At 42.8% G+C, this 144,179-nt stretch overlaps 8 protein-coding genes across 8 annotated transcripts; all 8 read left to right on the top strand.

Moving 5' to 3' along the window:
- The first annotated feature begins 69,298 nt into the window (after positions 1–69,298).
- On the top strand, positions 69,299–72,326 carry LOC142740867 (sperm acrosome membrane-associated protein 6-like). Its single transcript, XM_075850290.1, has 8 exons — positions 69,299–69,781; positions 70,020–70,094; positions 70,188–70,265; positions 70,394–70,426; positions 70,536–70,613; positions 70,704–70,807; positions 70,934–71,093; positions 71,316–72,326. The coding sequence occupies exons 1-8, from the start codon at positions 69,571–69,573 to the stop codon at positions 71,555–71,557; spliced, it is 981 nt and encodes a 326-aa protein (XP_075706405.1). The 5' UTR covers positions 69,299–69,570; the 3' UTR covers positions 71,558–72,326.
- Positions 72,327–81,210: 8,884 nt separating this feature from the next.
- On the top strand, positions 81,211–84,202 carry LOC142740866 (sperm acrosome membrane-associated protein 6-like). The gene is made up of 8 exons (XM_075850289.1): positions 81,211–81,676; positions 81,915–81,989; positions 82,083–82,160; positions 82,289–82,321; positions 82,431–82,508; positions 82,599–82,702; positions 82,829–82,988; positions 83,211–84,202. The coding sequence occupies exons 1-8, from the start codon at positions 81,466–81,468 to the stop codon at positions 83,450–83,452; spliced, it is 981 nt and encodes a 326-aa protein (XP_075706404.1). The 5' UTR covers positions 81,211–81,465; the 3' UTR covers positions 83,453–84,202.
- A 4,071-nt stretch (positions 84,203–88,273) lies between these two features.
- LOC142740865 (sperm acrosome membrane-associated protein 6-like) lies at positions 88,274–91,272 on the top strand. Its single transcript, XM_075850288.1, has 8 exons — positions 88,274–88,739; positions 88,978–89,052; positions 89,146–89,223; positions 89,352–89,384; positions 89,494–89,571; positions 89,662–89,765; positions 89,892–90,051; positions 90,274–91,272. The coding sequence occupies exons 1-8, from the start codon at positions 88,529–88,531 to the stop codon at positions 90,513–90,515; spliced, it is 981 nt and encodes a 326-aa protein (XP_075706403.1). The 5' UTR covers positions 88,274–88,528; the 3' UTR covers positions 90,516–91,272.
- A 4,166-nt stretch (positions 91,273–95,438) lies between these two features.
- LOC142742574 (sperm acrosome membrane-associated protein 6-like) lies at positions 95,439–111,879 on the top strand. Its single transcript, XM_075852480.1, has 8 exons — positions 95,439–95,904; positions 109,573–109,647; positions 109,741–109,818; positions 109,947–109,979; positions 110,089–110,166; positions 110,257–110,360; positions 110,487–110,646; positions 110,869–111,879. The coding sequence occupies exons 1-8, from the start codon at positions 95,694–95,696 to the stop codon at positions 111,108–111,110; spliced, it is 981 nt and encodes a 326-aa protein (XP_075708595.1). The 5' UTR covers positions 95,439–95,693; the 3' UTR covers positions 111,111–111,879.
- A 4,018-nt stretch (positions 111,880–115,897) lies between these two features.
- Positions 115,898–118,937, top strand: LOC142740864 (sperm acrosome membrane-associated protein 6-like). The gene is made up of 8 exons (XM_075850286.1): positions 115,898–116,380; positions 116,619–116,693; positions 116,787–116,864; positions 116,993–117,025; positions 117,135–117,212; positions 117,303–117,406; positions 117,533–117,692; positions 117,915–118,937. Exons 1-8 carry the CDS (start codon positions 116,170–116,172, stop codon positions 118,154–118,156), a joined length of 981 nt encoding a protein of 326 aa, XP_075706401.1. The 5' UTR covers positions 115,898–116,169; the 3' UTR covers positions 118,157–118,937.
- Positions 118,938–122,927: 3,990 nt separating this feature from the next.
- Positions 122,928–125,966, top strand: LOC142740863 (sperm acrosome membrane-associated protein 6-like). The gene is made up of 7 exons (XM_075850285.1): positions 122,928–123,410; positions 123,649–123,723; positions 123,817–123,894; positions 124,023–124,055; positions 124,164–124,435; positions 124,562–124,721; positions 124,944–125,966. The coding sequence occupies exons 1-7, from the start codon at positions 123,200–123,202 to the stop codon at positions 125,183–125,185; spliced, it is 1,071 nt and encodes a 356-aa protein (XP_075706400.1). The 5' UTR covers positions 122,928–123,199; the 3' UTR covers positions 125,186–125,966.
- Positions 125,967–129,945: 3,979 nt separating this feature from the next.
- On the top strand, positions 129,946–132,971 carry LOC142740862 (sperm acrosome membrane-associated protein 6-like). The gene is made up of 8 exons (XM_075850284.1): positions 129,946–130,411; positions 130,650–130,724; positions 130,818–130,895; positions 131,024–131,056; positions 131,166–131,243; positions 131,334–131,437; positions 131,564–131,723; positions 131,946–132,971. Exons 1-8 carry the CDS (start codon positions 130,201–130,203, stop codon positions 132,185–132,187), a joined length of 981 nt encoding a protein of 326 aa, XP_075706399.1. The 5' UTR covers positions 129,946–130,200; the 3' UTR covers positions 132,188–132,971.
- Positions 132,972–136,654: 3,683 nt separating this feature from the next.
- LOC142740861 (sperm acrosome membrane-associated protein 6-like) lies at positions 136,655–140,017 on the top strand. The gene is made up of 8 exons (XM_075850283.1): positions 136,655–137,456; positions 137,695–137,769; positions 137,863–137,940; positions 138,069–138,101; positions 138,211–138,288; positions 138,379–138,482; positions 138,609–138,768; positions 138,991–140,017. Exons 1-8 carry the CDS (start codon positions 137,246–137,248, stop codon positions 139,233–139,235), a joined length of 984 nt encoding a protein of 327 aa, XP_075706398.1. The 5' UTR covers positions 136,655–137,245; the 3' UTR covers positions 139,236–140,017.
- The last annotated feature ends 4,162 nt before the right edge of the window (positions 140,018–144,179 follow it).

Genomic DNA, 144,179 nt, shown 5'->3' with positions numbered 1-144,179 from the left:
GTTCAGAATGTAACGGATCATCGCACGGGGCTGCCAAGTGTATGCGGAAGGGGAAGCGGTCAGGGAACCAGTCCTTCTCAACTGGTCAAGGGGTTGTCGCCGGTGAGGGTGGAAAGGATGGCCCCGTATCTAAATGAATACCCAGGTTTCGTTTTGGTTTCGTTATTCCTCCTTATGAGGTTCCGGTTACTCGGCGCAATCTTAAGTTGGCTTACTTGCATTCGGAGATCGTGTCGGAAAAACTTTCGAAGGAAGTTTCATTGGGTCGCATGGCGGGGCCTTTTGCTGATCCGCCAATAAAAAATTTAGTGGTGTCCCCATTGGGAATTGTGCCGAAGCGGGAGCCCCAAAGATTTTGTTTGATTCAGCATTTATCTTTTCCCAGGGGCTTGTCGGTGAATGATGGTATTGATCATGATTTATGCTCGGTAGTGTACACGTCCTTTGACAAGGCAGTAGGGTTAGTTCGTGAGGCGGGGCCGGGCGCGTTGTTAGCAAAAACCGACACTGAGGCGGCTTTTCGTTTGTTGCCGGTTCATCCAGAGAGCCAGCGGCTGTTGGGTTGTTTCTGGAACAGGGCTTTTTATGTGGATAGGTTTCTTCCTATGGGGTGTTCCTTTTCTTGCGCATATTTCGAGGCATGTAGTAGCTTCGTGGAATGGGTGACGAAGGGCGTAGCCGGGGTTGATTCTTTGATACATTATCTTGATGATTTTTTGTGCATCGGCCCTGGGGGTTCGCCTATTTGCGGTAATTTGTTGTATTCCTTACAGAAAGTTGCGAAGGACTTTGGGATTCCCTTAGCGCCGGGAAAGACTGAGGGCCCTGTCTCCACCATTTGTTTTTTAGGGATTGAAAATGAATCGGTGGCGATGGAATTGTCGACTTCCCGAGGATAAATTAAGGTCATTGGGTCAGGAGGTATAGCGGGCTTGTAGATTGAAGAAGATCCCGTTGCGCGATCTCCAGTCTCTGCTGGGGAAGTTGAACTTCGCATGTCGGATTATGCCGATGGGGAGAGTTTTTAGTAGACATTTGGCGGCAGCAACGGCGGGGGTTCATGCACCACATCATTTTGTGCGGCTCAGGGAGGAGCATCGGGCTGATCTTCAAGTTTGGGATGATTTTCTCAGTCAGTATAATGGTCGCTCTTTATGGATGTCTCCAATACAGGATACGAGTGAGTTGGACATTTTTACGGATGCGGCTGGGGCAGGTGGTTTTGGCGCGTACGGTGGTGGTCCATGGTGTGCGGGTAAATGGCTGGCTAACTGGGTGGTCAGCGGACTGACGCGGAATCTGGCCCTGCTCGAGCTGTTCCCTATCGTGGTTGCGGTGACTATTTGGGGGGATAGGCTCAGGGACAAGAAGGTTTGTTTCTACTGCGACAACATGGGGGTTGTGCTGGCCTTTAATAACATATCTGCATCTTCTCCTCCTGTAGTTCAGTTGTTGTGACACTTAGTTCTGGTGTGCTTGTCCTTGAACGCGTGGGTGGTTGCGGTGCATGTGCCGGGGGTTCGGAATTGAATCGCTGATGCTCTTTCTCGCTCACAGTGGGATCGATTCCGTCAATTGGCACCGGGAGCGGAGCTGCTCGGTTTGGCTTGTCCGGAACATCTCTGGGATCTGGTTTCGGTCCCGTAGAACGGTTGATTGAAAGGTCGTTGGCACGTAAGACCTGGAGTACTTAGTCTGCTTGTTGGAGGCAGTGGGAAGAGTGGGTAAGAGGTTTGGGTACCGTCAGCACGGATCAAGACAGGTTGGTGGCACTTTTGTATTGGTTGGGTGACGCTTGAGAGGCGGGGTTTTTCCTGGCTAAGGTCAATCGTTTCGTCTCTGCATTGGCTTTTGGTTTTAAGTTGCGGGGCCTACGGGATGTGTCTAAGGATTTTTTGGTAGGACAAGCTTTGAAGGGTCTGCGCCGAGGTATTGTCGAAGCAGATCGGAGGCGGCCCATGTCTTTTGCTCTCCTCGGTTCTTTGGGTTTATCGCTAGCGTCTGTCTGTCGTTCACCTTTTGAGGTTGAGTTATTTCAGTTAGCATTTTCCTTAGCGTTTTTTGGTGCACTTTGAATTGGCAAGTTGGTTTTGCCTAGTACCAAGCGGGCAGGGGTGTTGAGATTGGAGGATGTGGGTCTATATGGGGATAGACATGAGTTGTTGTTGCGGCGGTCAAAAACTGACCAAATGGGAAAAGGAAAGCGCATAGTTTTGTTTGCCCTCCCGGGATCGGCGATGTGTCCGGTCGCTTGTATGCTTGCTTTTAAGCTACAGGTGGGGGCGCCCGAGCTGCCGTTGCTACGTCACGAAAATGGGTCATTTTTGTCCAGATATCAATTTGGCGCAGTATTTAGGAAATGTTTGGCTGTGGTCGGAGTCGGTTTGGGTCCTTACTCATTTCACTCCTTTCGGATTGGCGCAGCGACTGAAGCTGGGCGTTGGGGGTTGGATGACGAGGGGGTGCGGCGCATTGGCCGTTGGGAGTCCAACAGGTTTAGGACATATGTGCGCCCTCATTTGTTATGAGTCATGTTGTTATTTGCTTGATAGGTGTTAAAAGCGTGTGTGCTTGTCCTTTTTCGTTTCAGATCAGCGCCCTTGCCTCGTGTGGTTGTTAGGACACTCTTACGTGCATTGGGGGGCCTTGAGGGCGGACGTCCGCCCTGACGGCCGTCAGCTGCGCTTTCCGCGGCAGGATGCGGTTTTGCATTGGCTGGGATTCAGAGGTATGTTATGGAGCCGGGTTTTAGCCGAGTTTCAGACATACTCTCGGCTGGGTAGGGTTCCGGAAGTCCTGGTATTGCACGTGGGGGGCAATGATTTCGAGGTTCGCCCTTTTCGGGAGTTGGTGCGGGATATCAAACACGATATGTTGTGTTTATGGGTATCTTATCCCTGCGTAGTGATAGTTTGGTCCGACATAGTTCTGAGGAAGCATTGGCGGCTGGCACGGTCTGTGGAGAGGGTTAACAAGGCCCGCATTAAAGTGAATCGGGCAGTGTCCCGTTTTGTGGCCAAGAATGGGGGCATTTGTGTGCGGCACAGGGATTTGGAGTCAGGAGAGGGGAACTACTGGAGGAGTGATGGAGTGCATCTGACCGAGGTTGAGATTGATTTGTGGAGCCTGGCACTAGCAGAAGGAATTGAAAGTGCGGTGGTGGTGTGGCGGAACTCACAGGCTTAAGGTGGTCAAGGCTTAAGGTGGTCAAGGCCTGTTTCGCTGTGGCGAGGGGAGTCCTTGAGGTTGGTCAGTACGAAATGGTGGGGGGTCGCATCGGGGGTATGCGTCCCCCAAAAAGGTACATTGTTTGAAGACTTCATAGGGTGTTATCCCTTTGAAGTGGTCTTCTGGTGGTTGGAGCCATCTGCAGAGGTGAGCGGTGCCTCCGAGCTGGTTTGGAGGTAAATAGTTGGTGGTGGTTGCAGATGGCTAACTTGAGGTAAACATATCGGAAAAATGGCTTCAAAGACTTCCCCTGCTCTGATTAGTGTTAATGTTAATTGTTATTTATGATTCTGACCCATGTTGGGTCATATGAATTATAGGAGGAATTCTCTTTTTGAATTCCTAAGTAGTTATCCGAATGTTTCGGATCAAATTGCATTTTATAAACAATGTAAATTAATAAACGGCTGCTGTGGCCATTTCACATCCAACCTCGGTTGTCACGTGTCTTTTTTCTTGGGCGAATGGGGGGAAAAAGGATAAGTAAAATGTTCAATAACACATGACTCTACTTAGGCAAGTCATGTGTGTTGGCTCTTATTATTTCTATTCACTTATTGGGCACCAACATATTCTGCAGTGCTGTACAGTGATGGTTATCACTCACAGAGTAGTAAGAGGAAATCCACACAAACAGAACATACAAGTAAATGTTGTCCTTGGTCAGATTTGAAAACCGGACCCCAGTGCTGTGAGGAACAGTGCTAACCACTGAGCCACCATTTGCCTTTTAGATAAATCATGCACACTATAGAAAAGGGATATGTGCCTACAATGCTACAAAATAAACGTATAACATGAAGGATTTCTATATAAATGTTGAGAATAAAATCCTAAAGAATTACTTTATGTTACTACACCGGCAATACATTAAAGCCACTGACAGGTGAAGTGAATAACATTGATTATCTCGTTACAATGGCGCCTGTCAAGGAGGGGGGATATATTAGACAGCAAGTGAACAGTCAGTTCTTGAAGTTGATGTGTTGAAACCAGGCAAAATCTGAGCAACTTTGACAAGGGCCAAATTGTGATGGCTAGATGACTGGGTCAGAGCGTCTCCAAAATGGCAGGTCATGTGGAGTGTTTCCTGTATGCAGGGGTTAGTAACTACCAAAATATGGTCCAAGAAAGGGTCATGGATCCCCAACGCTTTTTGATTCATGTGGGGAGTAAAGCTAGCCCATCTGGTCCAATGCCACAGAAGAGCTACTGTAGTACAAATTTCTGAAAAAGTTAATGCTGGTTATGATAGAAAGGTATAGAAAATAAAGGGGATCCTCTAGCTCACCTAGATATTGCAGTACCACTGTCAGTAGCGCTCGGGTCCTCGTGTCGGCACACGCAGCAAATGGACGAGAGAAAAGAGAAATGGATCCAGCGCTGAGACCAAGTAGGTTTAAAACGGAAACTTCTTCCAAGATTTATTGATGCAAGTAACAAAAAGGGAGTGAGTTTTAAAAAGTAGACAAGCGGTGCTCCTTCTGGATACGGTGGCTAGTTGTAGGGAATAGGCGGGTGCCTACGCGTTTCAGACGCGATCTGCGTCCTTAGTCATGGCTTCCGTTTTTGCCCCGAATTACGCCCAAAAATAGCGCCTCGATAGCGCTGACAAACATCTGCCCATTGAAAGCAATGGGCAGACGTTTGTCTGTTCACACGAGGCGTATATTTACGCGCCGCTGTCAAATGACGGCGCGTAAATAGACGCCCGCGTCAAAGAAGTGACCTGTCACTTCTTTGGCCGTAATTGGAGCCGTTATTCATTGACTCCAATGAATGCGGCGTTCAAGCGCCTGCACATGCCGTTATGGCTGAAATTACGGGGATGTTTTCAAGCGGAAACATCCCCGTAATTTCAGCCGTTACGGACGCTGTCGTGTGAACATACCCTAATTATAGAAGCAAGGCCCGTAAAATAGAAAAATAGAACATGTTCTATTTTTTTAACAGCACGGGCACCTTCCCGTGAGAAAACGGGAAGGTACCCGTGGGTAACAGAAGTCTATGAGCCCGTTATTGCGGGTCGTAATTACGACCCGCAATAACGGGTGTTTTTACGGTCGTGTGCATAATGGGAGCACGGCTTGGAAAAACGACCGGCTTCCTGTGGCCGGCCGTGCTCATCTCCTGAAATACTCTGTGCTGCCTTAAACTCTGTGGACAGGTCAGGATCCTGTTTCTTTTAAATGCTGCTAGGGAACCCGCTCGATCCACTATATAAGGCTGCGCTACAGTGCAGCATTTAAAAGAAACAGGATCCTGACCTGTCCACAGAGTTTAAGGCAGCACAGAGTATTTCAGGAGATGAGCGTGCAGATTCAGTGCTGCTGTGAACTCTGCTCTTACCATTACGTAGCTCTCAGTCTGTTACCTCTCCTCCACTACTGTCCTCAATAACACCTTCATGATTGGCAAGTCACCACGTAACGGTAAGAGCAGAGTTCACAGCAGCACATAGTATTTCAGGAGATGAGCGTGCGGATCTTGTGCGCGGTGGTGACTTGCCAATCATGTGAAGGTGTTCTTGAGGACAGGAGTGGAGGAGAGGTAACAGACTGAGAGCTACGTAATGGTAAGAGCAGAGTTCACAGCAGCACAGAATATTTCAGGAGAGGAGCGTGCAGATTCTGTGCTGTTGTGAACTCTGCTCTTACCATTACGTAGCTCAGTCTGTTACCTCTCCTCCACTCCTGTCCTCAATAACACCTTCACATGATTGGCAAGTCACCACCCCGCACGAGATCCGCACGCTCATCTCCTGAAATACTCTGTGCTGCTGTGAACTCTGCTCTTACCATTACGTGGTGACTTGCCAATCATGTGAAGGTGTTCTTGAGGACAGGAGTGGAGGAGAGGTAACAGACTGAGAGCTACGTAATGGTAAGAGCAGAGTTCACAGCAGCACTGAATCTGCACGCTCATCTCCTGAAATACTCTGTGCTGCCTTAAACTCTATGGACAGGTCAGGATCCTGTTTCTTTTAAATGCTGCACTATAGCGCAGCCTTATATAGTGGATCGAGCGGGTTCCCCAGCAGCATTTAAAAGAAACAGTGTGTGTGTTTGGGTATGTGTCTTTGTCTGTTTTTATATGTGTGTTTGTGTATATGTGTGTTTATGTGTGTTTGTGTATATATGGGTGTGTTTGTGTATATGTTTGTGTATATGTGTGTGTATATATGGGTGTATGTGTATATGTTTGTGTGTAGATGTTTGTGTGTGTGTGTTTTTGTATATGTGTGTGTTTGTGTATATGGGTGTGTGTTTATGTGTGTGTTTGTGTATATATGGGTGTGTTTTTGTATATGTGTTTGTGTATATGTGTGTGTATATATGGGTGTATTTGTATATATGTTTGTGTGTAGATGTTTGTGTGTGTGTTTTTGTATATGTGTGTGTTTGTGTATATATGGGTGTGTTTGTCTATATGTGTGTATATGTGTGTTTGTGTATATGTGTGTGTTTGTGTATGGTTGTTTGTGTGCGTGTGCGTGTATATATGTGTGTAGGTGAGTAGAAGTATTGTTATTGTTCACATTGATAACTGTTTTTTATGTTGTTGCAGATTTTGATGTACCGATTGGACTACATCTTCGATTCGTTGGACTACTGCGTAGATCTACGTTTTTTCAAATTTTAATAAAATGGTTAACGAGGGTTTTGTTGGGGATTTCTTATTTCAGTAAAAAAAAATTGTCTTTGTGTTTTTAAAAAAAAACTTTATTAATGCCTAAATAATGGCAGTTGGCTGATTGACAGCGTCCATTATTAAGGCGGTACTTAGTGTTAGCCGGTGCAGAGGCTAGCACTAACCACCCATTATTACCCCGGTACCCACCACCACCATGCAAACATACATAAATGCAAACATACATACATACATGCAAATATATACATGCAAATATACATACAAACATGCACATATATACATACATGCAAACATACATGCACATATATACATACATACATGACAACATACATACATGACAACATACATGCAAACATACATACATACATGCAAACATACATAAAATGCAAACATACATACATACATGCATACATACATACATACATACAAACATACATTCATGCAAACATACATACATGTAAACATACATACATGCATGCAAATATATACATGCAAATATACATACACACATGCACATATATACATGCATTCCAACATACATGCAAACATACATGCACATATATACATACATACATGACAACATACATACATGACAACATACATGCAAACATACATACATACATGCAAACATACATAAAATGCAAACATACATACAAACATACATTCATGCAAACATACATACATGCAAACATACACACATGCAAACATACATACATACATGCAAATATATACATGCAAATATACATACAAACATGCACATATATACATACATGCAAACATACATGCACATATATACATACATACATGACAACATACATACATGACAACATACATGCAAACATACATACATACATGCAAACATACATAAAATGCAAACATACATACATACATGCATACATACATACATACATACATACAAACATACATTCATGCAAACATACATACATGTAAACATACATACATGCATGCAAATATATACATGCAAATATACATACACACATGCACATATATACATGCATTCCAACATACATGCAAACATACATGCACATATATACATACATACATGACAACATACATACATGACAACATACATGCAAACATACATACATACATGCAAACATACATAAAATGCAAACATACATACAAACATACATTCATGCAAACATACATACATGCAAACATACACACATGCAAACATACATACATACATGCAAATATATACATGCAAATATACATACAAACATGCACATATATACATACATGCAAACATACATGCACATATATACATACATACATGACAACATACATACATGACAACATACATGCAAACATACATACATACATGCAAACATACATAAAATGCAAACATACATACATACATGCATACATACATACATACATACATACATACAAACATACATTCATGCAAACATACATACATGTAAACATACATACATGCATGCAAATATATACATGCAAATATACATACACACATGCACATATATACATGCATTCCAACATACATGCAAACATACATGCACATATATACATACATACATGACAACATACATACATGACAACATACATGCAAACATACATACATACATGCAAACATACATAAAATGCAAACATACATACAAACATACATTCATGCAAACATACATACATGCAAACATACACACATGCAAACATACATACATACATGCAAATATATACATGCAAATATACATACAAACATGCACATATATACATACATGCCAACATACATGCACATATATACATACATACATGACAACATACATACATGACAACATACATACATGCAAACATACATTCATGCATACATACATACATACAAACATACATTCATGCAAACATACATACATGCAAACATACATACATACATGCAAATATATACATGCAAATATACATACACACATGCACATATATACATACATGCCAACATACATGCAAACATACATGCACATATATACTTACATACATGACATCATACATACATACATGCAAACATACATAGATGCAAACATACATACATACATACATACATGACAACATACATACATGACAAAAAAAATAATAATACGTTCATACTTACTTTCCTCCTGTCCGGCCTCCAGCGATGACGTTTCATCCATGTCGCCGCTGCAGCCTGCGATTGGCTGCAGAGGCGGTCACGTGGGATGAAGCGTCATCCTGACGTGCGTGACCGCCACTACAGCCCGTGATTGGCTGCAGCGGCGAAAGGGATGAAACGTCATCGCTGGAGGCCAGACAGGAGGAAAGTAAGTACGAACGTATAATTTTTATTTTTTTATTACATTTAAATTGTATTTTCCGTGCGCCGAGCATGTACTGTCAAGGTTGATGAAAGAGTTAGTGCAGCCCATTACCTCTATCAGCACCCTGGACAGTAGCATGCTCGGCGCACGGAAGTGACAGGTTCGGTCCGAACTAGTTCGGTCCGAATCGAACTTTTTTGTGAAATTCGGCGAACTAGCCGAACCGAACTTTTGAAAAGTTCGCTCATCTCTAATCACAAATAATGCTAAAAAATTGTTGTGCAGGTTATTACGGCCGCGCCAATACCGAATATGTGTTGAGACTTATTTTAATGTTTATTGTAAAAAAGGTGTATGTGTATTTTTTTTTAATTTAACATTACTTTGTTTTTACTTTTATTTTTAAACTTTAATATACTAGCATATATCAGATATGTGCCAGTACATTAGCCTGTGCACTGATAGTACACAGGCAGTTGTTAGGACATACCTCAGTATGCCCTAACAGGAAATATGGGAAGACAGCCCTGGGGTCCTTCAATGGTCCCTGGGCTGTCTGCCCATATATGGTATGGCCCTCGATCGCGTCACAGGAATTCCCTGTGACACGATCCAGGGGCATCCCCCCTTCTCACATTCCCCTTAATGCTGCAGTCCGCTGTGATCGCAGCATTCAGGGGAATAGTGGCGGAGATGAGGGGTTTCTCTGATCTCCGCCGTTTATAGAGCGGGGCTGCGGCTGTGTAATACAGTCATTGCCCCGCTCCTGACAGGAAGTGTGCGCGCGGTCAGCATGAGGTGATGCGGCCGGCGCTGCACTAATGTGCGGCGGTTCAGGCATTGAGGACAGAACATGGGGGTGTTTTGTAGTGCGCCCGCCATGTTCTGTCTTCAGTGCCGCCGCTCATTAGTGCAGCGCCGGCCGCATCACATCATCCTGACGGCGCGCGCATGTCAGGACTCAGGAGCGGGGCAGTGACTGTATTACACAGCCTCAGCCCCGCTCTCATAGTCATGTGTACTATACTGTATTGTGTTGGATTGTGCAGTTTGCGGTGGAGAGAGGAAGTCGGGCTGTGATTTAACGCCCCCCCCCTCTCCACCGCAAACGGCACAATATAACACAAAACATTACAAGGCATCACAACACATTACAATACATTACTAAGTGTACCATGTGACCGTAACCAGGAAGTGCCGGCTTTACGGCACAGAAGATTTTTTTTTGAAAGCATACAGTATGGCAACGGGGGCACGTGGGCCCCCCAGTCTTAGGGGCCCGGTCGCAAGTGCGACCGCTGCGACGCCTATAGCTACGCCACTGATCTCATTGCCGTTACGTTACGAGTCCAGTTAGACTGTAGGGATTTGTAATGCAGTGAAATGAAACCTATTACTTCAATTATAATTGAAAAAATAGAAGAATGCAATTTTAAGAAGCATACAATACCAATATGTAGGTATGCATGTAATTAAAATAATGTATTATAAATAAATTCAAGCTAACATAATGAAATGTCATTTATTTAACAAAAAAACTCATGCTAATTATACCTAAAAAAGGTTGAACAGTCATGTTATGTATTTGTTTCAATTTGGAATTGTCATTTACCTTTAAGATATTGTAAGGTGAAAGCTTTGCAGACAATTGAATTTACTTTGAACACACATCTTCCCATAGGAAAAAGTAACACCGACTATCAAAGCAGATTTGCTCATTAGGTAAGTATTGTACTCAGCATGACCTTCACCTAAAACATTTGCCATTAGCAATAAAAAGTATTTTTTTCCCCTCCTGGCTTCTGTGATCAAGTGGTGAAATTCAAGTACTTCACTTAGAACATGCACACACACAAAAAGGAGCAGACTTATATTTCTTTAAGACAGAAGGTGACAATGTGCCCTCTGTTTTGGCTGCATTTGTTTATATTCTTTTTGCTGCTTAATTGCCGAGATGTTTTGTTAGAAATTCTATTCATTCTGACAGTTTTGTATATATGTTAAACTTTCTTGAATGATACCCACATTAATTCATTTTCCCTTGGATTGAATTAACCCATGACATGGTGCCAAAACAGACAACATTCTTCACGTAAATTAGAAGATTTGTACAGGCTATCTATTTCATTGTTTCTATAGGTCTATGTGGGCTCTTTGAAGGCTGGCGGTTTGGTAGACAGAAGTCTGAATGGATTAGCTCTTACAAATTACCAAATGGTGTACGGAAACACTTTCACCTGAATTATAGCACAAGAGTCACCATAGGAAAAGGAAATACAATGATTAGTAAAACATACTTAGATTAGCAATACCGATGGTCCAGGCTGCTACTTAACAAAGTTCTGATCATTTTATAAATTAAAAAAACATTGCATAGAGTATATTTGAGAGAGCAATATCTTTTTGGGCAATACATTAAAAGTCTAATTCCCCTTTAACTTTAAAAAAAACAAAAACTCTCACTCCACTGTCTGTATATAAATATATATTTTTCCACTATTCTGCATTCTATCTGTAACTTCAAGAACTTGTCCTCCCAACTCTGCCCACGACTAGAAGCTTTCTTATATGACTTCTACTTTCATGGGTGGAGCCTCTCTTCCCTATTCTCTCCCAGGCCCCTATTTGTGTTTTTGTCTGTGCCCACAGCAATAAGACCTGCCATACATAATGGATTGCTGTGGACCGGAATGCTCATTCAGTTGACAGCTATCTCACATAACTACCCGGAAAGGGGCAAATTACCACAATCATGTTTCTTCTATTTCTAGTTCACACAGAGTTTTTTGACAGGCAGAAGAAAATCAGCCTCAAAATTCCACGAGCAGCCAAAAGCCACCGAGAAAAAAACAATGCCTCTGCCTCCTATTGAAATCAATAAGGGTGATTTGGGATGTTTTTTGGCGTGTTTTCCATGTCAAAATCAGTGCCAAAAATCTCTGCGTGAACTCACTCTTACATAGGTCTAGTATTGTTTTGTCATTGAACTTAGACTTTATGCTTTTCCAGGCTGGAAGTAAGGGGTAGTACAGAGATTTACTAACCAATTTCTCTGCTTTTAATTATATAATGAGAAATTGGGATGCTTAGCCATATTGGCTGGAAAAATCACTTATGTGGCCATGGTGGGGAGTAGCTGTGTGCACTCCCATTCCATACAACTAAATGGGATATACGAAAACAGCCAAATGGGCTCATGTGGGTTGACAGTGTGCTTGCTCGGCTCGTCTAATGACAAGAATATTGCCGTTTTAAATGGTCGTAATACAGCCGCATTTGAATGTTTGTATTACGATAATATTGAACTTAGCTCACCGTAGGGTTTTAAGTTATCTGGGTTCCATTCAGTAGAAAACCGGGGTGTTTCGTTTTAGCACGCCTAATACTGACGCTAAAATGTGGTTGTGTTGTGGCCATCTAAAACTGTGCAAATTTAAATCAGGTTACATTACATCATTGTACATGTAAAGGTTGGGATTATAAAAAAAGCAGAGAAATAAGCCAATTTTATACATCATGACCTGCAGCAAGGAAATCATTTTTAATGAAAACAATAAATAATGTCAGAGCAACAAATATTTTAATTTACTGGATAGGAAATACACTCCCAATGCCAGGTAGTTACCTTTGAAGTTTGGCAGTTGGCAGTACAGCTCTGCCAGCTGCTGACAGATTTCAGTTGCATATTACATGAAGAATATAAAGCTACAATTATATGCAATTAATTCTATAAAATTTACATATTTGACAGAAAATAGTAACAAATGTCCTAAAGCAAACTTCACCTTCCAACAATAATGTAATAAAACCTGTAGATACAGGTCATGTCTGTGTTAATAGTGTTCATACACTTTGTTTAACAAATATATTTTTTGCTATTTAGTTGTTTAAGGTGCATGCATCATATTTTCTTGTGCATTTAGGATGTAATGTGTTGTTATGTACAATTAGCAAATATCACTACAGCAGAGTAACCTCTCCCGATGACTGGAAAATGTTAGCAGTAATTCACACTATGTATTGATTTCAACAATTTGCAGCTGCCAAGAATACAAGGAACCTTTTATCTTCCTAGGCGTGGTTGTGATTATGAGACCATGTATTATCTATCTATCTATCTATCTATCTATCTATCTATCTATCTATCTATCTATCTATCTATCTATCTATCTATCTATCTATCTATCTATCTATCTATCTATCTATCTATCTGTTTCAGACCACCTCAGACTTGTTCTTACAGCATACAATCGATAAATATTACATTTGTGGTATTCTGTCAGCTTATAAACTGTGAAAATATCCTGATGTATTAAGCCATGTGCCCATAAAATTAGATGGGCAAACATATTTCAAAACGGTGTCCTTTTGGCAAATGCTTGGCAGGAGTATTTTGGGAGCCTACAGCCCCATCTGTAATTAAAAGAACAGTTAAGGGGCTGTATTACAAAAATAATTTATCACCTATCCACAGGATAGGTGATAAATGTATTGTTGCTGCGGTTCAATTGATCACGAGAGTCCAGTGTCCCCCATTTAAATGGAGAGGTGGATAAGCATGCACACCACCACTCCGTTAATTCTCTATGGGACTGTCGGAAATCACAGAGTACATCTCCGTCAGTCCCAAAGAGAATGAAAAGAGAGAGAGTGCACATGCGTTTCCACAACTCCATTCAAACTGGGGATACGAGACCATAATTTTCATCAATTTTCTACGTATAATATACCTCTAAATAAGGCAGTTATAAAATTACCAAATGATACCACTATACAAGGAAAAAATATCACCATACTGTTACTGAACAAAACCCAGTATGTCCACCCTCTACAAAAACTCGCCATACATAGTGCTCTAGACGGTAATAATGCAACCTCTTGGTGCCCGTCTCTTTAATAGTACCCCCCGTTTATGCTTCACACAGTAATAGTGCCCCCTTTATGCCCCAAATTGTAATAATGCTTCCCTTAGTGCTTCAGACAGTAATAGTGTCCTCAGACAGTAATAAGGCCCCTTTGTGCTTCCTAGAGAGCCACCACATAGTAGTAATGTTTCCCCTATGTGTCACCATACAGTGGTAATGTCATTCTTTGTACCCCCACACAGTAGTAGTAGTAGTAGTAGTAGTAGTAGTAGTAGTAGTAGTAGTAGTAGTACCCTTTTGTGCCCCCATATAGTAATAGTCCCCTTTTGTGCATTCATACAGTAGATCGGTCCTGCTTTGTGGTTCAATATAGTAGAAAGGTCCTCATTTGTGGCCCTATATAGTAGTTAAGTCCTCCTTTGTGCCCCCATATAGTAGACCATATATTAGATAGGTCCCCTTTGTGCCCTTTATTGTACTTAGATCCATAGTTAGTACTTAGTAGTTAGGTACACATAGTAGTACCCTAGGTACTTAATGCCCCTATATAGTTGTTTAGTCCCCCTTTGTGCCTCCATATAGTTAGGTCCCATTTGTGCCCCATATAGTCGTCAGGTTCCCCTTGTGCCTGTCATATAGTAGTTAGGTGCTCCTTTGTGCCCCCATAGAGCAGTTAGGTCACTTTTGTGCCCCTTTATAGTAATTTTGGTCCCCTTTGTGTCCCCATATAGTAGTTAGGCCGCCTTTGTGCTCCCATATAATAGTTAGCACCCATTAATGGTTTACATTTCAGTTAATGAAAATAGTAAAAAAAAAACTAAACTAACACCGTTCCTACCATGAGCAGCTTCACGCAGACTGCTGCCCATAGCCGGTGCAAGGAGAATAATGCAGTCATGTCATTGCGCAGCTGGCATCGGGACACTGACTTTCTACCCATCCTCCTGACCTCTAGTAGGGCTAAAACAACCTGTGGCTTACAAGAGTAAGTAATGGGGCAGAGAGTCAATGGCCACTGGTGGCCCCCCTTTCACTTCGTACCTGGCCGCACACCCTGCGACTGCAATCATTACCTTGGAGCTTGCTACAGATTTTACCCTATGTATCACAAAAGGTAAAATCCGCAATGAAAATTCAGCAAAAGAATAAGCAGCAGGATTTCCTCAGTGATTTTTTTCCACTGTGTGTATGTGGTTTTCAAAACCCTAGCCACATGTACTGTACTGTGAATTGATGTGGATTTCCATGCAGAATCTGCACCAAAACAAATGTGCCAATTACACCACATTTGAACGTTGGATTAGACCACGATTCACCTAAACTACAGTCACTGATCATAACTGCGCTCTAAGGCTATGTTCACACGGGGTCTTTTGCCGAGTTTTTTGACGCGGAAACCGCGTCGCAAAACTCGGCAGAAACGGCCCGAGAATGCCTCCCATTGATTTCAATGGGAGGCGTCGGCGTCTTTTTCCCGCGAGCAGTAAAACTGCCTCGCGGGAAAAAGAAGCGACATGCCCTATCTTCGGGCGCTTCCGCCTCCGACCTCCCATTGACTTCAATGGGAGGCAGGAGAAAGCGTGTTTTCTGCCCGCGGCGCTCAATGGCCGCGGGCGAAAAACGGCGCGATCATTGCTATTCACACGGAGTATTTTGGGGGAGGAATATCTGCCTCAAAATTCCGTTTGGAGCTTTGAGGCAGATATTCCTCCCCCAAAATACTCCGTGTGAACATAGCCTAACAGAGCTGAGCTTAAAAGTAGCCAACACTGGATGAAAATAAGTCAAATGAAAAATAAATATCACAATTAAGCATCATCCATGGAATAATATTGTTTTTAGACCTAGACTGGATTTTTGCTTTAGGGCATACCAAGAAAAATAAACATAAAACAAAATCTTACTTAATTTAGCCACTAACTAATTTTTTCACTTTTGGAATAAGTCCATTGTATCAAGCGGAAATATAAATCCAAGGTGCAGTACATATCCACCTTTGACTGGAGGTTCCTTATTTTGCAACGCGTTTTCCCACCTTAGGGTGAATTAACATGCATCAGATTTTTTACAAATATTTCTGCAACTGTCTTATTTATCTGAATGGGGTTTGCCAAAGTATGAAACAGATTTTCTGCAAAAATTCTGGTGTTTGTGAACTCACACTTCGATATTTATGGCATATCCGGGGGTCCTACCTATTACTTAGCAGTCACACACACCGACTATTAATGAGATCGCTAACTAAATATGCAGGAACCCCTCCATTTCGCACCATCCTGGATGTGTTTTCTGCCGGTCACCTCATATAATTCTGTCCATGGTCATGTGATGCCCACACACGAGCACAGCTCATTACAGTATCTGTATCAGAGCTGTGTTTTCTAACGATCCTATCACCTGTGTGTCCAGTGGCGGATTAAGAAGACCATGGGCCCTGGGCTGTTACCCAAACTTGGGCCCCCCTTCTCCACCGCCACCCTGCCGCGCCGTAACTATTGCTAACACTACCTAAACACTAGTACACAAAGTAGGCACATTATGCACAAAGTACACACAGTACACAAAGTACGCACATTATGCACAAAGTAGGCACATTATGCACAAAGTACGCACATTATGCACAAAGTACACACAGTACACAAAGTAGGCACATTATGCACAAAGTACGCACAGTACACAAAGTACCACATTATGCACAAAGTACACAAAGTAGGCACATTATGCACAAAGTACGCACAGTACACAAAGTACCACATTATGCACAAAGTACGCACATTATGCACAAAGTACGCACATTATGCACAAAGTACACAAAGTAGGCACATTATGCACAAAGTACGCACATTATGCACAAAGTACACAAAGTAGGCACATTATGCACAAAGTACGCACATTATGCACAAAGTACGCACATTATGCACAAAGTACGCACATTATGCACAAAGTACACAAAGTAGGCACATTATGCACAAAGTACGCACATTATGCACAAAGTACACAAAGTAGGCACATTATGCACAAAGTAGGCACATTATGCACAAAGTACACAAAGTAGGCACATTATGCACAAAGTACGCACATTATGCACAAAGTACACAAAGTAGGCACATTATGCACAAAGTAGGCACATTATGCACAAAGTAGGCACATTATGCACAAAGTACGCAAAGTAGGCACATTATGCACAAAGTACGCACAGTACACAAAGTACCACATTATGCACAAAGTACGCACATTATGCACAAAGTACGCACATTATGCACAAAGTACGCACATTATGCACAAAGTACGCACATTATGCACAAAGTACACAAAGTAGGCACATTATGCACAAAGTACGCACATTATGCACAAAGTACACAAAGTAGGCACATTATGCACAAAGTAGGCACATTATGCACAAAGTACACAAAGTAGGCACATTATGCACAAAGTACGCACATTATGCACAAAGTACACAAAGTAGGCACATTATGCACAAAGTACGCACATTATGCACAAAGTACGCACATTATGCACAAAGTACACAAAGTAGGCACATTATGCACAAAGTACGCACATTATGCACAAAGTACGCACATTATGCACAAAGTAGGCACATTATGCACAAAGTATGCACAGTACACAAAGTACCACATTATGCACAAAGTACGCACATTATGCACAAAGTACGCACATTATGCACAAAGTACGCACAGTACAAAGTAGGCACATTATGCACAAAGTACGCACAGTACACAAAGTACCACATTATGCACAAAGTACGCACAGTACACACATTATGCACAAAGTACGCACAGTACAAAGTACGCACATTATGCACAAAGTACACAAAGTAGGCACATTATACACAAAGTATGCATAGTACACAAAGTACACACGAGTATGCACATTATACACTAAGTAGGCACATTATACACGAGTATGCACATTATACACAAAGTACACCTTGTAAACACATGAATATGGACATTAAACATACATGAATATGGACATTAAACATACATGAATATGGACATTAAACATACATGAATATGGACATTAAACATACATTAATATGGACATTAAACACACATGAATATGGATATTAAACACACATGCACTTACCTTTTATGTCTTCACTGCAGCTCTTCTCCTGCTCACAGCACAGAGCCCGCCGACAGTCTCCCCTCCCCCATGTCCCGACAGCTAGCAGCAGAGATGTTTAGAGCAGGGAAGGGGGGCTGGAGGGGGAGCTTCTAAAGCAGCACAGACCACGGCTGCTAAGTAGAAGCAAAGCTCCCCTCGCCTGACAGGTGCGGTCCTGGCACCGGGGCTCCCTCCGGTGCTAGCGACGCCACTGGGTATGAGGGGGTTCGGGCGGTCATAGGCTCGCTGGGAGCCTTGGGCCCCCTGGCAGTCTTGGGCCCCGGGCGACCGCCCGAAACGCCCTAATGATAATCCGCCACTGTGTGTGTCAATCACATGACCATGGACAGAATTGAATGTTCCTACTGAATAATAACAAGCAGAGATTTTTAAAAATATGAGGAATTAATACAGATAGTATGTAGTAAAATTGTATAACTTTTAATTATACAAAAAATAACATTCATTTGCTGAAACTGGACAACCCCTTTAATGATAAATAAAAAATAGCCAGTTCAATAACGAAAAAAAATAGGCATTTAGAATTTTTTCAATGCAAAATCTTGAACAGGGGCCCCCACATACCATGTGAATGTTTATAGTAATGGAGTCTTCTATAGGCACCAAGACCTGGATGCAACATCTATCTCTGCACCCCCTATAGCTATGGCTTTTTCCATGGCAGTTTTAAATACAGAGAAACATTCAGAATGAATGAATATAAGTGTGTCCTTCAAATACATTTAATCAAAAGCGACAATGAATTAATATGGAAAGCAATGTGTATTATTCTCAAACTTATATACAAGCCGTGCATATACACAAAAATATCTTCTGCACCTACCAAACTTGTAATATTTTCAAGAAAATAAAATAATACATAGAAATATATTATACTGAAAAATATTGAGCAGTGGTTATTATTTCCATTTCAAGTTATCTGTTCTTTTTCAATGACTTTTGCAGTTGTGTTTAAAGAAAGTGGATAAATTATCAAGACTGACCACTGGGTGGCAGGTTGTACAGATGTCACTGCACAGCGTTTATAGTGTCTCAGCACTACCGTACCACCAAAGATTAGTAAAGTTTTTCAAAGGATTTGCAATGTTATTTTCATTGGCAGTGAAATTTTAAATTGATCAACATATTTATTATTATTATTATTATTATTATTATTATTATTAATAATAATAATAATAATAATATTATTATTATCATCATGATCCTTATATTTTGTTTGATTAAGTTAATGTCATTATTTTGGATAATATAATGTATGTTATGTGTATAGGAAATAATAAGATGACTAAAACTTTGGTTATAGATCTTCAACTTGAAGCTAGCCATCTATTTATTCTGGCATAGAACTATTAGAACTATTAGTCAGTGGTGTGCAACCCGCTATCATGGCACAGACAAGGTTATCTTTGTCCCAATAGTTTAGAAAGTCATTTGACAGTTGCATCCTGCTGATTAAGAGAACGAAGTACCGCTATTAGATGACAGCTCTGTTTTGCCAGCCATAACATTAAAACCACTGACAGGTGAAGGGAATAACATTGATTATCTGGTTACAATGGCGCCCGTCAAAGAGTAGGATATATAAAGCAGCAAGTGAACAGTCAGTTCTTGTGGGGTGTTCCAGGAATGAGGTGGTTAGTACCTACCAAATGTGGTACAAGGAAGGACATCCAGTAAACCGGTGTCAGTGTCATGGGGAGACAAGGCTCATTAATGCACGTGGGAAGGAAAGGCTAGCCCGTCTCACTCGATCCCACAGAAGAGCTACTGATGCACAAATTGCTGAAAAAGCTAATGCTGGCTATGATAGAAAGGTGTCAGAACACAAAGTGCATCGCAGCTTGCTGCATAGCCACATACTGGGCAAGTGTAAAAATTTGAGTGCAGTTGTGAAGGCTAGATGACAGGTCTTTTGCGGTGTTTCCAGTATGCAGTGGTTAGTACCTATCAATAGATGGTACAAGGAAGGGCAACTGTTGAACTGGTGACAGGGTGATAGGCGCACAATACATACTGATATTTTCCTATTAAATGACAGAATGAGCCTATCAATATTGTTGCACGTTGCAAGTCCGTTTTTATATTTTAGATCTTTTTAATACTGCATTATGTGATAGATTCATTGTCTATGGGTGGTGTGCTTAAATAGTCCACTACACTGGTGTTTAGTAAGCTCTGATGAAGGACAAATCAGACGGAACTTGTAAGTGTGAACATTTTTGCTCTTGGAATCATGTTTGTAACTTTGCAGATGTGTCAAAAATGAATACTTCATTCTAGGTCACGGAGTGTTGTATTACCTTTTATGCTTTAATTGCTTGGACTGGAACTCTACAGGATCAGTGGACCAGGGAAAAACATGTGCCACTTCATCAAAGCCCATAATATCTGGTAAACTGGAGTGTTTCTTTCTATTACCCTTTTAGTCCCGTAAGTTGTGAGCTTCAGCCTCAATGGTTTAGACTTGTATTTCAGCACATTCGACAGATGCTCGATCAGATTGAGATCTGGGAAATTTGGATGCCAAGTCAACAGCCAAGTCTAACCCATCTGGTCCGATCCCAGAGAAGAGTTACTGCAACAAAAATTGCTAATGAAGTTAATGCTGGCTATGATAGAATGATGTCGCCTGCATTTGGGGCTGCGTAGTCACGGACTGGGCAGAGTGCTCATGCTGACCCAGTCCACCGCTGAAAGCGCCTACAATGGGCACAAGATTATCAGAACTTGATCATGGAGCAATGGAAGAAGATGGCCTGGTCTAATGAATCCCATTTTCTTTTATATCATGCTTACCTGGGGTAGAGATGGCACCCGGATGCACTATGTGAATCAGGCAAGCCAGCAGAGGCAATGTTCTGTTAGGGAACCTTGGGTCCTGCATTAATGTGGATGTTACTTTGACATGTACCACCTACCTAAACATTGTTGCATAACAAGTAGAGCCCTTCATGGCTTTAGTATTTCCTAATGGTAATGGCCTCTTTCGGCAAGATAATGCGCCCCGCCACACTACATCAAATGGTTTAAGAATAGTTTAAGGAATATGACAAACAGTTTAAAGTGTTGGCTTTGTCTCCAAATTCCTCAGATCTCAATCCGATCGGGCATCCGTGGAATGTGCTGGAAAAACAAGTCTGATCCATGGAGCTCCCACCTTGCAACTTACAGGACTAAAAGGGATCTACTGCTAACAACTTAGTGATAGACACCACAGGACACCTTAAGAGTCCATGCCACGATGGGTCAGACCAGTTTTGGGACAGGAGGGGGACCTACAACAATATTATGCAGGTGGTTTAATATTATGGCTGTACAGTTTATATCAGAGCAGGACTTAATAGGAATATACAGGTGATGGCCCTTTAGTGGCTGATTACATGTATCTTCCATGTCAGAGAGAAGACCCTCTATGATGTTAATATGCAATAATAGGGCATATAGACAGGGGTTTTCTTCATGAGATAATCCATTTAACCCCTTGGGGATTGGGACATGGACCTGAACAATTTTTGCCCAACAAGTTGTAGTTTATGTTTTTCCCATTTATTGTACATATGCATTAAAGCTTTAGGGTATGTTCACACGGCTTATTTACGGACGTAATTCGGGCATTTTCCGCCTCGATTTACGTCCGAAAATACGGCTCGATAGCGTCGGCAAACATCTGCCCATTCATTTGAATGGGTCTTACGATGTTCTGTTCCGACGGTCATTTTTTTTACGCCCTGCTGTCAAAAGGCGTAGCGTACATAGACGCCCGCGTCAAAGAAGTGCCTGTCACTTCTTCAGACGTAAATGGAGCCGTTTTCCATTGACTCAATGGAAAACCAGCTCCATTTACGTCCGTAATTGACGCAGCGAAAAAGCGCCTCAACATGCCATTACGGCTGAAATTCCGGAGCTGTTTTCTCCTGAAAACAGCTCCGTAATTTCAGCCGTAATGGACGCTGCCATGTGAACATACCCTAATTTATATTTATTTTTATTTTTGTAAAAATTCTGAAAAAAAACATAGTTCCGGTGCAGTTCATTTTGTGAAAATATGGAGTTGTCACAGCATTTTGTAAAAAGTACAGAAAAATACTTTTCCTGCACAACAACACCCCACAAAAAATTGCAGCTAATATAGTCTGATGAAACTGATATGTAGGGGTACGGCCACACGGAGCGACCCTGACACGGTCGCAACTCGGCCAACAACCGCGCTGGCACTACGTTGGCGCGGCTGTCAAATACCTTGTTAAGGAGTATTCCGGTTACATGCGCATGTGCACTGCCGCTCCATTCATTCTCTATGGGAGCGCCGGAGATAGCCGAGTGCAGTGTTCAGCTTTTTCCTGCGCTGCCATAGAGAATGAATAGGGGGTAAGTTGTTGTAATTTGCTAAATCGTTCGGCCATAAAGGGTGTATTAATTCATGGCCGCACAATTTTGCAGATAAAGGGACGGTTTACCCCCGTTAACATGTGGCCACTAACAGGCTGTTTGACAGCCGCACCGAACATGGTGCCGGCAGGGTTGTTAGCCGCATTGCGACGGTGTCAGGGCCGCTCCGTGTGGCCCTACCCTTAGACTGACCCTATTTGTTTTCACATAATTTTATTCATAATTAGATCTATGATGCATACTGTGTAACCTAGGTATTATGCATATTTTGCAGTCTAGTGCATATCTATATAAGTATACAAGTGTGAGTAAACTTATTTTTTTTTTGTTTGCTTATAGTTACAGTCCAGCTATTATGTCAGTTCTCACAGAATTTTCTAATTTTCTAGAATAAATCTACTTACTTATGCATCACTATGGCAATGTGGATGTATCAGTGCGAAACTATTAAGTTTTTGCTTATAATGGTATAATGACCGCAATATTGGCTATCACTACGATATGTATAGCTATGAAATGGCTAAATTTAAAAAAAATTGCCATAGGAGGACATTCAAGGACATATATTTACCAGCTGTTTTTTTTTCTTTATATTTTTTGTCATTCTTTACTATAAAAGTAAATATTATTTGAGGCATTGCAGCTGATAAAATGAAAGTATTGTGTAACTAAAACAAATCTGAATAGCAAATCTGCTAGTTATGCATCAATTTAGTCTCACTTCATAATTAGACAGGTTTGCCATTCAGTAGTCCAGAATGGCTTGGAGGCATCCCCAGCAAGATGTGTAAGGCCCTATTCACACGAAAGGGTTTTCCCAACCGCAGTAGGCACAATAGACCCCAATAGACCCCAAATGGGGCCATTCACACGACCAATGTAAAAAGGTGCTGTGTAGAACTACCTACAGGGGGCTGGTGTGGCATTACCTACAGGGGGCTGTGTGGCATTACCTACAGGGGGCTGTATGGCACTACCTGCAGGGGGGCTGTGTGGCACTACCTACAGGGGGCTGTGTCATTACCTACAGGGGTCTGTGTGGCATTACCTACAGGGGGGGCCATGTGGCACTAACTACAAGGGAGGCTGTGTGGCACTACCTACAGGGGGAATGTGGCACTATCTACAGAGGGCAGTGTGTGGCATTATCTACAGAGGGAAGTGTGTGGCAAAAAATTTACATATGAAATTCATCCATTTTTAAAACGGACAGGGAAAAAACTGATGCAAAACGGGTCAAAATCGGCCATTAAAAACGGAAACACGGCCCGGAACAGAAACGGAACGGATGCAAAACTGATTCAAAACGGCTGTTTTTATCGGCCGACACTCAGACCCTGTTATGTGAATAGAGTCTAATAGGGGTCATATTTGTCATATAATATAGGTGAACTAATCTAATGTGTGTCTCTTTTGTGAGACACCTGTCTATCTTAGACTGTACTGTATTATATACTGTAGAGATGTATATAAAGAAACAGCACGAAAAATAGCCGCAACGCTACGTCTAGTCTCAACATTACAACTGAGTATGTGCGGAACTCAAACAAAAGGAGTTTGATACACCGTCAGCTCTTCATCCTAATCCTAATGTCTACAAGAACGGAAATTTTACAGGTCCTTAATTTATAATCACATCACCTGTTTACGCGACAAGTCTTTTTCAAGATAGAAAGATAAATTCAAAGCGGCAAAGTTTATAAAAAAGAAAAAAGTCTTATCAGGATATTTTCACAAACAGCGTTTTTTTTGAGGGGGATAAAACACCACTGCAGTATTTTGAGAGAGTGTTGAATGTCTTCAGATAAATAATTTGCTACTTTATCATATTAGATATATGCAACGGCTTTGTTACATAATTTTTTTGATATAGTTGCAGGCTCCTTGACAGGTAAGTCATTGTAAACCCTGCCAATTGATATTAATACTTTTTCTCTGTCTTATTGATATGCAGTTCAGTTTATTGGAATTAACTATGTTCATCTGTACCTTGGTATGCAGTCTTGAGTTCTTATTATACAATGCATTAGGACAGGAATGCTTGGAAAATAAAGGAAAACATATTTGACTGAAAGATAACATTCACATAGGGATCGTTCAAAGACTCATTATAACCATAGTTCTTAGAAGAGCTTAATATCAGGTAACAGTTAAACTACAAGAATTGGTTCAAATGTTTCATTTCTGCATTTTGGTTTTATTTTATTGCTATGTGATAGCTCAATGCTATCTTCAATTTAACAAAGAAAGCCAAGATAACGCTAGTTCATGCATTTCCCAACTGTTGGAAACAGTGGAAAAACATATAAACAACTTACTGCGGTGCAATCATGAATTCACCTACTCTCATTCATGTATTTTTTTTTATCTTGGTGTAGTGTGCTGCCTGTTTAGACCTTTTAAGGTATGCCCACACGTAGCATAAACACTGCGGATTTTCCAAAAAGGATTTCATTATGGACAATCCGCAGCATAATACAGAAACAGTAAAAAAATATGCAGAAAAACTGTTCACAAATTGCCCTACGGTGCGTCTTTTTTAATCCGCAGCATGTAAATTTATGCTTCAGAATTGCTACTTTTCTGTTGGGGGATTTTCCCTATTGAATTCAATAAGAAGGTAAAACCCGCAACAAATAGCAGATGTTGCCATTTTTGCGGTGCAATCACATATTTTCCGCTGCAAAAATCGCAACTCAGAAAAAAAAAGCTTCAAATTACCCGGATACCCATACTTCTTCGTCGCGGCCGGCCTCCTGGTATAACATTTTATTCCATGTGACTGCTGCATCCAATCACAGACTGCAGAAGTCACATAGGACGAAACATCATCTCATAAGGCTGGGCTGCACAGACAACAGAGCGACGCGTCACCTTGACTACGGAGACTGGGGTAAGTATACTCTTTTCTTTTTTTTTTTTAAACTGCTGTTTTCCGCAACGGACATTCTGTCCAAAAAACAGCACCACAATTTGTGCTGTTTTTGGCCGGATTGCCCTGCGGGTTCCAGGGCGGATACACTTTTACACATCGTATTAGCCCTGTGTGAATATGGCCTTAGGGTATATTCACATGTAGCACATTTTATACAGAAATTTCTGTGACTGCCTAAGGAAGGGGTGGGGAACGTCCGACCCAAGGGCCGTATAAGGCATGCAAAATAATTTTGTCTGGCCCGACTTCACTCAGTGTAACGTCTATGGCCACGGCCCGTCGTTCTGACTTACCCCTCGACGGCCACAGCCATGGACATGTGAGTTCCCTGCAGTGTCATCTCTCTATGAGGCGCCGGCACTCACTTCCTGGTATCCATACTGTCTCCGGAGGGACCGCGCGACCGCGCGTGCACAGTCTTAAAGGGCCAGTGCGCGCATGATTGCAGGAAGTCTGCATTAAGCCCAGAATGCTACTGGACTATAAAAAGGTCTCTGCCCTCTTGTTCTTTGCCTGAGCGTTGTTCGTTACCCAAAGTTTGTCTTGCAAATGGTCTCCTAGTGTCTTCCAGTTCCCAAGTGTTTCCTGTATTCTGTATCCTGTATCCCGTGCTGTCCTGGTCCCAGCCGAGCCTGCCTTACTACTGTACGAGTTGCCACAGGTACCCTTTCTGGACTATAGGCTCTATACTATACCTGTTTGGCCAGCTGTCATCCCACTACGCGATACGGCCCAGTGGGTCCACACCACGCATCGTGACACTGCCGCGTTATTCGCTACTTGACTCTCTCTGCCCTACTCACTCAAATTTAGGAGTGAGATGGACAGAGCCAAGTAAGGCGGCGGCGGTCTGAGTGAGGTCGGTGCAAGCCGGCCCGATTGTGGACCAGTCTAGTCATCTGACTTAAAGAGGCTCTGTCACCAGATTTTCAAACCCTTATCTCCTATTGCAGCAGATCGGCGCTGCAATGTAGATAACAGTAACGTTTTGTTTTTTTCAAAAACGAGCATTTTTGGCCAAGTTATGACCATTTTTATATTTATGCAAATGAGCCTTTCTTAAGTACAACTGGGCATGTTTAAAGTTATGTCCAACTGGGCGTGTATTGTGTGTGTACATCTGGGCGTTTTTACTTGTTTTACTAGCTGGGCGTTGTGAATAGAAGTGTATGATGCTGACGAATCAGCATCATCCACTTCTCTTCGTTAACACCCAGCTTCTGGCAGTGCACAGACACACAGTGTGTCCTCGCTCATCCGACGCGATGTAGTTCCTGTGGGAGGAAGTGTGACGTCACAGCGTGATCTCGCGAGGATACGCTGTGTGTCTGTGCACTGGCAGAAGCTGTGTGGCAACGAAGAGAAGTGGATGATGCTGATTCAGTGACGTGAGGTTAGGTGACTTGACTGGTCCACTTACGTCACAGCAGGCACCGACCTCACTCTGACTGCCGCTGCCGCCGTGTCATTCCCTGCTTGGCTCCCTCCACTCTACTCACTCATATTTAGGAGCAGGAGAAGAGCGGACGGAGCCAAGTATGGTGGCGGTCTGTGTGTGGCCGGTGCATGCCGGCCCGGGAGTGGACCAGTCCAGTCACCTGACCTGAGTCACCTGACGTGAGGACAGGTGATGGGTCAGGAGACTGGACTGGTCCACTCCCGGGCCAGCACGCACTGACCTCCTCACTCAGACCGCCTCACAATGGCGGATCATCATTAGGGCCCCCCATCCGAATGGACCCACTCGTGCCCAGTGGCGTCGCTAGCACCATAGGGGGCCCTGGTGCAATCGACAGCCACATTCACTTGTATTTGTGTCTGCAGGATGCAAATACACATGAATACTATAGGCTGCAGGCTACGTCAAGCCTTTAGACTAAAAGGCCCTTGGAAGACTCCCTGCGCAGGCCGACGTGCCATCACTGCATTACGCTGGTCTGCACATGCGTCCCGCCCGGAGGATGTGTAGCGCTCTGTTCGTCACGGGAACGGGGCAAGGTAAGTACAAATATTTTTTTTCTTATTTTCCTTTTTTTTGGGGGGGGGGGGGAGCACTGTGTAGAACTATAAACAAGAAGTGGGGGCAGCGCTGTCTGGTACTATATACAAGGGGAGAGCGCTGTGTGGTGCTATATACAAGAAGCGGGGCAGCACTGTGTAGCACTATATACAAGAGGGTGGAGCGCTGTGCAGCACTATATACACAGGGGGTAGTGCTGTGTAGCACTATATACAAGGGGGAGCGCTGTGTAGCACTAGTTACAAGGGGAGCGCTGTGTAGCATTATATATAAGGGAAAGCGCTCTGTGTCCCTATATACAAGGGGGAGCACTGTGTAGCACTATATACATGGGGAAGCACTGTGTGACACTATATACAAGGGGGAAGCGCTGTGTGACACTATATACGAGGAGGGAAGCACTGTGTACTACTATGTAAATGGGGGATGTGCTGTTTAGCACTATATACAAGGAGAAGCGCTGTGTGACACTATATACAAGGGGGAGGCGCCCTGTGACACTATAAACAAGGGAGAGCACTGTATGACTATATACAAGGGGGGAAGCGCTGTGTGACACTATATACAAGGGGGAAGCGCTGTGTAGCACTATATAAAAGGGGGGAAGCGCTGTGTAGCACTATATACAAGGGGGAAGCGCTGTGTGACACTATATACAAGGGGGTAGCGCTGCATGACACTATATACTAGGGGGGAAGCGCTGTGTGACACTATATAGAAGGGGAGTGCTGTGTGACACTATACAGGAGGGGGGAAACGTTGTTTGCCACTATAAACAAGGGGGAAGCGCTATGTAGCACTATATACAAGGGGCGGAGCGCTGTGTGGTACTATACCAAAGGGGGGAGTGCCGCTGTATGTCACTATCTCTAGTGCGGCTGTGTGTGGTGCTGTCTACAAAGGGATGTGTGTGATGCTATCTACAGGGGGTCTGTGTGGTGCTATCTATAGGGGGTCTGTGCTATCTACAGGGGGGTGTAGTGCTATCTATAGGGGGCTATGTGGGATGCTATCTACAGGGGGTGTGTGGCACAATCTACAGGGGGAGTGTGTTGCACTATCTACAGGGGGTGTGGCACTGTCTACAGGGGGCTTTGTGTGGCACTGTCTACAGGGTTGTGTGTGATGCTATCTATAGGGGCTGTGTGTGGAAGTATCTACTGTAGGCTGTATGTTGTGTTATCTACATGGGGTCTCTGTGGCACTATCTTCAGGGGGCACTGTGTTTGTTGTACTTTACTTTACAGTGTGTGACACAATTATATTCGGGGGCATAGTGTTTGGTACTATTTTATTCAGGGGTGCAGTGTTTGGTGCTATTATATTTAGGGGCACAGTGTGTGGCACCATGATCATTTTATCTTCGTTTATAGGTGTGGAAATGTTGGAAAAGTGAAGTGCCGAAGACATCTGAGTGGCAAATTCTGCAGAAATGGGTTATGGCCGGGAGTAGTCGTCATGAAGTCTGGACCGGATGAAGAAGAAAAGAGGAAAAAACTACTGGAATCTGAAACGTCATCACCTGTGAGTCACTAGTTTTTTGGAGAATCTGTCACCTCTCCTGATATGTTTTTTATAGGAAAACCTTGTATTTCACAAAAAGTCTTTGTGCAGTCCAGGACTGATAGACAAATTGGTGTTACCATTCCACTTGTCAGGAGGATGTGTCCCTGCCCTGCCCAGTGTGATACTGTCAGTGATGGTTGGAGTCAGTATGTAGGGACACAGCCCTGTGACAAGGTGAATCGTAACACCCATTTGTAAATGTTTGCACAAAAAGGTAGTGTTAAAAATAGTTACAGCATGTTTAGAGGGCCCCGTTCTAGAGATAGGTGCGGGTACCAGAGGTGGGACCCGCATCTATCTGACATTTATAACATATCCAGTGGATATGTCATAAATTTCCCTGATGGGAAAACCCCTTTATGTAAGTAAGTCGGAACAACTTACTGCTGCGAGAACTTCTTTTGAAAACGTACTATTGCAAAGAGTCGACTGCGCTCAAGACAGTAGCAACATCATCAATACCGGCTAACATCACACTCCTCACCAAAGAGAAGCAGTTCCAGACATCACATTCAGGATGAGCTAATTCAATGTTTGGCCAAATATAGGAGGCTAATTTTTAAGTTGATAATTTTGTATGGCCCGCGAATGATGTTATAAATATTCAAATGGACCTTGGCAGAAAAAAGGTTTTTTACCCCTGGTCTAAGGCTATATGCACACGAGCGTGTTCGGTTTGTGTGCGTAAAAAACACAGCGTATTTCCTGCATTTCATGTCTGTGCAATGAGGGTGCTTTGCGTGTGGCATGCGTTTTTCATGTCCGTGCAAGAGCTTCTTTTTAAAAAAAAAAAAAATATCTCTGCACTTGATGTGTGAAACACGGACTTCACACGGATGTCGTCTGTGTGCTGTCTGTCTTTCACGCACCCGTACACTTCAATGGGCGCCCACATCCGCAAAAACGCAGCAATATAGGACATACAGTGAATTCCACGTAATGGACACTCGCTGCGTGAAAGCTCACACATGTTTGAATAGCCCCATTGAAATGAATGGGTCCGTCTGCTGTCAGTTATTTCAACGCACAGCACACGGACGAGGAACACGCTCATCTGAATGAGTCCTTAGTTATCTGAATAGGACTTTAATAAATGAATGCAGATGCAGCAGACACAACCTGATTCAGATGTATGGAATGCTTTTTTAACCCATTAAGGACGTGGCCTAGTTTAGGCCTTAAGGACATAGCAATTTTGTGGTTTCTTTCATCTTTGCCTTTTAACCCCTTAAGGACGCAGCCTTGTTTTGGCCTTAAGGCTCATAGCCCATTTTTTAAATCTGACATATTTCACTTTATGTGGTAATAAGGTCGGAATGCTTAAACTTATCCAAGCGATTCTGAGATTTTTTTCTCGTGACACATTGGGCTTTATGATAGTGGTAAAATCTGTTCAATATATTCAGTGTTTTTTTGTGAAAGACTGCAAAATTTAGAGAAAATTTATAAAAAATATAATTTTTCTGAATTTAAATGCATCTGCTTGTAAGACAGTTGGTTATACCACCCAAAATAGTTACTAGTTCACATTTCCCATATGTCTACTTTAGATTGGCATCACTTTTTGAACATTCTTTTATTTTTCTTGGACGTTACAAGTAGAGATGAGCGAACCGGGACAACCGAACCCGGTTTCGGTCCGAACTTCCGGAAAAGTTCGGTTCGCAGCGAATCCGAACTTCACCGGGTTCGGCCGAACCCGTTTTGACCGAACCCGGTCAAAAACATTATACAAATCGGCAGCCACTTGTCTCTATCAATCACTGATAGAGAAAAGAGGCTGCTGATTAAAAATAAAATAAAAAGCATTTCATACGTACCCGGTCGTTGTCTTGCGGACGAGTCCCTCTTCTTCCTCCAGTCCGACCTTTTCTGACGCGGCAGCCTGTGATTGGCTGCAGAGGCCTCTGCAGCCTGTGATTGGCTGCAGAGGCCGCGGCAGCCTGTGATTGGCTGCAGCGCTCACATGGGCTGCATCGTCATCAAGGGATGTCCAGAGGGACGCGTCACCAAGGCAACGGCCAGGAGACCGGACTGGAGGAAGCAGGGAGTTCCCGGTAAGTATGAACGTCTTTTTTTTTACAGGTGCTGTGATCGGTAGTCACTGTCCAGGGTACTGAAACAGTTACTGCCGATCAGTTAACTCTTTCAGCACCCTGAACAGTGACTATTTAGTGTATGTGCACACACACTAATTACGTCCGTAATTGACGGACGTATTTCGGCCACAAGTACCGGACCGAACACAGTGCAGTGAGCCGGGCTCCTAGCATCATACTTATGTACGATGCTAGGAGTCCCTGCCTCTCTGGCAGGACAACTGTCCCGTACTGTAATCATGTTTTCAGCACGGGACAGTAGTTCCACGGAGAGGCAGGGACTCCTAGCATCGTACATAAGTATGATGCTAGGAGCCCGGCTCCCTGCAGTGTGTTCGGTCCGGTACTTGCGGCCGAAATACGTCCGTCAGTTACGGACGTAATTAGTGTGTGTGCACATACCCTTACTGACGTCGCCTAGCAACGCTGCCGTAATGACGGGTGCACACATGTAGCCACCCGTCATTACGGGGCCTCATGCACACGACCATAAAAACACCCGTTATCACGGGTCGTAATTACGACCCGAAATAGCGGGCCCATAGACTTCTGTTAGCCACAGGTACCTTCCCGTTTTCTCACGGGAAGGTGCCCGTGCCGTTAAAAAGATAGAACATGTTCTATTTTTTTATTTTACGGGCCGTGCTCGTAATTACGACTCGTAACTACGAGCACGGCCGGCCGGCCACGGGCAGCCGGCCGCTTTTGCGAACCGTGCTGTCATTATAATTATAGCAGCACGGCCCGTAAAATAGAAAAATAGAACATGTTCACATGCCGTTATGGCTGAAATTACGGGGATGTTTTCAAGCGGAAACATCCCCGTAATTTCAGCCGTTACGGACGCTGTCGTGTGAACATACCCTAATTATAGAAGCAAGGCCCGTAAAATAGAAAAATAGAACATGTTCTATTTTTTTAACAGCACGGGCACCTTCCCGTGAGAAAACGGGAAGGTACCCGTGGGTAACAGAAGTCTATGAGCCCGTTATTGCGGGTCGTAATTACGACCCGCAATAACGGGTGTTTTTACGGTCGTGTGCATAATGGGAGCACGGCTCGGAAAAACGAACGGCTGCCCGTGCTCATCTCCTGAAATACTCTGTGCTGCCTAAGGGTATGTTCACACGGCCAAATTTCAGACGTATACGAGGCGTATTTTGCCTCGTTTTACGTCTGGAAATACGTCTCAAATACGTCGGCAAACATCTGCCCATTCATTTGAATGGGTTTGCCGACGTACTGTGCAGACGACCTGTTATTTACGCGTCGTCGTTTGACAGCTGTCAAACGACGACGCGTAAAAATACAGCCTCGTCAAAAGAAGTGCAGCACACTTCTTTGGACGTTTTTGGAGCTGTTTTCTCATAGACTCCAATGCAAACAGCTCCAAAAACGGACCTAAAAAACGCTGCGAAAACGGCGTGAAAACGCTGCGAAAAATGCGAATTGGTAAAAAAACGTCTGAAAAGCAGGGTCTGTTTTCCCTTGAAAACAGCTCTGGATTTTCAGACGTTTTTGTTGACTACGTGTGAACATACCCTTAAACTCTGTGGACAGGTCAGGATCCTGTTTATTTTAAATGCTGCTAGGGAACCCGCTCGATCCACTATATAAGGCTACGCTACAGTGCAGCATTTAAAAGAAACAGGATCCTGACCTGTCCACAGAGTTTAAGGCAGCACAGAGTATTTCAGGAGATGAGCGTGCAGATTCAGTGCTGCTGTGAACTCTGCTCTTACCATTACAAAGCTCTCAGTCTGTTACCTCTCCTCCACTCCTGTCCTCAAGAACACCTTCACATGATTGGCAAGTCACCACGTAATGGTAAGAGCAGAGTTCACAGCAGCACAGAGTATTTCAGGAGATGAGCATGCGGATCTTGTGCGTGGTGGTGACTTGCCAATCATGTGAACGTGTTATAGAGGACAGGAGTGGAGGAGATGTAACATGTATATGTGTTTGTGTATAAGTTTGTGTATATGTGTGTGTATATATGGGTGTATGTGTATATGTTTGTGTGTAGATGTTTGTGTGTGTGTATTTTTGTGTGTGTTTGTGTATATGTGTGTATATGGGTGTGTGTTTATGTGTGTGTTTGTGTATATATGGGTGCGTTTGTGTATATGTGTTTGTGTATATGTGTGTGTATATGGGTGTATTTGTGTATATGTTTGTGTGTAGATGTTTGTGTGTGTGTGTTTTTGTATATGTGTGTGTTTGTGTATATGGGTGTGTGTTTATGTGTGTGTGTTTGTGTATATATGGGTGTTTGTTTGTCTAACCACCACTTTTATAACCAGCCAGATACAACACAGCAGCAGCAGCCTAGCATTACAAGGGTGGGAAGGTCCACTGTTTTTGGCCCTTCCCAGCCTCATAATACCAGCCTGCGGCCGCCCCAGAGCCCGACCATCACAACAGATGGTCGGGTACTGGATCGTACCTGGCTCTTCCCGGCACCCCTGGTGGTGGTGGGTACCGGGGTAAGGGCATGACCACACGTGGCGGATTTCCTCCGCAACTGTCCGCATCAATGCCGCACAGAATCTGCGTTGCAGATTCTGCTGCGGATCTGCACAAAATGTGCAGTACATTGATGCGGACTAGCTGCTGCGTACTGCGGGAAAAGTGCTTCCCTTCTCCCTATCAGTGCAGGATAGAGAGAAGGGACAGCACTTTCCCTAGTGAAAGAAAACGATTTTCATACTTACCGGCCGTTGTCTTGGTGACGCGTCCCTCTTTCGGCATCCAGCCCGACCTCCCTGGATGACGCGCCAGTCCATGTGACCGCTGCAGCCTGTGCTTGGCCTGTGATTGGCTGCAGCCGTCACTTAGACTGAAACGTCATCCTGGGAGGCCGGACTGGAGACAGACGCAGGGAGTTCTCGGTAAGTATGAACTTATATATTTTTTAACAGATACATGTATATTGAGATCGGTAGTCACTGTCCCGGGTGCAGAAACAGTTACTGCCGATCGCTTAACTCTTTCAGCACCCTGGACAGTGACTATTTACAGACGTCTCCTAGCAACGCTCCCGTCATTACGGGAGCCCCATTGACTTCCTCAGTCTGGCTGTAGACCTAGAAATACATAGGTCCAGCCAGAATGAAGAAATGTCATGGTAGTAAAACCAATACGCTCCGCAGCACACATAAGATCTGCGGACTTCATTGCGGAATTTTGACTCTCCATTGAAGTCAATGGAGAAATTCCGCCATGAGTCCGCCACTGCTCCGCAACAGACAGAGCATGCTGCGGACACCAAATTCCGCTCCGCAGCCTATGCTCCGCAGCGGAATTTTACGCCTCGTCTAAACGAACACTGCTAAATTAAAGTGTAAGTCAATGGACAAACGGCACCGCTGCGGATTAACGCTGCGGAGTGTCCGCAGCGGAATTTAAGTGAAATTCCGCCACGTGTGAACCCAGCCTTAGCCTCTGCACCGGCTAACACTAAGCCTCGCCTTAGTAATGGATGTTGTCACTCAGACAGCGGCCATTACTAAAGTGGTAGTAATAAAATTTGAAAAGAAAAAGACAAAGATATAGATAAAATATTTTATTGAAATAAAGCACCCCCAACACAACCCTCATTAACCATTTTATTGTAGAAAAAAAAACGTCATCTAAGTAGTCCTCGAAACCGACGTAGTCCAAACACCAAACCTGTGGGAAAAAAAAATTAAATAAAACATTCGTAGGCTTAGATTCAGTTTAATGTGTGATACTGACTTTTATACCATGTATAGAAGCCTGCCGTGAAGTTGACTTAGATACAGGGCGCCAGCAGACAGTATCATACATGGCCATACATACATATATACAAACATACATACAAGCATGCACATATATACATGCAAATATACATACATGCAAACATACACACATATATACATGCAAACTATCATACATACATGCATACACACACACACATGAAAACATACATACATACATACATACAAACAAACATGCAAAGATACATACATACATACATATATACAAGCATGCACAAATATACATGCAAACATAAATACATGCAAACATAATTACATACATGCACATATATATAAACATACATTAAAACATACATGCAAAAATAAAAACATGCAAACATACATACATGCACATATATACATACATACATACATGACAACATACATACAAACATACATGACAACATACATACATGCAAACATACATACATACATGCAAACATACATACACACATGCAAACATATATACATGCAAATATACATACAAACATGCACATATATACATACATGCCAACATACATGCAAACATACATGCACATATATACATACATACATACATACATACATGACAACATACATACATGCAAATATATACATGCAAATATACATACATACACACATGCACATATATACATGCATGCCAACATACATGCACATATATACATACATGACAACATACATACATACATGACAACATACATATATATACACACATGCAAATATACATACAAACATGCATACATACATGCAAACATACATTCATGCAAACACACATACATGCAAACATACATACATTCATGCAAACATACATACATACAAATATACATACACACATGCACATATATACATACATACATGACAACATACATACATACATACATACATGACAACATACATGCAAAAATACATACATGCAAACATACATACATGCAAACATACATACATACATGCAAATATATACATGCAAATATACATACAAACATGCACATATATACATACATGCCAACATACATGCACAGATATACATACATGACAACATACATACATGCCAACATACATACATACATACATACATACATGCCAAAAAAAATAATAATACGTTCATACTTACTTTCCTCCTGTCCGGCCTCCAGCGATGACGTTTCATCCATGTCGCCGCTGCAGCCTGTGATTGGCTGCAGAGGCGGTCACGTGGGATGAAGCGTCAGCCTGGCGTGCGTGACCGCCACTACAGCCTGTGATTGGCTGCAGCGGCGAAAGGGATGAAACGTCATCGCTGGAGGCCGGACAGGAGGAAAGTAAGTACGAACATATAATTTTTATTTTTTTATTACATTTATTAAAATTGTATTTTCCGCGCGCCGAGCATGTACTGTGAAGGTTGCTGAAAGAGTTAGTGCAGCCCATTAACTCTATCAGCACCCCGGACAGTAGCATGCTCGGCGCACGTAAGTGACAGGTTCGGTCCGAACTAGTTCGGTCCGAACCGAACTTTTTTGTGAAATTCTGCGAACTAGCCGAACCGAACTTTTGATAAGTTCGCTCATCTCTAGTTACAAGGCTTAGAACATAAACAGCAATTTCTCATATTTTTAAGAAAATTTCAAAAGCCTTATTTTTAAGGTACCTGTTCAGTTCTGAAGTGGCTTTGAGGGGCCTATGTATTAGAAAGACCCATAAAACACCCCATTATAAAAAATAGACCCCCTCACAGTATTCAAAACAGCATTTAGAAAGTTTGTTTTACCCTCTAGGAATTTCACAGGAATTAAAGCAACGTGGAGGTGAAATTTGCAAACTAAATTGAATTTCAATTTTATTCCATTTTCTTCTGTAACACTGAAGGTTTTACCAGAGAAACACTACCAAATATGTATTGTCCAGATTCTGCAGTTTTCAGAAATGTCCCACATGTGGTGCTAGTGCGCTCATAGCTAAAACGCAAGCCCCAGAAGCAAAGAAGGACCTAGTGCATTTTGGGGCCTCTTTTTTTTTATTAGAATATATTTTAGGCAGCATGCCAGGTTTGAAGAGGTGTTGAGGTGCCAAAACAGTAGGAATACCCCAAAGGTGAACCCATTTTGGAAACTACACCCCTCAAGGAATTCATGTATGGTTGTTGTTACCATTTTGACCACACAGTGTTTTCAAAACACGTATTTGAATTGGGCTGTGAAATTAAAAAAATGTCATTTTTTCCAATAAGATGTCATTTTTTTAATCAAAATTTCTTATTTTCACAAGAAATAAAATTTTGTTGCCCAATTTGTCCTGAGTGTGGCAATACCCAATGTGTGGTGATAAACTGCCGTTTGGGCCCATGGGAGGGCTCAGAAGGAAAGGAGCGCTATGTATTCTTTGGAGTCCAGATTTTGCTGGATTGGTTTTCGGTTGCCATGTCGCATTTGCAGAGCCCCAGAGGTATCAAAGCAATGGAAACCCACCAGAAGTGACCCCATTTTGGAAACTACACCCCTTAAGGCATTCATCTAGAGGTGTAGTGAGCATTTTAACCCACAGGTATTGTCTAAAAGGTAATGTGCATCAGATGGTGCAGTGTGAGATTTGCAATTTTCTATGTATGCCATTTCTATGTATGCCATTATATGTATGCCATTTCAGTGTCCAATATATTGTGCCCAGCATGCGCCACCGGAGATATACACCCTATAAATTGTAATGTGGGTACTGCTGGGTATGGCACTACCCTACATGTGGCTGTTATCTGCTGCCTTGTGTCCTCCCTTATCCCCCTCGTATAGAAGACTTTGCACCTCTTTTGACTTTTTGGGAGTTTGGGGAACTTCTCCTGGAAAGTGTTGCCCTGGTACGATGCGTGTGGCCTCGCTTCTTGGTCCCTAAAGATTAGGTTCTTGATAACCACCTCTTGAAATTCCAGGAAAGTTCCCCTCTAGCCTGTACATCGATGTAGCATGTACACATTGTACAATGCCATCTGTATGATGTGCACGGCCAGCTTTTTATACCACACCGCATGGCGCTGTAGGGCTTCAGGACTTGATCTGACAAGTCCACCCCTCCCATGTACCTATTGTAGTCCAGGATGCAGTCTGGTTTGGGGGTCTCTGTACTGGTACATGGGTACTGGTGTGGCCATGTATTGTTGTCAATACAAGGACTTCTCTCTTGTCCTTGTACGTGTTCATGTTGTACATCCTTGTACATGTTCCCTGCTCTCACCCCTTCTGAGTGTTTGCCCAAGCAGAGTCTTAGGCCCCATGTAGAGATGAGCGAACCGGGACAACCAAACCCGGTTTCGGTCCGAACTTTCAGAAAAGTTCGGTTCGCAGCGAATCCGAACTTCACCGGGTTCGGCCGAACCCGTTTTGACCGAACCCGGTCAAAAATATTATACAAATCGGCAGCCACTTATCTCTATCAATCACTGATAGAGAAAAGAGGCTGCTGATTAAAAATAAAATAAAAATCATTTCATACGTACCTGGTCGTTGTCTTGCGGACGAGTCCTTCTTCTTCCTCCAGTCCGACCTTCTTTTCTGACGTGGCAGCCTGTGATTGGCTGCAGAGGCCTCTGCAGCCCGTGATTGGCTGCAGCGCTCACATGGGCTGCATCGTCATCAAGGAATGTCGGGCCGGATGTCGCGAGGAACGCGTCACCAAGGCAACGGCCAGGAGACCGGACTGGAGGAAGCAGGGAGTTCCCGGTAAGTATAAACGTCTTTTTTTTTTTACAGGTACTCTATATTGTGATCGGTAGTCACTGTCCAGGGTGCTGAAACAGTTACTGCCGATCAGTTAACTCTTTCAGCACCCTGGAGAGTGACTATTTACTGACGTCGCCTAGCAACCCTACCGTAATGACGGGTGCACACATGTAGCCACCCGTCATTACGGGGCCTCATGCACACGACCGTAAAAACACCCGTTATTACGGGTCGTAATTACGACCCGAAATAGAGGGCCCATAGACTTCTGTTAGCCACGGGTACCTTCCTGTTTTCTCACGGGAAGGTGCCCGTGCCGTTAAAAAGATAGAACATGTTCTATTTTTTTATTTTACGGGCCGTGCTCGTAATTACGACTCGTAATTACGAGCACGGCCGGCCACGGGCAGCCGGCCGCTTTTGCGAGCCGTGCTGTCATTATAAGGGTATGTTCACACGACAGCGTCCATTACGGCTGAAATTAAGGGGATGTTTTCAGGCGGAAACATCCCCGTAATTTCAGCCGTTACGGAATGTGCAGGCGCTTGAACGCCGCGTCCATTACAGACGTAATTGGCGCTGCTATTCATTGGAGTCAATGAATAACGGCTCCAATTACGGCCAAAGAAGTGACAGGTCACTTCTTTGACGCGGGCGTCTATTTACGCGCCGTCATTTGACAGCGGCGCGTAAATATACGCCTCGTGTGAACAGACAAACGTCTGCCCATTGCTTTCAATGGGCAGATGTTTGTCAGCGCTATCGAGGCGCTATTTTCGGACGTTATTCGGGGCAAAAACGCCCAAATTACGTCCGTAATTAGTGCGTGTGAACATACCCTGTTGATCCTGCCAGTAGCATATGCTTGTCTCAAAGATTAAGCCATGCACGTGTAAGTACACACGGCCGGTACAGTGAAACTGCGAATGGCTCATTAAATCAGTTATGGTTCCTTTGATCGCTCCAGATTTACATATTTTATTTTTTGCCTACGTGGTGTTATTTGTTACATCAGGTATATTTTTGGTTTTCTGATATATTATGTCATACCTGACATACCTGATGGTTTGACTTATGCTTCAAGTACAATTTCTGTTGATCATCTCCTGAAATACTCTGTGCTGCCTTAAACTCTATGGACAGGTCAGGATCCTGTTTCTTTTAAATGCTGCACTATAGCGCAGCCTTATATAGTGGATCGAGCGGGTTCCCCAGCAGCATTTAAAAGAAACAGTGTGTGTGTTTGGGTATGTGTCTTTGTCTGTTTTTGTTTTTATATGTGTGTTTGTGTATATGTGTGTTTATGTGTGTTTGTGCATATATGGGTGTGTTTGTGTATATGTGTTTGTGTATATGTTTGTGTATATGTGTGTGTATATATGGGTGTATGTGTATATGTTTGTGTGTAGATGTTTGTGTGTGTGTGTTTTTGTGTGTGTTTGTGTATATGTGTGTATATGGGTGTGTGTTTATGTGTGTGTTTGTGTATATATGGGTGCGTTTGTGTATATGTGTTTGTGTATATGTGTGTGTATATGGGTGTATTTGTGTATATGTTTGTGTGTAGATGTTTGTGTGTGTGTGTTTTTGTATATGTGTGTGTTTGTGTATATGGGTGTGTGTTTATGTGTGTGTGTTTGTGTATATATGGGTGTTTGTTTGTCTAACCACCATTATTACCCCGGTACCCACCACCACCAGGGGTGCCGGGAAGAGCCAGGTACGATCCAGTACCCGACCATCTGTTGTGATGGTCGGGCTCTGGGGCGGCCGCAGGCTGGTATTATGAGGCTGGGAAGGGCCAAAAACAGTGGACCTTCCCACCCTTGTAATGCTAGGCTGCTGCTGCTGTGTTGTATCGGGCTGGTTATAAAAATGGGGGGGACCCCCACGTCGTTTTTTTTTTTTAATTTAACAAATTTAACAATAGACGTTGGGTCCCCCACATTTTTAATAACCAGCCATATACAAGGCCGCAGCAGTCTGGCATTACATGGGTGGGAAGGGCCACTGGTTTTGTCCATTCCCAGGCTAATAACACTGTGTTGTATGTGGCTGGTTATGATAAATTGGGTGGAACCCCATGTCTTTTTTAAAAAAAATGAAAAATAAATAAATAATTTAATAAAATGACGTGGGGTCCCCCCCACTTTTATAACCAGCCAGATACAACACAGCAGCAGCAGCCTAGCATTACAAGGGTGGGAAGGTCCACTGTTTTTGGCCCTTCCCAGCCTCATAATACCAGCCTGCGGCCGCCCCAGAGCCCGACCATCACAACAGATGGTCGGGTACTGGATCGTACCTGGCTCTTCACGGCACCCCTGGTGGTGGTGGGTACCGGGGTAATAATGGTGGTTAGTAGAAAACAAAGGGAGGGATCCTCCAGCTCACCTGACACAATATGAGTGTCGCTGCCAGCGCCTGGATCCTTGTCGTGTCGGCACACGTAGCAGAAACAAGGGTAGAAAGGAAGTTCGGTCCAGCGCTTAGGTAGAAGTAAAACGGAAGGAATTTCCAAGTTTAATGAAGTTCCATTAAAAGGTCCATTAGAGTATGGTCCCGGTGTGTGGGTAATGAGAGGAAAGATCCTGTAAAGCCTACGCGTTTCGGACGATACCGACGTCCTTAGACTTGGCTGTAGTGTCTAAGGACGTCGGTATCGTCCGAAACGCGTAGGCTTTACAGGATCTTTCCTCTCATTACCCACACACCGGGACCATACTCTAATGGACCTTTTAATGGAACTTCATTAAACTTGGAAATTCCTTCCGTTTTACTTCTACCTAAGCGCTGGACCGAACTTCCTTTCTACCAATGGTGGTTAGTGTTAGCCTCTGCACCGGCTAACACTAAGCCTCGCCTTAGTAATGGATGTTGTCACTCAGACAGCGACCATTACTAAAGTGGTAGTAATAAAATTTGAAAAGAAAAAGACAAAGATATAGATAAAATATTTTATTGAAATAAAGCACCCCCAACACAACCCTCATTAACCATTTTATTGTAGAAAAAAAAAACTGTCATCGAAGTAGTCCTCGAAACCGACGTAGTCCAAACACCAAACCTGTAAAAAAAAAAAATAATGAAATAAAACATGTCGTAGGCTTAGATTCAGTTTAATGTGTGATACAGACTGTTATACCATGTATAGAAGCCTGCCGCGAAGTTGACTTAGATACAGGGCGCCAGCAGACAGTATCATACATGGCCATACAGGCATATATACAAACAAACATACATGCAAACATACATACATGCAAACATACATACATACATATATACAAACATACATACATACATATATACAAGCATGCACATATATACATGCAAACATACACACATATATACATACATACATGCAAACTATCATACATACATGCATACACACACATGAAAACATACATACATACAAACATGCAAAGATACATGCATACATATATACAAGCATGCACATATATACATGCAAACATACACACATATATACATACATACATGCAAACTATCATACATACATGCATACACACACACATGAAAACATACATACATTCAAACATGCAAAGATACATACATACATATATACAAGCATGCACAAATATACATGCAAACATAAATACATGCAAACATAATTACATACATGCACATATATATAAACATACATGCAAACATACATGCAAACATACATGCACATATATACATACATACATGACAACATACATACATGACAACATACATACATACATGCAAATATACATTCATGCAAACATACATAAATGCAAACATACATACATACATACATTCAAATATATACATGCAAATATACATACAAACATGCACATATATACATACATGCAAACATACATGCACGTGACAACATACATACATACATACATACATACATACATAAATACATACATGCAAACATACATACATACATACATGCAAACATACATAAAATGCAAACATACATACATACATACATACATACATACATACATACAAACATACATTCATGCAAATATACATGCAAATATATACATGCAAATATACATGCACATATATACATACATGCCAACATACATACATACATACATACATGCATACACACATGCAAACATACATACATACATACATGCAAATATATACATGCAAATATACATACAAACATGCACATATATACATACATACATGCCAACATACATGCAAACATACATACATGACAACATACATACATACATACATACATACATGACAACATACATACATGCAAACATACATTCATGCAAACATACATACATGCAAACATACATACATGCAAACATACATACATACATTCATGCAAACATACATACATACATGCAAATATATACATGCAAATATACATACACACATGCACATATATACATACATGCCAACATACATGCAAACATACATGCACATATATACATACATACATACATGACAACATACATACATGCACATATATACATACATACATACATACATACATACATACATACATGAAAACATACATACATGCCAAAAAAAAAAAAATACGTTCATACTTACTTTCCTCCTGTCCGGCCTCCAGCGATGACGTTTCATCCATGTCGCCGCTGCAGCCTGTGATTGGCTGCAGAGGCGGTCACGTGGGATGAAGCGTCATCCTGACGTGCGTGACCGCCACTACAGCCTGTGATTGGCTGCAGCGGCGAAAGGGATGAAACGTCATCGCTGGAGGCCGGACAGGAGGAAAGTAAGTACGAACGTATAATTTTTATTTTTTTATTACATTTAAAGTGTATTTTCCGCGCGCCGAGCATGTACTGTCAAGGTTGCTGAAAGAGTTAGTGCAGCACATTAACTCTATCAGCACCCTGGACAGTAGCATGCTCGGCGCACGGAAGTGACAGGTTCGGTCCGAACTAGTTCGGTCCGAATCAAACTTTTTTGGGAAATTCGGCGAACTAGCCGAACCGAACTTTTGAAAAGTTCGCTCATCTCTAGCCCCATGCACACGAACGTGTTTTTGCGTCCGCAATTTCCCCGCAAATCCACGGGAGAATTGCGGACCCATTCATTTCTATGGGCCCATACACACTATCCGTGTTTTCACGGTTCTCCGCATGTCCGTAAATCCGTGCCGCATAAACTCAGGACATGTCTTATTACGGCCCGCAAATTCGATGCGGACATGCACATAGAAGTCAATGGGCCCGTGGAAAATGCGGATACACCTCCGTGTGTCAACCGCAGTTTGCAGATTTGCGGAAGTGTTGCTAGGCGACGACCGGGAATGAGTTCTGTCGTCGTGAAGGCTGAAGACAGTGCAGGAAAGCAGCAGAGAGCAGCAGAGAGCAGCATGGCTTCAATGATCAGCGTGGAGAAGCTAATCATCCTGGTCCAGCACAAGCCCTGTCTATGGGATAAGCGCATGGAAGACTATGCTGACAGGAATCTCAAAGATCTTGCCTCGCAGGAGGTCTGCGGTGAGCTGTATCTTTCAGAGTGGGAGAAGGCAACGAAAGCACAAAAGAAACGCATGGGTACGTTTCACACCTTGATGCGGTTTCTTATTTTTTAAAGAGTACTCCTGTCATGTCATAATGACATGCCAGAAGTTTTGATTGGTGAGGGTTGGATCACTGAAACACCCACCAATCACTGAAATGAAGCTGCAGAAGTGCACGTGAGATTGTGGGGGTCTCATGGTTCGGACCACCACCAATCAAAACGTGACATGTCACTATGAGGATATGTTCACACACACTAATTACGGACGTAATTCGGGGGTTTTTGCCATGAATTACGTCTGAAAAATGTGCCGCAATAGCGTGGACAAACCTCTGCCCATTGAAAGCAATGGGCTGACATTTGTCTGTTCACACGAGGTGTATATTTACATGCCACTGTCAAATGACGGCGCGTAAATAGACGCCCGCGTCAAAGAAGTGACCTGTCACTTCTTGGCCCGTAATTGGAGCCGTTATTTATTTACTCCAATGAAAAGCAGCGCCAATTACGTCCGTAATGGACGCGGTGTTCAAGCGCCTGCACATGCCGTTACGGCTGAAATTACCGGGATGTTTTCTCCTGAAAACATCAACGTAATTTCAGCCGTTACGGACGCTGTCGTGTGGGCACGGGCAGACGTGGTGGAATTGATGTTGAATTCAATGAGAAAACTGAAAACTGTGGCAAGTCCGCTGTCGTTTCTGCAACGTCTGAATTACCTGTCAAATATGCAAATGTTGGTGCAGATTTGTTGCGTAAACGCCCCAAATCTGCACAAATATTTTCAGAGAAAAAACTACATTTCCTAAGTTCTAGTAACTTACACTTCAAATATGTTGATCTGTGATTGTTTTATTTTATATCATAGTTGACTACGTGAAAACACGCTGGAACACGTGCCGTGACCAATTCAAGCGTGAGCTGAATGACAAGGGGAGGAGCGGAGACGGACGGCAGAAAAAAAGACCATACCTGTACACAAAACAGCTGTCGTTCCTTCTGGATGTCATGCAGGTTGGCCCGTAAGTATTGCTTATATACTTTGATCATTGTAGTCTGGGCATGTAGTCAGTGGTGTAACTACCGCCGTAGCAGCCGATAGGGGATACATGTGTGATCGCTGGCATTGACAGGGAGAACGGGGGACTGAAAGTCCCCTGAAGTTCTCCATCACAAACCTCAGACTTCCGGGCTCTGTGTCGGCAGCTCCGTAGAAATGAATGGAGCGCCGGTCGCGCTTGTGCGCATGCGTGACCATCGCTCCTTTCACTTTTATTGAGCTGCGCAGACGCCGGAAGTCAGAGGTTAGTCATGGAGAACTTCAGGGGACTTTCAGTCCCCCGTTCTCCCTATCGCTGCCAGCGATCACACATGTATCCCCTATCCTGTGGATAGAGGATGCATGTTATTTGTAGGACACACTATAGGTCACATTTTTTTGGGGGGGGAGGGGGGGCTGTATGGCTTTCCCTGCATGGGGGGGCTGTATGGCGTTCTCTACAGTGTGGGCTCTATGGCGTTCTCTACAGTGGGGGATGTATGGCGTTAGTGCCATACAGCCCCCTCTGTAGATAACGCCATACAGTCCCCCTGTAGATTACGCCACACAGTCCCCCCTGTAGATAACGACATACAGTCCCCTTCTGTACATAACGCGATACAGTCCCCCTGTAGATAACGCCATACAGTCTACAGTGGGGCGCTGTATGGCGTTATCTACAGGGGGGACTGTATGGCGTGATCTCCAGGGGGGGCTGTAAAAAAGGCACTAACTATCTACAAGGGGGGGGGGTGTTGTGTGACACCCAGTGGAGGGTGGGCCCCAGTCAAAAGTTTGCTATGGGGCCCAGTCTTTCCTAGTTACGCCCCTGCATGTAGTGATGCATGTGAGTATGTTAAAAGAGTACGTATTGGTGTGGCCAATTATACGGTCTATTCAAGCACATAATTCCCTCTAGGCAGCCCATCGGATAAGCTGCATATGTTTACATAGTGTATTTGCCCTGCTGTAGAAATGACGTTAAATTACTACTAAAATTCCCTAACATTATGTTTTCATTTTCCAACAGAACCAAGGATAATCTGGAGACGGAAGACGACTCAGATGCCACTCTAATAGAAGAGGCTGATGTAGGTTTGGGGAGTCCACTTCCACTCCTGTGCCTGTGGAAAACACACAAGTGGATAATCCTGTCTGTGCCACGGAACCGGAAGCCCAAATTCTACCCCGAGCTAAATGCCGACGTTCTGCCAATCAAGGTACCACACGTACAGAGCCAAGGCAGGAGGTCGACCTGCGTGTTTTAGAACACCTTGAAAAAAGAGCGGCAGAAACGGAAGAGGGCACCTTCTGTCGCTCTCTTTCAAATCTGCTAAAAAGAGTGCCAATTGAGAGGCAGATGAGGTGCCAAACAGCCCTAATAGAAGTTGTTGAAATTTTTGCAACACATCCAGACCCACGTGAAATCCATCAAGCCATAGAGTATCATAGGTGGGGGTGTGATGGAAGCAACTTCTGCTGTGTCCCTCCAGCACCTGCAGCAACCGCTCAAGCCAGCCAGCAGCCACCATATGAAGCCTCAATGCCGTTATTCAGTCAAGATCGTCCAGGGTATGGCATGCCTGGACCTTCGCCACAGCAATATCGGCACATGCAGCAGGGGGAGACTGTTCAACGACCCCATCACGACCCTGCACCTTCTCAATCATTTTATGATTTATAATTTTGTCATATTATATAGTTTTGTTTTTGTTTCATGACACTGTTTTGTGTAAAGATTAAAAGAAGTTTAATAGTTAATTATGTGTTTGTATTTTTTATTATTGAAAAACATAATGAGGTATTGGTTTGCATTTCTGCCGAATGCAAAGAATGAATTTTTTTTTTTAAAATTAATAAATAATTTAAAAAAAAACCGACAGAAATACATTAGCTCGCAACCCGCGTCAAGGGTCCTCATTCTCTTGCGAGTCCCTACTCTACATACTGCAACTTTAAACTAAAACTAACAATTGTAACATAAACAGGAAATACAACAGTCCCTATGAAATTTAATTTGGCACACGAAGCACATCCATTTGCCAAGGAACTGCTCCCTCAGGTGATACAAAATAGTCTGTATACAAATTACGGACTGCCAGTCCAGACACTCCAGGTCTTCCATGTTGGGTGTAGTCCAAAGCGATGGAATTTGTTGAAAAATGGTTCAGCTCTGCGTCCACTGCCGACTCATGAATCCTCATAAAATTGTGGAGGACAACACAGGCTTGGATAACCTTTGTCACATTTTCAGGATTCATCTGAATGGAGCTCTGGAACACACGCCACTTGCTGCTTAGAATTCCAAAGGTGCACTACACATATCGTCTCGCACAGGTAGGGCGGTAGTTAAAAATGCGCCTCCGTTCATCTAAGCCACGCCTAGGGAATGGACGCATCAGGTGAGGGGACAGTCCGAAAACCTTCATCACCCACAATGACAAAGGGTGCTGGTGGTCCTGTAGATCCTGGAAGCTGTCTAAGTTCCGGAAGGTCGAGCTGGTTAGATGCTAGCCGTTCACCCATTCTGGAAGCCCTGAAGATGCCAGCATCCGCAAAGCTTCCATAGGCCCCAATATCGACAATTATAAACCGATAGTCACTGTCAGCCAAGGCCAACAGCACCACCGAGAAAAACTGTTTATAATTGAAATACTGTGACCCTGAGTGAGCAGGCTTTTTAACGCGGATGTGCTTACCATCCAGCGCACCAACACAGTTGGGAAACTGTGCTGATTGTAAGAAGCCATCGGCAATCCGAATCCAGTCCTCAGGCTTGGGCTTAGGCATCACTGCTGCTCGAAGTTGCTGCCAGATGACTTCGCAGGTAAGCATGACAATCTGAGAAATAGTGGAGCACCCCAGCAGAAAATGGAAATGTACCGATGCAAAGGAGTTGCCGGTTGCAAGAAATCTGTAAAAAAATATATATATATATAAAAATATGCACATACAGGAAAAATATCTGCAGCACGGTAACATGGCGGCAATATGCACAGGGGACAAGTATACTAATATTGTTTGCAGGCTAGAGACATGGCGTAGAAGGGGATTTAGGTTTTCTTACCTCAGAGTGACGATCAGGCGTTCCTCTGGAGAAATGCAACGTCTCATGTTGGTGTCCTGGAAGATGAGTCCAGGACGAAGGTCCGCCAGCAGACAGTCAAAAGTTTGAACGGACATACGGCAGTAGCTGAAGAACTTGTCCGGGTGCTGGCGCAGGTCTGAGTACAGCATGTTAAAATGCCCCTTCCTAAGCCATTGGGAGACAATGGGGTGAACCCAATATCTCCTCCTCCTCCTCGGTTCTTCGTCCAGCATTGGTGGTTGCTGTCCAAATCGCCTGGAGAGGAGCCAGTACAGGAGTACATCATCCACATAAACAGAAGACATCTTCGCAGTGAGGAACTGCCAAAAACCACAGCTATATCAGCAGCGCAATCTGACCGAACTCGCACAAAGCAAAGATCTGGAAAAATGCACAAGGAAATGGCTCCTGAGCGATCATGTGACCTTCTAAAGGGGTTGGGACAAGCTTTTGACATCCTGTTTAACCTTTTTTTTTTTTTTTATCCGCATTTTGCGGATTACATACGGATGAACTGTGGATTACATACGGATGAACTGCGGAGGTCATTTCACGGAACACGGTCTGGGAATTTGCGGACCAGAAAAACACTACGGTCGTGTGCATGAGGCCTAAGGGAGGTCTCTCATATTTCTTCTAGCAGTGCCGCATGCCACAGTACTTCTGGAAGCGAGGCACTTGAAGAGTGAGACGCTGGTATAAAAATTATCCAGGTAGAGGTGGTAACCCTGGTCCAGCAGTGGGTGCACCAAATAGCACACAATTTTCGCATTAACGTCCAGTAAGGTGGGGGGGGGGGGATTCTGGGGGCTGAATACTGCGCTCCTTCCCTTCATATATCCTAAATTTGTAGGTATACCATGATGCACTCTCACACAGCTTATACATCTTCACACCATACCTTGGCCTCTCACTCGGCAGGTAGTGGCGGAATTAAAGCCTCCCTTTAAAATGTACCAATGACTCATCAATAGAAATACACTTCTCGGGGGTGAATGCTTGGGAAAATCGGGCACTGAAATGGCCTAACAGGGGTCTCCGTTTATAGAAACGGTCAAAACTGGGGTCCTCTCGGGGTGGGCACTGCTCATTATCAGTATTATGTAAGAAGTGAAGTATTGCCTAATTTTTTTTTTTTAGGTTCCAGTTCAGTTCTGAAGTTGCTTTGAGGGGCCTGTATATTAGACACCCCCATCAAATACCCCATTTTAGAAACTAGACCCCTCAAAGTATTCACAACAGCATTTAGAAATTTATGAACCCTTTAGGTGTTTCATAGGAATTTAGAGCAAAGAGGTGAAATTTACATATTTTTTTTTTTTTTTCAGAAAGTTCTTTTTATTCCATTTTTTTCTGTAACACCGAAGGTTTTACCAGAGAAACGCAACTTAATACTTATTGCCCAGATTATGCAGTTTTGAAAAATATCCCACATGTGGCCCTAGTGCGGTAATGGACTGAAGCACCGGCCTCAGAAGCAAATGAGCAACTAGAGGATTTTGAGGCCTCCTTATTATTAGGCACCATGTCCGGTTTGAAGAGGTCTTGTGGTGCCAAAACAGTGGACACCCCCAAAAAGTGACCCCATTTTGGAAACTAGACACCTTGAGGAATTCATTGTAGTTTTCTTGGGGTGCTTTTTGATTCGTTTTTTTTCTATTTTTAAGTGGCGTGGTGACCAAAAAACAGCAATTCTACTATTGTTTTTAATTCTATTTTTTTCTACAGCGTTCACCGTGCGCTCTAAATGATATATTGACGTTATTCTGTGGGGCGATACGATTACGGCAATACCAGATGTTTAGTTTTTTTTATGTCTTATGGCGTTTACACAATAAAATACTTGTAATGACAAGTTAGGGAGACAGACAGGTGAGCCCTAATCTACCCGCCACTCAGTCCCTGCCTACTTGCAACAACCCGTCCTAAGCGACGGGGTACAAGTGGGCGACGGTCCCTACGCTCAGTAAGTGCAAGACAGACAAAACAGACAGGGGTACACAGAAGCTAGGGAAATGGGACAGCTGCCCACGGAGATACCGTGAGCAACAAGAGTGGTGAACGAGCCGAGTCAAACCAGGAGTGAGCGAGGTACAAAACGCTGAGCAGGAGAGTGGTCAGAAAGCCAAGGTCAATAACAAGCAGAGGTTCAGTAGTACAAGCAGCAGCAGCAAGCCAGGAAACAAGCATAGAAGAATCACAGGCAAAGGAGGAACAGGAAAGGCAGGTAAAAATAGAAGTGGGCGGGAGCTAGCTCCGTCTGGCCAGGCTGTGATAGGCTCTCCCACTCCTAAGCCTGCCATCCTGAGTGGTGGAAGATGGAGTCAGTCTCACAGACATAGGAGCAGGTGCAGACTGATTGCCCACGGGCGTCGACACAGAACCTGTGTCTGGCAAATCCTTTACAATACTTTTTTTAAAAAACATCTACTTTTTGTGTTACCATATTCTAAGAGCCAGAACTTTTTTATTTTTCCATCAGGAAAACCGTGCGGGGACTTATTTTTTGCGTAACAAACTGTTGTTTCGATCAGAACCATTTTTAGGTACATGCGACTTTTTGATCTCTTTTTATTCCATGTTTTGGTAGCTAAAGTGACAAAAAAATTGTGATTCTGGTATGGATTATTGATATTTTCTTTTATGGCGTTCACCGCGCGGGATAAATAACAAAATAATTTTGTAGTTCAGGTCGTTACGGACGTGGCGATAGCAATTACAGTGAAGGAAATAAGTATTTGATCCCTTGCTGATTTTGTACGTTTGCCCACTGTCAAAGACATGAACAGTCTAGAATTTTTAGGCTAGGTTAATTTTACCAGTGAGAGATAGATTATATAAAAAAAAAAAAAAAGAAAATCACATTGTCAAAATTATATATATTTATTTACATTGTGCACAGAGAAATAAGTATTTGATCCCCTACCAACCATTAAGAGTTCAGCCTCCTCCAGACCAGTTACACGCTCCAAATCAACTTGGTGCCTGCATTAAAGACGGCTCTCTTAAATGGTCACCTGTATAAAAGACTCCTGTCCACAGACTCAATTAATCAGTCTGACTCTAACCTCTACAACATGGGCAAGACCAAAGAGCTTTCTAAGGATGTCAGGGACAAGATCATAGACCTGCACAAGGCTGGAATGGGCTACAAAACCATAAGTAAGACGCTGGGTGAGAAGGAGACAACTGTTGGTGCAATAGTAAGAAAATGGAAGACATACAAAATGACTGTCAATCGACATCGATCTGGGGCTCCATGCAAAATCTCACCTCATGGGGTATCCTTGATCCTAATGAAGGTGAGAGCTCAGCTGAAAACTACACGGGTTGAACTTGTTAATGATCTCAAGGCAGCTGGGACCAAAGTCACCAAGAAAACCATTGGTAAAACATTACGCCGTAATGGAGTAAAATACTGCAGTGCCCGCAAGGTCCCCCTGCTCAAGAAGGCACATGTACAGGCCCGTCTGAAGTTTGCAAATGAACATCTGGATGATTCTGAGAGTGATTGGGAGAAGGTGCTGTGGTCAGATTAGACTAAAATTGAGCTCTTTGGCATTAACTCAACTCGCCGTGTTTGGAGGAAAAGAAATGCTGCCTATGGCCCAAAGAACACTGTCCCCACTGTCAAGCATGGAGGTGGAAACATGATGTTTTGGGGGTGTTTCTCTGCTAAGGGCACAGGACTACTTCACCGCATCAATGGGAGAATGGATGGAGCCATGTACCGTCAAATTCTGAGAGACAACCTCCTTCCCTCCACAAGGACATTAAAAATGGCTCGTGGCTGGGTCTTCCAGCACGACAATGACCCGAAACATACAGCCAAGGCAACAAAGGAGTGGCTCAAAAAGAAGCACATTAAGGTCATGGAGTGGCCTAGCCAGTCTCCAGACCTTAATCCCATTGAAAACTTATGGAGGCAGATGAAGATCCGAGTTGCCAAGCGACAGCCTCAAAATCTTAATGATTTACAGATGATCTGCAAAGAGGAGTGGGACAAAATTCCATTTAACATGTGTGCAAACCTCATCATCAACTACCAAAAACGTCTGACTGCTGTGCTTGCCAACAAGGGTTTTGCCACCAAGTATTAAGTCTTGTTTGCCAAAGGGATCAAATACTTATTTCTCTGTGCACAATGCAAATAAATATATATATAATTTTGACAATGTGATTTTCTTTTTTTTTAAATATATAATCTATCTCTCACTGGTAAAATTAATCTAGCCTAAAAACTCTAAACTGTTCATGTCATTGACAGTGGGCAAACTTACAAAATCAGCCAGGGATCAAATACTTATTTCCTTCACTGTATATATATATATGCGTGAATTTTGCGCAGCGCGAGTGCGTTGTGTAAAACTCACGACATGTTCTATAATCGTGCGTTTTTCGCGCATCACGCACCCATTGAAGTCAATGGGTGCATGAAAAACACGCATGATACACGGAAGCTCCTGCGTTGCATGTGCGTTTTTCACGCAACACTTGTTATGTCCATGAAAAAGAGTTTATAAAGCTAGTCCAAACAAGCACAAACCAGGAAGTGCTTGCGTTTCCTCTGCGAGTGGGCCAGTCAGGAGAAACTGCACACAGAAGAGAACTGCAGGCATGCCGCGTGGGCTGGAAGTAGAGAGGCTCATCAGCCTAGTACAGGCCAAAGCTGCAATCTGGGACACCTGCGCGGAGTCGTACCACGACCGCACGGCCAAGGAGGACATCTGGGAGGAGATAGCCCAGACACTTTTTGGGGCAGAATGGGAGAGCGGCAGAACTCGGGACCGCAGTAGGATGGGTGAGTACCATGTGTTTAGAAGCGATGCAATGTCATCCCTATTGAAGTACTGTGGCCCTGTATGTGTCTTTAGCTAAATGGCCAGCTGACCTTTTCTGTTGCTGCCGCATCACCGTGTATCATGTCATTTGCAGGGTAGGGCCCCTAATTTATTTTAGGGCTGAGTTAGGGCGTTGTCGCAATGTGTGACCATTTTGGACACAGCCAGGTCTTTGATGCTGGGAGAGCATGGTGTGTTGTTGTTTGGCCTAGCAAGCAGGGTAGCCCGCTCTATGAATTATCAAGGCGTCACAAATAGGCTTCTACCTGGCTAGTCACGTTGCGCCTCATGACTTACACACTATCCCTCCATGTTTCACACACTTGCATCCCATTATTCATTTATTTATTTTTTAGGCACTTTACTCATTACTGCCCCCTATATTTCACTTACATTATTACACTTGCACATACACTATTCATTTATTATTTCTTACTACACATCCCATGCACCACATACCACTCCCCTCAAGACTAGTGGGAGTGGCTATTATTATTTAAAGCACCTGCTCACTCGCCTTCATCAGCGTTTCAGACCTGGCTGTGTCCATTTGTAAGTATGGCCTTTTTCGGTGTTTTTGCATAAATGTCCTTGTTTTTATCTGTTTTGTCTGTACATCAGGAGCTTTTCGCTCCAGTTAGGGACTCGCAAGTCTGGGGATCCTTGTCGTGGATTGCGAGCTTGCGTCCTTTTGGCCAAAATGATCACTAATACCCCAGGTATTTTTCATTATTACTTATATTCGCTTCTTTTGGACACAGCCAGGTCTTTGATGCTGGGAGAGCATGGTGTGTTGTTGTTTGGCCTAGCAAGCAGGGTAGCCCGCTCTATGAATTATCAAGGCGTCACAAATAGGCTTCTACCTGGCTAGTCACGTTGCGCCTCATGACTTACACACTATCCCTCCATGTTTCACACACTTGCATCCCACTATTCATTTATTATTTCTTACTACACATCCCATGCACCACATACCACTCCCCTCAAGACTAGTGGGAGTGGCTATTATTATTTAAAGCACCTGCTCACTCGCCTTCATCAGCGTTTCAGACCTGGCTGTGTCCATTTGTAAGTATGGCCTTTTTCGGTGTTTTTGCATAAATGTCCTTGTTTTTATCTGTTTTGAATGTGTGACCATGTAGTTGTTTGTCCTCCAACAGTCCTGGATATCAAAACGAGATGGCGGAGCTGCAGAGACCAGTTCCGGCGAGAAATGGGGGACCGAGGTAGAAATGGAGATGGTGCTTCGAGAAAGCACCCTTACATGTTTCTGAAGCAGCTAATGTTTTTGAAGGACATCATGGAGATGCGCCCGTAAGAAATGTTGCTTTTGCATGTGTAAAATGTTTTCTTTTGCCCAGGTCATGTTTGCCATCTTGTTGTTTGGGGCAATGATCTCTATTGTGTTCTCATGATGTTTTTACATTCCAGAACCACCGACAATTTGGAGGATAGCACGGAGGACACTGACCTGCTAGAGTCACAGCCGCAACCTCCCGCGGGTCAAGAGCTGCCCCTTAGCCCGGAGCCTACACCCCTGGACCCCGCCCCTGTAGAGTCTGCCCATGCCGTAGCCTCTCCGCCTGAGGAGCGCCCCCCCGCGACCCACAACACGACGCCGACGAGCTCAGCAGCCATCCGCCGCGGGACAGGTGGATACGCGGGTACTGGAGTACCTTAGGCGAGTGGCGGACGAGGACGGCCAGGACTTTTTCGCCCGGGGAATTGTTCCTCTGCTAAGGAGGGTCCCCGAGGATCGTATGGCCCGCCTACACGCGGCCATCATAACCTTGATAGACTCGTCCACACCCCCCCACAATCCGCACCACTGCTTCACTGTGATCGAGCAGTGGCGCGGATTTGCTCTGGCAGGCACCACGGCTAATTTGCCCACCCCATAACACCCACCCACCCCTAGCGCACGCCCTTACCCGTATATAAGACCCATGGCTCCCCCTTTCCCTGCCCCAAGTTACCAGGGGCATCATCAGCACCACTATGCTGGAGAGGAACATCCTCAGCAGCTCCATGGCCAGCATAGTGGTGCTGAAATGCACGCTTACTCCTCCCCGGGCCACCACTACCAGCACCTGTGAACGTGTTGGTGTGCTGGGCGTTTCAAGCCAGAGTTTGGAATGGCTGCAAACTCTGCCCTCTGACGTTTTTCCACCATGTTGGTGTTTATAGTTTGATGACTAGTTGTGGTTTTTTTCAGCCCATGTTTACTGTGAAGAGAATACAGATAAACCAGGTTGTTCACTGTTTCAATTGCGTGGTGTTTTTATTTCACACCCCACCACACAATGCTTGCCACAAATGTATTTTGACTATACACTCACACACTGCTGGGCTTGGGCCCAAATTCACACACACGTGTTATGAGGTATTAGTTCATCTATAGGGGTTTGCCATTGTTTGCAAGAGATGAGAAAGTTTGGGTGCTGTCATGTGACTCTAGGCACACTAAGGACAGTCGCAATTGGAGTCACCTAACTTTTGGCCGACCATCATTCTATCTCATGACAACATGTTCCGGAATGGCAAATGTCCTGATCAAACCCCAACAGATGTAAGCTCGCAACCCACGTCAAAGGTCCTTATGTATTGCGAGTCCCTAACCCTACATGAACATAACCTAAAACAACAAACACTGGCCACTTGGGACCTGTGTCCTGAAACTCTTCAAATGACATCACGCCCCCATGGTGCGGCTCCTGATGGGCTCTCAAAATATGCCGCCAAACTATCCCGCACTCGAAGTCCGGATGTGAGAGATCGCTCGAGAGGAATAACCGGGACAGTGTTGCTGGTGGCTGCATGTGTTAGGATATATTCTGCATCAAAGGTAGCATCATGAATGCGGCAGAAGTTATGCAGAACTACACACGCTTGTATGACACGTGTCACATTCTGCATGGACAATTGCATTGTCGACAGAAAGACCCGCCACCTGTTTGACATAATGCCAAAGTTACATTCCACACATCTGCGAGCTCGGCCTAGGCGGAGATTGAACATGCGGCGACGCTCATCCAAGCCCCTTCTTGCAAAAGGCCGCATGACTTGCCTTGTCAGGGCAAACCCCTTATCCGCAACGATGACCTATGGGATTGGGGGTCCGCTGGAGCCAGGGAGGATGGAAGGTTCCGGCACTGCCAGTCGAATATTCAAAAGTCGCTTCCCCATTCTTGATGAACGGAATATGCGGGCATCTGCAGAGCTTCCATACGAGCCGATGTCAACAATAGTGAAACAATAATTTGTGTCCGCCCAGGCCAACAATACCATAGAAAAAAACTGTTTGTAGTTATAGTATCGCGAGCCACTGCGTGGGGGCTTCTTCACCCGAATGTGTTTGCCGTCTAGGGCACCAATACAGTTAGGAAATTGAGTTGCTCGAAGAAATCCCTCAGAAATTCGTAGCCACTGTTCTGTCGTGGGCTGAGACATGACCGTGGGCTTTAATCTCTGCCACAAAACACGGCACAGGTGGATGTGACAATGACGGAAATGGTGGTCACTCCCAAAAGAAATTTGAAATGTAACGAATGGTAACTATTGCCTGTGGCGAGAAATCTAAAAAGCCAAGAGAAACCAAAAGCAATCAACAACACATGTTAGGGGGGACTTGTAAAACAGACAGTGTCATTGAAGAAGTAATTGCAGCTGCACACATACCTCAAGGTCACAAGCAGACGTTCCTCAGGGGAAATGCAGCGTCTCATGTTGGTATTCTGGTAGGTGATGCCAGGGCGAATCTGCTCAAGCAAAAGATCAAATGTGGCCAAAGACATGCGGCAGAACGCTCGAAATTTTTATGAAAATGCCCTTTGGAGGTTCGTTGGGCCACAATTGGATGAACCCAAATGTGACTTCTTCCACACGTCTGGTGCTGCAGCATGGGTCGGCGTTCCCCAAAACGACGCAAGGTCATCCACGCAAGAAGCACACGTGCCAGCGACTGAGAAGGCATTAACTGTGCCTTGCAAATCCAAAAACGTCTCAACTGGTGAAACACACACTGGGGTTTCTGCAGAGGCTGCAATTAAGGCGCAAAACCTGTTTTCCCAGCAAGCAGGGGTAGGGCCAGCAGGCCTATTTGTAGGCTGGCCTCGCATTAACGACCTCTAAGTTTTTTAAGCGCGTTTTAAACGCTGGTCGTGCGCGCGTTAAAAATGCAACAACGCTGCGTATATGCATGGAAAACGCAATGGCAAAGCGCGCAATACGCAGCAAGTTTTTCGCGTGCAAAACGCACACGCTCGTGTAAATGAGGCCTAAATACAATTTTCAAAAGAAGATCTTGCAGCACGAAAGACAATTAAAAAAGTGTCTTTTATTCAGTCAACATCTAGAAAATGCAATGTTTTCGTCCTGCAATAGGACTTTTCTCGAGCATAGGGATGCAAGGGTTTGCGGCAGTATATATATAAGTGTTACACTGGCATCATCAGCCTCATTATAATAAATTAAAACAATACATAACGTGCAAAAAAGTTGTTACACAAATAGATTAAGGTATCAAAAAAGATAAAATTGATAAATGAAGGGAAAGTGACAAGTGCATCATAATAAAAATATAAACATACAAACATATAATATGAAAAATACCTAATTAAAGGTTAATCAAAAAGTACACGACTGTGTCAAAAGGTGGAGTTACAGGACCGCTCACCAATCAATGATCCAGGATGTTTGGAATATTCAGTATAATTAGTTTGTAAGATGTATCTAGTGAGGTAATCATCGCATGACAATGACCCGAAACATACAGCCAAGGCAACAAAGGAGTGGCTCAAAAAGAAGCACATTAAGGTCATGGAGTGGCCTAGCCAGTCTCCAGACCTTAATCCCATCGAAAACTTATGGAGGGAGCTGAAGATCCGAGTTGCCAAGTGACAGCCTCGAAATCTAAATGATTTACAGATGATCTGCAAAGAGGAGTGGGCCAAAATTCAATCTAACATGTGTGCAAACCTCATCATCAACTACAAAAAACGTCTGACTGCTGTGCTTGCCAACAAGGGTTTTGCCACCAAGTATTAAGCCTTGTTTGCCAAAGGGATCAAATACTTATTTCTCTGTGCACAATGCAAATAAATATATATAATTTTGACAATGTGATTTTCTGTTTTTTTTATTTTATATAATCTATCTCTCACTGGTAAAATTAACCTAGCCTAAAAATTCTAGGCTGTTCATGTCTTTGACAGTGGGCAAACTTACAAAATCAGCAAGGGATCAAATACTTATTTCCTTCACTGTATACAATAAAATGTCACACTTGTAGAACAATCCCAAAACATATCGAAAGAGATGACGATGAAGTTTTTATAATGATTCTTGAACATCTATACGGCATGTTGGAGAGTGGTCCTCATGTAAGGTTGCAATCTAAAAGAACAAACATATAAATATAAATTAGTTTATTCAAAAAGACACAATTTTAATTAAACATACAATATACATGTATGAATTACAAAAATGCATCTAAATGTATCATAAACTAATACTGTAGAGGACACGGAGAGGATTCCAAGAGGCAGTGGGCAATTAACCCTTTCAAGACCGAGCTCATTTTGGCCTTCAGGACCAGCCCCGTTTTTTCAAATCTGAGATGTGTTACTTTATGTGGTAATAACTCCGGAATGCTTTTGCCTATCCAAGCGATTCTGGGATTGTTTTCTCGTGACATATTGTACTTTATATTAGTGGAAAAATGTGGTCAATAAATTCATTGCTTATTTGTGAAAAACACCTAAATTTTTAGAAAATTTGCAAAAATTATGATTTTTCTAATTACAAATGTATCTGCTTGTAAAACAGAACTCTTTTGTGTCGTATTACTATTTCACATATTCCATATGTCTACTTTATATTTGCATAGTTTTTTGAACATTATTTTATTTTTGTAGGACGTTACAAGGCTTAGTACTTTACCAGCAATTTCTCACATTTTCAAGAAAATTTCAAAAGGCGATTTTTACAGGGACCAGTTCAGTTCTAAAGCGGCTTTGAGGGCCTTATGTACTAGATAGACCCCATAAATCACCCCATATTAAAAACTGCACCCCTCAAAGTATTCAAAACAGCATTCAGAAAGTTTCTTAATCCTTTAGGCGTTTCACAGGAATTAAAGCAATGTAGAGGGGAAATTAACACATTTTTTTTTTTTGCTGCAATTCATTTGTAATACATTTTTTTCTGTAACACAGAAGGTTTTACCAGAGAAACGCAACACAATATTTATTGCCCAGATTCTGCAGATTTTAGAAATATCCCACATGTGGCCCTAGTGTGAAAATGGACTGAAATACCGGCCTCAGAATCAAAGGAGCACCTAGTGGATTTTGTGGCCTCCTTTTTTTAGAATATATTTTAGACACCATGTCGGGTTTGAAGAGGTCTTGTAGTGCCAAAACAATGGAAATCCCCCAGAAGTGACACGGTTTTGGAAACTGCACCCCTCAAGGAATTTTTCTAGGGGTATAGTTAGCATCTTGACACCACAGGTCTTCTGCTATATTTATTGGAGTTTGCCTGTGAAAGTGAAAATCTACTTTTTTTCTGAAAAAAATATAAAAAAAAAAGATATTTGCAAGGAATAAAGAATAAAAAGCACCCCAAAACTTGTAAAGCTACTTCTCCCGATTACAGCAATACCCCATATGTGGTACTAAACTGCTGTTTGGACCCACGGCAGAGTTCAGAAGGGAGGGAGCGCCATTTGGATTTTGAAGCACAGATTTTGCTGGATTGGTTTTCAGTGCCATGTCGCGTTTGCAACGCCCTGGAGAGAGCAAAACGGTGGAAACCCCCAAAAGTGACCACATTTTGTAGACTACACCCCTCAAGGAATGATTCTAGGGGTATAGTTAGCATTTTGACCCCACAGGTTTTTTGCTGAATTTAGTGGAATTAGGCCGTGAAAATGAAAATCTATTTTCTTCTGAAAAAGCATAGAAATGTTTAATTTTTACAATGAACAAAGGAGAAAAATCACCCCAAAATTTGTAAAGCAATTTGTCCTGATTACAGCAATACGCCATATGTGGTAATAAACTGCTGTTTGGACCCACGGCAAGACTCAGAATGGAAGGAACAATATTTGGCTTTTGGAGCTCAAATTTAGCTAGAATGGTTTTCGGGTGTCATGTCGCATTTGCAAAGCCCCTGAGGTACCAAAACAGTGGAAACCTCCCAAAAGTCCCTTTAGGGGACTGGAACGAGCGATCATTAGATCGCTGGTACAATACACTGCAGTACTAATGTATTGCAGTATAATATAATTTTTACTGGCTCCTGTAACAGCGCAATCGCTGTTCCTGTCCATTCGTCCCGGTTGTCAGCTGTAATACACAGCTGACACCTGCAGAATATGGAGCGGGCACAGCGCATGAGCCCGCTCCATATATAACCCCTCGCACCACGACATGCTATTAAGTCGTGGCGCGCGAAGGCGTTAATGCGCAGCGGATGGTGCAAAGTGAAAATTAAAATTTTCCACTGATATGCCATTTTAACGCACAATATGCTGTGCCCAGTTTGTGCCACTGAAGACAAATACCTCATATAATGTTGAGCGGGTTCTCCCGGATATAAAATATCATATATGTGGACGTTAGCTGGTGTTTGGGCACGCTGTGGGGCTCAGAAGGCAGGGAGTGCAGAGTTTGCTTGGTAACTGTTCTGTTTGGGGTTTTGCTGGTATTTCAGTTTATGATGTGGGGGTATGTGTAAATTTGGCAGAGTACATCAGGACATAAGAGGGTATAATAATTATGTAAATAAATAATAATCCGCAGATATGTGGACAATGTCGCACTGATAAATGGCGCTCGATCTTATCAGCTTTTGAAAACTGCACAATTTCTGTCGCTATATTCTGAAAGCCAGAACTTTTTTTATTTTTTCTTCACCGGAGCGGTGCGAGGACTTATTTGTTGCGGGACAATCTGTAGTTTTCATTAGTACCCTTTTAGGGTACATGTGATTTTTTTTATCACTTTTTATTAGATTTTTTTGGCAAGCAAAGTGCCAAAAAAAACAATTCTGACAAAGGTTTTTGTCTTTTTTTTTTTTACACTTTTCACCGTGCGCTATAAATAACATTTTACTTTATTCTGCGGGTCGATACGATTACGGCGATACCAGATGATTATCGTTTTTTTATGTTTTGTGGCATTTGCGCAATAAAATCACTTTTCGATAAAATTATTTATTTTTTGTGTCACCATATTCTGAGAGCCATAACTTTTTTATTTTTCAGTCAAAAAAGCTGTGTAAGAGCTTGTTTTTTGCTGGACGGGTTGTCGTTTTTATTGGTACTATTTTAGAGCACATGCGACTTTTTGATCACTTTTTATTCTATATTTTTGGAGGGGTGGTGACCAAAAAAATAGTGATTCTGACGTTGTTTTTAAATTATTTTTTTTGCGCTGTTCACCGTGCGGGAAAAATAATATTATAGTTTTATAGTTTGGGTCGTTACGAACGCGGTGATACCAAATATGTGTACTTTTTTTAACATTTTCATTTTTTTCCTATAATAAAAGACTTATTATAGGAAAAAAAGCATTTCTTGTTTTTGTAACTTTTATAACTTGTTTTTACACTTTTATAAAACATTTTTATTACTTTATTTTTTACTTTTTACTTGTTTTACTTGAAGACTGGCAGCACTGATCGCTGCTATAATACATTACACTACCTAGGTAGTGTAACGTATTATAAACTGTCAGTGTGACGCTAAGAGTCACACTGACAGGAAGCTTGTGAGGACCGGCCTCTGGCTGGTTCTCATAGGCTGCTGTGCATGGCAGACCCGGGGGCCGTTGTATGGCCACCGGTTCTGCCTTATAACCGACTGCAGCACCTGCAATCTGTCCCCGGGAAAGTTCGTTGCTACAAAATGCTTTCCCTGCGATCACATGACCGGGACCTGAACCAATTAGGTCCTGGTCATGTCTCCGGGACCAGGGGCATGGGTTAACAGCGCGATCCGGGTGTCAGCGCTACTCTGAGACACCCGGATCGCGCTTTTAACACCCACTGTGAATTCAAATCGGCACTGCACAGAGCCCAGCAAATGCCGACGTGAATATACAGTGGGCGGTCGGGAAGCGGTTAAGAAGCAATGCTGGCCACATTGAATTACACATTAAGACCATTAGGCCTCAATGTGTTCATTAGGAATATCCATTTTAATTCACGTTTATGAAGTATCATATGTCTATCACCACCTTTCCAGGATGATGGGACATGATCTGAGATCATAAATTTTAAATCTTTCTCAGTATGACCCTGTTCGGAAAAATGTTTAGACACGGGCAAATCAAGTTTTTCTTCTTTCTAATAAGGAAACAATGGTTATTCAATTGTGTTTTTAATTCACACGTGGTTTCTCCCACATACAGTAATCGAAAGGGGCACCAAAGTACATAAATGACACAATTAGAGTCACAAGTCAACGTATATTTGATGTCATATTGGCTACCAGTCCCAGGATATGTAAAAATTCTACCTTTACTCATCAGCGGGCAGTTAACACAGTTGTAACAGGGAAAGTTACCTGGTTTGAAAGGTTTAAGTAAGGCCTGTTTTACACCTCTGGGTGACCCTTTCACCCGAGAACTGACCAGTTTATCGTAAAGTTGTGTGATCATCTAAAGGACATAAGAGGAGCATTATTCAATTAATCTACACTACCGTTCAAAAGTTTAGGGTCACTTAGAAATGTCCCTATTTTTGAAAGAAAAGCACAGTTTTTTTCAATGAAGATAACATTAAATTAATCAGAAATACACTCTATACATTGTTAATGTGCTAAATGACTATTCTAGCTGCAAACGTCTGGTTTTTAATGCAATATCTATATAGGTGTATAGAGGCCTATTTCCAGCAACCATCACTCCAGTGTTCTAATGGTACATTGTGTTTGCTAACTGTGTTAGAAGGCTAATGTATGATTAGAAAACACTTGAAAACCCTTGTGCAATTACGTTAGCACCGCTGCAAAAGTTTTGCTGTTTAGAGGAGCTATAAAACTGACCTTCCGTTAAACTAGTTGAGAATCTGGAGCATTAAATTTGTGGGTTCGATTAAACTCTCCAAATGGCTAGAAAAAAAAAGGAGCTGTTGTAAAGGATTTGCCAGACACAGCTTCTGTGTCGACGCCCGTGGTTAATCAGTCTGCACCTGCTCCTAAGTCTGATAGAGTGACTCGATCTGCTACCACTCAGGCTGGTAGGCTCAGGAGTGGTAGAAACCTATGACAGCCTGGCCGGACGGTTCTAGCTCCCGCCCTCGGTCTATTTATACCTTCATTTCCTGCTTGTCTTTGCCTGTGATTCTTTCCTGTTTCCTGGCTCTGCTGCTCCTGCTATTATTATAGACCTTGCTTCATTTTGACCCTGGCTTTACTGACTACGCTCCTGCTCTGCGTTTGGTACCTCGTACACTCCTGGTTTGACTCTGCTTGTTCATTACCCCTGTTGCTCACGGTGTTGCCGTGGGCAACTGCCCCATTTCCCTTAGCTTCTGTGTACCTTTGTCTGTTTGTCTGTCGTGCACATATTGAGCGTAGGAACCGTCACCCATTTGTACGCCGTCACCTAGGACGGGCCGTGCAAGTAGGCAGGGACTGAGTGGCGGGTAGATTAGGGCTCACCTGTCTGTCTCCCTACCCCGTCATTACAGCTTTCATGTGAAACTCGACAGTCTATTCTTGTTCTTAGAAATGAAGGCTATTCCATGAGAGAAATTGCCAAGAAACTGAAGATTTCCTACAACGGTGTGCACTACTCCCTTCAGAGGACAGCACAAACAGGCTCTAACCAGAGTAGAAAGAGAAGAAAGAGGCCCCGCTGCACAACTGAGCAACAAGACAGGTACATTAGAGTCTCTAGTTTGAGAAATAGACGCCTCACAGGTCCTCAACTGGCAGCTTCATTAAATTGTACCCGCAAAACGCCAGTGTCAACGTCTACAGTGAAGAGACGACTCCGGGATGCTGGCCTTCAGGGCAGAGTGGCAAAGAAGAAGCCATATCTGAGACTAGATAATAAAAGGAAAAGATTAATATGGGCAAAAGCACACAGACATTGGACAGAGGAAAATTGGAAAAAAGTGTTATGGACAGACGAATCAAAGTTTGAGGTGTTTGGATCACACAGAAGAACATTATTAAGATGCAGAACAACTGAAAAGATGCTGGATGAGTGCCTGACGCCATCTGTCAAGCATGGTGGAGGTAATGTGATGGTCTGGGGTTGCTTTGGTGCTGGTAAAGTGGGAGATTTGTACAAGGTAAAAGGGATTTTGAATAAGGAAGGCTATCACTCCATTTTGCAACGCCATGCCATACCCTGTGGACAGCGCTTGATTGGAGCCAATTTCATCCTACAACAGGACAATGATCCAAAGCACACCTCCAAATTATGCAAGAACTATTTAGGGAAAAAGCAGGTAGCTGGTATTCTATCTGTAACGGAGTGGCCAGCGCAGTCACTAGATCTCAACCCCGTAGAGCTGTTGTGGAAGCAGCTTGACCGTATGGTATGCCAGAAGTGCCCATCAAGCCAATCCAAATTGTGGGAGGGGCTTCTGGAAGCATGGGGTGAAATTTCTCCCGATTACCTCAGCAAATTAACAGCTAGAATGCCAAAGGTCTGCAATGCTGTAATTGCTGCAAATGGAACATTCTTTGACGAAAGCAAAGTTTGAAGGAGAAAATTATTATTTAAAATAAAAATTATTATTTCTAACTTTGTAAATGTCTTGACTATATTTTATATTTATATTTTATATTTTATATTTATATTTTCTAGTCATTTTGCAACTCATTTGATAAATAAAAGTGTGAGTTTTCATGGAAAACACAAAATTGTCTGGGTGACCCCAAACTTTTGAACGGTAGTGTATATGACTATAGCTGTTTTTAATAATAGACCATGGTTTAGTAAGAATTTTGGATCTTTCTCCACTGAAATCGTTGTATGTGTAGACAAAAGGGATTCTTCTTTTTATAGAACGTTTCGATTTATCAAAAAGATGAGAACCTTATTCCTTTGTGACTGCAGTAATCACTTGGGATAATACCTTTGCATAAAGTAAGAGGTCATCGTCTCTAGAGATTGATCCAAACTAGATAGATTATCGACTATACGCTTCACCCTGATCATTTGGCTAAAAGGCAATGAACGTATCGTATTTCTTGGGTGGCAACTTTCAAATCTTAAAAGTGTATTTTTACCTGTTTCCTTTGTGTTCAATCTTGTTCTAAGTTTACCATATTCGACCATGACTGTAAAATCCAAAAATTGGATAGATTCCATGGAATGAACGATGTTGAACTGTATGTATATCATCATCTAATGTGTTTAGATGTTGATGAAACGCTATCAGGGAGGTCAGTATCTGTCCAGATGAAGAAGATGTCGTCTATGTATCGCCTCCGCCTCAAAACATGAGTGAAGTGGTGGGACACATAGATCGACATCTCCTCCATCATATCCATAAATATATTATATATTCATCAAAGCCTGATCAATGATACCCTCCTCATGTGCTTGAGTAACTAGTTTTTTAATTTTGCTTTCTATGTCACATTTGGGATCGCCCTTCAACATGATTCCATAAAAGTTTCAACAGAATGTGACGTTATAGGCGGTTGAAAGTTGCTCTTATTATGCAAATCAAAACTATTTAGACAAATATCATGCGAATTAACACCTGAAATAACCTCATTAGATTGAGAATCAAACCAGATTTTTAATTTAACTTATCTAATAAAGTTATGAATATCTAGTTCTAACTGATACCAATCCACCCGTTGGCTCGGGCAGAACGAAAGACCCTTGATGTTGACTGAATAAATAACACTTTTTTAATCGTCTTTCGGAGTGCTGAAAGATCTTCTTTTGATTAATTATATATATATATATATATATATATATATATATATATATATATATATATATATATATATATATATATATATATATATATACAAAATATCTATATCTATCTATCTATCTATCTATCTATCTATATATATCTCAAAGCTCATGACCAAACATGATGAATATCACTATTTTTTACTGTATATTGTGAATAGCTGAAAATCCTGTGACTTAGTAAGTAACTTCAAACCTCATGAAGGGTTAAATGACTGTGACAGGCAGCCATGTTGAGGGTGAAACAAGGACATAGGAAAAATAGATTCCTAAGAACCTCAGGTTCAGAATGGCTGCCCTGACTGCAATGGCATATTTTGGATAATTACCAAGAACCAATGGGAAATAGCCAAAGGCTCGGGAAGTTTTAGAAAAAAAATTCTAAAGATGGCAGAAACTGAGGTGATGTGAAGGCCAGATTTCTGAGCCCGCAGATCTACAGGACCTAATATATTAGAACGGCCTTTAGAAATAGTGGTTGGTAACCATAGCAACCAATTAGACTTCTGCTTTCATTTTCTAAATTGCAATGGAAAGATGAAAAGTGGTCACATAAATGGTTGCTATGGATAACAAAGACATTTCTTCTTGGAGACCGTATCAATACATGAGGGGTAGGTCTCTATTGCTAAATCGCTATTTGCGTTGCATGACGCCTGGAGTGAGAGGGCTGCCAATATGAATTGCATGCCATTTTATTTACCGCATACAACCCCTATCCCTCCGAATCCATTGAATTCAATGGGGTGCAACTATTGCAGTAATGGTCGACAGGCACCATACTCGTAGTTAGCTCATATTGGATGTGGTATTAGAAAGATGGCATAAGCCGCTACCCTCCTTGTGGCTTAAGTAGTCATTGATCTCTCTACTAAAAACATATTGATGGTTTTGGATTGTGTATGGACGGAATTGAAGCTGTTGCTGGTCATGTGGTTTATGAACGTGCATATATAATATAATGTAGCAAGAAGGGCCCCGCATAGAGACCCCCAGGGGCCCAAAGCAAGAATGAGTGAAATTTCCATGTCATGCAATGTTTTTGTTCCGATTTTGCTGCTAAAACACATTTATAAATAAAGTTGAACAGTTCACATTGGGCATCAGGTGACCCTGTTGCCCATAGCAACCAATCAGAATTCAGCTGTTGTTTTCTACATTGTGTTGAAAAAAGGAAACACTGATTCTGATTGGCTGTTATGGCAAGAAGGGCTGTTTTGATATTGAGGCCTATCATGTCTGCCATTGAATATGCTTGAGACTAGTCGCCATTTGATTTGCTGTGACAGGAAAAATGTGACATTTTGTATAGGATTTCACGCCTACCTGTTACGAATATACAAGGCTGCCTAATGACAACCTTGAACCTACTGATATCTCTGAAGCACTAAAAGCAGCCATTTTGGGGAGTAAATTAAGATCACAAAATGGCTGCCTTGCAAGCCACTTGAAACTGGTGGCTAGAGATCCTTTGTGGCTTATGTTTTGGGGATGTCACTTCGTTCTTGGTCACATTATGCTGAGTTTTATTCCTGCTCACAAAATGGCTGCCTCTCGAGTGTTTGTAGGCTTTACTATGTCCATTTTTAAATGAAAAAAAAAAGATGTAAATAAGAAGCAAACCATTGTCGTACATATTTATATGTTTTCGATAATACATAAAAAAATCACATAAATCCACAAACTATTTCTTTAACAGAATAAAGTATGCAAAGTTACACGTGACTGACACCTCCCACTCAGTTGCACCGCACTGCAACTTTGATGCAACAATTGTAAAACTCAGTTCTTGCGGGTGGAGTGATGGAGATGGGTAGAGCAAGAGATTTTTGGACATATTGCAAAATGTCTGTTTGTTCCCATTCCTTATATAACAGTGAAGGATTGGCGCCCTTCATGGCAGCGGAGTATAGGTGGCTGGGGGATGGGCAGATGTCTCATTGAATGTCAAAATTTAAACTTCGATCTGATTGGTTGACTTTTGGTTCGTTGTAGTATTTGCGCACCGACTTTTTGATACTTGTGCCATTGTGGAATTTTACATATGATTTTTTTTTTCATACCAGAGGTGAGGGTGTTTTATGAGGGCCTTTTGTCCATGTCACTAGTACAGTAAGGCTGAAGTTTTTCACGTCCGAGGTGCACCAGTGTTGGACGTGTTGTCACGGATCCCCCACAGACTAGAGTCTATGGAGGGATGCGTGACGCGCAGTAAAAAAGGACAGCCGTTGTGACGGCCGTTGTTGATACACGCTCGTCTGAATGAGCCCTAATTTTTTAAAATTGGGCTTATATAATATTGAAATTTTCTGAGACACTAAATTTTGGGTTTTCATTAACTATTATCATAATCATCAATCATCGTCACCCAGCAGCCTCACCACACCTGTCTGTTGTGATGTCATACCTGTCTATTGTGATGTCACTGGGGTATAGAATGTGGCGCTGGGCACAGATCAAGTCACTCATCAGCTGGATGTGACACGTGAGTACTGGATTTTTACTGTGTCTGTGGATGATTCTGCTGTGTGTACATTATAATTCCTGTACTAAGATTATCTAGATATTTGATAATTTGGCCATTATTGCTGGTTTAGAAGAAATTCCAGTGTCCCAGTATAATGAAGTCATAGCTTATCACTAGATTGTTGATATGGTCACTCTCAGGCTATGGAGTCAGTCAGCTCTTATATTAAATGTATGGACTGTTATCATTCTCACTTGTAGAGGAGCAGTTCCAGTAATAACCACTAGAGGCAGAGCGTGATGGTCCAAGGCCAAAGGCAAAAAAAACATCTGCACCAAAGGCTCCACCTCCATCTGGTGTCATGTATAGCACTGCTGTCACCTTCTATGCCCCACTTTGGCACTAGAGCCCAGGTATAACTAAAACCTCTGTACCCCTATGGCTATGCCAATGATAAGTATATATTATTATACTGATGTTTATATGGTTCCAGAATATTCTAGTATAGGTTTATCAAATGTGAAGTCTTACTATAAACCCAGTAAAATGCTATTGTGATGTCACCGGAGTATAGAATATGGCACCGGGCACAGATCAGTCACTCGTCAGCTGGATGTGACACGTGAGTACTGGATGCCTTGAAGTCACTAGAAAAGAATATATTATAGAATTACATTATCGGCAATTCTCTAATATAAAGTTATTATTGGTAACATTTCCTTTATAACCAGGAGGGATCCTATAATAACCTGCAGAACTATGCAGAATATCAGGCGGGATATACAGCAGTCTGTATTCTGTCAGTTTAGGGACCCCAGGGGCTATGATATGATGTCTTTATATCATGTCACCCTATCGGCCACAACCTGTATATAGTGAATAGATAAAAGGAACAGGCCACGGACAATGGATCCTATTCCCCTGCAGCAAAAATCTCATCATCACATTTCTCTGTTTTCTCAGGTTCGCAAGCTGAAGTGATTTTGGGACGAAACGTCATGCGATTCAAAACTTTTTACTATCTGCGGCTGCAGATAGTAATTCTTCTATGTGGAGCGGAGGTAGTGACATCTTGCCTCAACTGCTTCACTACTCCAGCAGACAGAGCCAGTATCTGCCACTATCCTGTCTCGCTGAAGAAGATGGAGGCCATAGACTGTCTCCAGAGGCTTCACAGGGGTTTCGAGCCCCTGACTGACACCGTGATAGGTAACTATTATCTGCTTCTATTTCTCATCACTCCTTCATCTTATACATAGAACATGTCATCTCAGTATTGAGATATTGTCCTGCTAGACTGAAGCGTCACTTGTAGCATTAACAGCAGTCAGAGCAGGAAATCTCTTGTACATAATATTCACCCAGGAACCCCATCTCCATCATAGATCACTTTATACAATGTCTGCAGGACCCCGCATAAATCTCATGTGTCTTCTTCTCTTTATAGCCTTTTCCCAGATACAAAGGATCAGATTGTATCTGAAGGGCTTCGAAAAAGAAGTCCAAAAAATCAGCGAATTATGTAAGTTCATTAAATCTCTAATTTTTCTCGAACTTCTTTTAAAACATCAAAATTCAATGTTTATCTCTTTCATTTTTCTCTAATTCCTTCTAGACTTTCCGCCATCTTGGGTGGAACAATTTGAAATCAAAATCGCTGAATTTGTTAAAGGAGTAAAAGACCGTGCCGCAAGTAAGTAACTAAAGATCCCCAGATACAGACAGTACATGTGTTCTATATATTCTCCATCATCTCTTGTCTGTTTCCCTCTCCCCCACACAACATAATTCAGCCTTAACCGTATCTATTCCTTCCATTAGGTCATACAGCGGCAGAATGCAAACCTCCATGCGGTAAGTAATGTCATTAGACAGGATGATAATTGTGGCCTCCGTTATATACATGGGGGGTCTTCATTTACCTCAGACATGTGACCCCTCTCTCTCTGTGTTTTTTCCCCAGGCCTTCAGAAAGAGGCCCGAGTTTTTAAATGCAGTCGATGTGCCGAGGAGGATTGCAAGCTCCCCGTGACCTGTCCCCGTAAGTTTCTATCATCAATTTATAAATCTCATGTAAAGCTGTTACTTTATAGTTGTGTTAGACCATTGTTTCCCTTCTCTGTCTTTTCAGTTGAGGAAATGCATGTGATAGAGCTGGAAAAGACCATCATCCACTGCGGGGCGTCCTTTCCCCTTCCGGACTATGCGACAGTCGTCTGGAAATACGCCAAAAACGTAAGTATTCAGGTTACATTTATAACCATTATATTACAGTACAAAGACAAACCCGTAATCCCCCCTCGTTCCTACTCCACATATGAGGAATGTCTTCTCTGATGTCATCAACGTTTTCATTTATAGATGAAGGCGACTGATTTAGGTTATTTCAAAGACATCTATAGTGGGGAAGACCTATTTGTGATGATTGAGCCTACACGAGCCAGCCACACGGGGACTTATGCCTGCGAGGTCACGGATGAGGATGATGACATCATACTCCGCCAATTCTACTATCTGGATGGTAAGACTTCTGAAAGTTTAAAGTCTCTCAAATATTTGATTTTCTAGAATATTCTGATCTGTCACATAAATGTATATACTAGATCAGCGACTCCTCCTGCCTCTGCACTGCTCTTACAGTAAAGAATTATTTCTGAAGATCTATGTCTGTCTATGATCCAGCGCTGCTTATACAGAAGACGACATTCTCATTATTTACTTCTATTTATCTTCTGTATTTCAGTGACACCGACTGATACAAGGGAAGCCTCCGAAGTAGAGCGATACTTCCGTCATGCTCTGGAATCAACAAAAATACCAGAGGAGAAGGAGGAGGAAATGATTAAACATGTACCCTCCACCCTGGAGAAAATCCAAACATTCTTCCAGAGCTACATCCTCTATGCCATCTATGCCGGAGTCTGCTGCCTGATAGTAACATTATTGGTTGGAGCCCTGTGGCGTTATGCCCTCAGTGTGGACTAAACAAAAAAAAAAACTAAAACATCAAGAACCATCGTCCCATCAGGGCATTATCATATGGAGTCAAAAACCTCTGGAGTCAACAACAACAGACTCTCAAGAAACATCTTGGGTATTCCTCAAGCCTGGACACGAACCCTATCATCAAAGCAGCGCACCCAAAAGAGACCGTGAATAATGTTCAGGATGAAGATAAGGAGGTCACCACCTAATCAAATCTAACCTGTAGCAAAACCATCGCTGCAGGGGCACAGTGAGAACCCCTCAAACCTGGACAAGATCTTTATCACCGGTCAAAGCTGCACACTCTTAAGGGACCTGGAAATGTTCAGGAAAGTGAGGAGAAGAACAACACCCAAGTACCGAAACCTGCAGCATAATATCTGTGCAGGCTTATTACCCAAACCCTACGGCTCAAAAACAAATTAAAAAAAGTAAGAGGCAAAGTGGGAACCCCTCAAGTTTGGACAAGACCCTTATAACAGGTCATTGTGGAGCGCCCTAAAGTGACCCGGAAATACTATTCAGGAACAAGAGGAGAAAAACACCCATTTACATCTAACATGCAGTAGAACCAACTCTGCAGAGTCACAGTGGGAACCCTCAGGCCTGGATATGACCTTTATCACCGGTCATAGGCGGCGCACCCTAAAGAAACCTGGAAAAGATGTTCAGAAAAAAGAGGAGGACACCACCATATCATCCCTTACCTGCAGCATTATATCTCTGCAGGGTTATTACCTAACCCTATTCTTATCCTAATATCTATAAAATAAAAACGAAAAAACTTAAATTGTGTTTTATTAAATAGCAACTTTAAAGAGGTTCCCCAGCTTTATGTACACAGTCAAGTCCCATAATTATGACCACTGGGTAATATCCAGAGTACCGCCGTGTGCAGTATGGACAGCAGTAGACGAGCTGAGAGTGACTCAATGAGGTGCTGGTAGGTCATCTCCAGTATCTGGAGCCGTGCTGACTGCAGAGCATCCCACATTTGCTGGAGGGTCTGTGTGGGAGGATCCATAGAGTGAACAAGACGATCGAGGTCCCACAGATGTTCATTTGAGTTCAAGTCTGGTGAATTAGGGGGCTAGGGAATACTCGGAAGCATGGGCATAGCAAGGTGTTTAGCACAGGGGGGGGGGCAAAACACGTCTGAGTGGAACTCAACCCAGTTGGCCCCCCAACGCATTTAACACGCAGGATCAAGCTGTTACCGATCACATCTAAGGCTTCGTTCACATCTGCATCGGGAATCCGATCATGGTTTCCATCAGATATTTCCGTCAGAAGAATCACAGGCAAAGGAGGAACAGGAAAGGCAGGTATAAGTAGACAGTGGGCGGGAGCTAGCTCCGTCTGGCCACGCTGTGATAGGCTCTTCTACTCCTAAGCCTGCCATCCTGAGTGGTGGAAGATGGAGTAGGTCTCACAGACATAGGAGCAGGTGCAGACCGATTGCCCACGGGCGTCGACACAGAAGCTGTGTCTGGCAAATCCTTTACACTTTTTTAATTGTCTTTCGGAGTGCTGCAAGATCTTCTTTTGATTAATTTTATATATATATATATATATATATATATATAGAGAGAGTATATATCTCTATCTGTCTATCTATCTATCTATCTATCTATCTATCTATCTATCTATCTATCTATCTATCTATCTATCTCTCTCTCTCTCTCTCTCTCTCTCTCTCTCAAAGCTCATGACCAAACATGATGAATATCACTATTTTTTACTGTATATTTGTGAATAGCTGAAAATCCTGTGACTTAGTGAGTGACTTCAGACCTCATGAAGGGTTAAATGACTGCGACAGGTAGCCATTTTGAGAGTGAAACAAGGACATAGGAAAAATAGATTCCTAAGAACCTCAGGTTCAGAATGGCTGCCCTGACTGCAATGGCATATTTTGGATAATTACCAAGAACCATTGGGAAATAGCCAAGGCTCGGGAAGGTTTTGAAAAAAAATTCTAAAGATGGCAGAAACCGAGGTGATATGAAGGCCAGATTTCTGAGCACGCAGATCTACAGGACCTAATATATTAGAACTGTCTATAGAAGAAAGTGGCTTGGTGACCATAGCAACCAATTAGACTTCTGCTTTCATTTTCTAAATTGCACTGGAAAGATGAAAAGTGGTCACATAAATGGTTTCTATGGATAACAAAGACATTTCTTCTTGGAGACCGTATCAATACATGAGGGGTAGGTCTCTATTGCTAAATCGCTATTTGCGTTGCATGACGCCTGGAGTGAGAGGGCTGCCAATATGAATTGCATGCCATTTTATTTACCTCATACAACCCCTATCCCTCCGAATCCATTGAATTCAATGGGGTGCAACTATTGCAGTAATGGTCGACAGGCACCATACTCGTAGTTAGCTCATATTGGATGTGGTATTAGAAAGATGGCATAAGCTGCTACCCTCCTTGTGGCTTTAGTAGTCATTGATCTCTCTACTAAAAACATATTGATGGTTTTGGATTGTGTATGGACGGAATTGAAGCTGTTGCTGGTCATGTGGTTTATGAACGTGCATATATAATATAATGTAGCAAGCAGGGCCCCGCATAGAGACCCCCAGGGGCCCAAAGCAAGAATGAGTGAAATTCCTATGTCATGCAATGTTTTTGTTCCAATTTTGCTGCTAAAACACATTTATAAATAAAGTTGAACAGTTCACATTGGGCCTCAGGTGACCCTGTTGCCCATAGCAACAAATCAGAATTCAGCTGTTGTTTTCTAGATTGTGTTGAAAAAATGAAACACGGATTCTGATTGGCTGTTATGGCAAGAAGGGCTGTTTTGATATTGAGGCCTATCATGTCTGCCATTGAATATGCTTGAGACTAGTCGCCATTTGATTTGCTGTGACAGGAAAAATGTGACATTTTGTATAGGATTTCACGCCTACCTGTTATGAATATACAAGGCTGCCTAATGACAACCTTGAACCTACTGATATCTCTGAAGCACTAAAAGCAGCCATTTTGGGGAGTAAATTAAGATCACAAAATGGCTGCCTTGCAAGCCACTTGAAACTGGTGGCTAGAGATCCTTTGTGGCTTATGTTTTGGGGATGTCACTTCGTTCTTGGTCACATTATGCTGAGTTTTATTCCTGCTCACAAAATGGCTGCCTCTCGAGTGTTTGTAGGCTTTACTATGTCCATTTTTTAATTAAAAAAAGATGTAAATAAGAAGCAAACCATTGTCGTATATATTTATATGTTTTCGATAATACATAAAAAAAAATCACATAAATCCACAAACTATTTCTTTAACAGAATAAAGTATGCAAAGTTACACGTGACTGACACCTCCCATACAGTTGCGCCGCACTGCAACTTGGATGCAACAATTGTAAAACTAAGTTCTTGCGGGTGGAGTGATGGAGATGGGTAGAGCAAGAGATTTTTGGACATATTGCAAAATGTCTGTTTGTTCCCATTCCTTATATAACAGTGAAGGATTGGCGCCCTTCATGGCAGCGGAGTATAGGTGGCTGGGGGATGGGCAGATGTCTCATTGAATGTCAAAATTTAAACTTTGATCTGATTGGTTGACTTTTGGTTCGTTGTAGTATTAGCGCACCGACTTTTTGATACTTGTGCCATTGTGGAATTTTACATATGATTTTTTTTTTCATACCAGAGGTGAGGGTGTTTTATGAGGGCCTTTTGTCCATGTCACTAGTACAGTAAGACTGAAGTTTTTCACGTCCGAGGTGCACCAGTGTTGGACGTGTTGTCACGGATCCCCCATAGACTAGAGTCTATGGAGGGATGCGTGACGCGCAGTAAAAAAGGACAGCCATTGTGACAGCCGTTGTTGATACACGCTCGTCTGAATGAGCCCTAATTTTTTAAAATTGGGCTTATATAATATTGAAATTTTCTGAGACACTAAATTTGGGGTTTTCATTAACTATTATCATAATCATCAATCATCGTCACCCAGCAGCCTCACCACACCTGTCTGTTGTGATGTCATACCTGTCTATTGTGATGTCACTGGGGTATAGAATGTGGCGCTGGGCACAGATCAAGTCACTCATCAGCTGGATGTGACACGTGAGTACTGGATTTTTACTGTGTCTGTGGATGATTCTGCTGTGTGTACATTATAATTCCTGTACTAAGATTATCTAGATATTTGATAATTTGGCCATTATTGCTGGTTTAGAAGAAATTCCAGTGTCCCAGTATAATGAAGTCATAGCTTATCACTAGATTGTTGATATGGTCACTCTCAGGCTATGGAGTCAGTCAGCTCTTATATTAACCCCTTCCCTCTTTGGCCACTTTTGACCTTCCTGACAGAGCCTCATTTTTCAAATCTGACATGTTTCAATTTATGTGGTAATAACTCCGGAATGCTTTTACCTATCCAAGCGATTCTGAGATTGTTTTCTCGTGACACATTGGACTTTATGTTACTGGCAAAATTTGCCCGATACATTCAGTATTTATTGTGAAAAACACCAAAATTTAGCGAAAAATTGCAAAAATTAACATTTTTCTCAATTTAAATGCATCTGCTTGTAAGACAGGCAGTTATACCACACAAAAATGTTGCTAACTAACATCCCCCATATGTCTACTTTAGATTGGCATCGTTTTTTGATCATCATTTTATTTTTCTAGGACGTTACAAGGCTTAGAACTTTAGCAGCAATTTCTCACATTTTCAAGAAAATTTCAAAATGCTATTTTTACAGGGGCCAGTTCAGTTGTGAAGTGGCTTTGAGGTCCTTAGATATTAGAAACCGCCAATAAGTCACCCCATTTTAAAAACTGCACCCCTCAAAGTATTCAAAACAGCATTTAGAAAGTTTCTTAACCCTTTAGACATTGCGCAGGAATTAAGGCAAAGTAGAGGTGAAATTTACAAAGTTCATTATTTTTTTCCAGAAATTCATTTTGAATCCATTTTTTTTGTACCACAGAAGGTTTTACCCAAAAAATGCAACTCAATATTTATTGCCCAGGTTCTGCAGTTTTAGGAAATATCCCACATGTGGCCGTAGCGTGCTACTGGACTGAAGCACCGGCCTCAGAAGCAAAGGAGCACCTAGTGGATTTTGGGCCTCCTTTTTATTAGAATATATTTTAGGCACCATGTCAGCTTTGAAGAGGTCTTGTGGAACTAAAACAGTGGAAACCCCCCAAAAGTGACCCCATTTGGGAAACTACACCCCTCGAAGAATTTATCTAGGGGTGTAGCAAGCATTTTGACCGGCCAGTTTTTTTGCAAAAATTTTTGGAACTAGGCCATGAAAATGAAAATCTACATTTTTTCAAATAAAATGTAGGTTTAGCTAATTTTTTTTCATTTCCAAAAGAACTAAAGTAGAAAAAGCACCACAGCATTTGTAGAGCAATTTCTCCCGAGTAAAACAGTACCCCACATGTGGTAATAAACGGTTGTTTGGACACACGGCAGGGCTTAGAATGGAAAGTGCGCCATTTGGCTCTTGGAGCTCAAATTTAGCAGAAATGGTTTGCGGAGGCCATGTCACATTTGCAAAGCCCCTGAGGTGACAAAACAGTGGAAACCCCCAACAAGTGACCCCATTTTGGAAACTATACCCCTCGAGGAATTTATCTAGGGGTGTAGCAAGCATTTTGACTGGCCAGTTTTTTTGCAAAAATTTTTGGAACTAGGTCATGAAAATGATAATCTACATTTTTTCAAATAAAATGTAGGTTTAGCTAATTTTTTTTCATTTCCAAGAGAACTAAAGTAGAAAAAGCACCACAACATTTGTAGAGCAATTTCTCCCGAGTAAAACAATACCCCACATGTGGTAATAAACAGTTGTTTGGACACACGGCAGGGCTTAGAAGGGAAAGAGCGCCATTTGGCTCTTGGAGCTCAAATTTAGCAGGAATGGTTTGCGGAGGCCATGTCGCATTTGCAAAGCCCCAGAGGTGACAAAACAGTGGAAACCCCCAACAAGTGACCCCATTTTGGAAACTATACCCTTTGAGGAAATTATCTAGGGTATAGTGAGCATTTTGACCCCACAGGTTTTTTGCAGAAATTTTTGCAAGTAGGCTGTGAAAATGAAAATCTACATTTTTTCAAATAAAATGTAGGTTTAGCTAATTTTTTTTCATTTCCACAAGGACTAAAGGAGAAAAAGCACCATAAAATTTGTAAAGAAATTTCTCCCGAGTAAAACAATACCCCACATGTGGTAATAAACGGCTGTTTGGACACACGGCGAGGCTGAGAAGAGAAAGTGCGCCATTTGGCTTTTGGAACTCAAATTTAGCAGGAATGGTTTGCGGAGGCCATGTCGCATTTGCAAAGCTCCTGAGGGGACAAAACAGTGGAAACCCCCAACAAGTGACCCCATTTTGGAAACTACACCCCATGAGGGAATTATCTAGGGGTAGAGTGAGCAGTTTTACCCCACAGGTTTTTTACAGAACTTATTGTAACTAGGCCGTAAAAATGAAAATCTACATTTTTTCAAAGAAAATGTAGGTTTAGGTATTTTTTTTTCATTTCCACAAGGACTGAAGGAGAAAAAGCACCACAACATTTGTAAAGCAACTTCTCCCGAGTAAAATAATACCCCACATGTGGTCACAAACATCTGTTTGGACACACGGTAGGGCTCAGAATGGAAGGAGCACCATTTGGATTTTGGAATGGTTTCTGGGTGTCATGTCATATTTGCTGAGCCCCTGTAGTACTAGTACAGTGGAAACACCCCAAAAGTGACACCATTTGGGAAACTGCACCCCCTGAGGAATCATCTAGGGGTATAGTGAAAATTTTGATCCCAAAGGTTTTTTGCTGAATTAATTAGAATTAAGCCATGAAAATGAAAAATATTTTTTTTTTCCAACAAGATGTAGTTTTAGATACACATTTTTCATTTTTACAAGGAATAGAGAAGAAAAAGCACCCCAACATTTGTAAAGTAATTTCTCCCGAGTACGGTAACACCCCATATGTGGTTATAATCGACTGTTTACATATATGGGAGCATTCAGAAGAAAAGGAGCGGTATTTATCTTTTGGAGCGTAGATTTTGCTGGAATGGGTTGCGGATGCCATGTTGCATTTGCAAAACCCCTGATGTACCAAACAAAAGTGACCCCGTTTTAGAAACTACACCCCTAAAGGCATTTATCAAGGGATGTAGTGACAATTTAGACTCCACAGGTGTTTTTCAGAAATGAATACGCAGTGGATGGTGCAAAGTGAAAATTGCAATTTCTCCACTGATCTGCCCATTCACCGCACAAGATGTTGTGCCCCTAGAGAATCTTATCCCATAAATTGTTAAGCGGGTTCTCCCGGGCATGGTAATGCCTTACTTGTGGCCATAAATTGCTGTTTGGGCACACTGTAGGGCTAAGAAGGGAAAGACCGCCATTTTGAGCATGGATTTTGCTTGGTAATAGTTCTCGTTTGGGGTTTTGCTGGTATTTCAGCTTATAATGTGGTGGCATGTGTAATCTGTGCGGAGTACATCAGGGGTATATGTAATCTGTGCGGAGTATATCAGGGCATAATAGGAGGGTATAATCATGGGGTAAATAATACAATTATCCATAGGTGTGTGTTACGCTGTGAAGCGATCCGTTATGCGCAGGCCGGCGTCACACTGATAAACGGTTTTCTTTCTTATCCCTCCTTTGTAACGCTCTGCACCTTTTGGGGACTTTTTCTCCTTCGTAGTTTGGGAAATATTACTGGGAAAGTTTTGCGCTGGTATAATACGGGCGCCCTCGCTTCCAGCGGATGTGCTATGTCCCTGCCCTTTCCTAGTTCCTAAATACTAGGGCCCTGAAACTGAAGGAATGTTCCCCTCCGGCCTGCACATTGAGATGTTTTTTCATCACCGATTACTAGTGCCGTAACTTTTTTATTTTTCAGTTGATTGAGCGGTGTGCGGGCTTGTTTTTTGCGAGACGGGCTGTAGATTTTATTGGTACCATTTTAGAACACATACGACTTTTTGATCACTTTTTATTTCATTTTTTGGTAAAGGAAATTACCAAAAACAAGCAATTCTGGAATAGTTTTTTATTGTTTTTTTTTCTCTGCATCCACAGTGCGCCCTAGATTACATGTTAGCTTTATTCTGCGGGTCGATACGATTACGGCGATACCAAATTTATATAGTTTTTTTTATGTATTGCGGCTTTTGCACAATAAAATCACTTTTTTTATAAAATCATTTGTTTTCTGTGTCGCCATATTCTAAGACCCATAACTTTATTATTTTTGCGTGCACAAAGCGGTGTCAGGGATTATTTTTTGCGGCACGGATTGGCGTTTTTTATTAGTACTATTTTGGAGTAAATGTGACTTTTTGATCACTTTTTATAGCATTTTTTGGAAGGAGATGTGACCTAAAAACAAAGATTCTGGCGCTGTTTTTCATGGTTTTTTTTTACCGCGTTCACCGTGCGGGATAAATTACATAATAGTTTTGTAGTTTGGGTCGTTACGGACGCGGCGATACCAATTATGTATAGTTTTTTTTATTTTTACGGTTTTTCCCATAATAAAATACTTACTATGGGAAAAAAGTCAGTTTAGCTTTATTTTTATTTGAAATGTGTGTGTTTTTATTGTTTTACCACATTTTTATTTACTTTTTTTAACTTTTTTTACTTGTCCCACTAGGGGACATGAGGGCCTGATGCCCCGATCGCTACTCTAATACACTGCACTACATACGTAGTGCAGTGTATTAGCGCTGTCAGTTATTCACTGACAGCAAGCCTATGAGGACTCGCCGCAGGCGGGTCCTCATCGGCTCCCGTACAAGGCAGACTCGGACGCCATTTTCTGGCGTCCGATTGCCACAGCAACCCAGCGATTGCATCACTGGGTTGCCAATCGGGTGAAAACCTATCAGATGCTGCGCTCTATTGAGCGCAGCATCTGAGGGGTTAATCTGCCGGATCGGAGAGTAGCTCCGGTCCTGGCAGTTACAGGAGGGTGCCAGCTGTATAATACAGCTGTCCCCCCGCAGTGATAGTGCCGGCTCTGCTTCTGAGCCCGCACCATCACTGCGCCGTATATATACGGCGCTTTGCGGGAACCACCTCCCGACAGCGCCGTATATATACGGCGTATGTCGGGAAGGGGTTAAATGGATGGACTGTTATCATTCTCACTTGTAGAGGAGCAGTTCCAGTAATAACCACTAGAGGCAGAGCGTGATGGTCCGAGGCCAAAGGCAAAAAAAACATCTGCACCAAAGGCTCCACCTCCATCTGGTGTCATGTATAGCACTGCTGTCACCTTCTATGCCCCACTTTGGCACTAGAGCCCAGGTATAACTAAAACCTCTGTACCCCTATGGCTATGCCAATGATAAGTATATATTATTATACTGATGTTTATATGGTTCCAGAATATTCTAGTATAGGTTTATCAAATGTGAAGTCTTACTATAAACCCAGTAAAATGCTATTGTGATGTCACCGGAGTATAGAATATGGCACCGGGCACAGATCAGTCACTCGTCAGCTGGATGTGACACGTGAGTACTGAATGCCTTGAAGTCACTAGAAAAGAATATATATTATAGAATTACATTATCTGCAATTCTCTAATATAAAGTTATTATTGGTAACATTTCCTTTATAACCAGGAGGGATCCTATAATAACCTGCAGAACTATGCAGAATATCAGGCGGGATATACAGCAGTCTGTATTCTGTCAGTTTAGGGACCCCAGGGGCTATGATATGATGTCTTTATATCATGTCACCCTATCGGCCACAACCTGTATATAGTGAATAGATAAAAGGAACAGGCCACGGACAATGGATCCTATTCCCCTGCAGCAAAAATCTCATCATCACATTTCTCTGTTTTCTCAGGTTCGCAAGCTGAAGTGATTTTGTGACGAAACGTCATGCGATTCAAAACTTTTTACTATCTGCGGCTGCAGATAGTAATTCTTCTATGTGGAGCGGAGGTAGTGACATCTTGCCTCAACTGCTTCACTACTCCAGCAGACAGAGCCAGTATCTGCCACTATCCTGTCTCGCTGAAGAAGATGGAGGCCATAGACTGTCTCCAGAGGCTTCACAGGGGTTTCGAGCCCCTGACTGACACCGTGATAGGTAACTATTATCTGCTTCTATTTCTCATCACTCCTTCATCTTATACATAGAACATGTCATCTCAGTATTGAGATATTGTCCTGCTAGACTGAAGCGTCACTTGTAGCATTAACAGCAGTCAGAGCAGGAAATCTCTTGTACATAATATTCACCCAGGAACCCCATCTCCATCATAGATCACTTTATACAATGTCTGCAGGACCCCGCATAAATCTCATGTGTCTTCTTCTCTTTATAGCCTTTTCCCAGATACAAAGGATCAGATTGTATCTGAAGGGCTTCGAAAAAGAAGTCCAAAAAATCAGCGAATTATGTAAGTTCATTAAATCTCGAATTTTTCTCGAACTTCTTTTAAAACATCAAAATTCAATGTTTATCTCTTTCATTTTTCTCTAATTCCTTCTAGACTTTCCGCCATCTTGGGTGGAACAATTTGAAATCAAAATTGCTGAATTTGTTAAAGGAGTAAAAGACCGTGCCGCAAGTAAGTAACTAAAGATCCCCAGATACAGACAGTACATGTGTTCTATATATTCTCCATCATCTCTTGTCTGTTTCCCTCTCCCCCACACAACATAATTCAGCCTTAACCGTATCTATTCCTTCCATTAGGTCATACAGCGGCAGAATGCAAACCTCCATGCGGTAAGTAATGTCATTAGACAGGATGATAATTGTGGCCTCCGTTATATACATGGGGGGTCTTCATTTACCTCAGACATGTGACCCCTCTCTCTCTGTGTTTTTTCCCCAGGCCTTCAGAAAGAGGCCCGAGTTTTTAAATGCAGCCGATGTGCCGAGGAGGATTGCAAGCTCCCCGTGACCTGTCCCCGTAAGTTTCTATCATCAATTTATAAATCTCATGTAAAGCTGTTACTTTATAGTTGTGTTAGACCATTGTTTCCCTTCTCTGTCTTTTCAGTTGAGGAAATGCATGTGATAGAGCTGGAAAAGACCATCATCCACTGCGGGGCGTCCTTTCCCCTTCCGGACTATGCGACAGTCGTCTGGAAATACGCCAAAAACGTAAGTATTCAGGTTAAATTTATAACCATTATATTACAGTACAAAGACAAACCCGTAATCCCCCCTCGTTCCTACTCCACATATGAGGAATGTCTTCTCTGATGTCATCAACGTTTTCATTTATAGATGAAGGCGACTGATTTAGGTTATTTCAAAGACATCTATAGTGGGGAAGACCTATTTGTGATGATTGAGCCTACACGAGCCAGCCACACGGGGACTTATGCCTGCGAGGTCACGGATGAGGATGATGACATCATACTCCGCCAATTCTACTATCTGGATGGTAAGACTTCTGAAAGTTTAAAGTCTCTCAAATATTTGATTTTCTAGAATATTCTGATCTGTCACATAAATGTATATACTAGATCAGCGACTCCTCCTGCCTATGCACTGCTCTTACAGTAAAGAATTATTTCTGAATATCTATGTCTGTCTATGATCCAGCGCTGCTTATACAGAAGACGACATTCTCATTATTTACTTCTATTTATCTTCTGTATTTCAGTGACACCGACTGATACAAGGGAAGCCTCCGAAGTAGAGCGATACTTCCGTCATGCTCTGGAATCAACAAAAATACCAGAGGAGAAGGAGGAGGAAATGATTAAACATGTACCCTCCACCCTGGAGAAAATCCAAACATTCTTCCAGAGCTACATCCTCTATGCCATCTATGCCGGAGTCTGCTGCCTGATAGTAACATTATTGGTTGGAGCCCTGTGGCGTTATGCCCTCAGTGTGGACTAAACAAAAAAAAAAACTAAAACATCAAGAACCATCGTCCCATCAGGGCATTATCATATGGAGTCAAAAACATCTGGAGTCAACAACAACAGACTCTCAAGAAACATCTTGGGTATTCCTCAAGCCTGGACACGAACCCTATCATCAAAGCAGCGCACCCAAAAGAGACCGTGAATAATGTTCAGGATGAAGGTAAGGAGGTCACCACCTAATCAAATCTAACCTGTAGCAAAACCATCGCTGCAGGGGCACAGTGGGAACCCCTCAAACCTGGACAAGATCTTTATCACCGGTCAAAGCTGCACACTCTTAAGGGACCTGGAAATGTTCAGGAAAGTGAGAAGAACAACACCCAAGTACCGAAACCTGCAGCATAATATCTGTGCAGGCTTATTACCCAAACCCTACGGCTCAAAAACAAATTAAAAAAAGTAAGAGGCAAAGTGGGAACCCCTCAAGTTTGGACAAGACCCTTATAACAGGTCATTGTGGAGCGCCCTAAAGTGACCCGGAAATACTATTCAGGAACAAGAGGAGAAAAACACCCATTTACATCTAACATGCAGTAGAACCAACGCTGCAGAGTCACAGTGGGAACCCTCAGGCCTGGATATGACCTTTATCACCGGTCATAGGCGGCGCACCCTAAAGAAACCTGGAAAAGATGTTCAGAAAAAAGAGGAGGACACCACCATATCATCCCTTACCTGCAGCATTATATCTCTGCAGGGTTATTACCTAACCCTATTCTTATCCTAATATTTATAAAATAAAAACGAAAAAACTTAAATTGTGTTTTATTAAATAGCAACTTTAAAGAGGTTCCCCAGCTTTATGTACACAGTCAAGTCCCATAATTATGACCACTGGGTAATATCCAGAGTACCGCCGTGTGCAGTATGGACAGCAGTAGACGAGCTGAGAGCGACTCAATGAGGTGCTGGTAGGTCATCTCCAGTATCTGGAGCCGTGCTGACTGCAGAGCATCCCACATTTGCTGGAGGGTCTGTGTGGGAGGATCCATAGAGTGAACAAGACGATCGAGGTCCCACAGATGTTCATTTGAGTTCAAGTCTGGTGAATTAGGGGGCTAGGGAATACTCGGAAGCATGGGCATAGCAAGGTGTTTAGCACAGGGGGGGGGGCAAAACACGTCTGAGTGGGACTCAACCCAGTTGGCCCCCCAACGAATTTAACACGCAGGATCAAGCTGTTACCGATCACATCTAAGGCTTCGTTCACATCTGCATCGGGAATCCGATCATGGTTTCCATCAGATATTTCCGTCAGAAGAATCACAGGCAAAGGAGGAACAGGAAAGGCAGGTATAAGTAGACAGTGGGCGGGAGCTAGCTCCGTCTGGCCACGCTGTGATAGGCTCTTCTACTCCTAAGCCTGCCATCCTGAGTGGTGGAAGATGGAGTAGGTCTCACAGACATAGGAGCAGGTGCAGACCGATTGCCCACGGGCGTCGACACAGAAGCTGTGTCTGGCAAATACTTTACACTTTTTTAATCGTCTTTCGGAGTGCTGCAAGATCTTCTTTTGATTAATTTTATATATATATATATATAGAGTATATATCTCTATCTATCTATCTATCTATCTATCTATCTATCTATCTATCTATCTATCTATCTATCTATCTATCTATCTATCTATCCATCTATCTATCTATCTATCTATCTATATCTCTCTCTCTCTCTCTCTCTCTCTCTCTCTCAAAGCTCATGACCAAACATGATGAATATCACTATTTTTTACTGTATATTTGTGAATAGCTGAAAATCCTGTGACTTAGTGAGTGACTTCAGACCTCATGAAGGGTTAAATGACTGCGACAGGTAGCCATTTTGAGAGTGAAACAAGGACATAGGAAAAATAGATTCCTAAGAACCTCAGGTTCAGAATGGCTGCCCTGACTGCAATGGCATATTTTGGATAATTACCAAGAACCATTGGGAAATAGCCAAGGCTCGGGAAGGTTTTGAAAAAAAATTCTAAAGATGGCAGAAACCGAGGTGATATGAAGGCCAGATTTCTGAGCACGCAGATCTACAGGACCTAATATATTAGAACTGTCTATAGAAGAAAGTGGCTTGGTGACCATAGCAACCAATTAGACTTCTGCTTTCATTTTCTAAATTGCACTGGAAAGATGAAAAGTGGTCACATAAATGGTTGCTATGGATAACAAAGACATTTCTTCTTGGAGACCGTATCAATACATGAGGGGTAGGTCTCTATTGCTAAATCGCTATTTGCGTTGCTTGACGCCTGGAGTGAGATTGCTGCCAATATGAATTGCATGCCATTTTATTTACCTCATACAACCCCTATCCCTCCGAATCCATTGAATTCAATGGGGTGCAACTATTGCAGTAATGGTCGACAGGCACCATACTCGTAGTTAGCTCATATTGGATGTGGTATTAGAAAGATGGCATAAGCCGCTACCCTCCTTGTGGCTTTAGTAGTCATTGATCTCTCTACTAAAAACATATTGATGGTTTTGGATTGTGTATGGACGGAATTGAAGCTGTTGCTGGTCATGTGGTTTATGAACGTGCATATATAATATAATAAAGCAAGCAGGGCCCCGCATAGGGACCCCCAGGGCCCCAAAGCAAGAATGAGTGAAATTTCTATGTCATGCAATGTTTTTGTTCCAATTTTGCTGCTAAAACACATTTATAAATAAAGTTGAACAGTTCACATTGGGCCTCAGGTGACCCTGTTGCCCATAGCAACAAATCAGAATTCAGCTGTTGTTTTCTAGATTGTGTTGAAAAAATTAAACACGGATTCTGATTGGCTGTTATGGCAAGAAGGGCTGTTTTGATATTGAGGCCTATCATGTCTGCCATTGAATATGCTTGAGACTAGTCGCCATTTGATTTGCTGTGACAGGAAAAATGTGACATTTTGTATAGGATTTCACGCCTACCTGTTACGAATATACAAGGCTGCCTAATGACAACCTTGAACCTACTGATATCTCTGAAGCACTAAAAGCAGCCATTTTGGGGAGTAAATTAAGATCACAAAATGGCTGCCTTGCAAGCCACTTGAAACTGGTGGCTAGAGATCCTTTGTGGCTTATGTTTTGGGGATGTCACTTCGTTCTTGGTCACATTATGCTGAGTTTTATTCCTGCTCACAAAATGGCTGCCTCTCGAGTGTTTGTAGGCTTTACTATGTCCATTTTTAAATTAAAAAAAAGATGTAAATAAGAAGCAAACCATTGTCGTATATATTTATATGTTTTCGATAATACATAAAAAAAAATCACATAAATCCACAAACTATTTCTTTAACAGAATAAAGTATGCAAAGTTACACGTGACTGACACCTCCCATACAGTTGCGCCGCACTGCAACTTGGATGCAACAATTGTAAAACTAAGTTCTTGCGGGTGGAGTGATGGAGATGGGTAGAGCAAGAGATTTTTGGACATATTGCAAAATGTCTGTTTGTTCCCATTCCTTATATAACAGTGAAGGATTGGCGCCCTTCATGGCAGCGGAGTATAGGTGGCTGGGGGATGGGCAGATGTCTCATTGAATGTCAAAATTTAAACTTTGATCTGATTGGTTGACTTTTGGTTCGTTGTAGTATTTGCGCACCGACTTTTTGATACTTGTGCCATTGTGGAATTTTACATATGATTTTTTTTTTCATACCAGAGGTGAGGGTGTTTTATGAGGGCCTTTTGTCCATGTCACTAGTACAGTAAGGCTGAAGTTTTTCACGTCCGAGGTGCACCAGTGTTGTCACGGATCCCCCACAGACTAGAGTCTATGGAGGGATGCGTGACGCGCAGTAAAAAAGGACAGCCGTTGTGACGGCCGTTGTTGATACACGCTCGTCTGAATGAGCCCTAATTTTTTAAAATTGGGCTTATATAATATTGAAATTTTCTGAGACACTAAATTTTTGGTTTTCATTAACTATTATCATAATCATCAATCATCGTCACCCAGCAGCCTCACCACACCTGTCTTTTGTGATGTCATACCTGTCTATTGTGATGTCACTGGGGTATAGAATGTGGCGCTGGGCACAGATCAAGTCACTCATCAGCTGGATGTGACACGTGAGTACTGGATTTTTACTGTGTCTGTGGATGATTCTGCTGTGTGTACATTATAATTCCTGTACTAAGATTATCTAGGTATTTGATAATTTGGCCATTATTGCTGGTTTAGAAGAAATTCCAGTGTCCCAGTATAATGAAGTCATAGCTTATCACTAGATTGTTGATATGGTCACTCTCAGGCTATGGAGTCAGTCAGCTCTTATATTAAATGGATGGACTGTTATCATTCTCACTTGTAGAGGAGCAGTTCCAGTAATAACCACTAGAGGCAGAGCGTGATGGTCCGAGGCCAAAGGCAAAAAAAACATTTGCACCAAAGGCTCCACCTCCATCTGGTGTCATGTATAGCACTGCTGTCACCTTATATGCCCCACTTTGGCACTAGAGCCCAGGTATAACTAAAACCTCTGTACCCCTATGGCTATGCCAATGATAAGTATATATTATTATACTGATGTTTATATGGTTCCAGAATATTCTAGTATAGGTTTATCAAATGTGAAGTCTTACTATAAACCCAGTAAAATGCTATTGTGATGTCACCGGAGTATAGAATATGGCACCGGGCACAGATCAGTCACTCGTCAGCTGGATGTGACACGTGAGTACTGAATGCCTTGAAGTCACTAGAAAAGAATATATATTATAGAATTACATTATCTGCAATTCTCTAATATAAAGTTATTATTGGTAACATTTCCTTTATAACCAGGAGGGATCCTATAATAACCTGCAGAACTATGCAGAATATCAGGCGGGATATACAGCAGTCTGTATTCTGTCAGTTTAGGGACCCCAGGGGCTATGATATGATGTCTTTATATCATGTCACCCTATCGGCCACAACCTGTATATAGTGAATAGATAAAAGGAACAGGCCACGGACAATGGATCCTATTCCCCTGCAGCAAAAATCTCATCATCACATTTCTCTGTTTTCTCAGGTTCGCAAGCTGAAGTGATTTTGTGACGAAACGTCATGCGATTCAAAACTTTTTACTATCTGCGGCTGCAGATAGTAATTCTTCTATGTGGAGCGGAGGTAGTGACATCTTGCCTCAACTGCTTCACTACTCCAGCAGACAGAGCCAGTATCTGCCACTATCCTGTCTCGCTGAAGAAGATGGAGGCCATAGACTGTCTCCAGAGGCTTCACAGGGGTTTCGAGCCCCTGACTGACACCGTGATAGGTAACTATTATCTGCTTCTATTTCTCATCACTCCTTCATCTTATACATAGAACATGTCATCTCAGTATTGAGATATTGTCCTGCTAGACTGAAGCGTCACTTGTAGCATTAACAGCAGTCAGAGCAGGAAATCTCTTGTACATAATATTCACCCAGGAACCCCATCTCCATCATAGATCACTTTATACAATGTCTGCAGGACCCCGCATAAATCTCATGTGTCTTCTTCTCTTTATAGCCTTTTCCCAGATACAAAGGATCAGATTGTATCTGAAGGGCTTCGAAAAAGAAGTCCAAAAAATCAGCGAATTATGTAAGTTCATTAAATCTCGAATTTTTCTCGAACTTCTTTTAAAACATCAAAATTCAATGTTTATCTCTTTCATTTTTCTCTAATTCCTTCTAGACTTTCCGCCATCTTGGGTGGAACAATTTGAAATCAAAATCGCTGAATTTGTTAAAGGAGTAAAAGACCGTGCCGCAAGTAAGTAACTAAAGATCCCCAGATACAGACAGTACATGTGTTCTATATATTCTCCATCATCTCTTGTCTGTTTCCCTCTCCCCCACACAACATAATTCAGCCTTAACCGTATCTATTCCTTCCATTAGGTCATACAGCGGCAGAATGCAAACCTCCATGCGGTAAGTAATGTCATTAGACAGGATGATAATTGTGGCCTCCGTTATATACATGGGGGGTCTTCATTTACCTCAGACATGTGACCCCTCTCTCTCTGTGTTTTTTCCCCAGGCCTTCAGAAAGAGGCCCGAGTTTTTAAATGCAGCCGATGTGCCGAGGAGGATTGCAAGCTCCCCGTGACCTGTCCCCGTAAGTTTCTATCATCAATTTATAAATCTCATGTAAAGCTGTTACTTTATAGTTGTGTTAGACCATTGTTTCCCTTCTCTGTCTTTTCAGTTGAGGAAATGCATGTGATAGAGCTGGAAAAGACCATCATCCACTGCGGGGCGCCCTTTCCCCTTCCGGACTATGCGACAGTCGTCTGGAAATACGCCAAAAACGTAAGTATTCAGGTTACATTTATAACCATTATATTACAGTACAAAGACAAACCCGTAATCCCCCCTCGTTCCTACTCCACATATGAGGAATGTCTTCTCTGATGTCATCAACGTTTTCATTTATAGATGAAGGCGACTGATTTAGGTTATTTCAAAGACATCTATAGTGGGGAAGACCTATTTGTGATGATTGAGCCTACACGAGCCAGCCACACGGGGACTTATGCCTGCGAGGTCACGGATGAGGATGATGACATCATACTCCGCCAATTCTACTATCTGGATGGTAAGACTTCTGAAAGTTTAAAGTCTCTCAAATATTTGATTTTCTAGAATATTCTGATCTGTCACATAAATGTATATACTAGATCAGCGACTCCTCCTGCCTATGCACTGCTCTTACAGTAAAGAATTATTTCTGAATATCTATGTCTGTCTATGATCCAGCGCTGCTTATACAGAAGACGACATTCTCATTATTTACTTCTATTTATCTTCTGTATTTCAGTGACACCGACTGATACAAGGGAAGCCTCCGAAGTAGAGCGATACTTCCGTCATGCTCTGGAATCAACAAAAATACCAGAGGAAAAGGAGGAGGAAATGATTAAACATGTACCCTCCACCCTGGAGAAAATCCAAACATTCTTCCAGAGCTACATCCTCTATGCCATCTATGCCGGAGTCTGCTGCCTGATAGTAACATTATTGGTTGGAGCCCTGTGGCGTTATGCCCTCAGTGTGGACTAATCAAAAAAAAAAACTAAAACATCAAGAACCATCGTCCCATCAGGGCATTATCATATGGAGTCAAAAACATCTGGAGTCAACAACAACAGACTCTCAAGAAACATCTTGGGTATTCCTCAAGCCTGGACACGAACCCTATCATCAAAGCAGCGCACCCAAAAGAGACCGTGAATAATGTTCAGGATGAAGGTAAGGAGGTCACCACCTAATCAAATCTAACCTGTAGCAAAACCATCGCTGCAGGGGCACAGTGGGAACCCCTCAAACCTGGACAAGATCTTTATCACCGGTCAAAGCTGCACACTCTTAAGGGACCTGGAAATGTTCAGGAAAGTGAGAAGAACAACACCCAAGTACCGAAACCTGCAGCATAATATCTGTGCAGGCTTATTACCCAAACCCTACGGCTCAAAAACAAATTAAAAAAAGTAAGAGGCAAAGTGGGAACCCCTCAAGTTTGGACAAGACCCTTATAACAGGTCATTGTGGAGCGCCCTAAAGTGACCCGGAAATACTATTCAGGAACAAGAGGAGAAAAACACCCATTTACATCTAACATGCAGTAGAACCAACGCTGCAGAGTCACAGTGGGAACCCTCAGGCCTGGATATGACCTTTATCACCGGTCATAGGCGGCGCACCCTAAAGAAACCTGGAAAAGATGTTCAGAAAAAAGAGGAGGACACCACCATATCATCCCTTACCTGCAGCATTATATCTCTGCAGGGTTATTACCTAACCCTATTCTTATCCTAATATCTATAAAATAAAAACGAAAAAACTTAAATTGTGTTTTATTAAATAGCAACTTTAAAGAGGTTCCCCAGCTTTATGTACACAGTCAAGTCCCATAATTATGACCACTGGGTAATATCCAGAGTACCGCCGTGTGCAGTATGGACAGCAGTAGACGAGCTGAGAGCGACTCAATGAGGTGCTGGTAGGTCATCTCCAGTATCTGGAGCCGTGCTGACTGCAGAGCATCCCACATTTGCTGGAGGGTCTGTGTGGGAGGATCCATAGAGTGAACAAGACGATCGAGGTCCCACAGATGTTCATTTGAGTTCAAGTCTGGTGAATTAGGGGGCTAGGGAATACTCGGAAGCATGGGCATAGCAAGGTGTTTAGCACAGGGGGGGGGGCAAAACACGTCTGAGTGGGACTCAACCCAGTTGGCCCCCCAACGAATTTAACACGCAGGATCAAGCTGTTACCGATCACATCTAAGGCTTCGTTCACATCTGCATCGGGAATCCGATCATGGTTTCCATCAGATATTTCCGTCAGAAGAATCACAGGCAAAGGAGGAACAGGAAAGGCAGGTATAAGTAGACAGTGGGCGGGAGCTAGCTCCGTCTGGCCACGCTGTGATAGGCTCTTCTACTCCTAAGCCTGCCATCCTGAGTGGTGGAAGATGGAGTAGGTCTCACAGACATAGGAGCAGGTGCAGACCGATTGCCCACGGGCGTCGACACAGAAGCTGTGTCTGGCAAATACTTTACACTTTTTTAATCGTCTTTCGGAGTGCTGCAAGATCTTCTTTTGATTAATTTTATATATATATATATATATATATATATATATATATAGAGTATATATCTCTATCTATCTATCTATCTATCTATCTATCTATCTATCTATCTATCTATCTATCTATCTATCTATCTATCTATCTATCTATCTATCTATCCATCCATCCATCTATCTATCTATCTATCTATCTATCTATCTATCTATCTATCTATCTATCTATCTATCTATCTATCTATCTATCTATCTATATCTCTCTCTCTCTCTCTCTCTCTCTCTCTCTCAAAGCTCATGACCAAACATGATGAATATCACTATTTTTTACTGTATATTTGTGAATAGCTGAAAATCCTGTGACTTAGTGAGTGACTTCAGACCTCATGAAGGGTTAAATGACTGCGACAGGTAGCCATTTTGAGAGTGAAACAAGGACATAGGAAAAATAGATTCCTAAGAACCTCAGGTTCAGAATGGCTGCCCTGACTGCAATGGCATATTTTGGATAATTACCAAGAACCATTGGGAAATAGCCAAGGCTCGGGAAGGTTTTGAAAAAAAATTCTAAAGATGGCAGAAACCGAGGTGATATGAAGGCCAGATTTCTGAGCACGCAGATCTACAGGACCTAATATATTAGAACTGTCTATAGAAGAAAGTGGCTTGGTGACCATAGCAACCAATTAGACTTCTGCTTTCATTTTCTAAATTGCACTGGAAAGATGAAAAGTGGTCACATAAATGGTTGCTATGGATAACAAAGACATTTCTTCTTGGAGACCGTATCAATACATGAGGGGTAGGTCTCTATTGCTAAATCGCTATTTGCGTTGCTTGACGCCTGGAGTGAGAGGGCTGCCAATATGAATTGCATGCCATTTTATTTACCTCATACAACCCCTATCCCTCCGAATCCATTGAATTCAATGGGGTGCAACTATTGCAGTAATGGTCGACAGGCACCATACTCGTAGTTAGCTCATATTGGATGTGGTATTAGAAAGATGGCATAAGCCGCTACCCTCCTTGTGGCTTTAGTAGTCATTGATCTCTCTACTAAAAACATATTGATGGTTTTGGATTGTGTATGGACGGAATTGAAGCTGTTGCTGGTCATGTGGTTTATGAACGTGCATATATAATATAATAAAGCAAGCAGGGCCCCGCATAGGGACCCCCAGGGCCCCAAAGCAAGAATGAGTGAAATTTCTATGTCATGCAATGTTTTTGTTCCAATTTTGCTGCTAAAACACATTTATAAATAAAGTTGAACAGTTCACATTGGGCCTCAGGTGACCCTGTTGCCCATAGCAACAAATCAGAATTCAGCTGTTGTTTTCTAGATTGTGTTGAAAAAATTAAACACGGATTCTGATTGGCTGTTATGGCAAGAAGGGCTGTTTTGATATTGAGGCCTATCATGTCTGCCATTGAATATGCTTGAGACTAGTCGCCATTTGATTTGCTGTGACAGGAAAAATGTGACATTTTGTATAGGATTTCACGCCTACCTGTTACGAATATACAAGGCTGCCTAATGACAACCTTGAACCTACTGATATCTCTGAAGCACTAAAAGCAGCCATTTTGGGGAGTAAATTAAGATCACAAAATGGCTGCCTTGCAAGCCACTTGAAACTGGTGGCTAGAGATCCTTTGTGGCTTATGTTTTGGGGATGTCACTTCGTTCTTGGTCACATTATGCTGAGTTTTATTCCTGCTCACAAAATGGCTGCCTCTCGAGTGTTTGTAGGCTTTACTATGTCCATTTTTAAATTAAAAAAAAGATGTAAATAAGAAGCAAACCATTGTCGTATATATTTATATGTTTTCGATAATACATAAAAAAAATCACATAAATCCACAAACTATTTCTTTAACAGAATAAAGTATGCAAAGTTACACGTGACTGACACCTCCCATACAGTTGCGCCGCACTGCAACTTGGATGCAACAATTGTAAAACTCAGTTCTTGCGGGTGGAGTGATGGAGATGGGTAGAGCAAGAGATTTTTGGACATATTGCAAAATGTCTGTTTGTTCCCATTCCTTATATAACAGTGAAGGATTGGCGCCCTTCATGGCAGCGGAGTATAGGTGGCTGGGGGATGGGCAGATGTCTCATTGAATGTCAAAATTTAAACTTCGATCTGATTGGTTGACTTTTGGTTCGTTGTAGTATTTGCGCACCGACTTTTTGATACTTGTGCCATTGTGGAATTTTACATATGATTTTTTTTTTCATACCAGAGGTGAGGGTGTTTTATGAGGGCCTTTTGTCCATGTCACTAGTACAGTAAGGCTGAAGTTTTTCACGTCCGAGGTGCACCAGTGTTGGACGTGTTGTCACGGATCCCCCACAGACTAGAGTCTATGGAGGGATGCGTGACGCGCAGTAAAAAAGGACAGCCGTTGTGACGGCCGTTGTTGATACACGCTCGTCTGAATGAGCCCTAATTTTTTAAAATTGGGCTTATATAATATTGAAATTTTCTGAGACACTAAATTTTTGGTTTTCATTAACTATTATCATAATCATCAATCATCGTCACCCAGCAGCCTCACCACACCTGTCTTTTGTGATGTCATACCTGTCTATTGTGATGTCACTGGGGTATAGAATGTGGCGCTGGGCACAGATCAAGTCACTCATCAGCTGGATGTGACACGTGAGTACTGGATTTTTACTGTGTCTGTGGATGATTCTGCTGTGTGTACATTATAATTCCTGTACTAAGATTATCTAGGTATTTGATAATTTGGCCATTATTGCTGGTTTAGAAGAAATTCCAGTGTCCCAGTATAATGAAGTCATAGCTTATCACTAGATTGTTGATATGGTCACTCTCAGGCTATGGAGTCAGTCAGCTCTTATATTAAATGGATGGACTGTTATCATTCTCACTTGTAGAGGAGCAGTTCCAGTAATAACCACTAGAGGCAGAGCGTGATGGTCCGAGGCCAAAGGCAAAAAAAACATTTGCACCAAAGGCTCCACCTCCATCTGGTGTCATGTATAGCACTGCTGTCACCTTATATGCCCCACTTTGGCACTAGAGCCCAGGTATAACTAAAACCTCTGTACCCCTATGGCTATGCCAATGATAAGTATATATTATTATACTGATGTTTATATGGTTCCAGAATATTCTAGTATAGGTTTATCAAATGTGAAGTCTTACTATAAACCCAGTAAAATGCTATTGTGATGTCACCGGAGTATAGAATATGGCACCGGGCACAGATCAGTCACTCGTCAGCTGGATGTGACACGTGAGTACTGAATGGCTTGAAGTCACTAGAAAAGAATATATATTATAGAATTACATTATCTGCAATTCTCTAATATAAAGTTATTATTGGTAACATTTCCTTTATAACCAGGAGGGATCCTATAATAACCTGCAGAACTATGCAGAATATCAGGCGGGATATACAGCAGTCTGTATTCTGTCAGTTTAGGGACCCCAGGGGCTATGATATGATGTCTTTATATCATGTCACCCTATCGGCCACAACCTGTATATAGTGAATAGATAAAAGGAACAGGCCACGGACAATGGATCCTATTCCCCTGCAGCAAAAATCTCATCATCACATTTCTCTGTTTTCTCAGGTTCGCAAGCTGAAGTGATTTTGTGACGAAACGTCATGCGATTCAAAACTTTTTACTATCTGCGGCTGCAGATAGTAATTCTTCTATGTGGAGCGGAGGTAGTGACATCTTGCCTCAACTGCTTCACTACTCCAGCAGACAGAGCCAGTATCTGCCACTATCCTGTCTCGCTGAAGAAGATGGAGGCCATAGACTGTCTCCAGAGGCTTCACAGGGGTTTCGAGCCCCTGACTGACACCGTGATAGGTAACTATTATCTGCTTATGTAGTGTCCCACAGGAGCACTACTATGAAAACTATGTTTGTCTTCATGTGTTGTGTTATGCTGCCATCTACAGGTTCAGAAATGTTATGACATTGTGTTTCAGCCTATGCGGAGTGTTTTTCTATAATGTAACAGAAGCTGGGAGGAGTTAATTAGGGAGTGGTTAGAGTGAGTGAGGGCAGTGGTGAGCTAGGAGTGGATGCAGCAGGAGGCACAGGGAAGGTGCTCCTGAGTTCAGCCATTTGCGGATTACAGAGAAAGACAGGCCTAAAGAGATTTATTGGAATAACAGCTCAAGGAGCCAGAAGAGTCCAGAAAGAGAGACTGTGAGTAGAGAGATAATAGCACTCCTGCATTTAGCATTGGGCTACACTGATTGAGCTGAATTTGGATGACATATTTGTATTGTACTATCTCCATCTTGAAAAGTAAAAGTGTGCTGCAAGCTCTCCTGATTAACTGCCACCACCGTCTCCTGTCTTCTATTTGCACTCTACACCAAGGGCACCCCAAATAACACCAGACAGGAGTCAGCCACCAAGGGAGTGCCCCGGGGGAAACAACAGTCATCATCATCATCTTGTGCAACCCCCTCATCACTGTGTGTGTGTCCCTGGGAGGTGGGAAGGCCAGCAAGGCAAAATACCACCGTGACACAAGACAGAGAGCCCAGTATCCACCATTTTGGGTTCCTGCATTCCCCGCCACCCACGGGCCACCACATATAATTTTGGCGTCACGAACAGGATATCTATGGCCTCTGTGCCTTATGAACTAAGTCAGCGCTGATGCGCCACAGCCGGAATAAAAGTTTCCCGCCAAGTCGCCGCCATATTGGAAGTGGCAAGGAGCTGCGCAGGAGAACCCGCGAAAACAGCGGAGCAGCTAAGAGAAAGCTGGTGAGTGCCTGAATAGGCCAGTAAATGAGATTTAAAGTAAAAAGTGGCAGTTAACAGTGTAGAGACACCGGGAAAGATATCCGGAAAAGAGGCTTAGTGCATAGCCTGAAATTGAACACCCGTTGCTAGGGGTTACTGTAGGACTTATTGCAGAAAATGTCTGACGACGGAGATAACGGCTCTCCAAGCCCCAGTGGGTCACCTCCAACAGCGCAAGTGATGCCACTCACTATGCCCTATTACTTTGGAGCACCATGGCTTCCTCGCTACAAAGGCGAAGTTCATTCCCTGAGGGAATTCAAAGAGAAGATGCTGTCCATGTTCCGTTTGTATCCTGTCTCAACAGACCAGAGGGTTGAGATATTGATAGGACAACTAGAGGGCGCAGCATTAAGAGAAGTGAAATCCTGGCCCAGAACAGAGAAAAAAAACAGTGGAACAGATACTGGACCGATTGCGTGCCACATTTGAAGTAAGGACTGTGGCAGAGCTCAAGATGAGATTCTTTGGAAAGAAGCAGCAGCCCGGTGAGTCATTGAGAGACTTTGCTTTATCCCTGCAGGAGGCCCAGCGGGCAATTATGCAAGTAGAACCCTTAGAGGCTGCAGAGGCTGACAAGGCCTTAAGGGAGCAGTTTGTTGAAGGAGCTGCATCTGAAGCTCTTAAAAGTCAGCTCAGAATGTTGGCCTCCCAGAACCCAAGCTGTATCTTCTTGGACTTTAAAGAGCTCGCAATTAGAATCCTGGGGACTGAAGCCGCAGCGGTTCAAGCCAAAGTTTTCCCCTATTCCATAGAGACTCCTACGGAGTCGCAAGTAGATCATCCTACAGCAGCGGGAAGTCAAGTTGCACTAGCTCAGTGTGCTCACATGCAAGCTCAAGATCCAGTTGGTGAACTGAGGGACCAAATTGCTATCCTCACCAAGAGCCTCAGTAAAATGTGCCAGAAAATGGAAGATATGGAGCAACGCCAGAAAGAAAGCCGCCGCTACTCCAGTAACAGGTTCAGTAACCGATCAGAAGGGGGAAGTTACCGGAATTGGGGTAGACGCTCTTCTGACAGATTTGATACCACCGGAAGACCCATTTGTCGTAGGTGTCAAAGAGCTGGCCATATTGAAAGAGAATGTCGTCAGTTAAACGACAATCCCCCGAGGCAGAGGACCGCCCCTCGGGAGGAAGACCAATAGGTCCCACAACACCAGAATGGATTCCCCGGTACATTGGGCAGTGTCCAGTGATTACGATCCACCTAAATGGGATCCCACTGTCGGCCTTACTGGACACTGGCTCTCAAGTCACCACTCTGCAGAGAAGTTGGTTTGAGAAGTACTGGGACCTCGACCAGCTGATACAACCCCCAGACACGTGGCTTAACATTGTAGCCAGTAATGGACAATCGATACCCCATCGGGGCTACTGGGAACCCACGATCCAGATGGGAGAAACTGAACTGCCCCAGCAAGGCGTAATTGTAGTGAACGTCTGGGATGATGACTTTCCACCAGTGGTGCTGGGCATGAATGTTCTTAGGAATTGCTATGAAGAGATGCTAGATGCCCTACACCGAGCACTTTCTACAGTCCCTGTCTCCAATCAAAATGCAATTCAGCATGCTATCCGTCTCTTGAATGCCCAACAGAGGTTCACGAATGAAAAGGGTGAGATCTGCCGTGCCCGCATCATGGACTCACAACCAGTGACTCTGGAACCAGAGACGGAAACCATTCTGTGGTGTCGAGCTCGTCCAGGTTTGCAAGGTCAAGATTACCAGGCCCTTGTGGAACCTCTTCTTCTGGAAGATCATCCGACCGTGCTAGCAGCCAGAAGTCTAGTGACTGTTTCTAATGGGAGGGTACCTATTCGCCTCCTGAACATTGGTGATACGGCTGTGGTACTGAGTAAATACCGTCCAGTTGCTAAGCTCTCACAGGTCTTCTTCCAAGATGTCTGGAGCCCTGAGACTACAGTGTTCCAGCAAGCTACCCAGAATCAAGTTACCCCTGAGATGACAATGAAACCCTGGTGGACCGAGATCCATGTTGGCGATGCTAATACTACCGAAGAGGAGATCGAAGGAGCCCTGATGGTGGCCAAAGACAATCAACAAGCCTTCAGTAAACATCCTATGGATTTTGGGAAGGCTACTATCATTGAGCACACCATCCCTACAGGCATCCATCCACCCATCAAAGAAAGGTACCGTCCCCTTCCACCAGCCATGTACCAGCCAGTGAAGAAAATGATTCGGGAGATGAAGGACGCAGATGTGATTCGGGAGAGCTACAGTCCATGGGCTGCACCCCTAGTCCTGGTGAAAAAGAAGGATGGCAACATTAGATTCTGCGTGGACTACCGCAAAATCAATAATATCACTCACAAGGATGCGTATCCCCTGCCACGCATTGAAGAATCCCTGACTGCTTTGGGGTCTGCTGCCTACTTCTCAACTCTGGATTTGACCAGCGGGTATTGGCAGGTACCTATGGCTCCCGAAGATAGGGAAAAGACTGCTTTCACTACTCCCATGGGGTTGTTCGAGTTTAATTGTATGCCCTTTGGGCTATGCAATGCCCCGGGAACCTTCCAGAGGCTGATGGAACGCTGCCTGGGTCACCAAAACTTCGAGACCGTCCTCTTGTACCTGGACGACGTAATCATCTACTCAAAGACTTATGAGGAACACCTACAGCACCTGGCAGAAGTCCTCAAAACCCTCATCAAATATGGCCTGAAAGTGAAACCCTCCAAGTGTCATCTCCTGAAGCCGGAAGTCCATTACTTAGGCCATGTCGTGAGTGCAGAAGGAGTGGTTCCTGATCCAGGCAAAGTAGCAGCAGTAAAGAGCTGGCCAGCCCCTACCACAGTCAAGGAGGTGAGAAGTTTCTTGGGATTTGCAGGGTATTATAGACGGTTCATCCCACACTTTGCCCAGATTGCAGAACCCCTCCAGGGATTGTTAAGAGGTCACTCCAAGGAAGCTATGAAGAGAAGGATCCCGATTGAGTGGGCTGAAGCCCATGAAGCCGCTTTCCAGAAGCTGAAGCAGCTGTTAACCGAACCACCTATCCTGGGATATCCTGACTACAACCAACCCTTTAGGCTGTATACTGATGCCAGCCAGAAGGGATTGGGGGCCGTCCTGTCGCAGGTACAGGACCAGAAAGAGAGAGTCATCGCTTATGCCAGCAGAGGTCTTCGAGGCGCTGAACGGAACGACCAGAATTATAGTTCCTTTAAGCTGGAATTCCTGGCCCTTGTGTGGGCAGTGACCGAAAAATTTAAAGATTACCTGGCTGCAACACCCTTCATCGTCTTCACGGATAATAATCCGCTGGCCCACTTGGATACAGCGCGACTGGGAGCTCTTGAACAGCGATGGGCATCCAGACTGGCGAATTATCAGTTTGTGATCAAGTACCGGACTGGTGCGTCCAACGTGAATGCCGATGCCTTATCCCGTTTGCCTGTGGGTGAAGAACTGGTCCGATGTAATGATGAATGGGAAGAGGTAGAGATGCCTACATTCTATGCTCAGTTTGCAACCCAGAATTCGGTGATCGCTCAGAGGAAGCGAAACGAACATCCGCAACCAAATGTTCCTGACTGCTCCCAAGATTCCAGACAGTGGGCTAGATTCCAACGGGAGAGTAGAAACCTACAGGAATTGCAGACTTCCCTTCTTCAGAAGAGGACTCCGGACCGAATACGTAGAGGTCAAGCTGATCAGGAGTTAATTTGTCTATGGAGACTGAGGAATCGACTTTTCGTGTCCAGAGGTCTACTACAGAGGACTGCCCTGGATCCAGTAACGGGTGAGCGTCTACATCAAATTGTGGTACCCCGGCGAGATTCCAAATCCATCTTGGAAGCCTACCATGACAGATCGGGACACTTTGGGGTTCATAAAACGGAAGATACCATACGCCGACGATTTTACTGGATTGGCATGAGAGACGACATAGAGAAGTGGTGCCGAGAATGTCCCACCTGTGCTCAGAGCCGAGGAGAGCGTCATGACCAGAGAGCCCCACTTCACCCCATCATCAGTCATAGACCGCTGGAACTGGTAGCCATTGACCATGTCAAGTTTGAACCAAGCCGCACTGGGTATACTTATGCTATAACTATAATTGACCACTATACGAAGTTCGTGGTAGCTATGCCAGTGAAAGACCTGACTGCCAAGACCACCGCTGCCATCTTTTGGAAGAATTTCGTACTCCCCTATGGCTGTCCGGACAAGATCCTGACTGATCGTGGTTCCGCATTTGAGTCTCAACTGTTCCACGAGTTGTGTTCCCTCTATGGCTGTCAGAAGCTGAGAACTACCGCTTATCATCCACAAGGTAATGGCTTATGTGAAAAGATGAACCAGACTCTTATTGGGATGTTAAGAACTGTTCCGTCCCAGAAGAGGGCTGATTGGCCGACTCTCCTGCCAGAATTGGTGTACCTGTATAACAACACTGTGCACTGCTCCACAGGGTACACTCCTTACTATCTCCTGTTTGGCCGTCAGGGCAAATTGCCTTCGGACTTGGCCATGGATGTCGAAGTTCCAGATACTATCAACCCCCTGCCAAACACAGAGTGGGTGAGTGATCACCAGCGTCGCCTGGCTGAAGCCAACGAGATTGTGGAAAGACGGATGGAAGATGCTCGTCAAAGGCAACAAGCAGGTTTTGATCAAAAGGCCGAAGCAGAACCCTTCCAAATTGGAGACCGTGTGTGGCTGAAAAACAACCATCGTTCAAGTAAGTTGGACAGCAAGTGGCAGAAAGAACCATACACAATTAAGTCCATCCCGCACCCTGGGACTGATGTCTATGAGATTGTGCGCGAAGGCCGAGATTCCCAAGTCGTCCACCGTAATCGTCTCAAGCTCTGCCTAAAGGAAGAGGTACCAGCAGAACCACAGACAACTGAGAAATCTCCTGCAGCTGAACCGCTACCGCCAACAACTAGTATGTCCCCTCTTGATTGGCTGTTCCAACCTGGGCTGTCTATTTTTGTTCCAAGAACTGTTCTTGATCCCGGCGAAGACCAAGTGACCTCGTCATCCGAGTTCCGGCCTGGTCCAGAGGAATCCAGGGACCCTGAAATTGTTATAGAGGAGCCCCTGAGGAGATCTGATAGAGCTACCCGAGGTAAGATGCCAGCTCGATATCAAGATTGAACTGTTGAATCTGAGACTTCATTTTTGGATTATCCTTCACCAGAGACATTGTATTGTTTGCATCCCAATTGGGTAACAAGCCCTTCATTTTCCCCAGTTCATATGACCAGGACTCTTGGACATTTTCCTTGTTCAGCATTATATCCTCATATTCCTCAGAGACTGTATGGACTCTTAGTTTATTATTGCAATTGTGATTAACCTTTGTTTTAGGTTAACCTGCCGCCTGGAGAGTCGGACGCCGAGGACGGCTTTATTTAAAGAGGGGGTGTATGTAGTGTCCCACAGGAGCACTACTATGAAAACTATGTTTGTCTTCATGTGTTGTGTTATGCTGCCATCTACAGGTTCAGAAATGTTATGACATTGTGTTTCAGCCTATGCGGAGTGTTTTTCTATAATGTAACAGAAGCTGGGAGGAGTTAATTAGGGAGTGGTTAGAGTGAGTGAGGGCAGTGGTGAGCTAGGAGTGGATGCAGCAGGAGGCACAGGGAAGGTGCTCCTGAGTTCAGCCATTTGCGGATTACAGAGAAAGACAGGCCTAAAGAGATTTATTGGAATAACAGCTCAAGGAGCCAGAAGAGTCCAGAAAGAGAGACTGTGAGTAGAGAGATAATAGCACTCCTGCATTTAGCATTGGGCTACACTGATTGAGCTGAATTTGGATGACATATTTGTATTGTACTATCTCCATCTTGAAAAGTAAAAGTGTGCTGCAAGCTCTCCTGATTAACTGCCACCACCGTCTCCTGTCTTCTATTTGCACTCTACACCAAGGGCACCCCAAATAACACCAGACAGGAGTCAGCCACCAAGGGAGTGCCCCGGGGGAAACAACAGTCATCATCATCATCTTGTGCAACCCCCTCATCACTGTGTGTGTGTCCCTGGGAGGTGGGAAGGCCAGCAAGGCAAAATACCACCGTGACACAAGACAGAGAGCCCAGTATCCACCATTTTGGGTTCCTGCATTCCCCGCCACCCACGGGCCACCACATATAATTTTGGCGTCACGAACAGGATATCTATGGCCTCTGTGCCTTATGAACTAAGTCAGCGCTGATGCGCCACAGCCGGAATAAAAGTTTCCCGCCAAGTCGCCGCCATATTGGAAGTGGCAAGGAGCTGCGCAGGAGAACCCGCGAAAACAGCGGAGCAGCTAAGAGAAAGCTGGTGAGTGCCTGAATAGGCCAGTAAATGAGATTTAAAGTAAAAAGTGGCAGTTAACAGTGTAGAGACACCGGGAAAGATATCCGGAAAAGAGGCTTAGTGCATAGCCTGAAATTGAACACCCGTTGCTAGGGGTTACTGTAGGACTTATTGCAGAAAATGTCTGACGACGGAGATAACGGCTCTCCAAGCCCCAGTGGGTCACCTCCAACAGCGCAAGTGATGCCACTCACTATGCCCTATTACTTTGGAGCACCATGGCTTCCTCGCTACAAAGGCGAAGTTCATTCCCTGAGGGAATTCAAAGAGAAGATGCTGTCCATGTTCCGTTTGTATCCTGTCTCAACAGACCAGAGGGTTGAGATATTGATAGGACAACTAGAGGGCGCAGCATTAAGAGAAGTGAAATCCTGGCCCAGAACAGAGAAAAAAAACAGTGGAACAGATACTGGACCGATTGCGTGCCACATTTGAAGTAAGGACTGTGGCAGAGCTCAAGATGAGATTCTTTGGAAAGAAGCAGCAGCCCGGTGAGTCATTGAGAGACTTTGCTTTATCCCTGCAGGAGGCCCAGCGGGCAATTATGCAAGTAGAACCCTTAGAGGCTGCAGAGGCTGACAAGGCCTTAAGGGAGCAGTTTGTTGAAGGAGCTGCATCTGAAGCTCTTAAAAGTCAGCTCAGAATGTTGGCCTCCCAGAACCCAAGCTGTATCTTCTTGGACTTTAAAGAGCTCGCAATTAGAATCCTGGGGACTGAAGCCGCAGCGGTTCAAGCCAAAGTTTTCCCCTATTCCATAGAGACTCCTACGGAGTCGCAAGTAGATCATCCTACAGCAGCGGGAAGTCAAGTTGCACTAGCTCAGTGTGCTCACATGCAAGCTCAAGATCCAGTTGGTGAACTGAGGGACCAAATTGCTATCCTCACCAAGAGCCTCAGTAAAATGTGCCAGAAAATGGAAGATATGGAGCAACGCCAGAAAGAAAGCCGCCGCTACTCCAGTAACAGGTTCAGTAACCGATCAGAAGGGGGAAGTTACCGGAATTGGGGTAGACGCTCTTCTGACAGATTTGATACCACCGGAAGACCCATTTGTCGTAGGTGTCAAAGAGCTGGCCATATTGAAAGAGAATGTCGTCAGTTAAACGACAATCCCCCGAGGCAGAGGACCGCCCCTCGGGAGGAAGACCAATAGGTCCCACAACACCAGAATGGATTCCCCGGTACATTGGGCAGTGTCCAGTGATTACGATCCACCTAAATGGGATCCCACTGTCGGCCTTACTGGACACTGGCTCTCAAGTCACCACTCTGCAGAGAAGTTGGTTTGAGAAGTACTGGGACCTCGACCAGCTGATACAACCCCCAGACACGTGGCTTAACATTGTAGCCAGTAATGGACAATCGATACCCCATCGGGGCTACTGGGAACCCACGATCCAGATGGGAGAAACTGAACTGCCCCAGCAAGGCGTAATTGTAGTGAACGTCTGGGATGATGACTTTCCACCAGTGGTGCTGGGCATGAATGTTCTTAGGAATTGCTATGAAGAGATGCTAGATGCCCTACACCGAGCACTTTCTACAGTCCCTGTCTCCAATCAAAATGCAATTCAGCATGCTATCCGTCTCTTGAATGCCCAACAGAGGTTCACGAATGAAAAGGGTGAGATCTGCCGTGCCCGCATCATGGACTCACAACCAGTGACTCTGGAACCAGAGACGGAAACCATTCTGTGGTGTCGAGCTCGTCCAGGTTTGCAAGGTCAAGATTACCAGGCCCTTGTGGAACCTCTTCTTCTGGAAGATCATCCGACCGTGCTAGCAGCCAGAAGTCTAGTGACTGTTTCTAATGGGAGGGTACCTATTCGCCTCCTGAACATTGGTGATACGGCTGTGGTACTGAGTAAATACCGTCCAGTTGCTAAGCTCTCACAGGTCTTCTTCCAAGATGTCTGGAGCCCTGAGACTACAGTGTTCCAGCAAGCTACCCAGAATCAAGTTACCCCTGAGATGACAATGAAACCCTGGTGGACCGAGATCCATGTTGGCGATGCTAATACTACCGAAGAGGAGATCGAAGGAGCCCTGATGGTGGCCAAAGACAATCAACAAGCCTTCAGTAAACATCCTATGGATTTTGGGAAGGCTACTATCATTGAGCACACCATCCCTACAGGCATCCATCCACCCATCAAAGAAAGGTACCGTCCCCTTCCACCAGCCATGTACCAGCCAGTGAAGAAAATGATTCGGGAGATGAAGGACGCAGATGTGATTCGGGAGAGCTACAGTCCATGGGCTGCACCCCTAGTCCTGGTGAAAAAGAAGGATGGCAACATTAGATTCTGCGTGGACTACCGCAAAATCAATAATATCACTCACAAGGATGCGTATCCCCTGCCACGCATTGAAGAATCCCTGACTGCTTTGGGGTCTGCTGCCTACTTCTCAACTCTGGATTTGACCAGCGGGTATTGGCAGGTACCTATGGCTCCCGAAGATAGGGAAAAGACTGCTTTCACTACTCCCATGGGGTTGTTCGAGTTTAATTGTATGCCCTTTGGGCTATGCAATGCCCCGGGAACCTTCCAGAGGCTGATGGAACGCTGCCTGGGTCACCAAAACTTCGAGACCGTCCTCTTGTACCTGGACGACGTAATCATCTACTCAAAGACTTATGAGGAACACCTACAGCACCTGGCAGAAGTCCTCAAAACCCTCATCAAATATGGCCTGAAAGTGAAACCCTCCAAGTGTCATCTCCTGAAGCCGGAAGTCCATTACTTAGGCCATGTCGTGAGTGCAGAAGGAGTGGTTCCTGATCCAGGCAAAGTAGCAGCAGTAAAGAGCTGGCCAGCCCCTACCACAGTCAAGGAGGTGAGAAGTTTCTTGGGATTTGCAGGGTATTATAGACGGTTCATCCCACACTTTGCCCAGATTGCAGAACCCCTCCAGGGATTGTTAAGAGGTCACTCCAAGGAAGCTATGAAGAGAAGGATCCCGATTGAGTGGGCTGAAGCCCATGAAGCCGCTTTCCAGAAGCTGAAGCAGCTGTTAACCGAACCACCTATCCTGGGATATCCTGACTACAACCAACCCTTTAGGCTGTATACTGATGCCAGCCAGAAGGGATTGGGGGCCGTCCTGTCGCAGGTACAGGACCAGAAAGAGAGAGTCATCGCTTATGCCAGCAGAGGTCTTCGAGGCGCTGAACGGAACGACCAGAATTATAGTTCCTTTAAGCTGGAATTCCTGGCCCTTGTGTGGGCAGTGACCGAAAAATTTAAAGATTACCTGGCTGCAACACCCTTCATCGTCTTCACGGATAATAATCCGCTGGCCCACTTGGATACAGCGCGACTGGGAGCTCTTGAACAGCGATGGGCATCCAGACTGGCGAATTATCAGTTTGTGATCAAGTACCGGACTGGTGCGTCCAACGTGAATGCCGATGCCTTATCCCGTTTGCCTGTGGGTGAAGAACTGGTCCGATGTAATGATGAATGGGAAGAGGTAGAGATGCCTACATTTTATGCTCAGTTTGCAACCCAGAATTCGGTGATCGCTCAGAGGAAGCGAAACGAACATCCGCAACCAAATGTTCCTGACTGCTCCCAAGATTCCAGACAGTGGGCTAGATTCCAACGGGAGAGTAGAAACCTACAGGAATTGCAGACTTCCCTTCTTCAGAAGAGGACTCCGGACCGAATACGTAGAGGTCAAGCTGATCAGGAGTTAATTTGTCTATGGAGACTGAGGAATCGACTTTTCGTGTCCAGAGGTCTACTACAGAGGACTGCCCTGGATCCAGTAACGGGTGAGCGTCTACATCAAATTGTGGTACCCCGGCGAGATTCCAAATCCATCTTGGAAGCCTACCATGACAGATCGGGACACTTTGGGGTTCATAAAACGGAAGATACCATACGCCGACGATTTTACTGGATTGGCATGAGAGACGACATAGAGAAGTGGTGCCGAGAATGTCCCACCTGTGCTCAGAGCCGAGGAGAGCGTCATGACCAGAGAGCCCCACTTCACCCCATCATCAGTCATAGACCGCTGGAACTGGTAGCCATTGACCATGTCAAGTTTGAACCAAGCCGCACTGGGTATACTTATGCTATAACTATAATTGACCACTATACGAAGTTCGTGGTAGCTATGCCAGTGAAAGACCTGACTGCCAAGACCACCGCTGCCATCTTTTGGAAGAATTTCGTACTCCCCTATGGCTGTCCGGACAAGATCCTGACTGATCGTGGTTCCGCATTTGAGTCTCAACTGTTCCACGAGTTGTGTTCCCTCTATGGCTGTCAGAAGCTGAGAACTACCGCTTATCATCCACAAGGTAATGGCTTATGTGAAAAGATGAACCAGACTCTTATTGGGATGTTAAGAACTGTTCCGTCCCAGAAGAGGGCTGATTGGCCGACTCTCCTGCCAGAATTGGTGTACCTGTATAACAACACTGTGCACTGCTCCACAGGGTACACTCCTTACTATCTCCTGTTTGGCCGTCAGGGCAAATTGCCTTCGGACTTGGCCATGGATGTCGAAGTTCCAGATACTATCAACCCCCTGCCAAACACAGAGTGGGTGAGTGATCACCAGCGTCGCCTGGCTGAAGCCAACGAGATTGTGGAAAGACGGATGGAAGATGCTCGTCAAAGGCAACAAGCAGGTTTTGATCAAAAGGCCGAAGCAGAACCCTTCCAAATTGGAGACCGTGTGTGGCTGAAAAACAACCATCGTTCAAGTAAGTTGGACAGCAAGTGGCAGAAAGAACCATACACAATTAAGTCCATCCCGCACCCTGGGACTGATGTCTATGAGATTGTGCGCGAAGGCCGAGATTCCCAAGTCGTCCACCGTAATCGTCTCAAGCTCTGCCTAAAGGAAGAGGTACCAGCAGAACCACAGACAACTGAGAAATCTCCTGCAGCTGAACCGCTACCGCCAACAACTAGTATGTCCCCTCTTGATTGGCTGTTCCAACCTGGGCTGTCTATTTTTGTTCCAAGAACTGTTCTTGATCCCGGCGAAGACCAAGTGACCTCGTCATCCGAGTTCCGGCCTGGTCCAGAGGAATCCAGGGACCCTGAAATTGTTATAGAGGAGCCCCTGAGGAGATCTGATAGAGCTACCCGAGGTAAGATGCCAGCTCGATATCAAGATTGAACTGTTGAATCTGAGACTTCATTTTTGGATTATCCTTCACCAGAGACATTGTATTGTTTGCATCCCAATTGGGTAACAAGCCCTTCATTTTCCCCAGTTCATATGACCAGGACTCTTGGACATTTTCCTTGTTCAGCATTATATCCTCATATTCCTCAGAGACTGTATGGACTCTTAGTTTATTATTGCAATTGTGATTAACCTTTGTTTTAGGTTAACCTGCCGCCTGGAGAGTCGGACGCCGAGGACGGCTTTATTTAAAGAGGGGGTGTATGTAGTGTCCCACAGGAGCACTACTATGAAAACTATGTTTGTCTTCATGTGTTGTGTTATGCTGCCATCTACAGGTTCAGAAATGTTATGACATTGTGTTTCAGCCTATGCGGAGTGTTTTTCTATAATGTAACAGAAGCTGGGAGGAGTTAATTAGGGAGTGGTTAGAGTGAGTGAGGGCAGTGGTGAGCTAGGAGTGGATGCAGCAGGAGGCACAGGGAAGGTGCTCCTGAGTTCAGCCATTTGCGGATTACAGAGAAAGACAGGCCTAAAGAGATTTATTGGAATAACAGCTCAAGGAGCCAGAAGAGTCCAGAAAGAGAGACTGTGAGTAGAGAGATAATAGCACTCCTGCATTTAGCATTGGGCTACACTGATTGAGCTGAATTTGGATGACATATTTGTATTGTACTATCTCCATCTTGAAAAGTAAAAGTGTGCTGCAAGCTCTCCTGATTAACTGCCACCACCGTCTCCTGTCTTCTATTTGCACTCTACACCAAGGGCACCCCAAATAACACCAGACAGGAGTCAGCCACCAAGGGAGTGCCCCGGGGGAAACAACAGTCATCATCATCATCTTGTGCAACCCCCTCATCACTGTGTGTGTGTCCCTGGGAGGTGGGAAGGCCAGCAAGGCAAAATACCACCGTGACACAAGACAGAGAGCCCAGTATCCACCATTTTGGGTTCCTGCATTCCCCGCCACCCACGGGCCACCACACTTCTATTTCTCATCACTCCTTCATCTTATACATAGAACATGTCATCTCAGTATTGAGATATTGTCCTGCTAGACTGAAGCGTCACTTGTAGCATTAACAGCAGTCAGAGCAGGAAATCTCTTGTACATAATATTCACCCAGGAACCCCATCTCCATCATAGATCACTTTATACAATGTCTGCAGGACCCCGCATAAATCTCATGTGTCTTCTTCTCTTTATAGCCTTTTCCCAGATACAAAGGATCAGATTGTATCTGAAGGGCTTCGAAAAAGAAGTCCAAAAAATCAGCGAATTATGTAAGTTCATTAAATCTCGAATTTTTCTCGAACTTCTTTTAAAACATCAAAATTCAATGTTTATCTCTTTCATTTTTCTCTAATTCCTTCTAGACTTTCCGCCATCTTGGGTGGAACAATTTGAAATCAAAATCGCTGAATTTGTTAAAGGAGTAAAAGACCGTGCCGCAAGTAAGTAACTAAAGATCCCCAGATACAGACAGTACATGTGTTCTATATATTCTCCATCATCTCTTGTCTGTTTCCCTCTCCCCCACACAACATAATTCAGCCTTAACCGTATCTATTCCTTCCATTAGGTCATACAGCGGCAGAATGCAAACCTCCATGCGGTAAGTAATGTCATTAGACAGGATGATAATTGTGGCCTCCGTTATATACATGGGGGGTCTTCATTTACCTCAGACATGTGACCCCTCTCTCTCTGTGTTTTTTCCCCAGGCCTTCAGAAAGAGGCCCGAGTTTTTAAATGCAGCCGATGTGCCGAGGAGGATTGCAAGCTCCCCGTGACCTGTCCCCGTAAGTTTCTATCATCAATTTATAAATCTCATGTAAAGCTGTTACTTTATAGTTGTGTTAGACCATTGTTTCCCTTCTCTGTCTTTTCAGTTGAGGAAATGCATGTGATAGAGCTGGAAAAGACCATCATCCACTGCGGGGCGCCCTTTCCCCTTCCGGACTATGCGACAGTCGTCTGGAAATACGCCAAAAACGTAAGTATTCAGGTTACATTTATAACCATTATATTACAGTACAAAGACAAACCCGTAATCCCCCCTCGTTCCTACTCCACATATGAGGAATGTCTTCTCTGATGTCATCAACGTTTTCATTTATAGATGAAGGCGACTGATTTAGGTTATTTCAAAGACATCTATAGTGGGGAAGACCTATTTGTGATGATTGAGCCTACACGAGCCAGCCACACGGGGACTTATGCCTGCGAGGTCACGGATGAGGATGATGACATCATACTCCGCCAATTCTACTATCTGGATGGTAAGACTTCTGAAAGTTTAAAGTCTCTCAAATATTTGATTTTCTAGAATATTCTGATCTGTCACATAAATGTATATACTAGATCAGCGACTCCTCCTGCCTCTGCACTGCTCTTACAGTAAAGAATTATTTCTGAAGATCTATGTCTGTCTATGATCCAGCGCTGCTTATACAGAAGACGACATTCTCATTATTTACTTCTATTTATCTTCTGTATTTCAGTGACACCGACTGATACAAGGGAAGCCTCCGAAGTAGAGCGATACTTCCGTCATGCTCTGGAATCAACAAAAATACCAGAGGAGAAGGAGGAGGAAATGATTAAACATGTACCCTCCACCCTGGAGAAAATCCAAACATTCTTCCAGAGCTACATCCTCTATGCCATCTATGCCGGAGTCTGCTGCCTGATAGTAACATTATTGGTTGGAGCCCTGTGGCGTTATGCCCTCAGTGTGGACTAAACAAAAAAAAAAACTAAAACATCAAGAACCATCGTCCCATCAGGGCATTATCATATGGAGTCAAAAACATCTGGAGTCAACAACAACAGACTCTCAAGAAACATCTTGGGTATTCCTCAAGCCTGGACACAAACCCTATCATCAAAGCAGCGCACCCAAAAGAGACCGTGAATAATGTTCAGGATGAAGATAAGGAGGTCACCACCTAATCAAATCTAACCTGTAGCAAAACCATCGCTGCAGGGGCACAGTGGGAACCCCTCAAACCTGGACAAGATCTTTATCACCGGTCAAAGCTGCACACTCTTAAGGGACCTGGAAATGTTCAGGAAAGTGAGGAGAAGAACAACACCCAAGTACCGAAACCTGCAGCATAATATCTGTGCAGGCTTATTACCCAAACCCTACGGCTCAAAAACAAATTAAAAAAAGTAAGAGGCAAAGTGGGAACCCCTCAAGTTTGGACAAGACCCTTATAACAGGTCATTGTGGAGCGCCCTAAAGTGACCCGGAAATACTATTCAGGAACAAGAGGAGAAAAACACCCATTTACATCTAACATGCAGTAGAACCAACTCTGCAGAGTCACAGTGGGAACCCTCAGGCCTGGATATGACCTTTATCACCGGTCATAGGCGGCGCACCCTAAAGAAACCTGGAAAAGATGTTCAGAAAAAAGAGGAGGACACCACCATATCATCCCTTACCTGCAGCATTATATCTCTGCAGGGTTATTACCTAACCCTATTCTTATCCTAATATCTATAAAATAAAAACGAAAAAACTTAAATTGTGTTTTATTAAATAGCAACTTTAAAGAGGTTCCCCAGCTTTATGTACACAGTCAAGTCCCATAATTATGACCACTGGGTAATATCCAGAGTACCGCCGTGTGCAGTATGGACAGCAGTAGACGAGCTGAGAGTGACTCAATGAGGTGCTGGTAGGTCATCTCCAGTATCTGGAGCCGTGCTGACTGCAGAGCATCCCACATTTGCTGGAGGGTCTGTGTGGGAGGATCCATAGAGTGAACAAGACGATCGAGGTCCCACAGATGTTCATTTGAGTTCAAGTCTGGTGAATTAGGGGGCTAGGGAATACTCGGAAGCATGGGCATAGCAAGGTGTTTAGCACAGGGGGGGGGCAAAACACGTCTGAGTGGGACTCAACCCAGTTGGCCCCCCAACGCATTTAACACGCAGGATCAAGCTGTTACCGATCACATCTAAGGCTTCGTTCACATCTGCATCGGGATTCCGATCATGGTTTCCATCAGATATTTCCGTCAGAAGAATCACAGGCAAAGGAGGAACAGGAAAGGCAGGTATAAGTAGACAGTGGGCGGGAGCTAGCTCCGTCTGGCCACGCTGTGATAGGCTCTTCTACTCCTAAGCCTGCCATCCTGAGTGGTGGAAGATGGAGTAGGTCTCACAGACATAGGAGCAGGTGCAGACCGATTGCCCACGGGCGTCGACACAGAAGCTGTGTCTGGCAAATCCTTTACACTTTTTTAATTGTCTTTCGGAGTGCTGCAAGATCTTCTTTTGATTAATTTTATATATATATATACATATATATATATATATATATATATATATATATATAGAGTATATATCTCTATCTATCTATCTATCTATCTATCTATCTATCTATCTATCTATATATATATATCTCTCTCTCTCTCTCTCTCTCTCAAAGCTCATGACCAAACATGATGAATATCACTATTTTTTACTGTATATTTGTGAATAGCTGAAAATCCTGTGACTTAGTGAGTGACTTCAGACCTCATGAAGGGTTAAATGACTGCGACAGGTAGCCATTTTGAGAGTGAAACAAGGACATAGGAAAAATTGATTCCTAAGAATCTCAGGTTCAGAATGGCTGCCCTGACTGCAATGGCATATTTTGGATAATTACCAAGAACCATTGGGAAATAGCCAAGGCTCGGGAAGGTTTTGAAAAAAAATTCTAAAGATGGCAGAAACCGAAGTGATATGAAGGCCAGATTTCTGAGCACGCAGATCTACAGGACCTAATATATTAGAACTGTCTATAGAAGAAAGTGGCTTGGTGACCATAGCAACCAATTAGACTTCTGCTTTCATTTTCTAAATTGCACTGGAAAGATGAAAAGTGGTCACATAAATGGTTGCTATGGATAACAAAGACATTTCTTCTTGGAGACCGTATCAATACATGAGGGGTAGGTCTCTATTGCTAAATCGCTATTTGCGTTGCTTGACGCCTGGAGTGAGAGGGCTGCCAATATGAATTGCATGCCATTTTATTTACCTCATACAACCCCTATCCCTCCGAATCCATTGAATTCAATGGGGTGCAACTATTGCAGTAATGGTCGACAGGCACCATACTCGTAGTTAGCTCATATTGGATGTGGTATTAGAAAGATGGCATAAGCCGCTACCCTCCTTGTGGCTTTAGTAGTCATTGATCTCTCTACTAAAAACATATTGATGGTTTTGGATTGTGTATGGACGGAATTGAAGCTGTTGCTGGTCATGTGGTTTATGAACGTGCATATATAATATAATGTAGCAAGCAGGGCCCCGCATAGAGACCCCCAGGGGCCCAAAGCAAGAATGAGTGAAATTTCTATGTCATGCAATGTTTTTGTTCCAATTTTGCTGCTAAAACACATTTATAAATAAAGTTGAACAGTTCACATTGGGCCTCAGGTGACCCTGTTGCCCATAGCAACAAATCAGAATTCAGCTGTTGTTTTCTAGATTGTGTTGAAAAAATGAAACACGGATTCTGATTGGCTGTTATGGCAAGAAGGGCTGTTTTGATATTGAGGCCTATCATGTCTGCCATTGAATATGCTTGAGACTAGTCGCCATTTGATTTGCTGTGACAGGAAAAATGTGACATTTTGTATAGGATTTCACGCCTACCTGTTACGAATATACAAGGCTGCCTAATGACAACCTTGAACCTACTGATATCTCTGAAGCACTAAAAGCAGCCATTTTGGGGAGTAAATTAAGATCACAAAATCTCTGCCTTGCAAGCCACTTGAAACTGGTGGCTAGAGATCCTTTGTGGCTTATGTTTTGGGGATGTCACTTCGTTCTTGGTCACATTATGCTGAGTTTTATTCCTGCTCACAAAATGTCTGCCTCTCGAGTGTTTGTAGGCTTTACTATGTCCATTTTTAAATGAAAAAAAAAAGATGTAAATAAGAAGCAAACCATTGTCGTACATATTTATATGTTTTCGATAATACATAAAAAAAAATCACATAAATCCACAAACTATTTCTTTAACAGAATAAAGTATGCAAAGTTACACGTGACTGACACCTCCCATACAGTTGCGCCGCACTGCAACTTGGATGCAACAATTGTAAAACTAAGTTCTTGCGGGTGGAGTGATGGAGATGGGTAGAGCAAGAGATTTTTGGACATATTGCAAAATGTCTGTTTGTTCCCATTCCTCATATAACAGTGAAGGATTGGCGCCCTTCATGGCAGCGGAGTATAGGTGGCTGGGGGATGGGCAGATGTCTCATTGAATGTCAAAATTTAAACTTCAATCTGATTGGTTGACTTTTGGTTCGTTGTAGTATTTGCGCACCGACTTTTTGATACTTGTGCCATTGTGGAATTTTACATATGATTTTTTTTTTCATACCAGAGGTGAGGGTGTTTTATGAGGGCCTTTTGTCCATGTCACTAGTACAGTAAGGCTGAAGTTTTTCACGTCCGAGGTGCACCAGTGTTGGACGTGTTGTCACGGATCCCCCACAGACTAGAGTCTATGGAGGGATGCGTGACGCGCAGTAAAAAAGGACAGCCGTTGTGACGGCCGTTGTTGATACACGCTCGTCTGAATGAGCCCTAATTTTTTAAAATTGGGCTTATATAATATTGAAATTTTCTCAGACACTAAATTTTGGGTTTTCATTAACTATTATCATAATCATCAATCATCGTCACCCAGCAGCCTCACCACACCTGTCTGTTGTGATGTCATACCTGTCTATTGTGATGTCACTGGGGTATAGAATGTGGCGCTGGGCACAGATCAAGTCACTCATCAGCTGGATGTGACACGTGAGTACTGGATTTTTACTGTGTCTGTGGATGATTCTGCTGTGTGTACATTATAATTCCTGTACTAAGATTATCTAGATATTTGATAATTTGGCCATTATTGCTGGTTTAGAAGAAATTCCAGTGTCCCAGTATAATGAAGTCATAGCTTATCACTAGATTGTTGATATGGTCACTCTCAGGCTATGGAGTCAGTCAGCTCTTATATTAAATGGATGGACTGTTATCATTCTCACTTGTAGAGGAGCAGTTCCAGTAATAACCACTAGAGGCAGAGCGTGATGGTCCGAGGCCAAAGGCAAAAAAAACATCTGCACCAAAGGCTCCACCTCCATCTGGTGTCAAGTATAGCACTGCTGTCACCTTCTATGCCCCACTTTGGCACTAGAGCCCAGGTATAACTAAAACCTCTGTACCCCTATGGCTATGCCAATGATAAGTATATATTATTATACTGATGTTTATATGGTTCCAGAATATTCTAGTATAGGTTTATCAAATGTGAAGTCTTACTATAAACCCAGTAAAATGCAATTGTGATGTCACCGGAGTATAGAATATGGCACCGGGCACAGATCAGTCACTCGTCAGCTGGATGTGACACGTGAGTACTGGATGCCTTGAAGTCACTAGAAAAGAATATATTATAGAATTACATTATCGGCAATTCTCTAATATAAAGTTATTATTGGTAACATTTCCTTTATAACCAGGAGGGATCCTATAATAACCTGCAGAACTATGCAGAATATCAGGCGGGATATACAGCAGTCTGTATTCTGTCAGTTTAGGGACCCCAGGGGCTATGATATGATGTCTTTATATCATGTCACCCTATCGGCCACAACCTGTATATAGTGAATAGATAAAAGGAACAGGCCACGGACAATGGATCCTATTCCCCTGCAGCAAAAATCTCATCATCACATTTCTCTGTTTTCTCAGGTTCGCAAGCTGAAGTGATTTTGTGACGAAACGTCATGCGATTCAAAACTTTTTACTATCTGCGGCTGCAGATAGTAATTCTTCTATGTGGAGCGGAGGTAGTGACATCTTGCCTCAACTGCTTCACTACTCCAGCAGACAGAGCCAGTATCTGCCACTATCCTGTCTCGCTGAAGAAGATGGAGGCCATAGACTGTCTCCAGAGGCTTCACAGGGGTTTCGAGCCCCTGACTGACACCGTGATAGGTAACTATTATCTGCTTCTATTTCTCATCACTCCTTCATCTTATACATAGAACATGTCATCTCAGTATTGAGATATTGTCCTGCTAGACTGAAGCGTCACTTGTAGCATTAACAGCAGTCAGAGCAGGAAATCTCTTGTACATAATATTCACCCAGGAACCCCATCTCCATCATAGATCACTTTATACAATGTCTGCAGGACCCCGCATAAATCTCATGTGTCTTCTTCTCTTTATAGCCTTTTCCCAGATACAAAGGATCAGATTGTATCTGAAGGGCTTCGAAAAAGAAGTCCAAAAAATCAGCGAATTATGTAAGTTCATTAAATCTCGAATTTTTCTCGAACTTCTTTTAAAACATCAAAATTCAATGTTTATCTCTTTCATTTTTCTCTAATTCCTTCTAGACTTTCCGCCATCTTGGGTGGAACAATTTGAAATCAAAATCGCTGAATTTGTTAAAGGAGTAAAAGACCGTGCCGCAAGTAAGTAACTAAAGATCCCCAGATACAGACAGTACATGTGTTCTATATATTCTCCATCATCTCTTGTCTGTTTCCCTCTCCCCCACACAACATAATTCAGCCTTAACCGTATCTATTCCTTCCATTAGGTCATACAGCGGCAGAATGCAAACCTCCATGCGGTAAGTAATGTCATTAGACAGGATGATAATTGTGGCCTCCGTTATATACATGGGGGGTCTTCATTTACCTCAGACATGTGACCCCTCTCTCTCTGTGTTTTTTCCCCAGGCCTTCAGAAAGAGGCCCGAGTTTTTAAATGCAGCCGATGTGCCGAGGAGGATTGCAAGCTCCCCGTGACCTGTCCCCGTAAGTTTCTATCATCAATTTATAAATCTCATGTAAAGCTGTTACTTTATAGTTGTGTTAGACCATTGTTTCCCTTCTCTGTCTTTTCAGTTGAGGAAATGCATGTGATAGAGCTGGAAAAGACCATCATCCACTGCGGGGCGTCCTTTCCCCTTCCGGACTATGCGACAGTCGTCTGGAAATATGCCAAAAACGTAAGTATTCAGGTTACATTTATAACCATGATATTACAGTACAAAGACAAACCCGTAATCCCCCCTCGTTCCTACTCCACATATGAGGAATGTCTTCTCTGATGTCATCAACGTTTTCATTTATAGATGAAGGCGACTGATTTAGGTTATTTCAAAGACATCTATAGTGGGGAAGACCTATTTGTGATGATTGAGCCTACACGAGCCAGCCACACGGGGACTTATGCCTGCGAGGTCACGGATGAGGATGATGACATCATACTCCGCCAATTCTACTATCTGGATGGTAAGACTTCTGAAAGTTTAAAGTCTCTCAAATATTTGATTTTCTAGAATATTCTGATCTGTCACATAAATGTATATACTAGATCAGCGACTCCTCCTGCCTCTGCACTGCTCTTACAGTAAAGAATTATTTCTGAAGATCTATGTCTGTCTATGATCCAGCGCTGCTTATACAGAAGACGACATTCTCATTATTTACTTCTATTTATCTTCTGTATTTCAGTGACACCGACTGATACAAGGGAAGCCTCCGAAGTAGAGCGATACTTCCGTCATGCTCTGGAATCAACAAAAATACCAGAGGAGAAGGAGGAGGAAATGATTAAACATGTACCCTCCACCCTGGAGAAAATCCAAACATTCTTCCAGAGCTACATCCTCTATGCCATCTATGCCGGAGTCTGCTGCCTGATAGTAACATTATTGGTTGGAGCCCTGTGGCGTTATGCCCTCAGTGTGGACTAAACAAAAAAAAAAACTAAAACATCAAGAACCATCGTCCCATCAGGGCATTATCATATGGAGTCAAAAACATCTGGAGTCAACAACAACAGACTCTCAAGAAACATCTTGGGTATTCCTCAAGCCTGGACACGAACCCTATCATCAAAGCAGCGCACCCAAAAGAGACCGTGAATAATGTTTAGGATGAAGATAAGGAGGTCACCACCTAATCAAATCTAACCTGTAGCAAAACCATCGCTGCAGGGGCACAGTGGGAACCCCTCAAACCTGGACAAGATCTTTATCACCGGTCAAAGCTGCACACTCTTAAGGGACCTGGAAATGTTCAGGAAAGTGAGAAGAACAACACCCAAGTACCGAAACCTGCAGCATAATATCTGTGCAGGCTTATTACCCAAACCCTACGGCTCAAAAACAAATTAAAAAAAGTAAGAGGCAAAGTGGGAACCCCTCAAGTTTGGACAAGACCCTTATAACAGGTCATTGTGGAGCGCCCTAAAGTGACTCGGAAATACTATTCAGGAACAAGAGGAGAAAAACACCCATTTACATCTAACATGCAGTAGAACCAACGCTGCAGAGTCACAGTGGGAACCCTCAGGCCTGGATATGACCTTTATCACCGGTCATAGGCGGCGCACCCTAAAGAAACCTGGAAAAGATGTTCAGAAAAAAGAGGAGGACACCACCATATCACCCCTTACCTGCAGCATTATATCTCTGCAGGGTTATTACCTAACCCTATTCTTATCCTAATATCTATAAAATAAAAACGAAAAAACTTAAATTGTGTTTTATTAAATAGCAACTTTAAAGAGGTTCCCCAGCTTTATGTACACAGTCAAGTCCCATAATTATGACCACTGGGTAATATCCAGAGTACTGCCGTGTGCAGTATGGACAGCAGTAGACGAGCTGAGAGCGACTCAATGAGGTGCTGGTAGGTCATCTCCAGTATCTGGAGCCGTGCTGACTGCAGAGCATCCCACATTTGGGTCTGTGTGGGAGGATCCATAGAGTGAACAAGACGATCGAGGTCCCACAGATGTTCAATTGAGTTCAAGTCTGGTGAATTAGGGGGCTAGGGAATATTCGGAAGCATGGGCATAGCTAGGTGTTTAGCACAGGGGGGGCAAAACACGTCTGAGTGGGACTCAACCCAGTTGGCCCCCCAACGCATGTAAAACGCAGGATCAAGCTGTTACCGATCACATCTAAGGTTTCTTTCACATCTGCATCGGGAATCCGATCATGGTTTCCATCAGATATTTCCGTCAGAAGAATCACAGGCAAAGGAGGAACAGGAAAGGCAGGTATAAATAGACAGTGGGCGGGAGCTAGCTCCGTCTGGCCAGGCTGTGATAGGCTCTTCCACTCCTAAGCCTGCCATCCTGAGTGGTGGAAGATGGAGTCAGTCTCACAGACATAGGAGCAGGTGCAGACCGATTGCCCACGGGCGTCGACACAGAAGCTTTGTCTGGCAAATCCTTTACACTTTTTTAATCGTCTTTCGGAGTGCTGAAAGATCTTCTTTTGATTAATTTTATATATATATATATATATATATATATATATATATATAGAGTGTATATCTCTATCTATCTATCTATCTATCTATCTATTTATATATATATATATATATATATATATATATATATATATATATATATATATATCTCTCTCAAAGCTCATGACCAAACATGATGAATATCACTATTTTTTACTGTATATTGTGAATAGCTGAAAATCCTGTGACTTAGTGAGTGACTTCTGACCTCATGAAGGGTTAAATGACTGCGACAGGTAGCCATTTTGAGAGTGAAACAAGGACATAGGAAAAATAGATTCCTAAGAACCTCAGGTTCAGAATGGCTGCCCTGACTGCAATGGCATATTTTGGATAATTACCAAGAACCATTGGGAAATAGCCAAGGCTCGGGAAGGTTTTGAAAAAAAATTCTAAAGACGGCAGAAACCAAGGTGATATGAAGGCCAGATTTCTGAGCACGCAGATCTACAGGACCTAATATATTAGAACTGTCTATAGAAGAAAGTGGCTTGGTGACCATAGCAACCAATTAGACTTCTGCTTTCATTTTCTAAATTGCACTGGAAAGATGAAAAGTGGTCACATAAATGGTTGCTATGGATAACAAAGACATTTCTTCTTGGAGACCTTATCAATACATGAGGGGTAGGTCTCTATTGCTAAATCGCTATTTGCGTTGCATGACGCCTGGAGTGAGAGGGCTGCCAATATGAATTGCATGCCATTTTATTTACCTCATACAACCCCTATCCCTCCGAATCCATTGAATTCAATGGGGTGCAACTATTGCAGTAATGGTCGACAGGCACCATACTCGTAGTTAGCTCATATTGGATGTGGTATTAGAAAGATGGCATAAGCCGCTACCCTCCTTGTGGCTTTAGTAGTCATTGATCTCTCTACTAAAAACATATTGATGGTTTTGGATTGTGTATGGACGGAATTGAAGCTGTTGCTGGTCATGTGGTTTATGAACGTGCATATATAATATAATGTAGCAAGCAGGGCCCCGCATAGAGACCCCCAGGGGCCCAAAGCAAGAATGAGTGAAATTTCTATGTCATGCAATGTTTTTGTTCCAATTTTGCTGCTAAAACACATTTATAAATAAAGTTGAACAGTTCACATTGGGCCTCAGGTGACCCTGTTGACCATAGCAACAAATCAGAATTCAGCTGTTGTTTTCTAGATTGTGTTGAAAAAATGAAACACGGATTCTGATTGGCTGTTATGGCAAGAAGGGCTGTTTTGATATTGAGGCCTATCATGTCTGCCATTGAATATGCTTGAGACTAGTCGCCATTTGATTTGCTGTGACAGGAAAAATGTGACATTTTGTATAGGATTTCACGCCTACCTGTTACGAATATACAAGGCTGCCTAATGACAACCTTGAACCTACTGATATCTCTGAAGCACTAAAAGCAGCCATTTTGGGGAGTAAATTAAGATCACAAAATGGCTGCCTTGCAAGCCACTTGAAACTGGTGGCTAGAGATCCTTTGTGGCTTATGTTTTGGGGATGTCACTTCGTTCTTGGTCACATTATGCTGAGTTTTATTCCTGCTCACAAAATGGCTGCCTCTCGAGTGTTTGTAGGCTTTACTATGTCCATTTTTAAATTAAAAAAAAAGATGTAAATAAGAAGCAAACCATTGTCGTATATATTTATATGTTTTCGATAATACATAAAAAAATCACATAAATCCACAAACTATTTCTTTAACAGAATAAAGTATGCAAAGTTACACGTGACTGACACCTCCCATACAGTTGCGCCGCACTGCAACTTGGATGCAACAATTGTAAAACTCAGTTCTTGCGGGTGGAGTGATGGAGATGGGTAGAGCAAGAGATTTTTGGACATATTGCAAAATGTCTGTTTGTTCCCATTCCTTATATAACAGTGAAGGATTGGCACCCTTCATGGCAGCGGAGTATAGGTGGCTGGGGGATGGGCAGATGTCTCATTGAATGTCAAAATTTAAACTTTGATCTGATTGGTTGACTTTTGGTTCGTTGTAGTATTAGCGCACCGACTTTTTGATACTTGTGCCATTGTGGAATTTTACATATGATTTTTTTTTTCATACCAGAGGTGAGGGTGTTTTATGAGGGCCTTTTGTCCATGTCACTAGTACAGTAAGGCTGAAGTTTTTCACGTCCGAGGTGCACCAGTGTTGGACATGTTGTCACGGATCCCCCATAGACTAGAGTCTATGGAGGGATGCGTGACGCGCAGTAAAAAAGGACAGCCGTTGTGACGGCCGTTGTTGATACACGCTCGTCTGAATGAGCCCTAATTTTTTAAAATTGGGCTTATATAATATTGAAATTTTCTGAGACACTAAATTTTGGTTTTCATTAACTATTATCATAATCATCAATCATCGTCACCCAGCAGCCTCACCACACCTGTCTGTTGTGATGTCATACCTGTCTATTGTGATGTCACTGGGGTATAGAATGTGGCGCTGGGCACAGATCAAGTCACTCATCAGCTGGATGTGACACGTGAGTACTGGATTTTTACTGTGTCTGTGGATGATTCTGCTGTGTGTACATTATAATTCCTGTACTAAGATTATCTAGATATTTGATAATTTGGCCATTATTGCTGGTTTAGAAGAAATTCCAGTGTCCCAGTATAATGAAGTCATAGCTTATCACTAGATTGTTGATATGGTCACTCTCAGGCTATGGAGTCAGTCAGCTCTTATATTAAATGGATGGACTGTTATCATTCTCACTTGTAGAGGAGCAGTTCCAGTAATAACCACTAGAGGCAGAGCGTGATGGTCCGAGGCCAAAGGCAAAAAAAACATCTGCACCAAAGGCTCCACCTCCATCTGGTGTCATGTATAGCACTGCTGTCACCTTATATGCCCCACTTTGGCACTAGAGCCCAGGTATAACTAAAACCTCTGTACCCCTATGGCTATGCCAATGATAAGTATATATTATTATACTGATGTTTATATGGTTCCAGAATATTCTAGTATAGGTTTATCAAATGTGAAGTCTTACTATAAACCCAGTAAAATGCTATTGTGATGTCACCGGAGTATAGAATATGGCACCGGGCACAGATCAGTCACTCGTCAGCTGGATGTGACACGTGAGTACTGGATGCCTTGAAGTCACTAGAAAAGAATATATTATAGAATTACATTATCGGCAATTCTCTAATATAAAGTTATTATTGGTAACATTTCCTTTATAACCAGGAGGGATCCTATAATAACCTGCAGAACTATGCAGAATATCAGGCGGGATATACAGCAGTCTGTATTCTGTCAGTTTAGGGACCCCAGGGGCTATGATATGATGTCTTTATATCATGTCACCCTATCGGCCACAACCTGTATATAGTGAATAGATAAAAGGAACAGGCCACGGACAATGGATCCTATTCCCCTGCAGCAAAAATCTCATCATCACATTTCTCTGTTTTCTCAGGTTCGCAAGCTGAAGTGATTTTGGGACGAAACGTCATGCGATTCAAAACTTTTTACTATCTGCGGCTGCAGATAGTAATTCTTCTATGTGGAGCGGAGGTAGTGACATCTTGCCTCAACTGCTTCACTACTCCAGCAGACAGAGCCAGTATCTGCCACTATCCTGTCTCGCTGAAGAAGATGGAGGCCATAGACTGTCTCCAGAGGCTTCACAGGGGTTTCGAGCCCCTGACTGACACCGTGATAGGTAACTATTATCTGCTTCTATTTCTCATCACTCCTTCATCTTATACATAGAACATGTCATCTCAGTATTGAGATATTGTCCTGCTAGACTGAAGCGTCACTTGTAGCATTAACAGCAGTCAGAGCAGGAAATCTCTTGTACATAATATTCACCCAGGAACCCCATCTCCATCATAGATCACTTTATACAATGTCTGCAGGACCCCGCATAAATCTCATGTGTCTTCTTCTCTTTATAGCCTTTTCCCAGATACAAAGGATCAGATTGTATCTGAAGGGCTTCGAAAAAGAAGTCCAAAAAATCAGTGAATTATGTAAGTTCATTAAATCTCTAATTTTTCTCGAACTTCTTTTAAAACATCAAAATTCAATGTTTATCTCTTTCATTTTTCTCTAATTCCTTCTAGACTTTCCGCCATCTTGGGTGGAACAATTTGAAATCAAAATCGCTGAATTTGTTAAAGGAGTAAAAGACCGTGCCGCAAGTAAGTAACTAAAGATCCCCAGATACAGACAGTACATGTGTTCTATATATTCTCCATCATCTCTTGTCTGTTTCCCTCTCCCCCACACAACATAATTCAGCCTTAACCGTATCTATTCCTTCCATTAGGTCATACAGCGGCAGAATGCAAACCTCCATGCGGTAAGTAATGTCATTAGACAGGATGATAATTGTGGCCTCCGTTATATACATGGGGGTCTTCATTTACCTCAGACATGTGACCCCTCTCTCTCTGTGTTTTTTCCCCAGGCCTTCAGAAAGAGGCCCGAGTTTTTAAATGCAGCCGATGTGCCGAGGAGGATTGCAAGCTCCCCGTGACCTGTCCCCATAAGTTTCTATCATCAATTTATAAATCTCATGTAAAGCTGTTACTTTATAGTTGTGTTAGACCATTGTTTCCCTTCTCTGTCTTTTCAGTTGAGGAAATGCATGTGATAGAGCTGGAAAAGACCATCATCCACTGCAGGGCGTCCTTTCCCCTTCCGGACTATGCGACAGTCGTCTGGAAATACGCCAAAAACGTAAGTATTCAGGTTACATTTATAACCATGATATTACAGTACAAAGACAAACCCGTAATCCCCCCTCGTTCCTACTCCACATATGAGGAATGTCTTCTCTGATGTCATCAACGTTTTCATTTATAGATGAAGGCGACTGATTTAGGTTATTTCAAAGACATCTATAGTGGGGAAGACCTATTTGTGATGATTGAGCCTACACGAGCCAGCCACACGGGGACTTATGCCTGCGAGGTCACGGATGAGGATGATGACATCATACTCCGCCAATTCTACTATCTGGATGGTAAGACTTCTGAAAGTTTAAAGTCTCTCAAATATTTGATTTTCTAGAATATTCTGATCTGTCACATAAATGTATATACTAGATCAGCGACTCCTCCTGCCTATGCACTGCTCTTACAGTAAAGAATTATTTCTGAATATCTATGTCTGTCTATGATCCAGCGCTGCTTATACAGAAGACGACATTCTCATTATTTACTTCTATTTAACTTCTGTATTTCAGTGACACAGACTGATACAAGGGAAGCCTCCGAAGTAGAGCGATACTTCCGTCATGCTCTGGAATCAACAAAAATACCAGAGGAGAAGGAGGAGGAAATGATTAAACATGTACCCTCCACCCTGGAGAAAATCCAAACATTCTTCCAGAGCTACATCCTCTATGCCATCTATGCCGGAGTCTGCTGCCTGATAGTAACATTATTAGTTGGAGCCCTGTGGCGTTATGCCCTCAGTGTGGACTAAACAAAAAAAAAAACTAAAACATCAAGAACCATCGTCCCATCAGGGCATTATCATATGGAGTCAAAAACATCTGGAGTCAACAACAACAGACTCTCAAGAAACATCTTGGGTATTCCTCAAGCCTGGACACGAACCCTATCATCAAAGCAGCGCACCCAAAAGAGACCGTGAATAATGTTCAGGATGAAGATAAGGAGGTCACCACCTAATCAAATCTAAAATGTAGCAAAACCATCGCTGCAGGGGCACAGTGGGAACCCCTCAAACCTGGACAAGATCTTTATCACCGGTCAAAGCTGCACACTCTTAAGGGACCTGGAAATGTTCAGGAAAGTGAGAAGAACAACACCCAAGTACCGAAACCTGCAGCATAATATCTGTGCAGGCTTATTACCCAAACCCTACGGCTCAAAAACAAATTAAAAAAAGTAAGAGGCAAAGTGGGAACCCCTCAAGTTTGGACAAGACCCTTATAACAGGTCATTGTGGAGCGCCCTAAAGTGACCCGGAAATACTATTCAGGAACAAGAGGAGAAAAACACCCATTTACATCTAACATGCAGTAGAACCAACGCTGCAGAGTCACAGTGGGAACCCTCAGGCCTGGATATGACCTTTATCACCGGTCATAGGCGGCGCACCCTAAAGAAACCTGGAAAAGATGTTCAGAAAAAAGAGGAGGACACCACCATATCACCCCTTACCTGCAGCATTATATCTCTGCAGGGTTATTACCTAACCCTATTCTTATCCTAATATCTATAAAATAAAAACGAAAAAACTTAAATTGTGTTTTATTAAATAGCAACTTTAAAGAGGTTCCCCAGCTTTATGTACACAGTCAAGTCCCATAATTATGACCACTCGGTAATATCCAGAGTACCGCCGTGTGCAGTATGGACAGCAGTAGACGAGCTGAGAGCGACTCAATGAGGTGCTGGTAGGTCATCTCCAGTATCTGGAGCCGTGCTGACTGCAGAGCATCCCACATTTGGGTCTGTGTGGGAGGATCCATAGAGTGAACAAGACGATCGAGGTCCCACAGATGTTCAATTGAGTTCAAGTCTGGTGAATTAGGGGGCTAGGGAATATTCGGAAGCATGGGCATAGCTAGGTGTTTAGCACAGGGGGGGCAAAACACGTCTGAGTGGGACTCAACCCAGTTGGCCCCCCAACGCATGTAAAACGCAGGATCAAGCTGTTACCGATCACATCTAAGGTTTCTTTCACATCTGCATCGGGAATCCGATCATGGTTTCCATCAGATATTTCCGTCAGAAGAATCACAGGCAAAGGAGGAACAGGAAAGGCAGGTATAAATAGACAGTGGGCGGGAGCTAGCTCCGTCTGGCCAGGCTGTGATAGGCTCTTCCACTCCTAAGCCTGCCATCCTGAGTGGTGGAAGATGGAGTCAGTCTCACAGACATAGGAGCAGGTGCAGACCGATTGCCCACGGGCGTCGACACAGAAGCTTTGTCTGGCAAATCCTTTACACTTTTTTAATCGTCTTTCGGAGTGCTGAAAGATCTTCTTTTGATTAATTTTATATATATATATATATATATATATATATATATATAGAGTGTATATCTCTATCTATCTATCTATCTATCTATTTATATATATATATATATATATATATATATATCTCTCTCAAAGCTCATGACCAAACATGATGAATATCACTATTTTTTACTGTATATTGTGAATAGCTGAAAATCCTGTGACTTAGTGAGTGACTTCTGACCTCATGAAGGGTTAAATGACTGCGACAGGTAGCCATTTTGAGAGTGAAACAAGGACATAGGAAAAATAGATTCCTAAGAACCTCAGGTTCAGAATGGCTGCCCTGACTGCAATGGCATATTTTGGATAATTACCAAGAACCATTGGGAAATAGCCAAGGCTCGGGAAGGTTTTGAAAAAAAATTCTAAAGACGGCAGAAACCAAGGTGATATGAAGGCCAGATTTCTGAGCACGCAGATCTACAGGACCTAATATATTAGAACTGTCTATAGAAGAAAGTGGCTTGGTGACCATAGCAACCAATTAGACTTCTGCTTTCATTTTCTAAATTGCACTGGAAAGATGAAAAGTGGTCACATAAATGGTTGCTATGGATAACAAAGACATTTCTTCTTGGAGACCTTATCAATACATGAGGGGTAGGTCTCTATTGCTAAATCGCTATTTGCGTTGCATGACGCCTGGAGTGAGAGGGCTGCCAATATGAATTGCATGCCATTTTATTTACCTCATACAACCCCTATCCCTCCGAATCCATTGAATTCAATGGGGTGCAACTATTGCAGTAATGGTCGACAGGCACCATACTCGTAGTTAGCTCATATTGGATGTGGTATTAGAAAGATGGCATAAGCCGCTACCCTCCTTGTGGCTTTAGTAGTCATTGATCTCTCTACTAAAAACATATTGATGGTTTTGGATTGTGTATGGACGGAATTGAAGCTGTTGCTGGTCATGTGGTTTATGAACGTGCATATATAATATAATGTAGCAAGCAGGGCCCCGCATAGAGACCCCCAGGGGCCCAAAGCAAGAATGAGTGAAATTTCTATGTCATGCAATGTTTTTGTTCCAATTTTGCTGCTAAAACACATTTATAAATAAAGTTGAACAGTTCACATTGGGCCTCAGGTGACCCTGTTGCCCATAGCAACAAATCAGAATTCAGCTGTTGTTTTCTAGATTGTGTTGAAAAAATGAAACACGGATTCTGATTGGCTGTTATGGCAAGAAGGGCTGTTTTGATATTGAGGCCTATCATGTCTGCCATTGAATATGCTTGAGACTAGTCGCCATTTGATTTGCTGTGACAGGAAAAATGTGACATTTTGTATAGGATTTCACGCCTACCTGTTACGAATATACAAGGCTGCCTAATGACAACCTTGAACCTACTGATATCTCTGAAGCACTAAAAGCAGCCATTTTGGGGAGTAAATTAAGATCACAAAATGGCTGCCTTGCAAGCCACTTGAAACTGGTGGCTAGAGATCCTTTGTGGCTTATGTTTTGGGGATGTCACTTCGTTCTTGGTCACATTATGCTGAGTTTTATTCCTGCTCACAAAATGGCTGCCTCTCGAGTGTTTGTAGGCTTTACTATGTCCATTTTTAAATTAAAAAAAAAGATGTAAATAAGAAGCAAACCATTGTCGTATATATTTATATGTTTTCGATAATACATAAAAAAATCACATAAATCCACAAACTATTTCTTTAACAGAATAAAGTATGCAAAGTTACACGTGACTGACACCTCCCATACAGTTGCGCCGCACTGCAACTTGGATGCAACAATTGTAAAACTCAGTTCTTGCGGGTGGAGTGATGGAGATGGGTAGAGAAAGAGATTTTTGGACATATTGCAAAATGTCTGTTTGTTCCCATTCCTTATATAACAGTGAAGGATTGGCACCCTTCATGGCAGCGGAGTATAGGTGGCTGGGGGATGGGCAGATGTCTCATTGAATGTCAAAATTTAAACTTTGATCTGATTGGTTGACTTTTGGTTCGTTGTAGTATTAGCGCACCGACTTTTTGATACTTGTGCCATTGTGGAATTTTACATATGATTTTTTTTTTCATACCAGAGGTGAGGGTGTTTTATGAGGGCCTTTTGTCCATGTCACTAGTACAGTAAGGCTGAAGTTTTTCACGTCCGAGGTGCACCAGTGTTGGACATGTTGTCACGGATCCCCCATAGACTAGAGTCTATGGAGGGATGCGTGACGCACAGTAAAAAAGGACAGCCGTTGTGACGGCCGTTGTTGATACACGCTCGTCTGAATGAGCCCTAATTTTTTAAAATTGGGCTTATATAATATTGAAATTTTCTGAGACACTAAATTTTGGTTTTCATTAACTATTATCATAATCATCAATCATCGTCACCCAGCAGCCTCACCACACCTGTCTGTTGTGATGTCATACCTGTCTATTGTGATGTCACTGGGGTATAGAATGTGGCGCTGGGCACAGATCAAGTCACTCATCAGCTGGATGTGACACGTGAGTACTGGATTTTTACTGTGTCTGTGGATGATTCTGCTGTGTGTACATTATAATTCCTGTACTAAGATTATCTAGATATTTGATAATTTGGCCATTATTGCTGGTTTAGAAGAAATTCCAGTGTCCCAGTATAATGAAGTCATAGCTTATCACTAGATTGTTGATATGGTCACTCTCAGGCTATGGAGTCAGTCAGCTCTTATATTAAATGGATGGACTGTTATCATTCTCACTTGTAGAGGAGCAGTTCCAGTAATAACCACTAGAGGCAGAGCGTGATGGTCCGAGGCCAAAGGCAAAAAAAACATCTGCACCAAAGGCTCCACCTCCATCTGGTGTCATGTATAGCACTGCTGTCACCTTATATGCCCCACTTTGGCACTAGAGCCCAGGTATAACTAAAACCTCTGTACCCCTATGGCTATGCCAATGATAAGTATATATTATTATACTGATGTTTATATGGTTCCAGAATATTCTAGTATAGGTTTATCAAATGTGAAGTCTTACTATAAACCCAGTAAAATGCTATTGTGATGTCACCGGAGTATAGAATATGGCACCGGGCACAGATCAGTCACTCGTCAGCTGGATGTGACACGTGAGTACTGGATGCCTTGAAGTCACTAGAAAAGAATATATTATAGAATTACATTATCGGCAATTCTCTAATATAAAGTTATTATTGGTAAAATTTCCTTTATAACCAGGAGGGATCCTATAATAACCTGCAGAACTATGCAGAATATCAGGCGGGATATACAGCAGTCTGTATTCTGTCAGTTTAGGGACCCCAGGGGCTATGATATGATGTCTTTATATCATGTCACCCTATCGGCCACAACCTGTATATAGTGAATAGATAAAAGGAACAGGCCACGGACAATGGATCCTATTCCCCTGCAGCAAAAATCTCATCATCACATTTCTCTGTTTTCTCAGGTTCGCAAGCTGAAGTGATTTTGGGACGAAACGTCATGCGATTCAAAACTTTTTACTATCTGCGGCTGCAGATAGTAATTCTTCTATGTGGAGCGGAGGTAGTGACATCTTGCCTCAACTGCTTCACTACTCCAGCAGACAGAGCCAGTATCTGCCACTATCCTGTCTCGCTGAAGAAGATGGAGGCCATAGACTGTCTCCAGAGGCTTCACAGGGGTTTCGAGCCCCTGACTGACACCGTGATAGGTAACTATTATCTGCTTCTATTTCTCATCACTCCTTCATCTTATACATAGAACATGTCATCTCAGTATTGAGATATTGTCCTGCTAGACTGAAGCGTCACTTGTAGCATTAACAGCAGTCAGAGCAGGAAATCTCTTGTACATAATATTCACCCAGGAACCCCATCTCCATCATAGATCACTTTATACAATGTCTGCAGGACCCCGCATAAATCTCATGTGTCTTCTTCTCTTTATAGCCTTTTCCCAGATACAAAGGATCAGATTGTATCTGAAGGGCTTCGAAAAAGAAGTCCAAAAAATCAGTGAATTATGTAAGTTCATTAAATCTCTAATTTTTCTCGAACTTCTTTTAAAACATCAAAATTCAATGTTTATCTCTTTCATTTTTCTCTAATTCCTTCTAGACTTTCCGCCATCTTGGGTGGAACAATTTGAAATCAAAATCGCTGAATTTGTTAAAGGAGTAAAAGACCGTGCCGCAAGTAAGTAACTAAAGATCCCCAGATACAGACAGTACATGTGTTCTATATATTCTCCATCATCTCTTGTCTGTTTCCCTCTCCCCCACACAACATAATTCAGCCTTAACCGTATCTATTCCTTCCATTAGGTCATACAGCGGCAGAATGCAAACCTCCATGCGGTAAGTAATGTCATTAGACAGGATGATAATTGTGGCCTCCGTTATATACATGGGGGGTCTTCATTTACCTCAGACATGTGACCCCTCTCTCTCTGTGTTTTTTCCCCAGGCCTTCAGAAAGAGGCCCGAGTTTTTAAATGCAGCCGATGTGCCGAGGAGGATTGCAAGCTCCCCGTGACCTGTCCCCGTAAGTTTCTATCATCAATTTATAAATCTCATGTAAAGCTGTTACTTTATAGTTGTGTTAGACCATTGTTTCCCTTCTCTGTCTTTTCAGTTGAGGAAATGCATGTGATAGAGCTGGAAAAGACCATCATCCACTGCAGGGCGTCCTTTCCCCTTCCGGACTATGCGACAGTCGTCTGGAAATACGCCAAAAACGTAAGTATTCAGGTTACATTTATAACCATGATATTACAGTACAAAGACAAACCCGTAATCCCCCCTCGTTCCTACTCCACATATGAGGAATGTCTTCTCTGATGTCATCAACGTTTTCATTTATAGATGAAGGCGACTGATTTAGGTTATTTCAAAGACATCTATAGTGGGGAAGACCTATTTGTGATGATTGAGCCTACACGAGCCAGCCACACGGGGACTTATGCCTGCGAGGTCACGGATGAGGATGATGACATCATACTCCGCCAATTCTACTATCTGGATGGTAAGACTTCTGAAAGTTTAAAGTCTCTCAAATATTTGATTTTCTAGAATATTCTGATCTGTCACATAAATGTATATACTAGATCAGCGACTCCTCCTGCCTATGCACTGCTCTTACAGTAAAGAATTATTTCTGAATATCTATGTCTGTCTATGATCCAGCGCTGCTTATACAGAAGACGACATTCTCATTATTTACTTCTATTTAACTTCTGTATTTCAGTGACACAGACTGATACAAGGGAAGCCTCCGAAGTAGAGCGATACTTCCGTCATGCTCTGGAATCAACAAAAATACCAGAGGAGAAGGAGGAGGAAATGATTAAACATGTACCCTCCACCCTGGAGAAAATCCAAACATTCTTCCAGAGCTACATCCTCTATGCCATCTATGCCGGAGTCTGCTGCCTGATAGTAACATTATTAGTTGGAGCCCTGTGGCGTTATGCCCTCAGTGTGGACTAAACAAAAAAAAAAACTAAAACATCAAGAACCATCGTCCCATCAGGGCATTATCATATGGAGTCAAAAACATCTGGAGTCAACAACAACAGACTCTCAAGAAACATCTTGGGTATTCCTCAAGCCTGGACACGAACCCTATCATCAAAGCAGCGCACCCAAAAGAGACCGTGAATAATGTTCAGGATGAAGATAAGGAGGTCACCACCTAATCAAATCTAACCTGTAGCAAAACCATCGCTGCAGGGGAACAGTGGGAACCCCTCAAACCTGGACAAGATCTTTATCACCGGTCAAAGCTGCACACTCTTAAGGGACCTGGAAATGTTCAGGAAAGTGAGGAGAAGAACAACACCCAAGTACCGAAACCTGCAGCATAATATCTGTGCAGGCTTATTACCCAAACCCTACGGCTCAAAAACAAATTAAAAAAAGTAAGAGGCAAAGTGGGAACCCCTCAAGTTTGGACAAGACCCTTATAACAGGTCATTGTGGAGCGCCCTAAAGTGACCCGGAAATACTATTCAGGAACAAGAGGAGAAAAACACCCATTTACATCTAACATGCAGTAGAACCAACGCTGCAGAGTCACAGTGGGAACCCTCAGGCCTGGATATGACCTTTATCACCGGTCATAGGCGGCGCACCCTAAAGAAACCTGGAAAAGATGTTCAGAAAAAAGAGGAGGACACCACCATATCACCCCTTACCTGCAGCATTATATCTCTGCAGGGTTATTACCTAACCCTATTCTTATCCTAATATCTATAAAATAAAAACGAAAAAACTTAAATTGTGTTTTATTAAATAGCAACTTTAAAGAGGTTCCCCAGCTTTATGTACACAGTCAAGTCCCATAATTATGACCACTCGGTAATATCCAGAGTACCGCCGTGTGCAGTATGGACAGCAGTAGACGAGCTGAGAGTGACTCAATGAGGTGCTGGTAGGTCATCTCCAGTATCTGGAGCCGTGCTGACTGCAGAGCATCCCACATTTGCTTGAGGGTCTGTGTGGGAGGATCCATAGAGTGAACAAGACGATCGAGGTCCCACAGATGTTCAATGGAGTTCAAGTCTGGTGAATTAGGGGGCTAGGGAATACTCGGAAGCATGGGCATAGCTAGGTGTTTAGCACGGGGGGGGCAAAACACGTCTGAGTGGGACTCAACCCAGTTGGCACCCCAACGCATGTAACACGCAGGATCAAGCTGTTACCGATCACATCTAAGGTTTCTTTCACATCTGCATCGGGAATCCGATCATGGTTTCAATCAGATATTTCCGTCAGAAGAATCACAGGCAAAGGAGGAACAGGAAAGGCAGGTATAAATAGACAGTGGGCGGGAGCTAGCTCCGTCTGGCCAGGCTGTGATAGGCTCTTCCACTCCTAAGCCTGCCATCCTGAGTGGTGGAAGATGGAGTCAGTCTCACAGACATAGGAGCAGGTGCAGACCGATTGCCCACGGGCGTCGACACAGAAGCTGTGTCTGGCAAATCCTTTACACTTTTTTAATCGTCTTTCGGAGTGCTGCAAGATCTTCTTTTGATTAATTTTATATATATATATATATATATATATATATATATATATATATATATATATATATATATAGAGTATATATCTCTATCTATCTATCTATCTATCTATCTATATATATATATATATATATATATATATATATCTCTCTCTCTCTCTCTCAAAGCTCATGACCAAACATGATGAATATCACTATTTTTTACTGTATATTGTGAATAGCTGAAAATCCTGTGACTTAGTGAGTGACTTCAGACCTCATGAAGGGTTAAATGACTGCGACAGGTAGCCATTTTGAGAGTGAAACAAGGACATAGGAAAAATAGATTCCTAAGAACCTCAGGTTCAGAATGGCTGCCCTGACTGCAATGGCATATTTTGGATAATTACCAAGAACCATTGGGAAATAGCCAAGGCTCGGGAAGGTTTTGAAAAAAAATTCTAAAGATGGCAGAAACCAAGGTGATATGAAGGCCAGATTTCTGAGCACGCAGATCTACAGGACCTAATATATTAGAACTGTCTATAGAAGAAAGTGGCTTGGTGACCATAGCAACCAATTAGACTTCTGCTTTCATTTTCTAAATTGCACTGGAAAGATGAAAAGTGGTCACATAAATGGTTGCTATGGATAACAAAGACATTTCTTCTTGGAGACCGTATCAATACATGAGGGGTAGGTCTCTATTGCTAAATCGCTATTTGCGTTGCATGACGCCTGGAGTGAGAGGGCTGCCAATATGAATTGCATGCCATTTTATTTACCTCATACAACCCCTATCCCTCCGAATCCATTTAATTCAATGGGGTGCAACTATTGCAGTAATGGTCGACAGGCACCATACTCGTAGTTAGCTCATATTGGATGTGGTATTAGAAAGATGGCATAAGCCGCTACCCTCCTTGTGGCTTTAGTAGTCATTGATCTCTCTACTAAAAACATATTGATGGTTTTGGATTGTGTATGGACGGAATTGAAGCTGTTGCTGGTCATGTGGATTATGAACGTGCATATATAATATAATGTAGCAAGCAGGGCCCCGCATAGAGACCCCCAGGGGCCCAAAGCAAGAATGAGTGAAATTTCTATGTCATGCAATGTTTTTGTTCCAATTTTGCTGCTAAAACACATTTATAAATAAAGTTGAACAGTTCACATTGGGCCTCAGGTGACCCTGTTGCCCATAGCAACAAATCAGAATTCAGCTGTTGTTTTCTAGATTGTGTTGAAAAAATGAAACACAGATTCTGATTGGCTGTTATGGCAAGAAGGGCTGTTTTGATATTGAGGCCTATCATGTCTGCCATTGAATATGCTTGAGACTAGTCGCCATTTGATTTGCTGTGACAGGAAAAATGTGACATTTTGTATAGGATTTCACGCCTACCTGTTACGAATATACAAGGCTGCCTAATGACAACCTTGAACCTACTGATATCTCTGAAGCACTAAAAGCAGCCATTTTGGGGAGTAAATTAAGATCACAAAATGGCTGCCTTGCAAGCCACTTGAAACTGGTGGCTAGAGATCCTTTGTGGCTTATGTTTTGGGGATGTCACTTCGTTCTTGGTCACATTATGCTGAGTTTTATTCCTGCTCACAAAATGGCTGCCTCTCGAGTGTTTGTAGGCTTTACTATGTCCATTTTTAAATTAAAAAAAAGATGTAAATAAGAAGCACATCATTGTCGTATATATTTATATGTTTTCGATAATACATAAAAAAATCACATAAATCCACAAACTATTTCTTTAACAGAATAAAGTATGCAAAGTTACACGTGACTGACACCTCCCATACAGTTGCGCCGCACTGCAACTTTGATGCAACAATTGTAAAACTCAGTTCTTGCGGGTGGAGTGATGGAGATGGGTAGAACAAGAGATTTTTGGACATATTGCAAAATGTCTGTTTGTTCCCATTCCTTATATAACAGTGAAGGATTGGCGCCCTTCATGGCAGCGGAGTATAGGTGGCTGGGGGATGGGCAGATGTCTCATTGAATGTCAAAATTCAAACTTCGATCTGATTGGTTGACTTTTGGTTCGTTGTAGTATTTGCGCACCGACTTTTTGATACTTGTGCCATTGTGGAATTTTACATATGATTTTTTTTTTCATACCAGAGGTGAGGGTGTTTTATGAGGGCCTTTTGTCCATGTCACTAGTACAGTAAGGCTGAAGTTTTTCACGTCCGAGGTGCACCAGTGTTGGACGTGTTGTCACGGATCCCCCATAGACTAGAGTCTATGGAGGGATGCGTGACGCGCAGTAAAAAAGGACAGCCATTGTGACAGCCGTTGTTGATACACGCTCGTCTGAATGAGCCCTAATTTTTTAAAATTGGGCTTATATAATATTGATAATTTCTGAGACACTAAATTTTGGGTTTTCATTAACTATTATCATAATCATCAATCATCGTCACCCAGCAGCCTCACCACACCTGTCTGTTGTGATGTCATACCTGTCTATTGTGATGTCACTGGGGTATAGAATGTGGCGCTGGGCACAGATCAAGTCACTCATCAGCTGGATGTGACACGTGAGTACTGGATTTTTACTGTGTCTGTGGATGATTCTGCTGTGTGTACATTATAATTCCTGTACTAAGATTATCTAGATATTTGATAATTTGGCCATTATTGCTGGTTTAGAAGAAATTCCAGTGTCCCAGTATAATGAAGTCATAGCTTATCACTAGATTGTTGATATGGTCACTCTCAGGCTATGGAGTCAGTCAGCTCTTATATTAAATGGATGGACTGTTATCATTCTCACTTGTAGAGGAGCAGTTCCAGTAATAACCACTAGAGGCAGAGCGTGATGGTCCGAGGCCAAAGGCAAAAAAAACATCTGCACCAAAGGCTCCACCTCCATCTGGTGTCATGTATAGCACTGCTGTCACCTTCTATGCCCCACTTTGGCACTAGAGCCCAGGTATAACTAAAACCTCTGTACCCCTATGGCTATGCCAATGATAAATATATATTATTATACTGATGTTTATATGGTTCCAGAATATTCTAGTATAGGTTTATCAAATGTGAAGTCTTACTATAAACCCAGTAAAATGCTATTGTGATGTCACCGGAGTATAGAATATGGCACTGGGCACAGATCAGTCACTCGTCAGCTGGATGTGACACGTGAGTACTGGATGCCTTGAAGTCACTAGAAAAGAATATATTATAGAATTACATTATCGGCAATTCTCTAATATAAAGTTATTATTGGTAACATTTCCTTTATACCCAGGAGGGATCCTATAATAACCTGCAGAACTATGCAGAATATCAGGCGGGATATACAGCAGTCTGTATTCTGTCAGTTTAGGGACCCCAGGGGCTATGATATGATGTCTTTATATCATGTCACCCTATCGGCCACAACCTGTATATAGTGAATAGATAAAAGGAACAGGCCACGGACAATGGATCCTATTCCCCTGCAGCAAAAATCTCATCATCACATTTCTCTGTTTTCTCAGGTTCGCAAGCTGAAGTGATTTTGTGACGAAACGTCATGCGATTCATAACTTTTTACTCTCTGCGGCTGCAGATAGTAATTCTTCTATGTGGAGCGGAGGTAGTGACATCTTGCCTCAACTGCTTCACTACTCCAGCAGACAGAGCCAGTATCTGCCACTATCCTGTCTCGCTGAAGAAGATGGAGGCCGTAGACTGTCTCCAGAGGCTTCACAGGGGTTTCGAGCCCCTGACTGACACCGTGATAGGTAACTATTATCTGCTTCTATTTCTCATCACTCCTTCATCTTATACATAGAACATGTCATCTCAGTATTGAGATATTGTCCTGCTAGACTGAAGCGTCACTTGTAGCATTAACAGCAGTCAGAGCAGGAAATCTCTTGTACATAATATTCACCCAGGAACCCCATCTCCATCATAGATCACTTTATACAATGTCTGCAGGACCCCGCATAAATCTCATGTGTCTTCTTCTCTTTATAGCCTTTTCCCAGATACAAAGGATCAGATTGTATCTGAAGGGCTTCGAAAAAGAAGTCCAAAAAATCAGCGAATTATGTAAGTTCATTAAATCTCGAATTTTTCTCGAACTTCTTTTAAAACATCAAAATTCAATGTTTATCTATTTCAATTTTCTCTAATTCCTTCTAGACTTTCCGCCATCTTGGGTGGAACAATTTGAAATCAAAATCGCTGAATTTGTTAAAGGAGTAAAAGACCGTGCCGCAAGTAAGTAACTAAAGATCCCCAGATACAGACAGTACATGTGTTCTATATATTCTCCATCATCTCTTGTCTGTTTCCCTCTCCCCCACACAACATAATTCAGCCTTAACCGTATCTATTCCTTCCATTAGGTCATACAGCGGCAGAATGCAAACCTCCATGCGGTAAGTAATGTCATTAGACAGGATGATAATTGTGGCCTCCGTTATATACATGGGGGGTCTTCATTTACCTCAGACATGTGACCCCTCTCTCTCTGTGTTTTTTCCCCAGGCCTTCAGAAAGAGGCCCGAGTTTTTAAATGCAGCCGATGTGCCGAGGAGGATTGCAAGCTCCCCGTGACCTGTCCCCGTAAGTTTCTATCATCAATTTATAAATCTCATGTAAAGCTGTTACTTTATAGTTGTGTTAGACCATTGTTTCCCTTCTCTGTCTTTTCAGTTGAGGAAATGCATGTGATAGAGCTGGAAAAAACCAACATCAACTGCGGGGCGTCCTTTCCCCTTCCAGACTATGCGACAGTCGTCTGGAAATACGCCAAAAACGTAAGTATTCAGGTTACATTTATAACCATTATATTACAGTACAAAGACAAACCCGTAATCCCCCCTCGTTCCTACTCCACATATGAGGAATGTCTTCTCTGATGTCATCAACGTTTTCATTTATAGATGAAGGCGACTGATTTAGGTTATTTCAAAGACATCTATAGTGGGGAAGACCTATTTGTGATGATTGAGCCTACACGAGCCAGCCACATGGGGACTTATGCCTGCGAGGTCACGGATGAGGATGATGACATCATACTCCGCCAATTCTACTATCTGGATGGTAAGACTTCTGAAAGTTTAAAGTCTCTCAAATATTTGATTTTCTAGAATATTCTGATCTGTCACATAAATGTATATACTAGATCAGCGACTCCTCCTGCCTATGCACTGCTCTTACAGTAAAGAATTCTTTCTGAATATCTATGGCTGTCTATGATCCAGCGCTGCTTATACAGAAGACGACATTCTCATTATTTACTTCTATTTATCTTCTGTATTTCAGTGACACCCACTGATACAAGGGAAGCCTCCGAAGTAGAGCGATACTTCCGTCATGCTCTTGAATCAACAAAAATACCAGAGGAGAAGGAGGAGGAAATGATTAAACATGTACCCTCCTCCACCCTGGAGAAAATCCAAACATTCTTCCAGAGCTACATCCTCTATGCCATCTATGCCGGAGTCTGCTGCCTGATAGTAACATTATTGGTTGGAGCCCTGTGGCGTTATGCCCTCAGTGTGGACTAAAAAAAAAAATACGAAAACATCAAGAACCATCGTCCCATCAGGGCATTATCATATGGAGTCAAAAACATCTGGAGTCAACAACAACAGACTCTCAAGAAACATCTTGGGTATTCCTCAAGCCTGGACACGAACCCTATCATCAAAGCAGCGCACCCAAAAGAGACCGTGAATAATGTTCAGGATGAAGATAAGGAGGTCACCACCTAATCAAATCTAACCTGCAGCAAAACCATCGCTGCAGGGGCACAGTGGGAACCCCTCAAACCTGGACAAGATCTTTATCACCGGTCAAAGCTGCACACTCTGAAGGGACCTGGAAATGTTCAGGAAAGTGAGGAGAAGAACAACACCCAAGTACCGAAACCTGCAGCATAATATCTGTGCAGGCTTATTACCCAAACCCTACGGCTCAAAAACAAATAAAAAAAAGTAAGAGGCAAAGTGGGAACCCCTCAAGTTTGGACAAGACCCTTATCACAGGTCATTGTGGAGCGCCCTAAAGTGACCCGGAAATAATATTCAGGAACAAGAGGAGAAAAACACCCATTTACATCTAACATGTAGTAGAACCAACGCTGCAGAGTTACAGTGGGAACCCTCAGGCCTGGATATGACCTCTATCACCAGTCATAGGTGGCGCACCCTAAAGAAACCTGGAAAAGATGTTCAGAAAAAAGAGGAGGACACCACCATATCACCCCTTACCTGCAGCATTATATCTCTGCAGGGTTATTACCTAACCCTATTCTTATCCTAATATCTATAAAATAAAAACGAAAAAACTTAAATTGTGTTTTATTAAATAGCAACTTTAAAGAGGTTCTCCAGCTTTATGTACACAGTCAAGTCCCATAATTATGACCACTGGGTAATATCCAGAGTAACCGCCGTGTGCAGTATGGACAGCAGTAGAAGGGCTGAGAGTGACTCAATGAGGTGCTGGTAGGTCATCTCCAGTATCTGGAGCCGTGCTGACTGCAGAGCATCCCACATTTGCTGGAGGGTCTGTGTGGGAGGATCCATCGAGTGAACAAGACGATCGAGGTCCCACAAATGTTCAATTGAGTTCAAGTCTGGTGAATTAGGGGGCTAGGGAATACTCGGAAGCATGGGCATAGCTAGGTGTTTAGCACAGGGGGGGCAAAACACGTCTGAGTGGGACTCAACCCAGTTGGCCCCCCAACGCATGTAACACGCAGGATCAAGCTGTTACCGATCACATCTAAGGCTTCGTTCACATCTGCATCGGGAATCCGATCATGGTTTCCATCAGATATTTCCGTCAGGGGAACCTATGATCGGAACCCGAACAGAAATCAGACGGAAACTATAGCTTTCTCTTTGCATTACCATTTATTTCACTAGTAATACTTTCGCTAATGGTCTCCGCTTGTCTGTATTCCGTAAGGCTTCCATTTTTTTTGGCGGAATCAATAGCGTAGTCGATTGAAATCAATGGTAATGCAAATGGAAAGCTATGGTTTCCGTTCGCTTTCCATTCATGGTTTCCCCTGACGGAAATATCTGACGGAACCCATGAACGGAACCCCGATGGAGATGTGAACGAAGTCTAAATTCATAACTTGGATGTGATCGATAACCTAGGTGTCAGAGACACGCAGGACCCGCTGTCACTGAACCAGTCAGTCCCGCCGGCCTTGACGTATTCAGGTTTAAACGCTAGATACAGCTGCTTTGTATACAGGATACAAAGCAGCTGTATCTCAAAAAGTTCAAATACATTTTAATAAAAATGAATATATATATATATATATATATATATAAACTAGAATTGGAATTGCATACCTTTTTTTGTACCATTAAGTTAAAAACCTGGTTCGCAGAAGAAAACCATGAGCCTAGAGTTAAGTTGCCTAGAGAATTAAGAATTAGTGATTATGACCTCTCCGTGAAAAGTAATTTTGTCCCCTTTGGTAATGTGGTAGCCATTGAAACCTTTATGACAGCCGTTAAGCTAGACGTTAATAGCCTGAGGGAGAATTCTAAGATAACCAAATTCAAACACCCTAATATAACTGCAACAGAGATAGAGGCACTTACATAATTTAGAGAGAAAAGGAATGTTACCATCAAACCGGCAGATAAAGGGGGCGCAGTTGTAGTGATGGATACAAGGGACTACAGAGGAGATTATGAGACAGCTCCAAGATCAACACGTCTACGGTATGTTAACAGCTGACCCTAAATTTAATATAGGGAAACACATTGATAGATTACTCGATAGAGCACTCACAAATGACATTTATGAAAGCCTAAAGAAATTCTTATATGTACAATATCCTATAACATCCATATACATACTTCCGAAATACACAAGTCCCTTATTAAACCGTCAGGGAGACCAATAGTGTCTAGCATTGGATCAATTTTTTGTAACATCTCTATTTTCTTGGACAGGATTCTCCGCAAGTACGCGATGGAGGTGCCCTCCTATGTACGAGACATCTTTGATTTTTTGTCTAAAATTAAAGGTTTACAAATCCCTACGACAGCCCTGCTGTGTTTGTTCGATGTTGTTAACTTTAGACACGTCGATTGACCACGGTAGGGGACTGTCAGGAATTTACAAAGTTCTATCTACAAGTGAATACACACCTGAGTGCATTGAATTTCTCCTTTCACTATTGGAGGCTGTCTTGAAGCAGAATTATTTCCTATTCAGAGATCAGTTCTACATACAGGGAAGAGGGACGGCAATGGGCACCAATGTGGCACCCACATAGGCCAACATTTATATGGCAACATTGGAGAGTGAGTCAGTCTATGTATCCCACCACTTCACATGTTCTGAAGTGGTGGAGATACATAGATGAAATGTTTTTCATTTGACTGGGCACCACGGCAGAATTGGATATGTTCCATGAGTTTATTAATAATACAGATGCGGATATTACATTTACAGTGGTACAAGTCGACCACATCTATACAATTTCTGGATACCACGATAACAAATCTTGATACAAGATTAACAACCAACATTTATATTAAACCCACGGACAGAAATAACCTGTTGAAATTTGAGAGTAACCACCCAAGATGACTAGTAAGAACACTCACCTATAGCCAGCTTTTGAGGGTGAGACATATAGTGGAGAGCGAAGTAAAAACTGAGAATAGTCTGGATGAGATGGGTGAGAAATTTGTCTCCAGTGGCTATCCAAAAAAAGCTTGTTCAACAACACAGGGATAGAGTGATGGGAATAGACAGAGAGCTCTCCTCCAGAAGAGAGAGTTACACCAGAGAGCTCTCCTCCAGAAGAGAGAGTGACACCAAAAAGGATATATGAAGACGGACCATTCATATCCACATACGCGGAATCGAGCAACGACATAGCAATAATAATACGTAAACATTGGCCAATACTTAAAAGTAATCTAAAACGTGTTCAAGAGTTCGATTTACCACCATTAATGTCATATAAACGATCACATAATCTAAAGGACAAGTTGGTAAGAGCAGATGTCGGTAGCACCAGGGAGACTAGACACACGTTCTTCGGAACTATAAAATGTGGTTGCTTTTCATGTTTAAATTGTATCAACTGTTTGTATATGTTGAAAGGGGAGATGTTCACTCACCCATTTACTGAAAAAGAGTTTTGGATCAAACATTATCGGACCTGCATATCGGACCATGTAATTTATTTACTACAATGCCCTTGCAATTTGTTTTACATAGTAGAGACAACACTTGATTTGAAGTTAATTCTCAGGACACAAAGACTCACCTGATACGGATCCCCTCATCTTATATCTTAGATTATTACTGTATATAAATCAACACATTGCGAGATTAACGCACCTTTTCTCCAGAGGTGTAAATGAGTGGGATAATGGCTATTTGTATAGGAGTGGATTTTATTACGTGAAACAATGTTGAAATTAAACCAAACAAAATAATTTTGTCAACAATATGAAGTTGCAATTAGTTGTTTACAGTAAGTGCTGCAGCTGATGCGCCCCTTGTATGAGTTTCTTTTAAGTCCTGCAGGAGGATGATGAGTAGATAGTCGGTTATTTCAGATTGTGGGACTCTATTGTCCCCGACTTTTGCGGAATGCTACCGCGATAGTTAGGATCATTTTCTAAACTCTGGGTGTTTTTATTTATAAACATATACATACACATATTTCGATATATATTTAGTATGCACTCCAAAATGTCATCCCTTTTGCGGATACATTACGATCCTTATCTTAAAAGTAATGGAAAATACCATCAACAATAGCAGTAAAGGGTTAAAACCCCACAGATGTCTAATACTATTAGCCAGGTTCGTATGGCCGTAGAAATGCTCAGCTGAGCCATGCGCCTGATGAACATTGAACAATGGACGTGCGGGTCACGATGTGCGTTCCACGACTCAGTTACACAGTGGAGTTAAGACAGACTTGCGCGGAACGTTTGAGTGGTATGAGGACTTATTGTTTTCAGTATGAGCTGTAGTTTTTAATGTTACCATTTTGGGGTACATGCAACGTTTTGATCACTTTTTATTTCATTTTTTGTGGGAGATGAGGTAACCAAAAAATAGCGGTTCCGGCGTTTACAATTTTTTTTTACGGCGTACACCGTGCGGGTTAAATAACGATATATTGTAATAGTTCAGACTTTTACACATGCGGCGATACCAATTATATTTATTTTTTTTTTTTTTTTTACTATGCTCTAGGGGGGAAAATGGGAAAAGTTTTTTTTTAAATTTGAAATTTTGATTTTTGTTTTTTAAATAAAAAAACCTTTATCTATAAATTTTTACTTTTTTTATTAGTCCCCCAAGGAGATTTGAACCAGCGATCGTTGTACCATTGTATTCCAGTATATCGTCTTTCTGACAGGCAACTATTAAAGGGCTTAGTAGAAGCACAAAGATGGCAGACCTGGGGGCCTTCATTAGGCCCCCAGGCAGCCATAGCAACCATC

The sequence above is a fragment of the Rhinoderma darwinii genome, chromosome 2 (genome assembly GCF_050947455.1).
Source record: "Rhinoderma darwinii isolate aRhiDar2 chromosome 2, aRhiDar2.hap1, whole genome shotgun sequence".
NCBI classification, from domain to species: domain Eukaryota; kingdom Metazoa; phylum Chordata; class Amphibia; order Anura; family Rhinodermatidae; genus Rhinoderma; species Rhinoderma darwinii.
This window is presented reverse-complemented; position numbering and strand designations above follow the sequence as displayed.

Coding starts and splice junctions, on each gene's coding strand:
- LOC142740863 (XM_075850285.1), top strand. CDS start 123,200: ATGCGATTCAAAACTTTTTACTATCTGCGGCTGCAGATAGTAATTCTT. Junction 124,056..124,163: donor AGAATGCAAACCTCCATGCG/GTAAGTAATGTC, acceptor TTTTTTCCCCAG/GCCTTCAGAAAGAGGCCCGA. Junction 124,436..124,561: donor TCTGGAAATACGCCAAAAAC/GTAAGTATTCAG, acceptor TTTCATTTATAG/ATGAAGGCGACTGATTTAGG.
- LOC142742574 (XM_075852480.1), top strand. CDS start 95,694: ATGCGATTCAAAACTTTTTACTATCTGCGGCTGCAGATAGTAATTCTT. Junction 109,980..110,088: donor AGAATGCAAACCTCCATGCG/GTAAGTAATGTC, acceptor TTTTTTCCCCAG/GCCTTCAGAAAGAGGCCCGA. Junction 110,167..110,256: donor GCTCCCCGTGACCTGTCCCC/GTAAGTTTCTAT, acceptor CTGTCTTTTCAG/TTGAGGAAATGCATGTGATA.
- LOC142740865 (XM_075850288.1), top strand. CDS start 88,529: ATGCGATTCAAAACTTTTTACTATCTGCGGCTGCAGATAGTAATTCTT. Junction 88,740..88,977: donor CCTGACTGACACCGTGATAG/GTAACTATTATC, acceptor TTCTCTTTATAG/CCTTTTCCCAGATACAAAGG. Junction 90,052..90,273: donor CCAATTCTACTATCTGGATG/GTAAGACTTCTG, acceptor TCTGTATTTCAG/TGACACCGACTGATACAAGG.
- LOC142740862 (XM_075850284.1), top strand. CDS start 130,201: ATGCGATTCAAAACTTTTTACTATCTGCGGCTGCAGATAGTAATTCTT. Junction 130,412..130,649: donor CCTGACTGACACCGTGATAG/GTAACTATTATC, acceptor TTCTCTTTATAG/CCTTTTCCCAGATACAAAGG. Junction 130,896..131,023: donor AGTAAAAGACCGTGCCGCAA/GTAAGTAACTAA, acceptor TCCTTCCATTAG/GTCATACAGCGGCAGAATGC.
- LOC142740867 (XM_075850290.1), top strand. CDS start 69,571: ATGCGATTCAAAACTTTTTACTATCTGCGGCTGCAGATAGTAATTCTT. Junction 70,095..70,187: donor CCAAAAAATCAGCGAATTAT/GTAAGTTCATTA, acceptor AATTCCTTCTAG/ACTTTCCGCCATCTTGGGTG. Junction 70,614..70,703: donor GCTCCCCGTGACCTGTCCCC/GTAAGTTTCTAT, acceptor CTGTCTTTTCAG/TTGAGGAAATGCATGTGATA.
- LOC142740866 (XM_075850289.1), top strand. CDS start 81,466: ATGCGATTCAAAACTTTTTACTATCTGCGGCTGCAGATAGTAATTCTT. Junction 81,677..81,914: donor CCTGACTGACACCGTGATAG/GTAACTATTATC, acceptor TTCTCTTTATAG/CCTTTTCCCAGATACAAAGG. Junction 81,990..82,082: donor CCAAAAAATCAGCGAATTAT/GTAAGTTCATTA, acceptor AATTCCTTCTAG/ACTTTCCGCCATCTTGGGTG.
- LOC142740861 (XM_075850283.1), top strand. CDS start 137,246: ATGCGATTCATAACTTTTTACTCTCTGCGGCTGCAGATAGTAATTCTT. Junction 137,941..138,068: donor AGTAAAAGACCGTGCCGCAA/GTAAGTAACTAA, acceptor TCCTTCCATTAG/GTCATACAGCGGCAGAATGC. Junction 138,483..138,608: donor TCTGGAAATACGCCAAAAAC/GTAAGTATTCAG, acceptor TTTCATTTATAG/ATGAAGGCGACTGATTTAGG.
- LOC142740864 (XM_075850286.1), top strand. CDS start 116,170: ATGCGATTCAAAACTTTTTACTATCTGCGGCTGCAGATAGTAATTCTT. Junction 116,694..116,786: donor CCAAAAAATCAGCGAATTAT/GTAAGTTCATTA, acceptor AATTCCTTCTAG/ACTTTCCGCCATCTTGGGTG. Junction 116,865..116,992: donor AGTAAAAGACCGTGCCGCAA/GTAAGTAACTAA, acceptor TCCTTCCATTAG/GTCATACAGCGGCAGAATGC.